At 41.1% G+C, this 144,179-nt stretch overlaps 3 protein-coding genes across 3 annotated transcripts in view; 2 read left to right on the top strand and 1 right to left on the bottom strand.

Annotated features, from left to right (window-relative positions):
* The window catches only part of zcchc2 (zinc finger, CCHC domain containing 2), a 32,065-nt gene extending 4,788 nt beyond the window's left edge, over window positions 1-27,277 (bottom strand). Inside the window, 13 exon segments of the mRNA XM_085763273.1 lie at window positions 1,987-2,103; window positions 2,882-2,958; window positions 3,101-3,168; window positions 5,033-5,162; window positions 5,402-5,462; window positions 6,714-6,776; window positions 7,544-7,647; window positions 12,899-12,999; window positions 13,611-13,682; window positions 18,666-18,736; window positions 19,684-19,807; window positions 25,843-26,544; window positions 26,862-27,277. Of these exon segments, the coding sequence (XP_085619399.1) occupies window positions 1,987-2,103; window positions 2,882-2,958; window positions 3,101-3,168; window positions 5,033-5,162; window positions 5,402-5,462; window positions 6,714-6,776; window positions 7,544-7,647; window positions 12,899-12,999; window positions 13,611-13,682; window positions 18,666-18,736; window positions 19,684-19,807; window positions 25,843-26,544; window positions 26,862-27,101 (1,930 nt within the window). The 5' untranslated portion in view covers window positions 27,102-27,277.
* Window positions 27,278-34,410: 7,133 nt separating this feature from the next.
* LOC146966194 (uncharacterized) lies at window positions 34,411-104,262 on the top strand. Its single transcript, XM_085763990.1, has 32 exons — window positions 34,411-34,530; window positions 42,193-42,305; window positions 42,413-42,549; window positions 43,917-44,036; window positions 44,613-44,729; window positions 46,195-46,381; window positions 47,559-47,724; window positions 49,408-49,630; window positions 51,653-51,826; window positions 52,819-52,903; window positions 53,088-53,098; window positions 53,764-53,862; window positions 54,881-54,934; window positions 55,051-55,104; window positions 56,188-56,241; window positions 56,328-56,372; window positions 57,477-57,530; window positions 57,747-57,800; window positions 69,350-69,394; window positions 74,577-74,621; window positions 74,721-74,765; window positions 78,029-78,082; window positions 81,247-81,300; window positions 84,562-84,633; window positions 85,167-85,202; window positions 87,989-88,033; window positions 94,466-94,498; window positions 95,792-95,938; window positions 97,907-97,961; window positions 99,709-99,903; window positions 102,772-102,849; window positions 103,564-104,262. The coding sequence occupies exons 2-32, from the start codon at window positions 42,227-42,229 to the stop codon at window positions 103,749-103,751; spliced, it is 2,805 nt and encodes a 934-aa protein (XP_085620116.1). The 5' UTR covers window positions 34,411-34,530; window positions 42,193-42,226; the 3' UTR covers window positions 103,752-104,262.
* A 14,520-nt stretch (window positions 104,263-118,782) lies between these two features.
* On the top strand, window positions 118,783-123,585 carry LOC146966193 (C-C chemokine receptor type 3-like). The gene is made up of 3 exons (XM_085763505.1): window positions 118,783-118,857; window positions 118,970-119,177; window positions 122,531-123,585. Exons 2-3 carry the CDS (start codon window positions 118,996-118,998, stop codon window positions 123,384-123,386), a joined length of 1,038 nt encoding a protein of 345 aa, XP_085619631.1. The 5' UTR covers window positions 118,783-118,857; window positions 118,970-118,995; the 3' UTR covers window positions 123,387-123,585.
* Window positions 123,586-144,179: the final 20,594 nt, after the last annotated feature.

Below are 144,179 nucleotides of genomic sequence, written 5' to 3'. Positions count from 1 at the left end.
GTCGTGTCATCTGATCTCCTGCCGTATGTCTTGGACACTCGGGTGAAGAGAGGGGCTGAGCTGTCAACTGATCACCACCTGGTGGTGAGTTGGATCCGCTGGCAGGGGAGGAAGCTGGTCAAACCTGGTAGACCCAAGCGTATCGTGAGGGTCTGCTGGGAATGTCTGGCAGAATCCCCTGTCAGGGAGGTCTTCAACTCCCACCTCCGGGAGAGCTTTGACCGGATTCCGAGGGAGGCCGGAGACATTGAGTCCGAATGGACCATGTTCTCCACTTCCATTGTTGGTGGTGGACACCGGAAGTAAGGGATGCCGTCAAGCTGAAGAAGGAGTCCTACCGAGCCTAGGTAGCTCACACTCCTCAGCCTCCCGGGGAAAGTCTATTCCAGGGTACTGGAGAATTCGGCCGATAGTCAAACCCCGGATTCAGGAGGAACAATGCGGTTTTCGTCCTGGCCGTGGAACACTGGACCAGCTCTACACCCTCCGCAGGGTGCTCGAGGGCTCATGGGAGTTTGCCCAACCAGTCCACGTGTTTTGTGGACTTGGAGAAGGCTTTCGACCGTGTCCCACGTGGCATCCTGTGGGAGGTGCTCCGAGAGTATGGGGTCGGAGGCCCTCTGCTGAGGGCTGTACGGTCCCTGTATGACCAGAGCAGGAGCTTGGTTCGCATTACCGGCAGTAAGTCAGACCTGTTCCCGGTGCGTGTTGGACTCCGGCAGGGCTGCCCTTTGTCACCGGTCCTGTTCATTATTTTTATGGACAGAATTTCTAGGCGCAGCCAAGGGCTGGAGGGGGTACGGTTCGGGAGCCACTTAATTTCATCTCTGCTTTTTGCAGATGATGTGGTCTTGTTGGCTCCCTCGAGCCAGGACCTTCAGCACGCACTGGGGCGGTTTGCAGCCGCGTGTGAAGCAGCTGGGATGAGAATCAGCACCTCTAAGTCCGAGGCCATGGTTCTCGACCGGAAAAGGTGGCTTGCACCCTCCAGGTCGGTGGAGAGTTCCTGCCTCAGGTGGAGGAGTTTAAGTATCTTGGGGTCTTGTTCACGAGTGAGGGGAGAATGGAGCACGAGATCGACAGGCGGATCGGTGCAGCGGCTGCAGTAATGCGGTCGTTGTATCGGTCCGTCGTGGTGAAGAGGGAGCTGAGCCGAAAGGCAAAGCTCTCGATTCACTGGTCGATCTACGTTCCCACCCTCACCTGTGGTCATGAACTCTGGGTCATGATTGAAAGAACTGGATCCCGGATACAAGCGGCCGAAATGAGTTTCCTCCGCAGGGTGGCGGGGCGCTCCCTTAGAGATAGGGTGAGGAGCTCTGTCACCCGGGAGGAGCTCGGAGTAGAGCCGCTGCTCCTCCACATCGAGAGGAGCCAGCTGAGGTGGCTCGGGCACCTGTATAGGATGCCCCCTGGACGCCTCCCTCAGGAGGTGTTCCGGGCATGTCCCACCGGGAGGAGACCCCGAGGAAGACCCAGGACATGCCGGAGTGACTATGTCATTCGGCTGGCCTGGGAACGCCTTGGGGTCCCCCCGGAAGAGCTGGAGGAAGTGTTCAGGGAGAGGGAAGTCTGGGGATCCCTGCTCCGACTGCTGCCCCCGCGACCCGACTCCGGATAAGCGGTGGACAATGAAAAAAAAAAAAAATGGAACACCCGAACTACACAAATATTTGTTCCAAGACTGAATAACTTTACTTTTTCTGTCAATGAATGTTCAAATTAGGACCCATGGTATGAATTTTTTGGAAAATTTTAGAGAAATTTCTGGATTTAAAAAAATAATATTTCTGGAAAAAAAACGTGGTAAAATTTCAAGGAAAAGGTTGTGGAAAAAGTTAAAAAAAAACAAAAAAAAAACATTAAATATTCAAATATAATTCAAATTTTTAACACAAGAAGAATTTGAATTTTGAATCTGATTTGGGGGGAAGATTGACAGCCCTAATGTATGTGTGTGTGTGTGTGTGTGTGTGTGTGTTGTACCTTTGTTGTGGTCGTCCTCGCTGTCCAGGCTCTCGGGGCCTCGGTGCTGGGGGCTGGAGGGGGAGCTGTAGCTTTCTGACGACGTCTCTCCAAACGTGTCTGGACCTGAACCTCCGTCTGCAACAAATCAATCACAGATCAATAACGTTATTTATTCAGTGTCAGAGGTTTTTAAAGGAGAGAAACGAAACAACTTTAATGCAAAAGGTTCGTGAGCCATAATCCCTATAGTCATAGCAGTAGGTTCGTTACCTTTAACTGTCGGTGCAAGCTATTTTTAGAACGGTGGAGCAGAGCCGCGAACTGCTCAGAGCTACGCTACGGAGGCTAAATGGGGGCAGTTTTTCATCAATCAGTCTCTGCATTTGCCTCTAAAACAACTCTGTCTGGTAACGTTCTGTTATTAGAGGGAAACCAAGAAATCCCATGAGCCTCCGTAGCGTAGCTCTGAGCAGCTCATGGCTCTGCTCCACCGTTCTAAAAATAGCTTGCATTGACAATTAAAGGTAACAAACCTACTCCTAAAACTATAGGCGATTATGGCAATGGGACAATTTTCCAAAATGTTGAACTAAACCTTTAAATCTGACAATATGTAATTAATCTTTGGTAAATGATCAGTGCTTCTTTTACTTTTGAAGCCTCAATTTTGAGCCATTAAAAACTCAATTAACCGTTAGCACTTCCTGTTTGTAACGGGATCACTTCCTGTCTGTAACACACCACTGATTGACTCTGAATAACAACTTAAAAAGCTGATGATCTTCAGTTCTACGTTCTATAGAAGCAACATATTTATACATTTATCTTTGATGGACACAGGAGACGATGACGATGATGATGAAGTTTCACTGAATCTAAAAACATGTGACTTCAGCCGTCACTCGTCTCTCACCTTTCCTCTGCGGCGTCAGAGCCGTTAAACTCCCGTTGGTGACGAAGGCGACAGCTGCTTTTCCTTTCCCCTTGTCCCTGAAGAGAGGAGGAGACGGACGACAGGAGGACACGGTCACACATGGAGATCTGACATGTGAGGAGCTATAAAACCTTTTTTTTTGTTGTCATATGAAGTCCCATGTTTGACCTGAGCAGCATCAGTGGTCATGTGACCTACCTGTCTGTGGGCAGGACTCTGCTCTTGGTCTTAGTGACGGGGTGACTCCTCTTCTCAACGTCCTGCAGCTGAAGAGGAGAAGAAGATTCATTCAGTGTTTCACTGCATCTTATTCATGACGTGTTTTATTATTATGACCTCTGACTGATTGTAAAACACAGACACTGTGTTGGGTCAGTGGGGCAGACAGGTTTGTATCTATTTATCTTAATAATGATTTCGCAGATCTAACAGGACGATCAGAACATACACAACTCGTTTTGTGACCTCCATCTTTTCTGGTTATTTTAATCCAAATACCCCAGATCAGTGTTTTATATGTCAGTGGACAGAGCTCCTCTTATGGTTCATTTATTATTTTACTGTCTGCTACACCTTGTATTGAAACTAGTGAGGAAAAACCTTGATATATATTTCACTTTTTGCATTTTATACCTTTGTAGGAACAAATAAAATCTAATTTTTCATCATCTATGGAAAAACAATGTCTAGATTTTGATGAATAAATACTGATACTACTATATACTGATGTTTGAATATTCAGAGTCCATGAGGATGTGGACAGAACAGAGAGGGTTACAGTACGTTGACTGTGCTAAGCCTCTGAGATGAGAGAGGGAGGGAGAGGAGGGGGTGTGCTTCGTCAGCAGCAGAGCCGTCTCTCTCTCTCCTGCTCACTCATACATGTAGACTTGACCTATATCAATGAGATTAGCAGTGAGTACTCCCATTCACGTGGCAGTGTGTAACCTACACACACACACACACAGGAGGGAGTAGCCTGTGTGGAGCTACGAGCTGTAATGATTAACCAGTGTTCATGGAAGAGTCTCTGACACTGAACTGTGAGTCTGAACTTTACAGTCGAGTTAATCATTAAAGCCACGGGAGTGAACTCCTCTGCTGCTGCTGCAGGTGGGAAAAGCATCTTAACCTTCATCCTCACACACTCACAGTCATCGTCACTCAGAGGAAGCTCAACCTGGACTCGGTCCGACGATGGGAAGCCACTAATTTATGAGTAAAAAGGAGCAAAAGGCACCATGATGATCTGGTGATTCTGGGCTAAAATAACAAATATTTCCTCACTGTTTAAATTCAAACTCAACAACGTCCCCCTGTTTTTCTGAGTAATTTATTTTCAGACTTAACAAGATTTCAAAATCCCGCAAGAAGCTCCTTCAAGTTACATTTAACCAAAGATACTACGCTGTGGTCAGTCAAGCCTCCACTTCATCATAGATCTGGAGCTAGATTATCCCAGGCATTGTTCTGTGCTACATGTAGCCTATATACTTAAAGGGATAGTTCCACATTTTGGCAAATTGGCCCATTGCCATAATCCCTATAGTCATAGCAGTAGGTTCGTTACCTTTAATTGTCAGTGCAAGTGTATTTTTAGAACGGCGGAGCAGAGCCGCGAGCTGCTCAGAGCTACGCTACGGAGGCTCATGGGACTTCTTGGTTTCCCTCATCAAACTCATGCAAAACCGCTGATGCACGTTGCCTTCAGGGACAGTTTTTCATCAAGCAGTCTCTGCATTTCCCTCTACAACAACTCTGTGTGGTAACGTTGTGTTATTATCTCATAGCGTGGTGAATGTGCAGCTCACAACTTGTCCACCAGAGCGTTGTGGAGTTGTTGGATTGTGTATTTGATGAGTTTGATGAGGGAAACCAAGAAATCCCATGAGCCTCCGTAGCGTAGCTCTGAGCAGCTCACGGCTCTGCTCCACCGTTCTAAAAATAGCTTGCACCGAAAATAAGAGCATGCAAGGACTGATTTAAAAATAAAGGTTACCGTCCAAAACGGATTCAAGGATTCAAATAGTAAATTTGTGAGTTTTTTCTTGTGAATTTGTGACGTTAAACTTGAAAACTCCTCCTCTCTCTCCGGTGTGTGTCGTCCCGTGTGTGAGTGTGTGTCTGTACCTTGGTCTGCTCGGCCTCCTGGCTGCTCCTCAGCGTGCCGCTCTTCTTCCTCCTCTCTGCCGGACCGTTGGCCTCTGCAGCGTGGCCCCCCCTCCGCCCCTCCCCCTGGGAGGCTTTGGCACTGGAGAGACTGATGGAGGAGGAAGAGGAGGAAGAGGAGGAGGAGAGGTGTGTGTTAGATCATTAAAAGGTCGATAGTGATGTCGTCTCAGCAGGTTTCACTCCCACTGATCCAAACTATCACTCTCTGTTGTTCAGCTCTGTCAAACCTGTTCTACTGATACCTGCTGTTTTCTTATTGTCTTATTATAATCATCATTTAAGTATTATTCTGTGCAGTCAGAGGCTCAGATCACACCGTCTACTCACCCTTGACATGGACTCTTGGTCCCGTGCTTCTTCTTGTGTCCCTGAACGTACGACTCCACCTCTGAGAGAAAAATCAATACGTCAAGATCTGAGATTTTGCATCAAGATTTTAATTATTTTCTTTGGTCAATTAAAGAAATAAACACAAAGAAAGAGATCAAGATGTAAAGTAGGAAAAGAACAACTCAAATGATCTCCAATCAGTTCACACACTGGATCAATGAAGCTCAGTGCTGTTGTTGACCTTTCCTCACTAATACATGTAAATGTAAAACATCCACTCAGACAAACTTAAACTGATCTTAACACCGAGGCATCGACCTCTATCCGTCCTGGGAGCTGAGACATGAAACTGTTTATTTAACTTATTAATATTCAAAGTTTATTTTTAACTCGATATAACCTGTTATTTTCATATTGAATTAGCAGTATTAATAACCAGTATCAGATTAATCCCATGTCTGAGATCTCGGAGACTTAACGGCCTTATTCTGATGTAAATCACGAGCACAGCGCTGCCGCGGCGACTGAAACTCCGGCTGAACTCAGTCCAGCACATGACCCGGCAAATATAGCCCAGAAATATGAGGATTTGAAACACACTCAGCCTTTCCAAACGACCTCCAAAAATAACCTCCAGTCGGCTTCAGACTGCGGCTTGCAGCTCGCCTGGCTGGGCCGAGCCTCGGCCGCTCATTACAACACTGACTACTGCTCCTCTTTTGTCCTCTTTATCGCTCGTCCCTTTACTTTAACTTTCTCCCTACGATTCTACGCAGAGTTTAAGTTAGAAAAGTATTTATTGTGTTTAAACCAAAAGTATAGACAGGCCATTTGCCACTTTAGAGTAAACAATACAAGAATACCAAAAGTTATTGGAAGGTATAAAGGACTCGATAGAAGTCGGAGGTTATGTGATCTATGCAAAGACGGCCAGATTGGTGATGAGTTCCATGTTTTGTTTGAATGCAAGAACACATATATTGTATATCAAAGAGAAAAATACCTCCCTAAATACTATGTTCGTCGCCCATCTATGTTTAAACTAATTTTGTTATTACAGTCTGATAAAACAAAAGTTATTTATAAGCTAGGTGCTTTTCTGAAACGTGTTCTTCCTCTGTTTAAGTGTTTTTGCTCTGTCCTGGTCCGAGATGTATAAGTATGTACAGCCTCCACTGCCTCTTAATATGTCTGATTATTTGTACTGTTTTATTGTTTGTGCTCCATACCACTTGCGTGGTCGTGAGAAAATAAAGTAAAGTAAAGTAAAGAAAATTAGCTGTAAAAGATTTTCACTTTCTCTTCTCACCTTCCTCCTGACTGGAGGCGTCGGAGCAGTCTCCCTGGTAGGCCTTCCCCAGCTGGCAGTTGCCTGTGAAAATATACAAAAAAATAGAAAATAAAAGAGAAATCGGTTGGTTTTTGTGATGACAATAATCAGATTATAGTCGCACAACTGCTGCTGGAGATTTACGACAGAGCAGGAGGTCCCTGAAGGCACCAGCCGTCGCTTACAGCTTCATCTTCAACAACATAAAAACTGATTTTCCTAAACAAATCTCATTATACTTAAAATAAGACTCATCAAATAAAAAGTAGCTTGTTTTTAGACACTTTTTACTTCTTTCAAACATATTTTCACTTGAAATAAGTAGAAAAATCTGACAGTGGAGCAAGTTTTTCTTTCTTATTACAAGCACAAAAAACTTGCTTTCACTGGCAGATATTTCTACTTATTTCAAATGAAAATATGTTTGAAACAAATGAAAATGATCTAAAAACAAGTTAATTTTTAGGTGATGAGTCTTATTTTAAGTGGAAAGAGATTAGTTTTGACTAGAAATGAGACATTTTGACAAGAAATAAGACAAATATTCTTGGAAAGATTTTGAGTTTTTGCAGTGCTGTGAAAAACTAATTTATCCCATTAACAAGCTGTTAAATGTCCAAGTAATTAAAGAACACAGTAACTGACGTTAACACTGCTGCAATAACACAACAAATAATAATTTTAGAGTGTATTAATGTGTGTGTGGTGTCCATGTGAGAAGATCAGATCACTGACTTTGAAGGCAACATGTGCGTCAACGCTAAAAATAGAGGAATAAAGAGCAGATGTTGTGAAGAGGAGAGACTCACATCTGCAGGAGGAAGGTTTAACGGAGTAGCTGGAGTCACAGTTGAAGAAGCTGCAGACCTTCCTGGTCTGTCTGAAGAGCGGAGGAGCCGACAGGAACCGCTCCCTATAGAAACACATCACAGTTTGGTTTTTACACCTCCAGAGGAAACTTAATGAACCTTGTTCCTGTTTAGAGAGGCTCCGTTCAAACCATGTTTACACACTGCAACATGCAAATGAGCAGTTCATTAACCACACACCAGTCATCTGGAGAGATCTGCTCCAGTGTCAACAGACTGTCGCTCTGCCACAAGGTTTAATAGCACACTTTCATTTAATCTGGATGTGTTGTTTAAACACTCACAAAACCATTAGACTCATAATGATCACACTGACTTGATACAGAGCCGTAAAAAAAATGAATCAACAATCAAACAATTGTCATTCATATTTCTTTTTTCAGAGGTTTTATTTTCTCAAACTTAATGAATCTTTTATTTATTTATTTATATTTTTATATTCTATATCTATCTGTGCCTTTTTAATGTATGATCGGTGCTGTGCTGCTTGCTGGAACCTCAATTTCCCTGAGAGTAACCTCCCAAGGGATTAATAAAGTACTATCTATCTATCTATCTATCTATCTATCTATCTATCTATCTATCTATCTATCTATCTATCTATCTATCTATCTATCTATCTATCTATCTATCTATCTATCTATCTATCTATCTATCTATCTATCTATCTATCTATCTATTTAATAGTACACTTTAATTTAATCTGGATGTTTTGTTTAAAAGGGTCTCTGCAGGTTTCACCAGCTCAAATTTAAGACTTTTTAAGACCTTTTTAAGACCATTATGGATGAAATTTAAGACCTATCATGACAAATAAAAAATGTACAAAAGAAATGCGAGTGAAATGCTCGTCCATGGTGGGCATAAGAAAATGTAAGACCTGAAGACTTGAACACAATACTGCAACAAATTTAAGATATTTTAAGGCCTAAAATTTAGATTTTCAAATTTTAGACTTCTTTAGACTTTTTAAGACCCTGCAGATACCCTGTTTAAACACTCACAGAACCATTAGACTCATAATGATCACACTGACTTTGCAGAATCTGTGCGACATGATAAAGAGCAAAACTATTGTCATTCATATTTCTTTTTTCAAAAACCTCCAAGAGTGTATTTTCTCAATACATTTGATTTTCTCAAACTTAACAAATCTTTCCTTTATTTCTAAACCACAGACCTGAGATCACCATGTTTTTTTTTATCTAACGTCTGACTGTGACAGGTTCAAACATGACACATGACAGTGGTGATAAACAGTGTTTGGTCTATTGGATTTTCAAAATAAAATAAAGTTCATTCCATTGCTGTGCTTCAAGGAAAGAAAGATACAGTGTCATCATGCAAAAGTTTGACCCCCAATGTGAACAGTCCATCAAGTGGAAACAATCTCCAAAAGACATAAAGTTAAACATGAAACCCTTTTTTCCCCCAATAATTGAATCAGTATCACTGTATTATTTTAGTTTTCTACAGTTTCAGAGTGAAAAAGGGAAACAAAGCAGCAGCCTGCAGAAGACTTGAGCTAGAGAACTTTGACCAAGGTATCAGACAAGAGATTTACTATTTACACACTGTGTTTCCAAAGGGGGGGCTACTAGCTACTAACTATGCAGGGGACCTTTTCCTTTTCTGTCAGTTCGAACATGGAAAAGATGGAAAAAATATATATTGTTTAAAATGTAAAGGGAATGTGCCATCTGTAACTTTATGTCTTTTGGAGATCATTTCATTTTCCACTTGATTATAACTGTTTACATTAACAGACATTTTGACACTGTCACTGTATACTTATATACACTACTAGTACTTAGTACTTAGTTACTGTCCACCCCCTGTGTACTCTGAGGGTTGTAATAACACAACACAACAAAAGCCTCTGTCAGCCGCTCGTGGGCGTCGCTGCTCAGGAGAAGAAGCTGGAGCTCACTGAGATAAGTTTCATTTTCCAGTTTCCCTTCAGACAAAATGAAACTCATGAACACCCGAGTCATACTGTGTGTGTGTGTGTGTGTGTTAATGTGTATGTGTGTGTGCTCGAGCTGTGCATGAGACAAAGGGCACGGCGAGCTCTGAAACTCAGCCTGACCTCTTTTCAGTCATTTAACCGTGACACACAAACTATACGATCCAGACGTTGTGTTACTGGGGCAACTGCAAAATGCTGCAAATAACATCTCATGGAAATATTCATATAAGTTTAGTGAAGTTATTATATGTGTGGGGAAGTGTTGTCCATACTCCTTGTGGTAGATGTTGAATGTATTTTAATTTACTTTTTCAGAGGCTCCTTCCTGTTCCACTGATCTTCTGTGTGGTTTAGTGTTTGAACATTTTTGACCTTTGACTACTGTTGCTGTTGAATGTATGAAGATTCCTTTCAAATTCCAGTTTTCTATGAAGTGAAACTGCTGAAGGACACAGCAGCATCTAAACCAACAAGATGTTTTTTTTAATTTTTTTTTATATAACTTCACATTTTGCTTGAGAATCATCACATTGTTAAGTTTCCTCCAGTGTCACCGATCCACCAGTGAGAACAGGAAACGCTGACTCACTCTTCATACTTTAAATGCCGTTCTGTCAGAATGTAAACACAAATAGGCTTAAAAAGAAAAGTCATGTTGAAAGCCACTCGCTGATTATGTTTGTTTACATCCATAAAAGTTTTATGGGAAGGAGTCAGCATTATTATTAGGGCCACGGGCCATCGCACCGGGCACTGGTCCCTACAGTGCGAAGCCCGGGCACTACTGTTATTGTGTGGATTTTTTCTTCCATAATATTATTTTTCATCTTCCGGACGTTTTTCGAGTTGCAGGACAAATTATATATCAAAACATGCGGTTCGATCGGGATCGGTGTGCTATTACTTTTCTCAACAATTTACAATTTTTTTCTGCGCAAAATTTTGCATTGAAGTCAATGGGACGGGCGGAAAAAAAAGAGCGAAAAAGACCAATCATTGGAGTTTAACAAACGTCTACTGCACACACACACACACACGTTACAGCTCCTCCATATCAGTGCTTATAGAAAGATGATCATGTGTCTGTCTGATCAGCTCTGTCTTGACCTTAAGATCGTGGGTTTGATTCCCATGTTGACAGAGATGGCAAAACCGGCAGTAGCCCCGTGGGCCTTTCAAAATTTCCCAAGAGGAAAATTTCTAGTTATTATTATTATTCTCCAACTAATAAATAACAGGAATGACAAAACCATTAATATTATTGTGTTTTTTTCCCATGTTGCACTGGGTCAGTGAATCCTGATGTGTTGACCGAGGCTCAGACTGACCAGCTTCACACACACAAGCAGAAAAACAACAAACTGTTGGAAAAATGTACAGTGGGAGGAAGAAGAGGAGGAGGAGGAAGAGGAGGAGGAGGAGGAGGAAGAAGAAGATGAAGGCTGCAGACGTCTCATGTTTTAACTCTGCTCCAGTGTTTTCTTTGGCATCGTTTTTTTACATCAGCCTTAATAATAAACACTTACAGTAAGTTCTGATGTGTGACCAACAACGGCTCAGACGCACAACGGGAGTTCACAGCTCTGAGTTGTGTTTCTCTGGGTGTTGTGTTGTGTTGTGTTGTGTTGTGGCTTCGTGTGAGATTTATTACACACAGGAAATGACCCCGAGCGTCCCCGAGGCGACCGCAGTGTGACGGCGGTTTGTCCTCGTCGGTCAAGGCTGCAGTTTGTAACGTGTTCATGTGAGAACGACAAACAACAGCAGCAGCAGCAGCAGCACCGAGTCCAGACGAGACGAGTCCGTCACGTAGCCGACTGAGTTAAAACACATTTAACGTCGGCTCTCACTAAACCACACAGACTAGGGATGTCACGATTATTAACAGGGTTCCTACAGCTTAAGCCAAGTTAAATTTAAGACTTTTTAAGACTTTTTTAAAGCCACTTGAAATTAAATTTAAGGCTGACTTCATAATGAACACAAATGCATATAAAAAAGAATAAGACCACATCAATTACATAGGGTTAGGGACAATTTTACCCACTTTCCTATGTGATCCAAGGTAAAGTGACTGCTACATGAACATTGGATTGTGTTTCTTTCCAGCTGTCCTTTCAAAATAAATGCATAAAAAGTCCGGAAAAAAAAAAAACACTGACTCGGGAGCTGGTGACGGTGAGAAATTTAGCGTTGACGGCCGCCACTAACTTCTCTATGTCAGAATGTTACCAATTATTTTGAGATTTGAGACTAATTACAACCATAAAATACCACTTACCATGTGTTAACATTTTTAAGACTTTTGAAAAATTGATTTAAGACATTTTAATGCCAATTAAGGCCTTGTTTTTAGATTAATTAATTCAATGCCTTTTAAGACTTTTTAAGGATCCATAAGAACCCTGATTAAACACCACAATTAATTGATCGTAAAGATTCCTAAATACCATCACTTTCCGAAAAAAATAATGTCGGAACCGTATCGACAGGTTTGTGCCAAAGTAAAGGAAAATGCACAGATACTGGTCCATTTATGTAACGTAACACTTCATTGGTAGGAATTTAAATGTTAGAGTGTAATTTGTAATTTTTAAAAAATGATTAAAATAAATTTAAAAATTTGGTATAGATGACAACTAATGACTTAAATATTTCAAACACTTCCCCCGGGGGATTAATAACCGGTCCTATATTAAGAGATTAGTAATGTAATTACATTTTGACTAGGGGTGAGAGAAAAAATCGATTCACATAAATATCGCAATATCTTTTTCGACGATTTTTAAATCGATTTTTTTTTTTTTGAATTTTTTTTTGGGGGGGAATTTTTTTAAATATTGTGCAATGTGCATTTGTTAGCCTTTTTTACATACAGAGAGTACAGGTTTTGAAAAGGGTTATAAGGGTATAAAGTTCACTTTATAATGGAGTATGTTCATTTATAGGCTCCTACAGTGTTTGTGTGCAGATAAATGTTAAACATGCAGACTAAAAATCGAGAGAATCGGCAATATCGTAGAATCGCAATTTAAATCAAATCGCCATCCAAAAAATCGTACAAGAATCGAATCGGGAGAAAAGCATATCGTCCCAGCCCTAATTTTGACTATATTTGATTTTACACATTCATAGTGTTGTGAAATTTATTGATGCATAATAATCGTGATAATCGTAACACCGTGATTATTTCTCTGACAATAATCGCACCAAGAAAATCTATAATCATGACATCCCTAACACAGACACACACGACTCAAACTCTAAACAAACGATGTGAGTATTGATCAGTAATGACTGAGGAGTTGTTGCGTTGTGCGTGGTACCTGAGGTTCTTCTCCACCTCTCTGCTCTCGTACTGCTCTCCCTGGTTCAGGAGCCTCAGGAGGCTTTTCTCAAAGGACTCGGTGCACTGGTCCTTAGGAAGCTGCACGGACGGAGAGAGGAGAGCGTTGACAACAGACACACAGAGTCACTGACAACCAGGTTAAAGCTGCAGTCACATGTCTGATAACAGCTGCATCAGTCATCGGTCTGTAAACTCAACTCTAAACTCATCAAACAAATCTTCTGTCTGGTGTTTGTACTCGTTGGCTTCCTGAACATTTTTATAACCTTCTGTTTATTGGCACAAAAAAAAAACTTAAACACAATGACAAAGAGGAAAAACCAGGAGAACAATACTCTTCACTTACAAGTTCTCAGTCTCTTTATTCTCTTCAGAATAAAAAGGAAGTTAAATAGGTTTTTAAAGCAGATATTTTGACTTCTCATCACAGGTTTTTGTAGTAATAACATTTATACATGAAGAGTTCTGTTCAAGCTCAACACCAGCAGCTAACACTCATTTCACTTCATTTACACCTGATTTCTATGACTGTAACAATGGGTCACTGTCCATGGTGCTGACACTCACATGAACAGTCTTTACTTTTATTTATACAGTGAAAACTTGCAGAAAAGAAACTTATAATCCATACATAATCATACATATAATCATACAGACACAGCTGTGTGCAGATGTGTCAGTGAACCGACCTTGAGAAGGAAGTTCTCCAGCTCCAGGTGTGTTTTGGTCACACAGCTGGAAGACGAGTCCGACCACTTCACCTGAGAACACAGCAGAGGAAACAATGAGATTTGACGACGACAGCAGCAGTGATGAAAGTGAAATAAGGGCTTTTCTATTTCTGGAGAATACCTCTAGTTTAAAAACATGATGAAGTTGTGCAGTTGCATTAATAATATCTCTTGCGGAGGAACAAGCTCCTCTGAGACGCGGCGTGTCGACTCAACAGCCTCAGTGAGAAAGAGTACGAAACGCTTCTGACAGGAAACGACTAGATTCATTATTAGTGAGAGTTGTAATGAGCAGGTCTGTGTGTTGTGTTTGTTCATTCAGCTCCTGATAAAAACCTCCTGGATGATCAACAGTGAAGGAATCCGACCAGGGAGAAGCTGAGTGTAACGATGGAGATGAAGGTGAAGACAACAACTCCCGTGTTACTTCACACAACGACACCAAACTCCTTTGTTATCGTTTCTAGGGAGAGACCCCTAGCAACAGAGAAATGGTACATATTGTTCATTTAAGAACAACACGTGTGTACTTCACAGACGCTGAAATAAAACTGAATTGTGTGTTTCTTGAACAGAACTGGCCAACTGGCTCATTAAAGATGAGTCGATCAATACTCATTCAGTGTCGCAGACCAAACAGCTGCTTATTCATGATCGGATCAATAAGTGCCAGTCAGCTCAGCTGGTGTTTGCACTGATACAGTCACTGTCTGACTGTGACGGATTATGTCTGAACCCTCATCACGACACAATCCAGTCAGTCGGAGATTTTCATGAAGACACAATCGGACTTCAAATGACAAATACATATATCTTTTTTATTATTTATCTATAAAGCCCTGGTTGGAAAGCCTCCTCTGTATTTAACCTCACTTTTAAGTCCATACACGCTCTCATATGCCTCATATCAGACTTACATCCCTAATACAAATACTGAATCAGGAGAGACCGCCTTCACCTTTAATTTACCGTTGGAATAACACAGGACTCACTGAAACCTGAGAAACTCATTTCAATGGAGGCTTTTAAAGCTCTACTTCTCAGGGCTCTAACTTTATTTTACTAATGGCCCCTGACTTTAAATTTCAGGTGCACAAGTAGAAAATTTAGGGGCGCACACAAGCAAATATTCACATTTCCTTTTCATTCCTGACCCTCACACACACACATCGGCCTGACACCTGTAATGACAAACTGCAGATTCTCTGAGTCGCCCCTTCCACATTTCACCAGTGTTAAAATAAAAACCTGGTAAATTTACTGGCTGCACATGTGCAAGAAGATGAAAAAATGACTTGCAGTGTCTCAAATTTTAGGGGCAGAATGCCTCCGTTTAGAGGAAATCTGGAGCCCTGCTTTACGTTGCAGTACGAAGTGTTCAGTCTTGTTCTTGTTGTGGCTGTGTTGTCTTGACTGCTGTTATATTTCAATTTTCATACCTCGTACCTCATATTCCTGTAAGTATTGTATTGTGTGTATAGCAGTGTTGTAATCTGTGTTGTTGATCTGTGCTCACAGCAGGACGTCCTTGAAAAAGAGAGCTCAGCCTCAACGGAGCTCCCTGTCAAACTAAAGCTTAAATGAAAAAATGAATATCTAAAACATTGATTTTTAGTAGATTTCTTCTGTTTTCTGCTCTTTGTATGAACGTTTCCTCCCTTTGCCTTCAGTGTCTGACACCGACACAGCGCTGCATTCAGATCCTCCGTCCGCTCCGCTGTGTCAAACAGTCACAGGCTATTACAGAGCATCTTATTCATCTTATTCACCGTTGTATCACTCACACAAATAGCAAAACTACGACTTCTCATGCAGCGACGGCCAGGATGCTTCTCTGCCACCAGTTAGCACCGACTAGCTACATGTTCCTGCAGCGACTGCGGCGGCTCAGCTGGGTTCATTTTATGTAGGCCACCGCCACCGAATTCAGTTCACTAGAATGAAGTAGTATGACCTAGAATTCAGTCCATGACAATACACGGACGGCAGGTTAAAATCTGTGCGGCTCAGTTACACAGCTAGGGAAAAAATTAAAAGACCACTTAAAAATGATCAGCTCCTCTGGTTTTACTGTTGACAGGTAAAATGAACACTTTGGTTTTATTCTTTAAACTACTGACAACATTTCTCCCAAAACTGAAATAAAAATATTGTCATTTAGAGCATTTACTGGCAGAAAATGCCAATTAAAAAAAATTCAGACCTCGAATAATAATAATATTGCAAAATAAAATAACTTTATATTCAATTTTAAACAACACAACACTCACTTTTTAACTTAAGAAGAGTTCAGAAATCTACATTGGGGGAATAACCCCAATTTTTGCAGCAGTGGTTTTTATAATCTTCATTAAATATGATTTTATTCAGGTGATCATTTGAACAGTGCCTCATTATGTAGAGTGAGTTGAGCTTGTGTTGAAATTCAACAGACAGTGGGATCAAACGGCTGCCAAACATGTAGAGAAGCTGATTTATTAAGAACAATGTTGTTGAGTGATCTCTGGAGCTGTGTGATAAACTGATGATCTGTGTTCTCTGGAAAAATATAGAAGTGGGATTTCATTAGGGCTGTAACTAACAATTATTTTCATTATGGATTAATCTGCCGATTATTTAAACAATTAATCCATTAGTTGTTTGGTCAATAAAATGTTGAAAAATGTCCTAAACCACAAGACGACGTCCTCAAATGTCTAGTTTTGTCCACAAACCATTTATGAAGCTTTGATTTAAGAAGCTGAAATCAGAGAATTTTGACTTTTTTTCTTTAAAAAACAACTTATTAGATGATCAAAATAGGCGACAATCAATTTAATAATTATTGTTTGATTAATCGATTAATTGTTGCAGCTCTAGACTTCATTATCTTTTACATATATAAACAATACACAGATGGTTTATCAATCATGCTACATGATAATAACAACGCAGCACTCGCACGTGTGAGAGTATGTGTGTGTGTGTGTGTTTGTGTGTGCGTCAGTGATTTGTGTCCAGTATAAACAGATGGAGGAGGAGAGGGAGAGAGGGAGAGAGGGAGAGCGGCTCTGTTGGCTCGGCTGTCAAAGCTCACACCGGGACCGTTAGCGTCTCCTCTCCATCTGTCTTCACCGAGTTGCTCCCTCCCATTAGTTACTACACACACACCGAGGAACGGGACATTTAGGGAAATAAATATCCAACCCACACACACACACACACACACACACACACAATGATCCCAGGAACAATTCATGGCAATAACAACAGCAAAAGAATGAGAGAAAAAAAGAAAAAGGGTGGTGATCTATTCTAAAATAACAACAACTCCTTATCACCTAGTTGCTGCTGCACAACACACACAACACACACACACACACACCCAGAGGAGGGAAGTGATGCCAACGCCTGAGAGTGAGACTGCAGCCAGTCACCACCGGTGTGTGTGAAGCCTGTTGTGTTGTGTGTCTGTGGACAGTGAGTTGTGGAGTTGTGTGATGTTTTCTGAGCCGACTGTGACTCAGGGAGCGACGGAGGAGACGACGGCAGCAGCAGCAGTGAGTTGTCCACCAATAAATAATAATAAACCCTGACACACGCTGCTGAGACTGAAACAACCACTGTTTGGTTTGTTGTTGTTGTTTTAAAGGGATACGGGCGGCAACATTTTTTCCCGTGTCTTGTCTCACTCCCGAGTCCATGACCAGCAGATAGACACCATCCTTTCGACTGTGCGTGCAGTAACAAGGGAGATAGAGCCGTATCGCCTGTAATTAGCTTAGCTCAAAATACTGGAAGTGTATGGGTAGTGTTAGCTCAAACACTGGAAGTGTATGGGTAGTGTTAGCCTGCCTCCTACCCGAGCCGAAATCAGCAGTCAGAAGCTGATTTCATTTTAGCTCTAAACTCTGTAAATATATCACTTTATCAACATTTCAAACATGTTTAGGAGAGAAAGTAGCCGTTTAGATCAGCAGTGTGTCGTTAATTTGTCTAAATACCAGCTGTTTACAATTTTGTTCGGACGAATTCGGTGCTACTCAAGCTAGCCGTTGTGACCAACGCACTTCCGGTTACTTTCACAAAATAAAACACCCGTTGCCCTTTACATACAGAAAACCATGACGATAGAATTTGTGCTTTTACTTTGAAATAGGAAGCTAACCTACCCTCGATGTAGCTAGCTTGAACCAAAATAAACCGTCTTTGCTTGAACCCTCCGTTTTGACCGATCTCGTCCCGTTAGCGGCATTTGACCGCTCAAGATGCCTTAGCGGAGAGTTTTGTCAGCTCTGAGACGAAGATCGGCCCGCCGGTTTCCGTTTAGAGTTGCTGAAGAGTTTCTCTGATGACTTTAGGTGGAGGCAGGCTAACACTACCCATACACTTCCAGTGTTTGAGCTAAGCTAATTAGCGGTGCGCCAGCTCTGCCTTTATCTCCCTTGTTACTGCACGCACAGTTGAAAGGATGGTGTCTATCTGCTGGTCATGGACTCGGAAAAAAAAATGTTGGCGTATCCTTTTAATAAAATAGGGCATCAGCAGGACGGTGTGTAGTGTAGCACACACACTGTCCATCTGCTTGTGTGTTTGTATATTTGGACTAGAGAGTGTGTGACTCCGTGTTTTAAAAGTTTAACTCTATTAAAATTTGATGAGTTTTAACACTACGAGGGTTTTTAACAAAGCTTCTATTGTTACGCTGCACAATCAGGCAAACTGTTTGTTTTATTCTCCAAATGCAGCGAACTGGCTAAAGACCAACGCTGGGAGCACACACACACACGCGCACACACACACAGGAAGGCGTTAGCAGCAGAGCGGAAAGCAAGAATGTGTGTGTGTGTGTGTGGTGTCCCGCAGGTACACTACAGGAAACACCAGACGTAACCACAATAATCAGCCTCAGTGTAAACAGATTTACTGAAGTTGAGATCACTTAGATAAACACACTCAATCACACTTAGTCTGGACCTTTTTGCACAGCAGCGCGTGTGTGTTTGTGTGTGTGTTTGTGGTGGTGTTACGTACCTCAAAGTTGTACTCCTTGTCTATTCTGGTCCGGGTGATGCCCCGGAGCACGATTCCCTCTATGTGAACTGCTGCAGCCACAGAGAAGCAGAGACGAGCTGTTACTAAAGGACTCTGCTGCTGCAGCAAGGTGAATATCAACTACACTCACACATCAACTGAATGTCGACTTAAATATGAGGGCACAGACACAGATTATCTGGGTTATTACAGTGTCTATTATGAATCAGCAGCGGGATACAGGAAAATATGAGGAGGCTTTAATGTCACTATGCAAACTGACAACATAGAAAAAACTTTATAAATGGCAGGAAAAACGAAAATAACAATCTAATTTTCAGACTGCTACAGGATCCAAAAATGCTGACGTGTTGTACCAGCATTGAGATTGTTAAAGAAGAAGTGCTGTTTTTTTTACAATCTGGCATAAAATCCTGTGGTTTACTCACCCAGATAACTGTGGTGTCATTAGGATCCTTCCGATGATATTTAGATCCATTCGAGAGTCGCTTATATCCATATAGTGGGAGTGATCGGGAGATGCAGCCTCTAAATAACACATTATCTGCCGCGAAACTGGTTCATTTCACTAATATTTTGTCCGTCGCGGATGTGCGGCAGTTTGTTATTCTCTGGACAGATGTTCCTCTCTCTGCCTCCACATCTTCCTCTAAAAGAGCTCCACATCCGTAGACTCTGGCTCAAAACGGTGAGGACGTCCATCATATTCAAAGTCGTTGTACACAACCTCAAAATCTGACAAATATTCAGTCATGTTGCACAAAACTAGCAGCAGCTAGAGGCTGCATCTCAACGCCCCGATCACTCCCACTATATGGATATACGCGGCTCTCGAATGGATCTAAATATCGTCTGAAGGACTCCTAATGACACCACAGTTATATGGGTGAGTAAACCACAGGATTTTATGCCAGAAATAAGGTCTAAAAAAAAAAAACCCAGCACTTCTCCTTTAATGACTATTTTGTGCAGCACACACAGTGTTTTTCACATTTACCTTCTCTCTGTGCTGCTGCCCAGCGGCTCGAGCGTCGGACCTGACAGGGAGGATGAGGAGCTGTGCACTCTCCCAAACCGAGAGCCGGGGAGGACAAGTAATCCACCTTCTGACCTGGTAACTCCTGGGAAATAAAGAAAATACAACAAGTTAGTTTATGCCCCATAATGGTTTGTTGATTAGGTTTATTATAGAAGCACGTTATAACCTACATTTCCATATGAATATGAAGCTGCAGGTCTCAGTTTATCATGTATTCTGGTAAATTCAGTGACTGGGTCGAACAACACTAACCTACTTTATATGAGACATAGTGAGCAGCAAATATAGTGTGTGTGTGTGTGTGTGTGTGTGTGTGTAACATAAATACCAAAGGAAACAGAATAGTAACAGTGATAACAGCCAGGCTGCACCATTCATATAAACATAACCTGTGGGATTTCAAAAAAAGGCGACTAAAGCTCAACGGTCCGTCTGAGGATCCAAAGGGACGGAGCGAGGAGCGAGGAGCGAGGAGGAGAGCATGTGCACGACGACGAAACGTTTGTTAGTTATCACTGTTTGTTTTTTGCGGACCTCTCTCTCTCTCTCTCTCTCTCTCTCTCTCTGCCAGACCCGACAGTGCCGAGGTCCAGACACAGAGCATCTCTCTAAAAATGGCAAGTGTGATTTTATTAAGAGCCGTGCATCTTTACCAGGCCAGGCCCTGACTCACCATGATGTCACCCCCCACCCCCCACGGAGTCATCTGGAACAGAGACACGGCCCCACAGGGCTGAGCTTTAAAGGTACACTCACTCTAACACAGGAGAGAGAGAGAGAGAGAGAGAGAGAGAAGACTCCTCTGGTTTAGCACGTTTTATTCTCCTTTAAAACTCTCATTGGTCTCTCACTGACCAAAGTCTAACTTCAGTGTGTCTAACTTTTTAACTTCCATCACATCTTTATTACTTGAGACATTTTCATGCAGCTCCACGTGGAGGCTTGTTTGTATTTACATGCAGTATACAGCTGAAAAACACATTTTGATCCCATTTAAAACACCTTGAACATAAAAAAAAGGTACACTTTAAGTTCTGTCACCAAAATCTTTGCATTTCTACTTTATCTTAAAGACAAACTCTCCAGGTCTGGTGTCTCCTCCTCTGTGTCTCTAACCCTTCTCTCCTCCATGTGCATTTTGTTTCCAACGAAGCCGGTGAGAAATCAACCCATGGAGCGGTGGATAACGTTATTTATCATCTACCATGTTACCATGTGTATATCTGTGTAGTCTTATCTGTCATCAACAAGAGGTTACGGGTTACGGTTACGCGTTACGTTTGCGTGGCGGTGTCGAGAGATGAGAGCTGGGACACCGCGTCGGAGGCTCTGATCTTACAAGGTTGGTCATTGTCACTGATTGAAGTCATTGGTTTAACCAGCACTAGGACTCTGGAGCTGGGAGTTAAGGTAAAAAATCCTGCATAGTTCCTCTTTAAAATTGGGTGGAATCCCCTTTCAAAACACCTTAAATATAAAGAAAAGTACAAGTTGCTGCTCTGGCACTAAAACTTGCATTTCTAATTGACCTTAAATAAAGCTTGACATCATGTAGGGGAGCACCTGTGTGTGTCAGGCAGCAGCTACAGACCCACACAGCCGAGGGGTTTGGTTTGTGTGTTGATGGGAAACTCTTGACACTCCAGAGTCAGAACTGTTTTGCATTCCTCACATGACTTCAGATTAGGGAAGTGATTTTCCATTAATATGTATATACACACTGACTGTATAGAAACTCATGTCAGAAACTAAGCACGGGGACCTTTGACTTCTTCTGAACGCTTGGACAAGCAAACATTAAGATCCTCTTTAGAGAACAAAACAAAACCAGTGGCTGTGATGTGTTTAAACTGAGCTGTTGTCAATTATTTACTCAACAAAAATATCAATAGACGCCATATTATATTTCCTCAGTGGAAAAACTAAGTGCATCCTTAGTTGGTCTCGGAAGTTGGTGTTGCCCCCTTTAGCTGAAATAACTTCTCGTAGGCGTCTTGGATGATTGACAACCAGTCTGACAGTTGCGCGATGCAAGTTTTGACCACTCTACTACTGTGCAAAAAAATCCTTATGTTGCAAGATGCTTGAGGGTGCATGTTTTTTTGTGTGCATGCATGCACCGCCCGTTTAAACAAATCCTCCCACCACATTTCAATGGGATTGAAATCTGGCCGTTCTACAGTATAACCCTCCATTTCTTCTCCCTGAGCCCATTCCTTGGTGGATTTGCTTGTGTGCTTGATCTTTGTCCTGTTGGGGCTTCAACTTTCAGGGACAAGTGGCCTAACATTATCCTCAAGCACTCTCTGACTGCAGCGAAGCACAACTCCAAGAACAAGAAGGATGGATCAATGGGTGTGAGCTGCTCGGCCCCCGAGGCGGCGAAACAAACCAGCATCATAACATGATGCTGTTGATGCTGTTAAACAGGGGTTCTTATGTAAACAGGGGTTCTTATGTATAAAGTAATTTGCCTTCCTGCATCTCTACCTGCTTTTTTTCAAAGTTATTTTGAGTTTAACTCACATTACCATACACATTCTACAAGAAGAAAGAATGATTTACACATTCCTTTCTGTAGGACCTCTGTTGCTAAATTCTCATTTGTCTATGAAGGTGCAGTGCTGTGGAATGATAGAAAACATCTTTTAGAATCATGTTTCTCTTTAAATACATTTAAAACCAAGCTCAAACAAGACTTACAGACCTAGTCACATCCTTGCATCATTGGGTTTTGTATGTATTTTATTTTTTTTGCTTTATATACTGTATATACTAATGGTAAATGTTGTATTTTTATATCTGTGTATGAGACGAAGATATGCACTAACAAAAGTTATTCATAGGTTTAAAGGGGGAGGTCGCTTATAAGCCCATTGGGCTTTATGATCATTTTTTGTCTTTTACCAAGCAGCTCTATCTTTAACCCATCTGTCCAGAGCACATTATTCCCCAAGGACCTGGTCTTCGGTCTATAGTATGTCCCACTGGCAAACTGGTGTAGTAGTCTCGCTCTGATGTTCTTTTTGGACAGCGAAGGCTTTTTCCTGGCTCCGTTCCCAACGCCGGTTTAAATTTGTGCAATCTCTCTCTCTCTCTCTCTCTCTCTCTCTGTGATTGTTCGATGCAGCTTCTGCACTTTGACATCCACAGCTGCAGAGTTACCGGCAGAACCAGTGATGAAATTTTGGGGGGGTTTCGTTGTGTAGTTGTTTTTCTTTGCATTGAATCTGTCTGTCCTTGGGGCTGCCAGTGCTGCACAAACACGCTTACAAAACTTCAGCCGGTAACTGTGATTGCAATGAATTGATCTATTGGCATTCAATCAAAGGCATCGGATTCAAACATTATGCTTCTGAAGGTGTGATGTTTGAGAATATCACCTATAATAATTGGAGCTGTTTTAAAGAGGATCAAATGTTTGCTCATTCAAAAACTTTTGAAAAGGCTGAACATGACTTTTCACTTTACAAATTGCTAAAATAACGTCACAATCAACAAAAAAACTCTTAAAGTCTTTGTTAAAAAGTTTTCTTTAAGCAAATCCTGGGCTGAATCGGTGCCTCTGATTTCACCCCCACACTTCAGATTTCTCTACGGTCTCGAGGGGTTTAATTTGAAGCTAATACAGCACAGTGATTCTTTTCACAGTTAAATAACTCCCGACCTGAGGGGGAAGGAAACAGCTCTCATTAGTCAGATCAGCAGTTTGACTTAGTTTTGGAAAAAAAAACATTTAAATACTAAACTATTTCAAATACATACTGAGTAAATACTGAAGTACTGAAACCACCAGCAACTAGATATTAGGCCTAGTTATTATTAATGTGACATTTAAGTTTCAATTGTTGAGTTATGTGTGTTTTTACACTGCTGGTTTACACCACAATAGTGAAACTTAACCATCTTTTACTTCAAAAACTCATTAATGTCATCATTAAAAACAAATGTTACTGTATATATTAGTAATATTTGCTTATAAATAGCAAATATCATTATTAACACTGTAATAATCACATTGAAAGTGCTTCACCTTGCTCAGAAAAGTCCCTTCAGATAATGTATCTTTAGACTTTGTATGTAAATATAAATTGAACCAGGGCTGTTCCCCCTTTTTTTTTTTAATGAAGTCACATAGGCTACATATTCTCCAGGACACAGACAGGTACGTCTTTCTTTGTGCCGTCTGATTTTTATTTAACTTCTAAAGCTTCAATTTAAGGGGTTAAATGGGAAACAGCTGTGTAACAGGCGAAGCAACAGCTCATTCTCTGATATAACCTAGTTGGCAGTTAGTTAACATTATAAATATTATAACTTATCATCATTATCAGCTATTAAAAGAAACTGGAACAGGTGCACGTTTTCACTCAAGTCCTCCCAGGTTTGTTAACAGATAATTTAGCTGATAATAATTTAAACGAAGCTGCTGCTGCTGCTGCTGCTGCCCCTGTCTGACTGGAGCACCAACCTCCATGCTAACATGCTCACAGAGCTACGAGTTCAACAGCACTTGGTCAAACACCTGCTGCTGCACAGTTATAGCTCAGAGCAGCTGGGAGAGCCGATCTGGAGTAGCAGACTGCTGCTGCTGCTGCTGCTGCTGCTGCTGCTGCTGCTGCTGCTGTCTATGATAATTACACAATAATATCATCAGCGGCGTTTGGTATTTCATCTGGATGTGGCTTAAATTCAACCTCAACCTGGTGTAGTCCTGCAAATATCTCCTAATGACGCCATAAATAGCTAACATTTAAACCTGAGTGGTGTTAACCAGCTGAAACCACTTAGCTGCTGCTGGCTAAGTGGTTAACCGGCTAATTTATGTAGGTTACCTAACTCTGTTAGCATGGACGTCAGCTCATTGCTAAAGCTGCGTTCAAGACGACTCAGGGCTCCAGTCTGCCCCTAAATGGAGGCATTTTGCCCCTAAAATGTGAGACAGTGGAAGTAAATGTTTCATCTATGTGCAACCAGCAGGGCAGGCTGCCCATAGCCATGAGCCTTGTCATAGCCGAGCTTCCTAAATCACATATTGTGTCATTAGTTCCTCTCCCTGGTAAGAAATAGCTACATGATGGCATGTGGTGTTTTAGTAGCCAAAAACAATACCGGTAATAGAGGCATTAGTCATGCCAGAATAAACATGTTAATAATCACCACAAGTGAATAATGGTGCTGAATGACTGAAATACCTTTTACTACTGTAACGAATGTGGGAATAGGGATGTCACAATTATAGATTTTCTTGGTACGATTATTTTCAGAGAAATAATCATGGTAATTATGATTATTTATGATGAATTAAAATGCCTAATATATTGTATCCTTTGCACCTTTATCTGTTACTGTGCTGTTTTGTTTTTGTTTTCCTTCATGACTTCCATAAAGATTTTGCACTTTAATACTTCACTTAATTTTCCACCTGTATTATTATTATCATCCTATTAGAGATTATTTATTTTTCAATTGCTCAATAAAAAAAATTTAATAACAAATAGAAAGTTAGAAGCGTAAGAGACTATCTTTATGTCATCATATAAAGTGAGTATGTCACAGGGTGGGTAGATAGATAGATAGATAGATAGATAGATAGATAGATAGATAGATAGATAGATAGATAGATAGATAGATAGATAGATAGATAGATAGATAGATAGATAGTCACAGGGTGGGTGGGTAGATAGATAGATAGATAGATAGATAGATAGATAGATAGATAGATAGATAGATAGATAGATAGATAGATAGATAGATAGATAGATAGATAGATAGATAGATAGATAGATAGATAGATAGATAGATAGATAGATAGATAGATAGATAGATAGATGAGTTAAAAAGGGGTAGGAATCATTAAAAAAGTGTATACTTCTTCCTACTCCTTTTTCGAACTTGTGTTTTTACAATAATACGCGCTAGAGCTCATGGGAAATGCAGTCTCAAAAACACTACCGCTTCTGTCCACAGGGGTCGCCAAAATCAACACAAAATGAAAGTTCTTTATATTTCTTTTTTTTTAAAGACTTAGCTGCACTCTTTTCCAGATAAAAACAAAAGTTAAAGTGTGATGATAGTGTGTTTATTTACTGCTGGTGTGGCTGTGTAGCTAGTTACCGTTGCTGCTGCTGCTGTTGTTGTTGTAGTAGTTGTTGCTGCTGCTGTAACGTTACTTTGCTGTTGTTGTTGCCGTAGTCTCTCCTCCAGAGCCAGCTCTATCTTGTCCAGCTGCCCTCGCACCGTCTCCCGCTGGTGGAAGTGGAAAGCCGGGTGGAGGGAGGCCATGGTGAAGAGCAGCGCCAACTGCTGCAGAGGACCAGCCGAGGTGTCGCAGCTCTGCTCCGGCTGCTGCTGCTGCTGCTGCTGCTGCTGCTGGTGGAGGTGTTGGTGGTGGCTGTTATGGTGGTTATGGTTGTGGTGGTTGCTATTGTGAAGGGACTGGGAGTAGTCATAATTTTTGTAGAACAAGGCCGGGTCCACATGGCTCAGTATCCGAAACAGTATCCCTGCGCATTCCCTGCTGTCAGAGCCGAGCAGGGACAGACACACCAGCAGCTTGGACCGGACCACCGGGTCGATCACGTCCGTCAGAGCAGCCAAGTCGGCCGGACTGTTCGCACGGAACTCGAAATCCCGTAAAACGTGGTAATCCTTCCGGGCCAGGTCCTCCAGATAGGAGCCCAAGAAGCGCAGCTCCAGCGGTTGGCACATATGGAGCAGTCCGCACATGAACTCGATCCGCTTGGCCGGGTTCAGGTGGAGGCCGAACCACTCGAAGACCGTCTCCTTGTCCAGCTGGGGCTCGGCTGCTGGGTAGACCTGGGGAATTATAAATAAAAACAGGTTGTATTTTATTTTACATAATGGTTCACACACTCCCTGTCCACATATGTACCACATTTTAGGTTGATATGTAAAACTACTGAGGCACTAGCCTATAGAGTTTTTCCCAAACAGTGTGCGATCTCCAGTGTGCCAAACCTATCCAAAATTGGTTCAAACGCACACTGCAAGATTTTAGTGAGATTTTTTTTCTTTTTCCCAACAGATAACCTATTATATTGGGGCCAATCACAAACTTGCAGGCTTTAGGAACACCAGTTACATAAGTAAAATGCCGGCTGGGTATAGTAGACCTGGTGGTGGTGGTGGTGGTGGTTGTGGTGCTGCTGGTTGTTGTTGGACCGCAGCCTCAGCAGTTCGTCCGGAGATCCCATAATAACGTTATGATGATGATGATGGTGGTGATTTTGTTGTTGATCCAGTAATAATAATGACTCGTCCTCGGCCGCCGTCTCTTCTCCTCCTCCTCCTCCTCCTCCTCCTCCTCCTCCTCCGTCCTCGCCCGTTTTCATCGGTAGTTTCATTTTCAGCATTTTATCTCAGACACTGAGGCTTCAAAGTGACGACGACGGATCGATATTATTGTTATTATTAACCATTATTATTGAGAACTTTAAAGTCCTGCGGCGGTAACGATGGAAACAGAAGAGAACCGTGTTTTTACTACGAGCTGCTGATCATCGGACTGACGCGGCGACAGCACTGGAGCTTTTTCTGCTGCTGCTGCTTCTCCTCCGCCGCCTCATTTCCGGCAGCGGAGCAATACAACGCACCGCTGCGCTCTCTGCTGCCACCAGGCGGCTGGCGGCAGGTGGCGGTACTGCACCCCACACCACCAGGCAAAAAAATAAATAAATAAAATAAAAAATCACTTTTTTGTAAATATTTCCCAACTAAGTCCTGTTAAACAGAGCAAAAAAAATTTAACACAGTGTTTTAAAACATCATAGTTGTATTTTGGATACTTGCATTAATTTACTTTGCACAGATTACTTGGAAAATTGGATATTGAGTGAGGGGCAGGCAATATAAGATGTATCTTCTCCCTGCTCCCTTCCAACCAATGGAAGAAATGTTGTGATGATATTGTCAAATTGTGAAATTGCCTTGGTTGGAATAAAAAGAAAGAAAGAAAGAAAGAAAGAAAGAAAGAAAGAAAGAAAGAAAGAAAGAAAGAAAGAAAGAAAGAAACAGAATTATTTCTCCATCAGAGCCAGCCATCCTCTGTAACTGTTTTGTGAACAGGGATGGTCGATAAAGCTGGGCCTCTCCAATAAGCCTGCTTGACCATATTTTGTTGTAACATATTTTAATACTTTACTTATTTATACTTAAAGGGACAACGAGGAGTTTCTATTCGGTTATAAAAAAGTCTCACGTTAATGTGGATGAATCTCCGCTACCCACACTTGTTAATGGGCCCATTTTCGATAAATATAACTCTATCGTTATTTTGTTATTATTAGTGGTGGCGGAAAAACAGTCGAGCCGACCAGCGTTTCCTTAATGAGAATAACGCAGCTGAATGGCCATTTATGGTCGGAACTACGACGGTAACTGAACGTCTTTGAACCTCTGACTTTAATTATTGATGAATGAAAACATGAGTCTGTCTTGCGCCGGTCAAAGAATTTTACGGTGTGCGCGGAGGCTCATAAATGTAGTGTGAAAACGCTTTGCTTTTCCAAAACTCCTCGTTGTCCCTTTAAAGCAGAAGTAAGCAGAATGTTTGTGTTAATATAAGTCTTAAATAGTTATATCTTCCGACAGCAATCACTTCTATAGAGTGTTTGGTCTGAAACACGGGTCTGTCAGTCACTCTGCTCTGCTGTTAGCCGAGGAGAAAACTTTCCTTGTATCCTACAACCTTTATCCAATGAGGAGAGAGAACGGCATAAAGGGGCGGTCCTCTCTGTGTGTGCAGCCAAGGGATGCGCGTGAATGTGGTGACGTAGGGACGAGGGACGGGACTGCTAACTCCATCGGCTGACAAGAAGTTAGCCAAAACCACCGGATCACTTACTTCTGCTTTAAATATATGTGTATATATATATATTACTATTATTTTAAAAAAAAAATATATATATATATACTGTATATATATACAGTATCTGCTCAGTTCAATCATAAAATCACAGGCTTGGGCTCATTTCTTGTGTAGGACATGCTATCAGAATCAGGATCAGATTTGTCCATTGCAAAAAAGCTGTGGAAATTTGTCTTGGATGCAGCTCTCGGATATAAAAAAAAAAAAAAAGACACGAACTACACAAAATTATTTGTTGATATGTTGATATGTTATTCTTCCTGTAATAAATGTAGACTTACTGTTTTACTGTCTGTGCTTGTTTGTATATTAAATATCTCTAAAGGTCTCTACATATTATTATCCAGTGTGCACATGTAAGCTTTGGCGAATGGCCCCCGGTTTTCTGTGATGTAGCGGTGTCATTTTATTAAACACCACTTGATTTGTTGATACGAACTGTAATGAACAAAAATCTTACTGTAAAGGTAGCTACATCTTGACACACACATGGCCTCTCACAGTTATTAGAGAAGGACCAGCCAGCAGAGTAGATGTTAAACTGTAGCTGCGTGATGGAAATTCCCATGGAAATCTCCAAATAATCAAAGTTTTAAAACCAGCTGAGTAAAAAATATGCATTTAAGTGTTTTCCCCCTTAAATATAATTACAGTCCCTGAAGTAAAAGTACTCAGATGCAGAGTGAGTCATTTCAGAGAAGTGTGTATTAAATCACTGGTGCATCATGGTTGCAAGTGGAAAAACTGAGGTTAAGTTTACTTAATCCTGAGGATAAACCTATAATAACCTAAACCTCTAATAACATATTGACTTGATAATTTGTATTATCAATTTAAATCTGCAAAATAACCAGCAATTAACATGACTTAAATATAGTATTGTAGTAATTATATTTAATTTATTCCCAACTCTGTTTTAGCATCTGTGATTTAAGGAGGATAATGGTTTCAGGGATTCATACCTACATGTCTTGATGTGATGGTTTTTCACAGTCACTGAGGCAATGCTGCCCCCTAGAGGAAAACTGCAGCAATTACACATGAAAGGAATAGAGTGGGTCAACAGCAGCTTGACAGACATCCCGTGTGTTTGAACCAGATTTACCCAAGTGTTCTGTTGTTTATGTCAGGTCAGGAGGTCGAGTAAATATATATATGTATGAAATAGTCAATTTAAAGCTATAACTCGCTATAAGGAGTAAATAAAAGAGATGGGATGGAGTCAGCTGAAGAGTTTTAACCTTTTTCATCCAGTGTTTTTATGATGAAACACTAATTTTCACTATAACTAGTTGTGTGTTTAACGTGAAGACACATTCTCCTAAAATAGATGCACATAGAAAGTTTATTCAGGAGAAGAGTGAAAGAATTTCAGATGCATACAAAAATTAAAAAGGAGAAACAATACTGTCATACTGGCATCCTAGACTCCTTCCTCTTCAGTAAACACAGATTTGTGCTGTCCAGCCTCATTGGAGAGCAAAGAAAGCCACATTAATATTTTCAGTGGTCTTCTTTAAACTTGTTAACTCTCTGAGCTCTGAAAACTCCAGCAACAGCAGAGCTTTTACAGTAACTTGCACCGGGGGGAGTAGCTGAGGGGTAAGAAGCTCCAACAGGGGGCAACACAGTTCAGACTTCCCTGTGTCTTTGTACGAGCAGCAGCTGCAGGGCCTCAGTGAGCCAGAACTATCTAACATTTCTTTTAAAAGCATTGTTATCCGACCCAGCTGTTGGAGTTATGAGTGTTTCCGAGGAACACATTGCATCACAGTAACATGGAAACACAAATCCAAAACAGGACTGTCCCAGTTGGCCGACAACTCTGCTCTTTGGCCCCTGAGCGATCGCTTCCTGAGAAGTAACACACGTTCAGTCACTTACATACAGGCAGCTACGCAGTAAGAGTCCAAATGTTAAAACACAAGCCTGTATCAGTCTCAGCGCTGCCATTACAGACTGCAATACATCTATGATACTCTGGAGTCATTGAGGAAACAAAAAAACTCCACATCTATCATGCAGACAAAAGACAAAAGACACAGAAGAGACCTTGAACCTTGTGTTGTGTGTAAAACCTCAGTGTGGCAGTGTGGGGTGAAGATCACTGAGTTCAGCTTTACACATGTTGTTACAGGTCACAGTGTATATATATATATTTATAGTGATTCAATTCATTCAGTACATTTTTGAAACACTGTGTTTTATAGTAAATGTTACTCAAACTAAGGAAACATTTTTTGGGGAACTACTGTATTTACTGCTGTGGATTAAACTTTGTGCTCTAATGATTATTAAATGTCAACTACTGTGTAACAGGTTCTATTTGCAATTGCAAACTATGGGAGGGGAGGAAAAATCAATGACCTATAATTTAAAAGTCTGTGTTGTTGTTATTGTGATTTATTGTGCTAAGAGATGCAAAAAAATAAAATAAAATGAAGTATATAGCCTACCATATGGTAAAAACAGTTCGTCATTGGTCACATTCCTCCCCTGTACTAAACACACCTGGCCAAGTGACAGCCCCCTTTAAAGGTGTAGCTCCTCCCACTGAGACTGAAACTTAAATAATATTAAATATTCAACAAGCACAATTTGAGTTATATTTAAATTCAGTCAGTATTTAACTGACTTGAGTTATTCAAAAGTTGAAAAAATAATATAATAACCGAATCGTACAGTAAGAATACCGCTCATGTGACGTAACAGCCCCTCCCCCCCAAAAAACGGCGAGATGACTAATATCACAGGAAGTGCTTTTTCTCCTGTTTGGCCGAACTGAGCACGCACACACAGCAGGACAGGTGACAGGTGAGCAGCTGAAAGAAGTTGTGCGCCGCTCGCAGCAGGACAGATAATCAGATGGATAAACGCAACGGTAAATTAATTTAACTTGGGCATGAAAATTAATTGTTTCGCCTGTTATGTGTTGCCCAAACGCAAATCTTCCTAGGTCTGCTCTGTTTTCACATTTAAAAAGGTCTTTGTACAGAGACAACATGAGATTTGCACCTAATAAACCCACTGTGACCTATTTTCATACGCACATCCAGCCTTGCTTCCAATAAAACACACACTCGCATTTTATCAGTGAAATACTATATGAAAACAATAACACCGTTTAAAACAACAGTTGTTGTTCTAAAGCTTCATATTTACTGTAAAAGCAGCTCAATGTTCAGCTGTCAGCAATTAAAAGCAGCCTCCTCTTTGTCATATTTGCAGCAACACTGTTGCTTCAGGCTGCGATCGTGCTAGAGAAAGTCAACAGTAGCGGATCAACGCGATGAGATGAGATCTCTCCTCCGTTCTGATCCAGCTCCACTGGACTTTCAAAGTAAAAGTGCCGCCAGCTGTAAATGAGTTAAAATTGTGAAACAGCGGCGCCTTTAAAGCCGATTTTATGATTAAAATTAAACTCTGAATATAACCTGAGCTGCATAAGGTACCATGGAGATCTAGCCGGGTTAAAAGAGAGACACCTTTGTAGTACAGGAGAGCCTGGCTTCGCTCGCTAACTCACTAAACTGGCTTCGCAGTAGCCTACACCTGCTGTTGCTGGTAGCCTATTTGCAGCTGGTCTTGTCTGAACATTAGCACAGTGTTAAATTATTTCTGAGCATTTTGTGCAGATGCATTTTTATTTGATTTGCATGTGTTTCAAACCATGGTGAATCACTGTTAATAATAGGCTTTATGCACAGCTCCACTACTTCCTGAACTTAAACAAGCTGCTTTATTTCCTGTCTTAGATTATTGGACAAACTGATTAATCCAGGTGTGTCTGACCATTGTACCTGGATTAATACATTTAAAGGAGCTTGTTTAAATGTTCAGGAAGTACTGGAGCTGTGCACAAAGCCTGTTATATACCTAGTATATAGCCTGCTATAGGCATGAATATTTATGACTATTATATTTAGGTGGAATATTCCAACTTTATGTCTTGAATAGAACAAGTAGCCCGTCCTGGCCTTTTGACCCCCGAGTGTCCCTTATTTTCACAACTCAAAGGTGGCAACCCTAGTCACCACTGAAAGAAGTTGTGCGCCACTCGCAGCAGGACAGATAATCAGATCAGATCAGATCAGATCAGTAATTTAATTTAACTTAATGTGGCCATGAATAAATTAATTGTTTCGCCTGTTAGGCTATGTGTTGCCCAAACGCGAATCTTGAGTAAGTATACTCTGTTTTCACATTTAAAAAGGTCTTTGTACAGAGACAACATGAGATTTGCACCTAATAAACCCACTGTGACCTATTTTCATACGCACATCCAGCTTCGCTTTCAATAAAACACACACTCGCATTTTATAATTCAGTGAAATGCTATATGAAAACAATAACACTGTTTAAAACAACAGTTGTTGTTCTAAAGCTTCATATTTACGTAAAAGCAGCTCAATGTTCAGCTGTCAGCAATTAAAAGCAGCCTCCTCTTTGTCATATTTGCAGCAACACTGTTGCTTCAGGCTGCGATTGTGCTTTTTTGTATCGATCCATTAAAACAACCTGAGGCCTGTATTGCGAAGGAGGCTCGACATAGCCAGGCTTTGTGTTCATGATGCAGCTCAACTAAACCTACCTACCTACCTACCTACCTCAGGTAAGTGGAGATAAGGTAAGTTCAACTGTCTGTGTAAGTCAAAGTAGCTCCATCTGCAGCCTGCAGGTAGAGAGAGAAGGAAACATCGGGGTTAATTAGTGAGATGGCTAAATAACGATGAACGTATAAGAAAGTAGAAGCGAGTGTGTGATAAAATGTTGGAATAGCCTAAAATAAACTGCACAGTTGAGTCAGAAAAAGCTGCTAAATCATCATCTCATTATTAGGCTGCAGTGAATCACCACCTGCTGCTGACGGAGCCAACAACTTTTCACATGGGGCCTGGATTTCAAAATAAGAGCATGTTGTTGCTTTATAAACCTTAAAGGGATAGATCACCCAAAACTGAAATTTCACTCATCTCCTCCCCCTCATGTGGACTAAGAGCTGGGAGAAGTTTCAGAGTCCTCCGTGGCTTCTCTGAGTTACAGGTGGTCTCGGCGTAGCAGTGCATGTCCATATAACGGTTGCAAATGGATACCAACTGTCTTCGTAACAAAAAGACACACCAAAAAACATCCAAATACCTCCATGCTGCTTGTATGTAATGTCTGTCTTGTATTGAAGCCCCGAAATGCAAAATTGTCCCGAAAAAAATTAAATAAGTCTATATTTCAAGCTTGTTTTGTAGCAGAAGCTTCTCTTCCCAGTGTGTGGAGTGGAGCTTCGAGAAGCTTCCGCTACAAACAAGCTTGAAATATAGACTTATTTAATTTTTTTCGGGACAATTTCACATTTCAGGGCGTCAATACAAGACGGACATTACATACGAGCAGCATGGAGGTATTTGGATGTTTTTTGGTGTGTCTTTTTGTTACGAAGACAGTTGGTATCCATTTGCAACCGTTATATGGACATGCACTGCTATGCCGAGACCCCCTGAAATTTCAATTTTGGGAGAACTATCCCTTTAAAGAGACTGAAGATCCTCTGAAACTGTATGTTAAATATTGAATGAACATAAATAGACACGTATATATAAATGTACACTAATGCACTTTCACACTGCGGTCGGTCTGCACGTCCACATATGAGCATGTGTGTGTATTTATATGTGTGTATGTATGTGTGTGTAAATCCACATGAGTGTGTGCATGCTGTGTTGTGTTAGTGACTGTGTGGTGAAGCTGCAGCCACAGTTTGTAGGCGGCTGCCCTGCCTGACACTCCCACCCACCACTCCCTCTGCCAACCAGAGGCAGGACTGTCGCCACCGAAGGGCCGGACTCGACTCTCTTCACTTTCTCCCGGAGCAAAGTGGCAGCCAGCATCAGTGGCTTCCAGCAGCACAGAGAGAAAGAAAGGTAAGAGAAGCCTTGACATCTCTGCTTTTTTGTTGTTTGTTTGTTAACGGCACGTGTTGTTGTGCATATGGAGGGATTTAGTTAGTGGAGGTGTTACGGCCTCGATGTGTCTGGGATCCAATCTGTATTATCTCTCTGTGTATCTGCTCTGTTGATGTTGGTGGTTGTGTGTGTATATATATATACGTTATCTCTGCGTACATTCATGTTATCATCGCAGTTTTTCGTTCTCTCGTCCCCTAAACTTGATATTTCCATGTCATTGGTTTGGTTTGGTTTGGCAACAAGTGACCAACCAGCAGGACAATGAGAAGACTAAAGCTAAATATACAGTATAACTGCATACATCAACCTCTGTGATTATGGGTCAGCGAGGTCCTCTGCTTTAGCCTCTCTCCCTCCATGTGTGTGTGTGTGTGTGTGTGTGCATGTGTGTCTTGGCATTACAGAGTTATGCTGTTTAGTTGAGTCTGTAGCCTGAAATAACTTTGTCTTCCATTCTAATTACTGCATGTACGACTGCACAGAGAACTGGAAATGATGGAGAAGGTGTGTGGGATGGGTTTTTTCTTTCTTTCTTTCTTTTTCTTTTTTTTTTTTCTTGTGAGACACCAGCAGATAGTTTCATCATCCCTGTGAAGATCCTCTGTCAGAAAAGTATAGTCTTCTTCAGAGGGAGTCGCCAATTATCTGTCATCTACTACAGGCTTTTACATGACGGGCTGGAATACCGAGTTATTTCTGCTGTGAGTTATTTGTGCCAGAACCAAGAGGAGAATATAGAGCAGATTATACATGTATATGTCTCAGGTCAGACACCAGACATCAGCTTTTTATTGGTCTTACTGTAAAACTTCTAGATACAGAGCCAAAAGTTTGATGCCACTACAAATTGACTCTCACACCACAGTGTCAGGAATGTAAAGTACTGACTGGACACTTGTAATATGACTCTATAACTCTATATAACTGTAATTCAAAGGCTAAAAATACTATATAAAGAACATTGCTCTAAGAAAAACATGTTTCCTTAAAGTGGGGTTCAGGAATAAAAGAGGACAGTTTATTAAAATGCCATTTATAAATAAAACAAAGACAGAAGTTGTTATTATTCTGAGCTGGGTTAAGGATATTTTCTGTAATGAAACTTGAGGGCTGTTACTTCTTTTCCTTTACTTGAAAAAAGTGAGAATCTCTGCTTTAAAAGGAGGAGGCATCTCCAAACAAACAAACATCCTGCTGCCACAGCTCATCTTTTTAACCGTAAAGTGAGAAACGCAGCAGAGAAGACACGATCCGATCGCGTTATGCTTGTTATTTGTTTCCCCAAAACCGAGCGAATGGCACCAAATCCAACATCTGCGCTCGAGGAATGTGTGTGTGATGCTGAGGCCAGTGCAGGCGGTGGTTGATGTGGTCGCTGTACAGCAGCACTTAACTGCCAAGTTTTGCCAAATGTAGAGCGAGTCTGGTCTGGAGGAATCTAGGTTCGGTTCGGTGTATCCACCTATCTAATCCCACACACTCTGTAATGTGTCTGTAATGACTGATGTGCTTTAAAATGAAAGAATGAGGCAGAAAGGGAGAAAAAAGAAAGAGAAGGAGGGAGCGTCTGTGCAGTTTATTTGAGGATCCTTGTAGAGACACTTTTAGAAATAGTCAAACACTTAAACTATTCTCCAGTGGCTGTCGCTGTGCAGAACGCCTGCTGGAGCTTCCTCTGTTGGAATAGAAATCCTTGTGTTATTTCTGCTGCTAATTACAAATCTCTGTGTCTCTGTCACTGCTGCTGTGAAAGTGACCACTTGCTCTCTTTTATTCTCTGAACAATTAAACACATAAGCAGCTTCTTTATCACAGCTGTGTGCATGAACGCCTCCTGATCTGTCAACATTTTGGTCCGTGTGTTGGTTTGAGCTCCATACTGTAACTAAACACAAAAACTGCTGCACACAGCTGAGGTTTGGGCAGCGAAGGTGGTCGTGTCGTGGTGGTTTTGAAGAAACCAGAGCTGAGATGTTCAGGAAGCGAACAACAGACGACGGTTTAGTTCACAGTAGATCACACAACAAAGATAAATACAGGTTAGAATTAGGAATTTAAACACTCAACACAGTTTTATTGCAAAGTCTTTGAACACATCACTCCAACGAAACTTAGAATTGATTTTAAGGTTTTTATTATTATTAACTTTTAAAGCTTTCTGAGCTCCTTCTTCTTCTGTACCTGAGCTCCGTAGGTCTGAGGGGGCGGGGGCTTTTCCATTAATGCCCCCCAGGCTCTGGAACAACCTGTGGAGCTCAGGTTAGCAGCTCACTAACCAATTTCAAATCTCTGTTTAAAACATACTTTTAGTCTGGTCTCTCCTCCTCTGTGCCTCTAACCCTCCTCTCCTCCATGTGCATTTGTTTTCAATGAAGCCGGTGAGAAATCGATCCATGGAGCGGTGGATAACGTTATTTACAGTATCATATACCATGTGTATATTTGTGTAGTCTTATCTGTTGGTTCATTAAGGTAAAAATGTAGCAGAGTTCAGGTGAAAATCCTGCATAGTTCCTCTTTAAAGACGACTGGTCACAGGATTATTTTTCTCTTTTTGTCTTTATTTTGTCATATTATAAATAAAGTTATTATTAAAGCAGAAGTAAGCAATCCGGTCGTTTTGGCTAATGCTGCGTTCCAGGCAGGCTTCTGAAACCGTAAATTACAGCTTCAAGTCACAACTTACGACTTTGTCCAGGCAACCCACTCGTGTTTTTCCGACCTGTTTTACCGGTGAAAGTCACTATAACGGCCACTCGTAACTTCTGACCCGTGAACTCGTACCAGATCGAACTGGTACGACTTCACAGGTCGGAAAAACACGAGTTACGAGTTGCCTTGAACGCACCATAACGTCTTGTCAGCCGATGGAGTTAGCAGCCCCCGCCCTCGTCATGGATCTATTGGTCCTCGTCCCTACGTCACCACATTCAGGCGCATCCCTTGGCTGCACACACAGCCCTTCATGCCGTTCTCTCTCCTCATTGGATAAAACTTGTAGGATACAAGAAAAGTTTTCTCCTCGGCTCAGAGCAGAGCAGAGTGACTGACAGACCCGTGTTTCAGTCCAAACACTCTATGTAAGTGATTGCTGTCGGAAGATATAACTATTTAAGACTTATATTAACACAAATATATCACTTACTTCTGCTTTAAGTCAGTGACAAAGCCACAGATCTTTACCAACAGCAGAAGTGGAACAGATGAACAGTTTCTTTTTAGACTATAGCACGGATCTATTATAATACATCCATGGACTAGGACTAAGTCAATGATTTTAAGTTGCACAAACTGTGAGTGTGCCTCCAGTCGTTTCCTGTTTCCTGCATCTTTTTTTTTTCCACAGTGAAGATTTGAACATGCTGCAGCTTGAAGGAGAAGCACAGGTGTCATCTCACCACTGATCACCATTATAATATCTTGGCAAATTGGCCCATTGCCATAATCCCTATAGTCTAAGGAGTAGGTTCGTTACGGTAAATTCATGCAAAACTGCTGATGCGCGTTCCCGTTGAGGGCAGTTTTCCATCAACAGTCTCTGTATTTCCCTCTGAAACAACTCTGTCTGGTAACGTTGTGTTATTATCTCATAGCGTGGTGAATGTGCAGGTCACAACTTGTCCACCAGAGCGTTGTGGAGTTGCTGGATTGTGTATTTGATGAGTTTGATGAGGGAAACCAAGAAATTCCATGAGCCTCCGTAGCGTAGCTCTGAGCAGCTCACGGCTCTGCTCCGCTGTTCTAAAAACAGCTTGCACCGACAATTAAAGGTAATGAACCTACTGCTATGACTATAGGGATTATGGCAATGGGCCAATTTGCCAAAATGTTGAACTATACCTTTACAGAGGAGGAGGATACATTGAACCACTGTGAAAGTTATTTGTTGTTTGACAGTTTGAAATGTGAACTGCTTTATCAGTTTCACCGTTTCCTACTCTTGGGTTGAAATACAAACATCCGCTATATGTTAATTTGTTCATCGATTCTGCCTTAAACTGTGGCAGCTTTCCTAAAGTTAGTTCAAGTTGTCTGTTCACAGATTGACTCGTTGGGTATCAGCTCTCACTACGTCTGAGCCGGTTTGAGAATATTGAATAACATTAACGATCTGAAAGATGTCGAGAGCAAGTCTGTACAGAGAGAACAAGAGAATAGTTCAAGACTACAGCAATAAAGGAAATTCGCATTAACAGCATCAGACGTTGACAAATGGGTCGGTTGAAAGTTTTGGATGAATTTAAAGGGCGAGTTAAAGGCCAGTCAATTCAATAATCACACTCCACTGCTCCGAGCTGTTTGCTGCTGCTGCCGAGGGTCCGGCGGTCCGGACTCAGAGCTCTGCTGCAGTAACTTATATGTCAGGTTGGATCAAGTCAAGTTTATCGATAAAGCACGTTACATACAACTCAAGACAACAAGCAGAAAATGAGGGAAGGCAGAAAAAAGCCTGTAAAATAAGAAGCTATTTCAACACACAGGGGGATATATGGTGTTTTTTATTAGCATTAAGAGGGATTGACAACAGTAAAGTGAGAGTTTTACCTTCTCTCTGCAGCTCTGCTAACAGCCAATCAGAAGATGTGATGGTAGCTTTTGCTTTATAGTAACAGAAACACATGGAAATCTCACTTTAAACAGTGTGGGGCCTTTAAAAACACTAACAAGTGTTGTAAAAAAAATCACTTCTTTGCTTCAGTGGAAAGCGCTGAACCACCTGGCTGCAGGTTATTTAACACCTGCTTAGTCAGTCCAGAAATAACAGCAGCATTACAGCACTAATCTAGACTCCCAGAAATAAAAGCATGAGCTAGCTTTTCAGAGCGTTACCGAGGCAATAAAAGGCAGAGGAGGAAATATTAGATATGTGTGAGAGTCTCTCTGTTTTTTATATGAGGCTTAGTGGAAGTGTCTGATTTATTAACCTGAATAAACTCACCGCAGATAAAGTTTTGACCCCAGCAGGCACCCGTACAGTCACATTCAGGGGCCACCTGCTCCCCATGTTGCCCACATTTAATCCAGATGTGCAGCACATGTGGATGCCGACTGGGCACCGAGACAATCAGAATGAATCAGAATTCCTTTATTTGTCATTATACTTGCGAAATTAGAGCCCCCTCCCCCTCAGTGCAAAACAAGCAATACCATAAAAATACAATATAAAAACACTTCAATAGTATAAAAATAAATTATATGCACAGTATATTGCACAGTGAGTTATGTATTATTGCACAGTACATTGAGGTAGTAGGTATGTTGCAATACATGTTAAGGTTTCAGTCCGGGGTGTGTCCGTGTGCGTTAGTGCATGTGAGTTCAGAGTGATAATGGCTGTGGGAAAGAAACTGTTCTTGAATCTATTTGTTTTTGATGTGATGTTTTTATTATTCAGTAACTAAATGATAGATAGATAGATAGATAGATAGATAGATAGATAGATAGATAGATAGATAGATAGATAGATAGATAGATAGATAGATAGATAGATAGATAGATAGATAGATAGATAGATAGATAGATAGATATACTTTATTGATCCCGAGCTGGGAAATTAACCCTTTAATCCAGATGTGCAGCACATGCACTGCAAAAACTCAAACTCTTTCCAAGAATATTTGTCTTATTTCTTGTCAAAATCTCACATTTCTAGTCAAAGCTAATCTCTTTCCACTTAAAATCAGACTCATCACCTAAAAATCTACTTGTTTTGAGATAATTTTCACTTGTTTCAAACAAATTTTCACTTGAAATAAGTAGAAAAATCTGCCAGTGAAAGCAGGTTTTGTATGCTTGTAATAAGGAAGAAAAACTTGCTCCACTATCAGATTTTTCTACTTATTTCAAGTGAAAATCTGCTTGAAAGAAGTAAAAAGTGTCTAAAAACAAGCTACTTTTTATGTGATGAGTCTTATTTTAAGTAGAATGAGATTTGTTTTGACTAGAAATGACATTTTTGACTTGAAATGAGACAAATATTCTTGGTAAGATTTTGAGTTTTTGCAGTGTGTGGATGCCGACTGGGCACCGAGACAATGTGATGTTTTTATTGTTCAGTAACTGAATGAGTTTGTGGATGAGCTCCACACATGTGGGCTCGTCGGTTTTTGCATAGTGAGTGACCTTTGTTTGTTTGTGTCACGCTGGTCACTGTTTGTGTTGCATGGGGTGAAAAACCTTCACCGGCACAAGTGGATGATGCACATTGTTGAAATACGATGCCATGGTAGCGACGAGCCAGCTTTTATAAAATAATGGTTGTGGTATAGCTGAGCTCTCACTGATCCTCCCCGGTCTTTAAAGCCGCTGCCAGCTCACTGCAGCCCTCTCTCTCTCTCTCTCTCTCCCTCTCTCTGCCATGTTTATATTTCTGTTTTCCCGTCCCCGGGCGGCACACAGGGATCTCGTTGTTATTTTTTTCTCCGGCTCTACTCTGGCCTTGTGGTCGGTCGGTGGAGCCGTGTGTTTGCGCTGCGAAATGAACACATGGGGGGTTGGAGAGCTTCACAGAAAACACACTACGAGACCATATGTCGCATGGAACAACATGAAAACTCACAAAAGTGTTTTATGGGAATGAGGAGGAGGAGGAGGAGGAGATGAAGTTCAGTCAAATCTCCTTCTCAAGCTGTTTGTTTGGACAAGACAACATCTCATTATATATGAGACTATGAGATGACAATGACATATAGATTGTTCAGAGGCAGTGAAACTATATTTCTCACTTTGGTCTTTAGAGGCAGATTAGACTTTAAATTTAAGGAACTAAAGGTCAACAACAGAAATTTAACTTAAAATTTAGAAAATATTTCAACTAAAGTTTGTATTTTAAGTCTGAGATTCTATTTTCACACACAAAGTAAGATTTCTGGGAGGAGGCATCAGCCCATCTTATAGACCTTTATAAAAGGCAGGTGTTCAAGAAGGCCACTTCCATTCAGGAGTGCGTAGATCACCCCCTTCAGACCGACTTCAGACCGACTGTTACCTTCAGGTCAGAGGTTAAGGGTGCCTTCTATCAGGACAAATAGATACAGGTCTTCATTTGTTCCTTCTGCAGTGCTATTATGATGCTGAATAGAGTTAAACAGGGAAATAATTGACAGCTGTCTTGACCACACAGTCTGTTTTATCTTACCTCGTTTGAATGCACTTTGAAAATTAATTACTCTGCCCACTATGTGTTCTATGTGTTGCTATGTGCTGTTTTTCTTGACAGAGGTTGATTGATCTGTGTGTGTGTTTTATGTGTATTTATTGGTATTGTATGTTTTTATGTATTTTGGACATCCTGGCTGCAAATCAATTTCCCAACTCGGACAATAAAGATAACTTTGAACTTTGAACTTTGAAAGAACAGGGAAATATTCAAAAAGAAAGAAGGGTTTACATCAATAGTGACAGATCTAGTTGACAGGGTCTCTGCCGGTTTCACCAGCTCAAATGTAAGACTTTTAAGACAATTATGGATGAAATTTAAGACCTATCATGACAAATAAAACAGGTACAAAAGAAATGCAGAGTCACAAAATTAGAAATTGAGGCTGAACATAGTGAAGCACCACACCGAGCTTGTGATGTGAATCTGAATTGATGAGATGGTCCGCTGTGTTTCAGCTGCGTGGGAACTGGACGGAGTGGACCGGTCACCATGTTGCTCTGGTCCGTGTGGAGCGTGATGCTGCTGCTGGCGCCGCTGCAGGCTGCAGAGGAGGACGACGTCCGGGCAGGTGGGGGGGTGTTCACATAAAGAATAAATAAGATTACATCAGCATTTATTTACTTACTTTATTGAGACTTTGTGTGTGTGTGTGTGTGTGTGTGTGTGTGTGTGCAGGCTGCAGCACAGCTGTGAACGACCTGGTGTACATCGTCGACGGCTCGTGGAGCGTGGGCTTCTCTGACTTCGACACGGCCAAACAGTGGCTCATCAACATCACCAGTCAGTTCGACATCAGCTCCCACTACTCACAGGTACCTCATGTTGGACTTTATCTTCCTGTTGAGGCTGTAATTTCCGCTTCAAATCACATTCGCTGAAGTCTGCAGATCTCCATCTTCCTCCACAGTATCTGATCTTGCAGGATTATAGCATTTTCTCCGGTTAAAGGTTTAGTTCACCCAAAATTCAAATTTCACTCATTATCTACTCACCCTCATGTCGACTAACAGCCTGGTCGCACTGGACGTGGAACCGAAGCGCAGCGCCCTGGAGCGGAGGCAGTTTCAGATAGGCGCACATGTTAACCAGTCTGCCTGGTTGCACATCTCGCGCTGTGGAGCGCAGTGTGCGCGCCTGCAGCGCTTCAGATCGGTTCATTTCTATTTTTCACGCGAGCCGCGAGCGCCGAGAGCGCCGTCTGTCAAGCTGGATAGACCAGATCGTACCAGACAGGAAGTTGGGCACAGAAAAGGCGAGAGAATCCGGTCAATTTTCAAAATAAAATAATTAAATGATGATTAACTAAGTTGTTGCTATACATATACATATTTGACCGTTGTGTCTGCACATGAGACACACACACACATGTTTAAAATGACGTGTGTGTGTGGAAAACCGAGTGAATACGAGTATGAACGACTGCAGTCGTTCCGGCGCGGAGAGAGGAGGAGAAGTACGCTCCCAGTGCGACCACCCAAGCGCCCGAGAAGCCGCGCGCAGCTTCCGCGTGCAGTGCGACCAAGGGGTAAGAGCTGGGAGAAGTTTCAGAGTCCTCCGTGCCTTCTCTGAGTTACGGGGGGCTCCGCGCAGCAGTATTTGTCCATATAATGGTTGTGAATGGTGCTCACTTTTCTTCGTCCAAAAAGACACACCAAAAAACATCCAAATACCTCCATACTGCTCGTCTGTAATGTCCCTCTTGTATTGAAGCCCCGACTTGAGAAATTGTTCCAAAAAAAATTAAATAAGTCTATATTTTAAGCTTGTTTGTAACGGAAGCTCCCAGTGTCTCAGTTCACGGCTCTTCCTGTGAGATTTGCACTGATCGGCGGAACAATTTCTCATGTTGGGGCTTCAATACAAGAGGGACATTACAGACGAGCAGTATGGAGGTATTTGGATGTTTTTTGGTGTGTCTTTTTGGACGAAGAAAAGTGGTATCCATTGACAACCATTATATGGACAAATACTGCTGCGCTGACCCCCCCGTAACTCAGAGAAGGAACGGAGGACTCTGAAAATTCTTACAGCTCTTAGTCGACATGAGGTAGGAGTATAGATAATGAGTGAAATTTGAATTTTGGGTGAACTATCCCGTTAAATCCGACATTTGCTACAGTTCCTGCTTCAATATAAACATTTTATCTGCTTGCATTTTGTCCTGCTGTGCTTGCCGTAGGTGGCCGTGGTCCAGTACAGCGACACGCCTCGTCTGGAGATCTCCCTGGGGAAGCATCAGGGCGGAGCGGATCTCATCCAGGCCATACGGAGCATCACCTACCTGGGAGGAAACACACAGGTCGGTGTGACAGCAGGGTTTTCTCTCTGTGCATGCAATTTAAATTATTTTGCACAAGTGTGAATATGCAATATGCAATATGCAAGAGCCAGATGCTTCCCACAGGTTGAGTGGGACACCAGCGTGCAGGCTGCTGGTGGTGGTGGAGGAATAAAACGGACTTTATGTCCTATAAAATGTCCTGTAAACATCTCCACCACTTCCACAGCTCCATCCAAAAAACAAGGGACTAATAAAGCGGAGCAGTTGTGGAGAAGCAGAAACACACTTAAGCACAGTGCAGCAGCGCCAGTAGCTTCTCACCACAGGTGCAACACGACCACACAGCAACACCACAGACACACAAACTGCTCCATAAACACACAGACATGCTGCTGAGTTTGCTTAATCCTCCACAATAACATCCTCCGCTTTGGATCATACATCTTATATTTTGGTGAACAATTTCTGTTTGCTTGTATTTTAAAAAGCTTTTTTTTATGTGTTTGTATATTTTAATTTGTACTCTCTGATGCTGAGAACTGGTGAACGGACCAGTTCACACGTGTGTGATGCTTTACAACATGTTTTGTGCAGACTGGCAGGGCCATCAAGTTCGCCGTGGACCACGTCTTCCCGTCGTCGCAGCGGGTCAGCCGGGTCAAGAACCGCATCGCCGTGGTGGTCACCGACGGCAAATCCCAGGACGATGTGGTAACGTTAAAAACCTGTCAATCAAACCAGCGCCAGCGATAACCTATATGTGCACTGCAAAAACTCAAATATCTTACCAAGAATATTTGTCTTATTTCTAGTCAAAATGTCATTTCTAGTCCAAAAAAATCTCATTATACTTAAAATAAGAATCATCACCTAAAAATTAACTTATTTTTAGATCATTTTCACTTGTTTCAAACTAATTTTCACTTGGAATAAGTAGAAAAATCTGATAATGGAGCAAGTTTTTCTTCCTTATCACGAGCATAAAAAAGGCAGATTTTTCTACTTATTTCAAGTGAAAATTTGTTTGAAACAAGTGAAAATGATCTAAAAATAAGAAGTTAATTTTTAGGTGATGAGTCTTATTTTAAGTGGAAAGAGATTAGTTTTGACTTAGATGCTGGTGTTGATGTATAATTAATTCAAATATCATGACAAGGAGAGTTTGAAGGTGATCCGTGAAGGTGATCCGTTACTTAGCAGCCTTTGTTACAGGTGATAGGCTACATGTCCATGTGCATGTGGATGAGAACTGAGTTTGAATCGAATAGACACCCAAATATTCACATCCTTCAGTCCAGGCTTTTGAAAAGAGAGTAGCCTATAAAATCAGCTTCATGTAGCAGTTAACTTTAAAATGGTTCGAATATATTGCTGCTGAATAAATCTGAAACATGTGATGTGCATTTTTTGGGGGGAAATATGGCTTCTGATATAATAGTCTGTAGACATCATCATCGTTCAACTTTTTCACATGGTCTGGTGTTAATAAAGCAAACTAAAAAGAAAATCAAGAATCGGTTGAATCGAAAATCGATTTTGAATCGAATCGTGACCCTAAAAGTCGGAATCGAATCGTGAGCCACCCAAAGATTCACATCCCTAGTACAGAGACCTGCCACAGTGTCATGGTGCATTAATATAAACTTCAACCTCAGAGCTGTCTGTCCTCAGACTGTCCTGACTGTCCCTGAACGACTAGAAATGAGACATTTTGACAAGAAAGACAAATATTCTTGGAAAGATGTTGAGTTTTTGCAATGTGTGTGTCTCTTTTTCTTACCAAGGATATTTGTCTTATTTCTAGTTAAAATGTAATTTCTAATCAAAACAAATCTAATTATACAAAAAATTAGACTCATCACATTAAAAAGTAGCTTGTTTTTAGACACTTTTTACTTTTTTCAAGCATATTGTCACTTGAAATAAGTAGAAAAATCTGATAGTGGAGCAAGTTTTTAATTCTTATTACAAGCACAAAAAATGTATTTAAATTGAAAATTAGTTTGAAACAAGTGAAAACTGTCCAAAAACAAGTACATTTTTAGGTGATGAGTCTTATTTTAAGTGGAAAGAGTTTAGTTTTGACTAGAAATGAGACATTTTGAGAAGAAATAAGACAAATATTCTTGGAAAGATTTTGAGTTTTTGCAATGTCACTGTGTGTGTGTCTTTTCAGGTGGACGCCAGCATGGAGGCTCGAGCTCAGGGGATTACGGTGTTCGCGGTCGGGGTTGGCGACGAGATCACCACCTCGGAGCTGGTGTCCATCGCCAATAAACCGTCGTCGGCCTACGTCCTGTACGCCGAGGACTACACCACCATCGACCGGATCAGAGAGGCCATGGAGCAGAAGCTGTGTGAAGGTCAGAGCTGCAGGCGTCGCCTCGTCTCACCTCCGTCTGTCTGTGTGTTTATCATCAGCTGTTTTCTTTAAAAAAAAAAAAAAAAAAAAGTGGGGAAAAGCTGCTCCCGAGGCCGGCTCAGGTCGGGTTGGAGCAGAGATAAGTGGCGAGGAGGCTCATCATAAGACCCACAGCTGGAGCGAGTGATAATACTCAGGCTGGACTGAAAAACCAGCAGCACCTGAAGCCAAACCCACAGATCTACTGACACTGTGTCTGTAAACATATAAATATTTGCTCGTTCATCGACGGTGTCAGAACAAGATTCCTGTTAGTTTTCCAGCCTCCGGGCTCTTGGTGTTTCCTGCATGGATCATGTTCCCGGCTGCTGCACTTGGAAAACTCAGGTGGAACCTCGAGGGAGAGGAAACTCACATGTTGAGGAGTCGCAGCGTTTATTTACCGATTCTTCTAACTTTTCCTGCTGCACTGCAAAAACTCAAAATCTTACCAAGAATATTTGTCTTATTTCTAGTTACAATGCCATTCCTAGTCAAAACAAATCTAATTATACTTAAAATAAGACTCATCACATTAAAAGGTAGCTTGTTTTTGGACACTTTTTACTTTTTTCAAGCATTTTTCACTTGAAATAAGTAGTTTTTCTTTCTTATTACAAGCACAAAAAACTTGCTTTCATTTTTCTACTTATTTCAATTGAAAATTTGTTTGAAACAAGTGAAAATGATCTAAAAACAAGTTAATTTTTAGGTGATGAGTCTTATTTTAAGTTAGTTTTGACTAAAATTGAGACATTTTGACAAGAAATAAGGCAAATATTCTTGAGTTTTTGCAGTGTGAACCGACTCGTTGGTCACTAGCACATATTTTTCTCCCCAAAAAAACTTGATAAACCTTCAAGTTTTTGTCTCATGTTTTAAATTAACATGTCGCAGTGTTGTTCGTTGACTAATTTTAGATGAACTTCACTGAAAATGGAAACAAACACAGACACACGACGTTGCTGTTTTTATGCATCAGACTCAATGTGATACTTCAATTAGAAAAGAAGAAAAACTTGATTTGCCTTGAAGTTGCTGACAAGAATACAAATCAGTGATTAAATGTTTCTTTTAAATGTTTCATCCGTGTTTAAGCTGCTGGAAAAATATAAAATGCTGAGTTTCTGACTTTCCAGAGTCTGTGTGTCCGACTCGAATCCCGGTGGCGTCTCGTGATGAGAAAGGCTTCGAGCTGCTGGTGGGGATGAACATCCAGAAGAAGAGCAGGAGGATCCTTGGTTCTCTGACGTCTGAGGCGGCGTTCGCCATCACGGCCGCCACCGACATCACCGAGAACACCAGGTAACCTACAGCCGCATCCTGCAAAATCTGTTAATGTGGAAGATGAAATGATCTCCAAAAGAGATAAAGTTACAGATGACACATTCCCTTTACATTTAAGACAATATAATTTAAAAAAATATTTTCATCTTTTACATTTTCAAGCTGACTGAAAAGGAAAAGGGCCCTCATCATAGTTACATCGCAAAAACTCAAAAACTCAAAAACTCAAAATCTTTCCACTTAAAATAAGACTCATCACCTAAAAATTTACTTGTTTTTAGATAAGTTGTTTCAAACAAATTTTCACTTGAAATAAGTAGAAAAATCTGCCAGTCAAAGCAAGTTTTTCTTCCTTATCATCGTGTATAAAAAACTTGCTTTCACTGGCAGATTTTTCTACTTATTTCAAGTGAAAATTTGTTTGAAACAAGTGAAAATGATCTAAAAACAAGTTGATTTTTTAGGTGATGAGTCTTATTTCAAGTATAATGAGATTTTTTTTTACTATAAATTACATTTAAAGCAGAAGTAAGTGGTCCGGTCGTTTTCGCTAATGCTGCGTTCCAGGCAGGCTTTTGAAATCGTAAATTACAGCTTCAAGTCACAACTTACGACTTTGTAGCGTTCCAGGCAACCCACTCGTGTTTTTCCGACCTGTTTTACCGGTGAAAGTCACTATAACGGCCACTCGTAACTTCCGACCCGTGAACTCGTACCAGATCGAACTGGTACCACTTCACGGTCGGAAAAATACGAGTTTCCTTGAACGCACCATAACAGTCCTCGTCGCTACGTTGCCACATTCACGGCGTTCCTTGGCTGCACACACAGCCCTGCATGCCGTTCTCTCTCCTCATTGGATAAAAACTGTAGGATACGATAAATGTTTTCTCTTAGGCTCAGAGCAGAGCAGAGTGACTGAGAGACCCGTGTTTCAGACCAAACACTCTATGTAAGTGATTGCTGTCGGAAGATATAACTATTTAAGACTTATATTAACACAAATATATCACTTACTTCTGCTTTAACTAGAAATAAGACAAATATTCTTGGTAAGATATTTGAGTTTTTACAGTGTAGTACCTAGTAGCCCCCCCTTTGGAAACTATCACAGCGTGTAAATAGTAAATATCTTGTCTGATACCTTGGTCGGTAACACTTTATAATGAGTACACACTATTAAGCATTAATAAATACTGAATTCTTCATGTATAACGCATAATAAATAAAAAATAGTTCTTATCAATGATGAGTAAAACATTTTTAACTGTGTTTATAAACCACATACTATCAAATCAAATCAAATCAAACTTTATTTAGAGCACTTTTCATGCACGGACATGCAACACAATGAGTAAGAATTCAGTATTTATTAATGCTAATGCTTAATAGTGTGTATTTATTATAAAGAGTTATACCTTGGTCAAAGTTATCTGAGAGCTCAAGTCTTTTGCTGCTGCTTTGTTTCCCTTTTTCACTCTAAAACTGTAGAAAACTAAAATAATACACTGACATTGATTCAAATATTGCAAAAGGGTGTTTCATGTTTAACTTCATGTCTTGGAGATCATTTCATCTTCCACTTGATGAACTGTTTCACATTAACAGACATTTGGACCAGCAGTTAACGTCAACTCTCTTTGTCTCTTTGTGCCTTTATTATTGTTAATATAAAATACTTTTCCTCCGTTCTTCTACCAGGGACATTTTCCCAGAAGGCCTCCCTCCGTCCTACGTGTTTGTGGCCACGCTGCGGCTGAAGGGGCCGTCCAGCCGGCTGACCTTTGACCTGTGGAGGGTGCTGTCCAAGGATCTGGAGATCCAGGTCGCCGTGACGCTGAACGGGAAACACAAAACCGTGTCGTTCACCACCACGAGCTTCACGCAGACGGAGCAGACGGTCGTCTTCTCCGACGGCTTCCAGGTCGGTGTTGAAGGACAGAAACAAAATCTTTCCAAGAATATTTGTCTTATTTCTTCTCAAAATGTCTCAATTTTAGTCAAAACTAATCTCTTTCCACTTAAAATAAGACTCATCACCTAAAAATTTACTTGTTTTTAGATCATTTTCACTTGTTTCAAACTAATTTTCAATTGAAATAAGTAGAAAAATCTGCCAGTGAAAGTACTTTTTTGTGCTGAAAGAAAAACTATCAGATTTTTCTACTTATTTCAAGTGAAAATACGCTTGATTAAAGTAAAAAGTGTCTAAAAACAAGCTACTATTTAATGCGATGAATCTAATTTTTAGTATAATTAGATTTGTTTTGACTAGAAATGACATTTTAACTAGAAATAAGACAAATATTCTTGGTAAGAAAAAGAGACACACACACACATTGCAAAAACCAAAATCTTTCCAAGAATATTTGTCTTTCTTGTCAAAATGTCTCATTTCTAGTCAAAACTAAACTCTTTCTACTTAAAATAAGACTCATCACCTAAAAATCAAGTGAAAATTAGTTTGAAACAAGCGAAAATGATCTAAAAACAAGTTAATTTTTAGGTGATGTGTCTTATTTTAAGTATAATGAGATTTTTTTGACTAGAAATAAGACAAATATTCTTGGTAAGATTTTGAGTTTTTGCAGTGTGGGACACAGTGTGAAGGAGAAAAAAACACAAATATCCCATCCGTGGAGGTGTTTGTGAAGAGCAGAAGACTGCTGCTGCTGAAAGAATGCATTGTGCTGCCTGCGAGTGCGTCGGCTCTGGTCTGGGGTTTCCCGCTCCGTGTCGGCTGCTGTGAGTGAAGCTGACAGGGACGAGTCGCTCCGAGCCAAGAGAGCGGTCGCTGCTCAGTTCAATACGCAGCCGCCGAGGCCGCGCAGATGTGACGTGAAGAAAACCGTTTCCTGCTCTTATATATATAAAAAAGAAAAAAAACGCTGTGGAAAGAAGCGTGTGGATGTGTAGTTCTTGGAGAGCATGACTCTGTTTCCATGGCTGCAGTGGGTCATAATAATACATCCTGTTGGACGCACTGGGGTGTGTTTTTTCCAAAAGGCCTCTTCCCTCCTCCTCCCCTGTCCTAACACACACACACACCTAGACTGTAGCAGGGAGAAAGGTTGTAATTATGCTCAATTTATGTTTGCACATGTTTGATTTGATTTTGGTTTTGAAGTGGCGCGAGGCAGCAGCCTGTGATTTGTCATTTTGGAAATGACGGCTGTGGCTCGGTCCCCCGGGAAACAATAGCTGCTCTGTTCCTGTCTGTCGCTGCTGCAGAACGGTTGGAGTGAAAGAAGAAGGAAGCCCTCGCTGGTCGCTGCTATTTACGGAGCAGAGAGAGAGGGGGGGAAACACACATTTCTGGCTTTATGAAATTAGATCAGATGATGATACACACACACACGGAGCCAACAGAAGCAGGAGAGAGGATGTGACAGGTTAATAATCGTCTTCACGTCCAACTTCTGCTCGGACAAAGACGTGTTTCAGCCTCATGAATGAATGAACACACTCTGTAAGTTGTTATACACTGCAAAAACTCAAAATCTTTCCAAGAATATTTGTCTTATATCTTGTCAAAATTTCTAGTCAACTCTAGACTCATCACCTAAAAATGAACTTGTTTTTAGATCATTTTCACTTGTTTCAAACTAATTTTCACTTGAAATAAGTAGAAAAATCTGCCAGTGAAAGAAAGTTTTTTTGTGCTTGTAATAAGGAAGAAAAACTTGCTCCACTATCAGATTTTTATATTTATTTCAAGTGAAAATCTGCTTGAAAGAAGTAAAAAGTGTCTAAAAACAAGCTACTTTTTATGTGATGAGTCTTATTTTAAGTAGAATGAGATTTGTTTTGACTAGAAATGACATTTTGACTAGAAATAAGACAAATATTCTCGGTAAGATATTTGAGTATTTGCAGTGTAGCGTCTTTGTGTGTGAAGATAACCGTGTTTGTGTGTGTGTGTGTCTGCCGTCGTCCGTCACCTCAGACTCTGTTCGACGGAAAGTGGCACCAGCTCAAACTCCTGGTGAGGCCGAGCCAGGTCACCGGTTTCCTTGACGATCAAGTGATCCGGGAAATGGCGCTGGAGCCGGCGGAGCCCATTTACATCAACGGAGAGACGCAGGTGGCGAAGAGGAGGGGGACGGACGTCACGGTGCCCGTGAGTACCAAGCAGAAGCAGAAACACACACTGAAACTGGAACACAAACACTTTAGTTTATTCAGAGCCACAGGTGAGATCAGCCGTGACTGTCAAATCAAAGCTCAGAGAGGAAACTCTAAATATTATTCTCATATTTTGTTCATATTTGGACAGAATACAGTAGAAACACCACAGTGTCCTTAAATTAAACATTTCCTGTGACAACTTTTCCGTTGTAATACATCATGTGGAAAGAAAAACAAGATTTTTCATTTCTTTATCTTTAAAGGGACAACGAGGAGTTTTGGAAAAGCGAAGTGTTGTCACACTACATTTATGAGCCTCCGCACCGTGAAATTCTTTGACCGGCGCAAGACAGATTCATGTTTTCATTCATCAAGAATTAAAGTCAGAGGTTGGAAGACGATCACATACCGTCGTAGTTCCCACCATAAACGGCGATTCGGCTGCGTTATTCTCATGACTCGCCACAAAACCGAAAGTAAAGAAACGCTGGTCGGCTCGCCCAGCATTTCCACCACCACTAATAATAACAAAATAACAATAGAGACAAAACGATATATTTATCTAAAATGGACCCATTAACAAGTGTGGGTAACGTAGATTCATCCACATTAACGTGAGACTTTTTTATAACCAAATAGAAACTCCTCATTGTCCCTTTAATTGCAGTATGATATTTTATGTTGATGTTTATTTAATTAAATCATCTGGTTATCAGGAGGCACAATTGGATTTAAGTGAAATTGGAGTTCATGTGGCTTTAATTAAACTTTGTACTACTTAAAAGCCACTTTAATATCACTGAGCTGCTGTTGCAGACAGGAGGAGGGTATAATAAAAAGAAATCTATGACAGTGAAATGATTAAAACCAGTTATAGGCCGGCTAAAAATACAAATATAGATATTTATATCTGTATTTATGCTTAATATCTGACAACAGTGATGAATGCATTGTTTTTTTCTCCTGATGTTGGTCCGGCTGCAGGTGGAGCTGCAGAAGCTGCGTCTCTACTGTGATCCTCATCAGAGTGAGAGGGAAACAGCCTGTGAGATCTACACTGTGGTGAGGCGTTCACTGTCCACACACACAAACACACACACACACACACACACACACACACACACACACACACACACACTGTCAGGTTATAAGTCGCACTAACCGACTCACCACCTTAATCCACCTGCCACTTTACTTACTGTATCTATGTTTGTACTTGTACGTGTTCTCTGTTGTATTATGTCATTGCTCAGTTCTTGTTGCTGTCTTTCTTATGTGTGTACAAGTCAAATTCCTTGTATGTCTGTACGTACTTGGCAAATAAATCTGATTCTGATTGTGATTCTGTGATGTGATGATATTTAACTGTCTCTCTGCTCTGTCTCTTCTCTTCTCTCATGGTGCACAATGCAGGATGATGAGAGGGTGAGAAAAGAAACTTTATGTTTTCTGTTGTCACGTTTCATTTAAAAAACAATTCTGATGTTTTTCTACTAAAATGATATAAGTGTGAGTGTTTCAAGGGGATAGTTCAACATTTTGGCAACTTGTCGGTGCAAGCTATTTTTAGAACGGCGGAGCAGAGCCACGAGAGCTCTGCTCAGAGCTACGCTACGGAGGAGGGTAATGGGATTTCTTGGTTTCCCACATCAAACTCATCAAATACACAATCCAACAACTCCACAACGCTCTGGTGGACAAGTTGTGACCTGCACATTCACCACACTATGAGATAATAACACAACGTTACCAGACAGAGTTGTATTAGAGGCTCTGAGCAGCTCGCCGCTCTGCTCCGCCGTTCTAAAAACAGCTTGCACCGACAATTACAAGGTAACGAACCTGCTGCTATGACTATAGGGATTATTGCAATGGGCCAATTTACCAAAATGTTCAACTATCCCTTTAAGTGTTTGTGTGTTTCCTCAGTGTCCTCTGAACCGAACGGCCACAGAAGACGAAGAGGAGGAGGAAGATTGTAACTGTGTCGTCGGACCACCGGGGCAGCGCGGCCCACCAGGACGCACGGTGACAACACACACAGACACACAATAAAAAAAACACACACACACACTTTACTTTGTCCTATAAGTCTCATGACTCAGCTCCTGCTCTGCTGCATATACAGTACGTGATCTAATTATACTGGATTATTACAGACACTGGTTGTTTTTTATGCACCACACACACACACACACACACACACACACACACACACACACACACACACACACACACACACTATTAATCACGGTGGAGGGTTAGGAGCGTCCTGCACAGAGGGAGGGGAGACCACAACATGCAAATTGGAAAGTAGAGAACTGATAGTTTGGGGTTATTTGATGTGGAACCGGTGCAGTTTAACCAAACTATACATTTACCCCGACCTTTACCAACGACCTTTAATGGCTCCTCAGTCGTAGTGACTCACGTTTTTAATGAGTAACAGTTGAAAGGTGTTTGTTTAGTCACAGAGCTTTATCATGAGCTGGGTCCAGCTACACTGCAAAAACACAAAATCTTTCCAAGAATACTGTATTTGTCTTATTTCTTGTCAAAATGTCTCATTTCTAATCAAAACTAATCTTTTTCCACTTAAAATAAGACTCATCACCTACAAATGAACTTGTTTTTAGATAATTTCCACTTGTTTCAAACAAATTTTCACTTGAAATAAGTAGAAAAATCTGCCAGTAAAAGGACGTTTTTTGTGCTCGTAATAAGGAAGAAAAACTTGCTCCACTATCAGATTTTTTTTTTTACTTATTTCAAGTGAAAATATGTTTGAAACAAGTGAAAATGATCTAAAAACAAGTTAATTTTTGGGTGATGAGTCTTATTTTAAGTATAATGAGATTTGTTTTGGCTAGAAATGACATTTTGACTAGAAATAAGACTAAATATTCTTGGTAAGATATTTGAGTTTTTTCAGTGTAAATGTTAGATTTAGGTTATTTTATTTCAAAAACACTCAGGTCAAAGAGGAACATGACGAGTTTTAAAGTGTTTTTCTTCTCCAGTGTAATGTGTGTTGTGTTTTCTACAGGGTTTCCGGGGGGAGAAGGGCAGGGAGGGGCCACCAGGACCTGACGGTAAGCCTGTAAGTGCTCATCATCATCATCATCATCATCATCACTTCCTTCATCTCTTCATAATGTGTCAGTGAGTCTTTAAAACACAACATGGACTCGGTTGAAGTCGTCTCTCTGTCCTCAGGGGAAAGACGGGAGTCCTGGGGAACCTGGACCTCCTGGATCACCTGGGCTGAAGGTAAAAACACAAAAACAAACATGGATACATCTGTTAAAGGGATACGCCAACATTTTTTTTTCGTGTCTTCTTGCTTCACTCCCGAGTCCATGACCAGCAGATAGACACCATCCTTTCCACTGTGCGTGCAGTAACAAGGGAGATAGAGTCATATCACCCGTAATTAGCTTAGCTCAAACACTGGAAGTGTATAGGTAGTGTTAGCCTGCCTCCTACCTGAGCCGAAATCAGCAGTCAGAAGCTGGTTTTATTTGAGCTCTAAACTCTGTAAATATATCACTTTACCAACATTTCAAACATGTTTAGGTGAGAAAGTAGCCGTTTAGATCAGCAGTGTGTCGTTAATTTGTCTAAATACCAGCTGTTTACAATTTTGTTCAGACGAATTCGGCGCTACTCAAGCTAGCTGTTGTGACCAACGCACTTCCGGTTACTTTCACAAAATAAAACACCCGTTGCCCTTTACGTACAGAAAACCATGACGATAGAATTTGTGCTTTTACTTTGAAACAGGAAGCTAACCTACCCTCGATGTAGCTAGCTTGAACCAAAATGTCTTTGCTTGAACCCTCCGTCTTGAACGATCTCGTCCCGTTAGCGGCATTTGACAGCTCAAGATGCCTTACCGGAGAGTTTTGTCAGCTCTGAGACCAAGATCGGCCCGCCATTTTCCGTTGAGAGTTGCTGAAGAGTTTCTCTGATGACTTTAGGTGGAGGCAGGCTAACACTACCCATACACTTCCAGCGTTTGAGCTAAGCTAATTAGCGACTTTAGGTGGAGGCAGGCTAACACTACCCATACACTTCCAGCGTTTGAGCTAAGCTAATTAGCGACTTTAGGTGGAGGCAGGCTAATACTACCTATACACTTCCAGTGTTTGAGCTAAGCTAATTACGGGCGATACGGCTCTATCTCCCTTGTTACTGCACGCACAGTCGAAAGGATGGTGTCTATCTGCTGGTCATGGACTCGGGAGTGAGGCAAGACATGTAAAAAAAATGTTGGCGTATCCCTTTAAATATCTTTGAGACGTTTTTTCTACCTGGATTCATGAGCTTTAACTGATGATCTCCTCTGTGCAGGGGGACGTCGGCCCTGCAGGACTGAGCGGAGAGCCGGGTCTTCAGGGGAACCAGGTGAGTCCTGGCAGCAGAATCTTTTGCATCAGTGATGTTTTTTTCTACTCTGCTCCAACAACTTGACTTCTACTGATGTCGCTCAGGGAGACAGAGGAGACTCGGGTTTACCAGGAGAACCAGGACCCAAGGTGAGAACGAAGACTGTAGAAAAAAAAGGAATCAAACTGGAGCGCTTCAGGGATTGGATGAGAAATCAATAAAAAAAAAGGGGAGGAAAAATTGTGACCAAAAGAAAAAGTACACAGTGATCCAGACCGAGGTTCTCAGGATGGTTTGGAAATGTTAAAAGGTCACCAACAACATAAAAACAACAGCGCGTATCGGCTCTGGGCCTTTTCAGGCTTAACCCTAATATAACCCTGAAGATCATTTCCAAACCATCCCGAGTGCCTGGGTCCGGATCATTATGTACTTTTTTCTATGGGTCACAATTTTTCCTTCCCCTTCTTTCGTGAGACTATACTGTAGTTTATCTTATTATTATGAACATGATCTACATAAATGCAACATCCATGGTTTACCTTCCCTCAATGTGGAGCTATCCTACGTCTTCTATACAACTAGTTGAACAAATCCAAAAGCTGTTTGTAAAAGAAGAACATCTGGGTTTCCTGCTGTTGTCTGAGCCAAGAGGAAGTTCCTGAATTCACATTAACATTTATCTCTACACAAAATACAGTTGAAACACTTTTGCACACTGGTTGACAAAAGGTGCGTCGGAGGAGGAGAGCGACATGGGTTGGTGAAGAAACTCTCGCACACTTTTCCCTCACTTGCAAATTGTTTTATTTTTTATGCTAACGTTTCGGTTAGATGTATTAATTGGTCTGTTCACCCAGGTGTGTGGGATGAGCTACGGTCCCGTGTGTCATGTGGTGTATTCCCATTGGATCACCCAGACCTACCAGCTCACTTAAGAGGCAAAGCTCTCATTTCCCACCATGTTTGATGCCCTGAGGAAGGTTTTTTTAACCGAAATGTTGGCATAAAAAATAAAACAATTTGCAAGTGAGGTAAAAGTGTGCGGGAGTTTTTTCACCAACCCATCTCTAGACAAAATAAAAGCCAAATATTCATCATCTTTAATTCAAATACAGATGTAGAGTTCATTTATGTACATTTATGTATATTTACCTGGTGAAATGCTGCCACATTAAATGTGTAGGAGGTAAGTAGGCTTTATTTAGTTTAGAGGTTATTGCCCAATAATGATATGAGCTGTGTCTCTGCAGGGTCTGCCAGGTGAGAGAGGAGAACCAGGTCCTCCAGGAGAAGCCGGATCAGTGGTAAGATCTATTTTCACGTGTCTCCATCATCCATCAAACACCTGGAGGACGTAGAAGCTTCAAATCTGAGCCGTCAGTTTGTTAAAATCAGTAGAATATGAAGTAAAGAAGGTTTAATTAATTCTAGTGATGGTTCTGCTTCTGCTTCTGCACAGATCATACACATCATGTGTGTGGATTTCAGTTTCTCACACTGTGTTTGTTTTGTCCGACCAGGGGGAACCAGGACTTCCCGGCACCGGTGGAGTGGTGGGTTCACCCGGACCACAGGTCAGTCTGGACTCTACATACTGGGGGGTCAGGGGGTCAGAGGGTGGGGGAGGGGGGCACACACACATGACACCTGTCGATTATTGAACATCTTGCAGCAGGTTTCCACTCTGCAGAAAAACTTTCCTTCAAATCCTTGAAAGTTTTATGAATGTAGTAGAGAACAGCCGAGTCCTTGAAAGTGTTTTCAAAGACATAAAAGATAAATAGTCGTCTTTGAACTCATATATTTTGAGCAAAAAATAGAAATAATAGCTTTTTTTTATTATTATTATTTATTAAAGTGGTGGGTGAGACCTCACAGTCGACCGTCCCTGCAGCAGCTGAACTTGTTCACACATTCACTCCTCCTCCTCTTTTTAATTATGGTCTGTGAGCGTCTGTAAAGCCTGATATTAATCTCAGTGGTGTCGCAGTCATTAACCCCGCGATGTAACTCTGACACTGAATTTGGTCTGGTAGGTTCCTGAAGATGATCTCACTACAATCACACACTGCCAGCCTTTTACTTGTGCCTTACTACTTAATTACAGAACCTCATGTGGGTCTGTAAAACTTTTATTTGACATATCTGGTATGAACCTACACTTGCTCTATAGTCATAATTCACATTTAATCACCGAGCCGTCTGGTCTAACGCCGCCTTTAAAGCTGTTTCTGCAGCTACACTGCAAAAAACTCAAAATCTTACCAAGAATATTTGACTCATCACATAAAAAAATAGCTTGTTTTTAGACACTTTTTACTTCTTTCAAGCATATTGTCACTTGAAATAAGTAGAAAAATCTGATAGTGGATCAAGTTTTTCTTTCTTATTACAAGCACAAAAAACTTGCTTTTCTACTTGTTTCAAGTGAAAATGATCTAAAAACAAGTTTTAGGTGATGAGTCTTATGTAAGTGGAAAGAGATTAGTTTTGACTAGAAATGAGATATTTTGACAAGAAATAAGACAAATATTCTTGGAAAGATTTTGAGTTTTTGCAGTGTACATTAAAGGATTTTAAAGTTGTGTGAAAGCAGAGCAACTTGAACATCTTGATCGTCCGACACTTTAACACACGTGTCGCGCTGTAAATCTGAAAACACTCTCCTCTTCTGTCACTTAATGAAATTAACACCACAGCAGCAGCAGCAGCAGCAGCCGAGGGCGAACGGCGACGTCCTGCTGCGGTGACATGAAAAGAGCAAGTGGCTAAATGACAGAGCAGCACACGCAGCAGCAGGCGGGCAGAAGGGCAGAAGGGCGGGTGGGGTCGCCTGCTGCTGCTCCGAGCGTGTGATGCTATTTTAAGTTTCCTCCACCGACCGGTTTGACTCGCAGCCGCACTGCTCAGTAATTTAGGACTCTTCCTGTTATCATAATAAACGACTTTCCCCTCCGACAATCTGGAAGTGTTTTACACCAAGTGGAGGCTGGTGGTGCTGGTGGTGGTGGTGGTGGGTTGGTGCACGGGAGCAGGAGCAGCTCACAGTTGGTGCCCATGTGTGGAGATGTGGTGATGGGAGGAGGGAGGGAGGAGGTAAACAGCTAAACAGCTCAGATAAAAACAGCGACTCTAAGATCCGTTTCCATTATTTTTAGACATTGATCCGACTCATTAAAGCTGCATTCAGTTAGCCTGTTAGCTTAGCTCAGCCTGGAGACAGGAAGGTTCAGTCAGTGAGGGAGGAGTTTGTCTCTTCTCCACCAGAACCATGAAAAAAAAACTTTCTCCAATGTTAAACTTTTGCCTTTTAACACATTTAAATAAAATCTGACACCAGATAATTTCTTATCTAAACATTTATGATAAATTCTGAATCCAGTATGAAAATACACTCATTAAACGCATTATAGATCAAAGGTCAAAAGGTCAAAGGTCTCCTTATTGTCATACAACACATGTTAAAAACATGGGATGAACGAAATTGCGATGCCCTGGTCCCGTGTCAGCCCACTAAGATAAAATAAAAATAAATAAGTACAATGACATAAGCTTATTAAACAATTATCATAAAAGAATGCTTTACAAATTATGAATTATGTATCCCTTGGCTGCACACACAGAGAGGACCGCCCCTTTATGCCGTTCTCTCTCCTCATTGGATAAAGGTAAAAGGAACTATTTAAGACTTATATTAACACAAACATTCCGCTTACTTCTGCTTTAATAACAGTGAACTGATGATTAATAGTGTCTAGTTATTATATTTTGGGGTTAAATTCAGGGACAGCAGGAGCTAAGCTGCTTCCTGCTTCATGTTTCTTCTGCAGGTGCATGAGCTGCTGTTGTGAATCAGCTTAGTGTCTAACCACTGGAGACCGACTGGTTAGTTGGTGATTAAAGGATTGAGATGTTATTGGCTTCATGTCGGTTATTAATTGCCACGGTTGCGGCTGTTTATCTCTATTTGGCTCCGCCCCCCTATGATCCACTTGTAGCCGTGTATCTGTAGCGACTCTCCGGTGGTCTCTCTCCACCAGATCCTCATCTGTCCGTGTTAACAACGTGTTGAAGGTCTGAGCTTCAGCTGCACCTTTATCTCCATCACAGTCCAGAAACACTGAGTCCTTACTGTTCATTCTGCAGCAGCAACCAGCTGTTGAACAGATGTGAGCTGAATCTACAGATGCTGCTGCAGCTACAACCAACCAACCAACCAACCAACCAACAAACAAACAAACTCCACAACAATGTCAGGGAACATTGAACGTCTTAATGAGTGACTGGAAACTGGAAACAGTCTGATGATGTAAACTGAACTCAGCAGAAGGAGCTGATGGTTACGATGAGGACGATGTTGAGGTCAGAAGGTCTCAGCTTTATCTCTGACTGTCTGCAGACTGCAGGCTGAGAGATGAAGCAGCTTCAGTGGATTATTAGAAATATCTCTAATACAAGTTATCACTATAATGCACTGTAACATACATATAATGGTCATTATTGTGCATATACAAGATGTTTTGGCTGCACTTATTTGAAGTATTTTCGGTGCACACTGACAGTTTAGTTTCTCTCATAAATATTTGTTCAAGGGCATTTACCTTGGGAGTGTGAATCTGGTCTGAGGTCTGACAGAGTTTCACTTCAGCTCAGGTACAAGAACCAAACTGAGCAAAACCACTTCACCACATCTGGAGCTCTGCAGGCTGCTTCATTCAGAGGAAACTGACGGACAGTTATCCGCTCTTTGACAGGGCAGTACAAGTATAAAATCAATACTTCTGGCGATATCCACAATGTAAAATCTGTATTTTATGATTTTGCTGTCCAATTAACCGCAGTTTTAATTGTCACATGATGCAGATTAGATGTGCAATGTGCAGTAAACAGAAAGAGATGAAGGTCGAAGGTCGTAATATAATATAATATAATAATATCACAATATAATGGAAATATATTGATTACTAAAGTCCTCCAATGATCCCCCCTTCCCAACCTGTTACGATACATTTCCCATAAACCTTAATTATACGGCAAACTGACTTTCTGGTGTGATTGACTGAACCTGATCAGTATGAAGTCATCCACTGTTAATGTGACTCATGTTTCCAGTTTTGTCTGACTGCTCCGTTCGGGAGCCAGGAATAAAGTTCGGCTCTTTAAATTTGTTGTTTGAGATGTTGGAGTCATCCGACTGGAAATGGAGCAACCTGAAATACCGAGAAAGTAAAAAGTGAGAGTCTTTTAACCGACTGCTGGGAAACGACAGAAGGTCAAACTGAACAAAATGTTGAAACGACTCGGAGCTCAAAGGTCCGTTTGTCAATAATTTGGAGCTTTTTCGTGTGAATCATGAGGTCGATGGATGCGCCGGCTTCAGTCAGAAGCTCCGCTCGCTGACCTTTTCACGAAGCCTTTAGAGGCGACGACGGTGAGTCAGTCGGTCCTCAGTCCCGTCTCTGGGAACTCTGGGAAGTTTAATGACGCATGCACGGGTTTACATTCATGTACATGTACAATGGAAAGAGACGTGAAGTGAAACAGAAAACAAAGACGTTGTTGCTCAATGTGAGAAAAGTTTCAGGCGTCTAGAGACAGAGAGAGTTAAAAAAAAACAAAAAAGAAACCCTCAGTGTTAATTACAGATGCCAGAACTGTGAACATCGCCTGAAATTATAGCAGCCCCCATCCAACCAACACCCAGCAGAGTAAAGAGTAAAGCAGCATTTAAAAAACAAAAGGAGAAGGAACAGATGTGATCTGTGCAGAGCTAAACGGGCTTCAGTGTGGTCGTCGCCCGGGGAAACGACTCCCATCGACTGTAAAGAATTTCTGCCTCCTCATCCATGACAGCTACACTGAATGTTAATGAGGCCTGAACTTAGATATATACTGCAGAAGAGCCTCGGGCTGTCACAGCGCTCTTTAATCACACACACACACACACACACACACACACACACACACACACACACATGCATAGAGAAGCGCCGTCTTTCAGCAACATACATTAACTTTTAAGCACTTATGGATTTGATGTTTCACACTCGACTGAACCAAGTTAGAAATTATCAACCAACTTTATGTTTTTTTTTTGGTATCTGTTGCTCTCTCATTATCAGAGAGCTAAGCCTGTCATTACTAATAGTTTAACTGCTACCTGTGAGACCACGTTTGAAAATCGTGGGAGTTCGAGCAACAAGTGAAAAGTGAAAAGTGCAAAGTGATGCTTCTGCTGCTGAAACAAGGAAACACACGACAAAAGAGCCACGACGGCTTCAAGTCGGTTTTATTTTTAACCCCTGTGTTTGTAATTTGGCAGCGAGTTCAGACGTTCAGGCTGCTGCAGCTCAGCACGAGAAAGACGAGAAAAAAAAACCTCAGTTAATATTAAAATATGATACAACAGTGAAATACACTGAGGCATGATGTGGAGCTAATAATGATAATAATATTAATAAGAAAGTGTTTACTCCGTGGTGCTAATGAGCAACACAACTAATAGAAAAACCCTGTAAAAATATAATTTACAATCATTTTCATAATTGAAGTCACAGCAGGGTTTGATTTAAAAACATTATGTTCATTATACTCTAGTGTCAAAAAACAAACAAACACTGATTGCAAATACATCCCATTAATATTTTGGCCTGGTGCTTGTTTTCCTCAGGCCCACATCCAACATGAAAACATGTCTGATGCTGCTTCCACATCTGGATCAGAGCCACAATCTGCCCAGATGTGGGCCGGACGTTTGATATGAAAACAAAACAGCAATTTATAAAAGATAGATAGATAGATAGATAGATAGATAGATAGATAGATAGATAGATAGATAGTAGCCTACTCTAAAAGTGATGTTGTAGTTGAATTGGTGCTGATTTGTATTTGTAAAAGTTGATTCTTGTGAATAATGGTGCATTCAGGGTCTTGTGTCTCTGGAGGAAATTTCCCAGTTCAAACTTTTCTTCTCGTGATTTTCCCTTTTTTCATTTTTCTAATTAACTTCAACAAATGTACAACCTGGAGCGAACTCACCTGTTGCTCTCTGTGCAGGAAATACATTAGTTACAAAGTGCAAAATACAAAATTGACTGACTTTATAAGACTTTCTGAAAGGAAATTTGGCATAAATAATACATTTAAAAAACACTTCAACATCTGGGTTGCCATAGTTACTGAATCCATCCAGTATATTGACACAGACAAACAGAAGAGGAAGTGATTTTAAAACTCTAAATATGAACACAGTCTTTCAGTGCTTTATTGTTTCATTCACCATAAAACCTCAACGTGATCCACTGAATATTGTTTAGACAGAAAATATTATATATTATATAATATTATATAACACACACACAGACTGAACAACGGGCGACGCTGCAGAAAGCTAACGACTGCACGTCACACATTAAACACATTAACTCGTTAACGAGGTGATTGATGGAGGTGATTGTGGAGAGAGACAAACGACATGCACTGACCCTCTACACACACACACACACACACACACTGTGAGGTTTGAATGAATCAGCTGCTCTCTCTCAGTCTGTGTGTTTTCATCTCTCTCTGTCATGGAGGGTGGACACGGACACACACGCACACTCAGCACTCAGGCTGTCAGCAGGTTTCTGATGTTTCTATAGACGGAGAGAAAAGTGGTTGAACCATCAAGAGAGGGAAGAATATACAGTCGCTCTATATGTGCTTTTCATTTGAATATTACAACGCTTCAGCTGCTTCAGTTTGATTCACTGGAAACTTTTCTGTTCTGTTCTGTTTGCAGTAGGATGTGTTCAGGGTCTAGATAGAAGTTTTGTGCCCAAAGTTGTCGTCGTTGTTGGACATCATTGCATTTCACCTTTATTTATTCAGGGGAGGTCAATTGATATACAATATACAATATACAATCAAAATCATAATCCACAATTACATACAGGCTGTAAAACATTTGATAGTAAGTTATTAAAGCTATCTAAAGAAATAAGATGATCCAGTTTCAGACGGCTTTGTAAATTATTCCACTTTTGAGGAGCATAGAACTGAAAGGCAGGGAAAGTCTTCCCTAATTCTGTCCCGATACTACACTGCAAAAACTGAAAATCTTTCCAAGAATATCTGTCTTATTTCTTGTCAAAATGTTTAATGTCTAGTCAAAACTCATCTCTTTCCACTTAAAATAAGACTCATCACCTAAAAGTTAACTTATTTTTAGATCATTTTCACTTGTTTCAAACAAATTTTCACTTGAAATAAGTAGAAAAATCTGCCAGTGAAAGCAAGTTTTTTTTGGTGCTTGTAATAAGGAAGAAAAACTTGCTCCACTATCAGATTTTTCTACTTATTTCAAGTGAAAATATGTTTGAAAGAAGTAAAAAGTGTCTAAAAACAAGCTACTTTTTATGTGATGAGTCTTATTTTAAAGGACAATTCCAGGCGAATTCAACTCTGGGGTGTATTTTCATATCATTTTAGGTCTAAAAGAATGAATCTGAAGCTTTTCAGTTTAATCGCTCCTGTTTTGCGGTAGTTGCGTCTGTCCCCGCATCGCTACGGCAGCAATGAATGGGAGTGGATGTAAGTTCCGCTGTTTAGGCTGTTTCCATCCCTCAAAGCCGCAATTTTTTTCCACAGACAGCGTCAGATGGCGACTCAAACATGCACCGAGAAGTTTATTTACTTCAACAAGCCGACATGTTTGTAAAACTAGATCTAATTCAAAGTCTCCCAGAGTCTCGCGCGAGCCCGAAGTTGCAGTGCTGGTGTATTCAGGCGCAGTCGGAGCTACCGCTTGAGTCATAAACACAGGAATATCAACTCTTTACTTGCTTGAAGTGTACATTTTTTTCCACAGACAGCGTCAGGTGGCTACTCAACCATGCGCCGAGAAGTTTTTTTTACTTGAAGCAAGTAAAGAGTTGATATTCCTGTGTTTATGACACAAACGGTAGCTTTTCCCACTGCACCTGAACACACCGCGCACGGCAACTGGGTCTCGCGCGAGACTCCGGGAGACTTTGAATTAGATCTAGTTTTACAAACATGCCGGCTTGCTTGAAGTAAATAAACTTCTCGGTGCATGTTTGAGTCGCCATCTGACGCTGTCTGTGGAAAAAAATTGCGGCTTTGAGGGCTGGAAACAGCCTAAACAGAGGAACTTACATCCACTCCCATTCATTGCTGCCGTGGCGATGCGGGGACAGATGCAACTACCGCAAAACAGGAGCGATTAAACTGAAAATCTTCAGATTCATTCTTTTAGACCTAAAATGATATGAAAATACACCCCAGAGTTGAATTCGCCTGGAATTGTCCTTCAAGTAGAATGAGATTTGTTTTGACTAGAAATGACATTTTCACTAGAAATAAGACAAATATTCTTGGTAAGATAGTTGAGTTTTTGCAGTGTACGTCACCACATTCACGCGCATCCCTTGGCTGCACACACAGAGAGGACCGCCCCTTCATGCCGTTCTCTCTCCTCATTGGATAAAGGTTGTAGGATACAAGGAAAGTTTTCTCCTCGGCTAACAGCAGAGCAGAGTGACTGACAGACCCGTGTTTCGGACCAGACACTATAGAAGTGATTGCTGTCGGAAGATACAACTATTTAAGACTTAGATTAACACAAATATTCCGCTTGCTTCTGCTTTAAAGGATGGCCATCCAACCTTGTTATAAAGAACACAATGATGGGTTGGGAACACATCTCCAGTAATAAAACGAAGAGCAGAATGAATGTGATACGGCTTCAAAGAAAACATGTGATTAGCCACAGAGTCCAGTAGTTTGGAGGATCTAAACATGTTCCCATGATGCGGGACCAGATGGGATGTTTTAATCCCTGCAGCATGTTCTGGGGTTTTCTTTTCTCTCTGGGGTCTCCACCCTGTTGGTTGGTTGGTTGGACCCACAAGATTAGAAAGAAAGAAGACATAGCTAAGTGTAGGCCAGGAGGAGAAATCCTTATCAGGTGTCCACCACCACCACCACCACTTCCATCCTCCGTCCTGGCCTCTTGTGTCTGCTGTCAGTTCCTAGTTCGTCCTGTCGTCCTCTCCGTTGTTCTCTTTATCTTTTATTGACTCTCCTCTCAGATCTGTGTCTTGTCCTGAAGTGGCAGATTAGTCTCTGCACATGAAAAGCGACGCGGTGTCAGAGCTTTCCCTCTCTCTCTCTGTCTCTCTGTGTATTTTCTCTTGTTCTGGGCGTCCGGAGAATTTATGTCATCTTGTCATTTATTGGGCTGTGGTGGGCGTCTCGGCTGTGTAATTATGAGGTCTGCTGCTCTTACGGGTTTATGTGCGTAGTGTGGTGAGACACTTCAAAAGAAAACAGATGCAGTGGAGAGCTAATTCAGTTCCCTCTGCACCTAAAATACACGACATGTCGGTGAGACCTGGTAACAGGAAAAGTGCTGAAGTGGAACAGGACAAATGTTAAAACTAACAAACTCAGTCCAGGTGAAAGGGACGGAAACCAACTTAAAATACTTTTAGAAACATCAAATATGAAACATTTTAGGATGAGACACAGGGAAAAGTCTTAATTTTATTGCATAATTGTTTCAAAATGTTGGAGCATGATCAAGTTTTTGTTCTTATTTAACTTAAACCTAAATGTTTGCCGCCGTGCAGGTGAGTCTGAAGCAAGATTAAATGTTTATTAGTTTATTATAGATCCACATTAGTCGCTTCCTCAGCAGCGACTATTCTTCCTGGGGTCCACAGTTACAATATTAAAAATGTACAAAAGTTCATTATACTCAATCTGTAAATATTTAACAAAGTCAATTATCCTGAACCAAGCGAGCCAAATGGATCATGCATGAAAAAAGCAACAACAACCACAAACAACACACCAAACTAAACTTGGAAGAAAAATAAGAAAAATATGAATGAATAAAAAATAATAAGCAAAAGGAAATAAATGAAGCAACTCATAACTAATAATTAGATGCAGTCCAAAAAATCTCTTTCTGTTTTACATAAAATGGCGTCATGATGTTAAAATCCTTAATATTATTGGACATATTCACCTTTATGTGTCTCTTTGGTCGCCGGGCCGTGCAGCCATCTTGCTGCTGTATTAGGTGCATTCTGGGAAAGATAACAGGTTAAAGAGGTTTACGCTGGTCGTTACGTGACTTAACCCATTAGACGCTGGTTTGGTGGCGGAGCCTCAGTGATGATGAGACGCGTCGACAGGTCACTTCCTGCTTCATTTAGACACAACAAAGCCTGAAGGAGAAGACGACATGTCCGTCAGCGCGTTGCACCGAGCTCACACCTGTAGAGACCGACAGCAGCTTCATGACCTCCAGCAGGAACATGAGTAGTGTGACGTGTCGACTTGTTATCGTATCCACCGTTTTTACCCGACACCTCCTCGTCCTCCTCTTCCTCCTCCTTCATCATCAGCTGATGTGGGTTCAGACCAGTTCAGGTCTCATAACTGTAATTCAGCTGCAGCTTTACTTCTTACTTCTTATAAACTGAAGATCTTTGATGAGTTCATGGTGTGTAGTTGAGTTCCTGACAAATTTGACACATTTTGGCCAGCTGTTTTAAAGGGATACTTCACCCATAATCGATAATTTACCAATTTTCTACTCACCGTCATGCCAAGGAAGGGTTTGGAGAACTTACTGAGTCATTAAAACGCTTTAGGAGTTCCAGGGGGGGTCCGGCTGGCAACGGGTTTTCATATAATGGCGGCGGATAGAGTTTATTTTTGAATCGTCCAAAACACACACTTATGAAACATCCAGATAACTCCATACAGCTCGTCTGTACTGACCCAAGTGTCCTGAAGCCGCCACATGGAAAAGTTGTTCAGAAAAAATGAATGTGATCTCTGTTTTTAGCCTTGTTGTAGCAGTAGCTCCAGTGGCTGTGCGAGATTTGCTGCGAGATGTAGAAAATTGGTCGATTTTGGGTGAAGTAAAACAAGAAAATCGTCCCAATAATAACAAAAAGAAGAAATCTCTTTCTTCAAGTTGAGATGTCTTATTTCTAACATGATGTTAATAAGTGAGACAGAACGTGGTAACATGTAATGATTCCAGTCTGCTGTGAACTTCCAGGTGAAGTGAAAGATGCTGTGAACGTCAGAGATGATGTAAAGTGTGTGTGTGTGTGTGTGTCGTGTGTTAAAGCTGAGATTCCTGATGAATCTGCAGCAGCGGCTCGTTTCACACACACTTCCTGCCAGTGCTGCAGTCACACTGCTCCAAACTGGAACCAGTTCACACACCACATACGTTGTAATACACTCACCAAGCAACAGTTAAACACTATACAGATCCCTGCGGAGGGTTTTAACTTTATTTGCATGTTGTGTTGTGGCTTCAAAATGTGTTTGTTTGTTGCCGTTCGGTTTTTTTTTTTTCCGTTTTAACAAGTCGCGGCTTCGCTGAGAGAATCTCTGACCACAGGACGCTCCTACTGCGAGCTGAGTGTGCGTCAGTGCTGCACCAGAGACCAGAGACCAGAGACCGACTCCCAATGAGCCAAATCCACACATCGACAGACCGAGTCAAATAAAACGTTTAAATCCAGATCGTTTTAGTCTGCGTCACTTCACTGGGTTCAAGCAATAAATCAATCAATCAATAAATCAGACTTTTCCTACAAACAAGGCAACACCAGTAAAGTAATAAGTAATAACAACAGCGACAAGACGGTAAAACAGGAGCTCAGGAAACACCGGAGACTGGAAATTAAAGATAACGACCGAGTGATAAAGATAAATAAAAATCTAAAATAGAAGAGCTGCAGTAAAAGAAATAAAAGGAAGGGCATTGAAATATGGAATAAAAATGTAGAGATAAAGTAATTTTAGGGACGACGGATGCAAAATTAGCCGCCTGGCTATAATCCGGCACATTTACAGAAGTATTTATTTTTAATTATACTAATGTTCATTAATATACACTGTCCCTACTCAAAAAAAAAAAAAAGTAATGTAAAATGTTAATAAAATGATGAAAGTCCAGCACCATGATATTGTTTAACTTCACTGTGTAACATACAGCTATTACAAACCTACTGTATGGGACTTATTCATAAATAAACAGCTGTATAATGAAACTCTGACACTGACACGTCTGTTGTTTCCTCAGGGACGGAAAGGAGACCCGGGACCTGCTGGAGCTCCAGGTGCAGCGGTGAGTTCACTTTCATTATTTATTTCTATCTCAGGCTGCAGGACGTTAGAGCTCTGCAATAATCATGTGTATCAATACAGATTATTGGAGGCTGATTGACTTGAGCCGAGTGTTTTCAGCTGCAGACGAACTCCTGCAGCAGGCGGCCAGTCTGCAATAAGACGCTCTGTAAAGATTAGAGGGGAAGAATAATCAGGGAACAAACACGAGAGCTGCGATTCATTGCTGCGTTTACACACTGTTGCGTGCTAGTAAAACTCCCTGCAAACACACACGCACACACACACACACTTCACATTCAGTTACACACTTTGTTTCTCTTTACATTTCTCATCTGTGCAGAAGAAAGTGACCGAACCCTCTTCGACCAACAGTGTTTCCCATACGTTATAATACAGGTGTAATTGACGATCCTGTTGATTTATCCTTTCATCCTGACGGTTAAAGGTCGTGACACGTTCACATCGCATCACATGAGTTATGGAGTCTGAGATCTGCGGGCACTTTACCGCTCATGCAGAGAAAGGCAGAGGGCTGAGTCGCTCTGAGTAACATGCAGAGAGGCGCTAATGGCTTTCTCAACTCGTCTCAGGGCAGAAAGGAAAAGTTGAAACATCTTCATCTCTGCTGGATTTGATTTTTCAAATCTCTTGCTTTTCGAATTCCTAAATTTCACAAAAGTACAATCGACTTTTAAAATCGAAACTCTGCTACATTTGTACCTTAAAGGGATAGTTCAACATGTTGCCATTGCCATAATCCCTATAGTCATAGCAGTAGGTTTGTTACCTTTAATTGTCGGTGCAAGCTGTTTTTAGAACGGCGGAGCAGAGCCGTGAGCTGCTCAGAGCTACGCTACGGAGGCTGATGGGATTTCTTGGTTTCCCTCATCAAACTCAAGTTGTGACCTGCACATTCACCACGCTATGAGATAATAACACAACGTTACCACACAGAGTTGTTTTAGAGGGAAATACATGCAAAACCACTGATGTGCGTTGCCTTCAGGGACAGTTTTTCATCAAGCAGTCTCTGCATTTCCCTCTAAAACAACTCTGTGTGGTAACGTTGTGTTATTATCTCATAGCGTGGTGAATGTGCAGGTCACAACTTGTCCACCAGAGCGTTGTGGAGTTGTTGGATTGTGTATTTGATGAGTTTGATGAGGGAAACCAAGAAATCCCATAATGAGCCTCCGTAGCGTAGCTCTGAGCAGCTCACGGCTCTGCTCCGCCGTTCTAAAAATAGCTTGCACCAACAATTAAAGGTAACGAACCTACTGTACTGCTAAGACTATATAGGGATTATGGCAATGGGCCAATTTGCAAAAATGTTGAACTATTCCTTTAAAAGGTTAAAAAGTCACTGCGTCAAAAATCAAACACCTTTTCTTTTTCTACATTGAGAGCAGATTGAACTTTCCGTCCTGTTGCAGTAAGTAGAGACTTCACTATGGAGCCGTTGTCGTCGTTGTCGTCATGAAAATGTTAAAGCAGACACACGAGCGAAGCTGTGATGTGTTTCTGTGCAGCTCAGTGGGAACAGAAATAGATGAGATATAAATTGACTTTGACAAGATAATGGCCTCGACATGAGCGCTTCAGTTTTCCTGTAGGTTAAAAAAAAGAAGCTTTTTTCTATCAGACAGAGAACAGACTGGAATAAAAACCCCCGGGTTTATTTTTCACTGTAAAGAGTCTCTGAGCTAAAAGCATCACGGCTGCTGCTGAGCAGACTCATCACTGTCACACCCCACCACCACCACACGGCCACACTTACACTTTACACCACTCCACATACATCTGAGCTGCAGAACAAAAGAAAACTGTGAATGCAGGTTTTAAACAATGCTCGCATGTAATGAGTGTGGGTTTTGCAGAGCAACTCTGCAGAAACTGTCCTGCATCTCACTTTCAATTTATTTACAGAGCACTTTTCAATTCACACACACATACACACACACATGCGTACTCATGCAGAATTAAAAACACTAGAGAAGGGATCAAAATAAATATAATTTTTTTTGAAAGGCCAAAGAAATAAGTAAATAACTATTTGGGTCAAACGATATAAAACATAGCATAAAATAATAAAGAATAAATAAGGGTATAGATAAAAAGAGGAGGGAATGCAATTGGTAAAACTGTATGGATTAAAAATCTAGAAATGATCAACAATTAAATTTAACTATTCACCGCAAGAGAAGGAATTTAAAAAAAGACAACACAATAAATAGTATCAATAATCTAAAAATTTGGTTTAAAGTCAGACTATAAAGGTTCAAAAATGTCCACATCCTCTGCCGTCCCAAGTCTTTATTGGCATGACATTGTCAAAACAATTTTGCCAAAGTGTCAATATTCAAAAACAAAATAGATTATAAAAAACCAAAAACAATAGAATAAAATAGAAAGCATGGAGAACATGGAGCATTAGTTACTGATAACAACAGTCCTCCCTCTCTCCCAATGATAAGCCTGGGAGTCTCTCTGAGATCGAGGAACTCTGGAAGTATTTTAACTAGTTTTGTAAATACTTATTTCTAATATTTTGATCTAGATTGCACTGTTTGTTAAAGGTCACATATGTTTCCATGTTGCATCTCTAAGTCTGAGCAGTTCAGTTTAACCTGGACGACGTCTCATGCTCATCAACGTCCTAACAAAGAGTCTGGACAGTGGACACTTAGCGTCCTCTTGCCTCCTGCAGATGCGTCCGTCTTTTCCTCGGCCATGAAGCCTCCACCTGGTGGAGCCCAAACCTTTTCTCAGAACGTTCAAACCACACCGACAGATGTGAGTTGGTCACTTCACTTCACCAGAGACCTTTTAGTTTTAGTAGAGTTGGTTGCAGCTGCTTCCTGTGTTTCTTACTAAATCTGCTCTCTCTGATCTGAGGAAACACAAACTCACGCACAGCGACCGAGCATCAGGACCCGACGACGTGTGAGCTGAGCTCGTCTCAACCAACTGGAACAAACTTGATTTTTTTTCCTTTTAACCAAAGATTCAACTTCGTGCAAACGGAAAAAATATTTCTCATGCACCGATAAAAATCTGTGTCGGTTTAATGAGGCTGTAACATCAGAGCACAGATACAGCGTTGCTATAAACAACCAAGAAAATCAGTTATGCTCCTCAAACACTTTTCCAAAAACATCTTCACTTCTGTTCCTCCTTCGTTTGCTCCGTCTGTCATCCCACCCTCCTGCCTCAGACTGGAGGTATTATGACCACGTGTCGATAAAACCAGGATCACGTATCTTCACCCGCTCGCTGCCGTGCTGAGAGATGGATGAGTAAGACGGATGCCACGATGCAGGACGATGCAGGACCCGCTTCTTCTCCTCCTCTTAATGTGTTTGTGAATTTTTCCCTCATTTAAATATTTGTGCTCGCCCTCATCGTTCGCTCCTGGATGCATCTCATCTTTCATCTTCCTTCCTTCCTTCGTTCCTTCCTTCCTCGGCCGCTGTGTGACGGATCATTTTAATTGAATTCAAACATTTTTTTTATTTTATTTTTTTATCTGACACTGAAATATGACATCGACTAAATCAAAAGAAGCTCCCCGGATTCTCTTTCTGATGCCGAACAGCCTCAGTGTTGTTTCCAAAGTAAAGCCACCATGTCAGACACCTGCTGATATCCAGATCCATCAGATTTACTCTAAACCCCGGGGATTACACTTTACAAGTTTACTTTATCACACACACACACACACACACACACACACATAGAGTCACACACACACACTTATCTGCAGAGGAATCATCAGTGCAGGTTCACGTCGTCTGAATCTAAAGCGCTTTGATCCTCCTCTATGATCCATTTGTGTTTGCATAACAGGTGGAGAGTCGATGCTTCAACAGAGCCGAAGCCTTTAACCACTCATAAATCACCGGCTCACAGCTGACAGATAAAGCACGGCCTGACAAGACGCTGCATAATGTAACACCCCCCTCTTCACATTCACATTCACATTTACCGCAGAGGGTTAGGAGGATGTTGTCTGAGTGTCAGTACTCACTCTGTTTCTATGAAGCCAGCTGAACGAGGCCACTTTGTCTGTCTGTCCTCTGTTCGGTGCTGCACCGTTGATTTATCAGAGCTGGAAACATCTGGAAGCTGTGACTGGAAACGAGTGATGAAGTGATGAAGTGATGAAGTGAGACGGAACCAGAACAGTAAAAGTTGTGGGCTGTAAAAACCAGAACAATTAGCTGGATGTCTTTAAGACTGTGGAGGAAACTCAGAGGAGCCCAGGGAGAATCCACTCTCTCATTCAATGGGTTTTCTTTATTTATTTGTATTACTTTCTACATTGTAGATTCAAACTGAAGACATCAAAACTATGAAGGAACACATGTGGAGTTATGTAGTAAAGACAAAAGTGTTAATTAAAGGTCCAGTGTGTAATATTTATCAAGGTTTATTGGCAAAATCTGAATCTACTCCCCATGAATATATTAGTATGAGTGTATAATCGCTATAAAATGAAATTTGTTTCATTTTCGTAGCCTTATAATTCTTCTTTAATATATTTAACACAGGTCTTGCTTTAGAGAGTGTCGCCATCTTGCGTCGCCATGTTTGTATGGCAGCCCGAATGGAAAATCCAGCCAATCAGAGAGCGAGTTTCAAGAGTTTTACGTTCATAAATAAACCAATGAAGATGAAGGAGGAGGAGGAGGAAACAGCAGACATATCGTAAATGGTTTAGATCTTCACCTCATCGCTCCATGCTCCTGAAATACTCCCAGTCGTCACAGTCGTAGGAAACAAGTTTTTTCGTCCTTGGAGGCCACCGTCACTTTGCCGATTGGAGGGGCTTCTAGAATCTGAACGCTCAACGTTACGGTTTTCCCCCCAATTTTACACACTGGACCTTTAAAACCAAAGTGTTCTCTGTCAGCTGACCTGAACCAGCTGAGATGGTTTGGGATGAGTTGGAGCAGAGTGAAGGTCAAACAGCAACAAGGTCTCAGCTCCTCTGGGAACTCCTTCAACACTGTGTTTACTAAGTAATTCCTGATGTGTTCCTTCATAGTTTGATGTCTTCAGTTTGAATCTACGATGTGGAAAGTATAAAGAAAAAACATTGAATGAGAAGGTGTGTCCAGACTTTTGACTGGTAACACAACATGACGTCACCTTGTCCTCTTGTCTCCGTGTCTCTGCAGGGTGACCAGGGGTCGCCAGGCGATGTGGGGCCAACGGGACCTCCGGTAAAAACCCTGAGCCGAGAGAAACTAGTCTGAAACTAGATGTTGGCGACCAGGAATCAAACCTTCATCATTGTTGTTTTTCTCTTCTGTGTTCCTCAGGGGGAGGCGGGGTCACCTGGGCCTCAGGGGACCGCTGGAGTAAAGGTAACGCTGTCTTTAACGCTCTTTGACCTCGCTGTGTTTAGCTCCAGTCTAAAAACCTCAGTGACCGTCATGGCTGCACATACAGAACCTGAATGTGACTTTGTTGAACACATCGTTTAGTTTTTTACGTGCACCATCAGGCAGCACGTTGGTGTGGATTGTAAAGAGCAGAAGATTAAACTTATTTCTCGAGCCAGTGAAGCATGAATCAGGACGGGAACATCGAGCTCCACTTTAGAGACCGCGGGGGTTTGATTCCCACGGTGTTTGCAGTTTGCAGGCCGGGTAGTAAAGCCGAGCTGAGGTTTGTATTTTAGATTGGGTTGGAGACGGCCGGGACGCTACAGATGATATAACAGCGCCATTAGCCGCCGCCGCTCTGGATGAGAGATCTGCTGTTTTTCATGCAGCAACATGTGTGAAATTTGTTCACCAGCGCTGCGTCTGCAGAATTCAATGAGTTAAGAGTCAAATTCATAGGGAAGGTTTACGACGATGCACCTTTTGCTGCACAGTCGAGTGTATTTTGGAACATCTGCAGACAGTTTTGTACTTGAACGTGCTCAAACGTCCTACAAACGTAGACGCAGACCTCCACTCTGCTGCTGGCAGGTGAAAAGACGAAGAAGCGACTGGTGGCTGGAAACGTGGAGATAACAAATCAAGTCTGCAGCCTCTTCTGCAGTGACAGGAGATGAAGCACTGAGGGGGAAAATGAAGTGAAGAAAGTTAGCGATGTAGTTAGTTTACCTACAGAGTAACAGGCTCCGTCTGCGACCGAGCTCCTAATGAATGAACATCATTAATTTGCCTCAGTACACTGCAAAAATTCAAAATCTTACCAAGAATATTTGTCTTATTTCTAGTCAAAATAAATCTAATTATACTATACTAATTATACTTAAAATAAGACTCATCACATAAAAAGCAGCTTGTTTTTAGACACTTTTAAATTTTTTCAAGCAAATTTTCCACTTTAAATAAGTAGAAAAATCTGACAGTGGAGCAAGTTTTTCTTCCTTATTACAAGCACAAAAAACCTGCTTTCACTGGCAGATTTTTCTACTTATTTCAATTGAAAATTAGTTTGAAACAAGTGAAATTATCTAAAAACAAGTTAATTTTTTGGTGATGAGTCTTATTTTAAGTGGGAAGAGATTAGTTTTGACTGGAAATGAGACATTTTGACAAGAAACAAGACAAATATTCTTGGAAAGATTTTCAGTTTTTGCAGTGTATGAGCCCATTTGATTTATTTAGCAGTGACATTAAGGTGCTGATTGGTCGTTAGCTTACAGACAAATTTGGTTGAGTGGGTGTTCAAACAGAGAGGACACACACACACACACACACACACCCTGATGAGAGGGCACAGAGCCAGGTGGAGGATGGAGATGGACACTCTGGTCACAGCTCTGCCGCCATCTGGTGGTTCAGAGGAGGAAGTGCAGATACTGATCAGTGAAAGCATCAATTTGCATCATGTGCTCTAGTGTTTTTATTAAATAATTCACGGTCATTTATCAACATATAAAGTGTTTAGTATCTGATCTCTGTTCTGATCCAACATATGCAGTTAAATTTGAACTGAACAGATGCATAAAATTAGATTTTACATGTGAAAATGTGTTTTTCAATCTCAGACTGCATCCGGTTCAGTGTTAAAGGCCGGAGTCGCCTTCACACGACCACCAGCTCTTCATCTTCATATTCGTTTAGTCTTCATCCTCCTCTTTCTATTCTTGGCAGTAGAAAGGAGACCGGCTATGACGTTATGCCTGCAGTGGGCCTCTGACTTATGTGACACACACACACACACACACACACACACACATCCACACACACACAGAGTCAAGAGGAGGAGGAGGAGGGAAGGAGGTAGTGTGTGAGCCACCCTTTGTATCTAGGCAACCACGTACAATCGTGTGGTAATAAATATAGATGGAAGTAAAACTGCCATCTGACCGAACCGACACTGATGATGATGATCACATGAGACATTTTAATCATTAAAATTCTGTTGATATCGAATATTTTTAATTATCTAAACATGTCTAAACACACCGTAATGAAAATGTCAAAGCTTTGATTGAAAGTTTAACCTGAAGCTGCGTCATGTTTGAAGACAAAGTGTCTCTTTATCACATCCATGGATCATCAGGTTGAAGTTTACAGAAAATGAATGAATGAAGAGCACATTTAAAAACAACAAATGTTGGTCAAAGTGCTTTTTATGTTCAAAACAAGAGCAATAATGACAAAAGAATATAAAAAGAGAGAGAAAACAACATTTAAAAACAGCAGGAGAAATAAAATAAAAGTATTTCTACTATGTCGAATCAAATGCTACGGAAAAGAGATTGGTTTTTCGAAAATACTAATGGAGAGTGAAGAATAAACTGTTTGTGGCAAATTACTCCACAGTTTTGAACCAGAAACTAAAAAGTCTCTGTCAGTGTCACCTCTGCTGCTTCTCTAAACTCAGCAGCCGTCATTTTATTTTGAAAATCCTCCTTCACCTGTGTGGCTCATCATGCTGCTATGTGATGAAGATGTGATGTCAAAACATCCCAGCAGCACTTTTTGTCTTTTATCTCTTCACTGCGTTTGAGTGTCTTTCTCCTGACATCGTGTTTCACCTTTGTGCTGCTCACTCACAAATATTTATGGGTCGTTCACATTTTAGAATTGGGATGGATTTGTAGTCGTATATAGAAGCTGAATCAACAAATGCACACACAGGACTGAATTCAGCTTTTATGCTCTGGCTTTTTTCTTTTTTCTGTATTTTTTTTTATTGACAGAAAGCTGACATTGACTGTGCTGGCGGATTTATTTATTTGTGTGTGTTTTCTTTCTGTGGTGAAAGCATGTGGGAAGATGAGAGTGGCTAACGCACGGCTTCAAGCTGGGCTCTTGATGGAGCAGCAGAACGCTTTGTTGAATATGCAAACATGCTGTGTGTGTCTGTGTGTGTTTGCAAGAGTGTGCAAATGTGGACATGCATGAGATTGTGTGTGTGTGTGTGTGTGAGTGTGTGGGAGGGAGGGAGAGTGCGTGTGTGGACCTGAGCCATCTCATTTCTCCCTCGGTGCCTCCTGACCAAGCCGTCATGCACTCTGTCACATCCAGCCCACAGCGCTGTGTCTGTCTCTTTCATCTCATTCTCTCTCTCTCTTCTTTTCCTTCTCTCTCGTTTCCTTCCTCTCCTCTCCTCTCTTCTCCTCTCCTCTCCTCTTTCTCCAATATCTCTCTCTGTCCAGGGAATCCAGGGGCCCCGGGGGCCGCCCGGAGAGATCGGCCAAGATGGTCCCAAGGTCTGTGCGTTGAACGTTATAATTAGTTATTATGCTAATGGCCTGCTGCTTCTCCCCCGGCCGCGCGGCTATTTTCAGCCCGTTATGATGTTGTACCCTCCCTCCCTGTTCTCTTGATGCTCCCGTGGAGAGAAGTGCATTCTGGGAGGGGAGTCAACATGTTTTTTTTTTTGAGTCAAACTGTACAGTAGGTGTTTCTGAATACGCCATGAAAGCCATTCAGCATGTGAATCTTTCTTTCTTTTTTTTTTAAAGCCCCAGTATGTAACTTATTTGGCTTTTTATGATCAAAAATCAAACATGTCTTTCATAAATCCGTATTTCACTGAAGTGGAATCACAGCCGCATACAAATGAAAGCTTTCTGGTTCCTTAGAATGAGTTGTTACAAGTCGTTACAAATACTAAAAAACTGTCACCACTGTGTAGTGTGAGGAAGGACGGAGGCACTGGTGTTGCATTCAGGTGCAGTCAGGCAGACGGCCGTCGGCAAACCAACCGGATGTCATTTTACTACACCAGAGAAAGACGGAAAAACAATACCACATCACCATGACAACATATTCTCACGCCTGTATTGTTTTGCCTCGTGCTGGCGGACCACTTGTTTACATAGACGCTTGTTTATCCTGTTACATGCAGCGTCTGTTGTCTGTCTGACGTCTGCCCCATTTCACGTGAATGCAACATCAAGAATACGTTCAGATATGCAACCGCACCGCTAGATGGGGGGAATTCCTACACATTATAGCTTTAACTTTATTGTGAGATACAAGACAAACAACATAACAGACATACAGCAATGGATACACAAAGTGTGCACAAGGTGTGCGTGTGTGTGTGTAATTCAAGTGTAGTGTGGTGATCGTAATAGTGCAGTAAAAGTAAAGAAAGAAATCAAAGAATTATGATGGTAACATTGGTCATAATAGTAACAGTATTAAGGATAGCAGTTGTGATAGCATTAGCTAGGCAGCAAACATAACATAACTCATAATAGCGCTAATAACAGTAATACAGTAAAAAATAGGAACAATAAGAACAAAGGATGAAAGAAGGAAGAGGTGAATGTGAATCTTTCTCTTTCACAGAATTAGTTTGTTTTTTTTTAAATCGTTTATGCAAACTGAGTTTTTTTATTATATTCATAAATTAGAGGGGGTTTTGTTAGAGATTGAAGAGCTGCTCCACTGATTTGTCCCTGCGCTGCTGCAGAACTGGTGATAATCAACGCACCAGAGACCGTGATGTTCTGACTTTAACACCAAAGAAATGACATTAAAGTGACCTTTATGTGTAAAAAAAAAAGTGGCCCTTAAAGGCTGCTGCTGCTGCTGCTGCTCCTCTTCCTCTTCCTCTTCCTCTTCCTCTGCTCCCAGAGACGAGCACAAGGGGGCACTAGGACAGATTCATACTTCCCTGACCTTGAAACGCACATTTCCTCGTCCCTTTGGAGTGTGTAGAGCAGAGAGGGAGCGGCAGCAGCAGCAGAGAAGATGAAGATGAGGGTTTCATGCATCTGAAGGTGAAAAAAAACGCTCTCTGAGACGTTAGTGCCTGTTGATTCCATCAGTCGGTAATCTCTCTTATAAACACATAACAACCAACCTGGGTCGTCAATTCATTGACTCAGTGAATTTTGGAGGAATTTAATTGAAATTTAAAATGTAAAATTTGCTCTTTGTAAATGCCAGTGAAGCGGTTTTGCACCGAGCTAAAGCTGTATCCACACCTGATTCTTTATTTCATTTTTTTTGAACACCTGTAGGGAAACGTCCCTGTCGGCTGATTAAATTCCCACAGACGCCCGAAGGCTGCGAGTTCCATCTGCAGCTAATTGCAGATGAAAACACACACACAACACAATGCCCTCACACACACACAAACAAACACACACACCTCTATGAGATTGTGAAAAATTATTAACAAATGTCAAGCTGCTGCAGAATAAACCACACAAAACCTCTGAGCCTTTGTGTGCGAATGGACTCGACACCTTGTTTACACAAGTCGACTGTCGACATTTACACAACAGTCAGTCAGTCTCACTGCAGAACCACAAACACACCGCTACACAGGGAGCGGCCGATTCCTAAAAAAAAACAAGATTATAACAGTTGTAGAAATGTGAACAAGCAGCTGCGGACAGACGGCGGCATCAGGGGTCACACGAGGTCATCGCTGCTGCTGCGTGATCTGAATATTTGACTCTGTGTGCAGGTTTTTTTTACCCAGGATGCTCGATGCTGACACACACTTCCTGTTTCGACAGAGTCCAGGTTGATAGTTGTTGATTTAATCAGCTTAAAGAAATGAGTCGATGTAACTTCTACTGAGAAGCAACAAGACGTGAGGAGGGAGTAAAGAAGCGAATCACTAAACTGTGAATATCTAGTGCTTGTAGCTCCTCAAATCCTGCAGATACTGCACTTAAAGTCTGTTTATGCCGTTTCAGTGGTAAATATAGTTTTTACTGTCTACTCTACATTAATCTGACAGCTACTATTTTTATATTGCATTAAAAATATACTGCATATGGAGCTTATAAGTATGATAGCTTATTATACTGCACAGACAATGAGATATAATCGGCGCTTGTCAAGATATTGATGAGTCATTAAGGAAATTCCATATATCTACATTGTATAATAGAGAAAATGTACTTTACTTTTACATTTTAATTAAATTTGTTGATAATACTTAAAGGGATGTGCACTTTTTACTGCACTAATGCTATTGTAGCCCTGCAAAAGTCTTTTATTGTGTGTTGTCTTATCAACTTGCATGATAAAAAATGAAAATATAGCGCCGCTGCTCCCGAAGCCATTGTTGTGATGTGCTACTGTGATAGGGCTGTTTAACAGGAGGGGGGGGGACCAATAATGTGACTGGCTGAGAGGATAATGATTAATCATCACATACTGTGATTTATATTCCTCTTCACTCCACCTCCTTTGTTGCACGGCGTGCTGCAGCCGTATGAATGCAAAACAGCAGCTGCACTCAGATTTGGCCTCAACGACCCGTATGCTGCTCTCTGTGATTGGTAAATTTAGCCCTGAGATGTGTTTTTTTTTTATTTTTTATCAGAGGATATCGACTCAGGAGTGCATGTTGTTGTCAACAGGTGCTGCCAGACTAATGTGCTGTCTGTGTTTTATTCAGGGGAAGTGTGGAGATGCAGGGTCTGCTGGTTCTGTGGGTCCACCGGGCCAGAAGGTGAGTGGATCAGAGCGTTGCCTTCACTTCACCTTCATTTTCTGCTTTGCCTCCATCTATTATTTATTTTTTATGTTTTGCCTTGGTGTCTTTTTTTTATTTATTCTGACAGATATTTACATCATAACCTGCAGTCGTTAAGTGAATGTCAAAGTAAAACAACAGTAAAAAAAAAAAGGCTTAAAGTCAAATAACTCCCTCACTACATGAAATACCCACGTATCTGTGCGATAATTAAGAGGTAAAAGATTATGACATGAAAAGCCGTTGCCAACTCTGACAGAGCCTGATATTTATTCATACACAGATTACAAAGAATCAGTCGTTGCTCAGAGGATGTGATCATATTTAACATCCCTCTGCTATTTATTTAACCAATATGTTTCCCCGCAGGGCCTCTTCATGGTGTGTTACAGAGAGCAGCCCATAATACCCACTTCATCACAGTGTCATGTCAGTTTTCTAGTGAGAAGAGGCCAGATTTTTAAGCTTTTAAAGGGCACAACACGACATCAACACAATATAAAGTTAATGTTACATTAGCAGTTAAAATTGTTGGCTACATGAAATACTGTAACATTATAAAAACAACAGTAAAATTTAAGAATTATATGAATATTTAAAAACTTCAGATGCAGCCCAGAAACTGTAAAAGTTTCCTTTCCTGCTTTAATATTCATTTATAACTTCTCCTAATTTTACTGTTTCACAAACACTGCAGCAGCAGCAGCAGCAGATGAGATCATGTTGAGCATTTTGTCCACAGATGATGAGGCTGTTACAACTTTTGCTGCTTGTTGCTACATGGCTACCATTAGCATTAGCAGCTGTTTACATACCAGTCTAGTCATAGATCAACCATCATTCCTTTATCTCATTGGTTTTACATCTATTTATGTCACTTCTTTTCTACTACTGAAGTTAGCATGCTAACCAGCTAGCCCAGCCTAATTGGCTCTTTCATCATTTTCCGATACCGAGTCACTACAGCGTCCAGTCCACCCCGAAGAAGTAGCTGCTCACACTTCGTATTACAACCTCTTGTACCATAAACGCAACAACGGCTAAGTAAACATCTGGTTGGCCTAATGCTAACGTTAGTCACCACAGTGGCTAAGTAAACAGATTACTGAGCTACAACAATAGCTGTGCCATAATTCAGCGGAGCAGCCTTCGGAGGCCGATTAGGTTACAAGGCCTATTTAAACAGCAAGTAGGCTAATGCTAACTCTATTAAATCACCAAATGAATACAGAACATAATTCAACATAATAAAAAGTGGTTAAAACTGGCTAGAAGTAGAGTAAAGTAAAACTTTATTCATCCCCGCAAAGAAATTCAAATGGAAGCTCTTCACAAAAAAGCCACACTTCCAATTCATCCCAAGTGAGCACAAACTAACACCGAGCATAGACAGCACAAGGACATACCACAGAATAAGTTAGAATAAAATAAAGTGCAAATGTAGAGTTTAAAATGAATTAAAATGAATGGCCCCCAATGCGTGCAAACATGGTTTAACCAAGGCGGTGGCCAAAATCACCCAGGCAGCCCGCCTTTACCTTATATAGACATATAGCTGATAGGTCAACAGTTGTCAGTGCCCATTAGCTACCTGCCAACGTAGCGGGTAATTGAGTGTTAAAGGGATAATTCACCCAAAATTGAAATTTCACTCATTATCTACTCCCCCTCATGTGGACTAAGGGCTGGGAGAAGTTTCAGAGTCCTCCGTGGCTTCTCTGAGTTACAGGGGGTCTCGGCGTAGCAGTGCATGTCCATATAACGGTTGCAAATGGATACCAACTGTCTTCGTAACAAAAAGACACACCAAAAAAACATCCAAATACCTCCATGCTGCCCGTATGTAATGTCCGTCTTGTATTGAAGCCCGGAAATGCGAAATTGTCCTGAAAAAAAGTCTATTTTTCAAGCTTGTTTGTAGCGGAAACTCCTCTTCCCAGTTTGTCCAAATTTGACGAACCAGGAAGAGGAGCTTCGAGAAGCTTCCGCTACAAAACAAGCTTGAAATATAGACTTATTTAATTTTTTCGGGACAATTTCGCATTTCGGGGCTTCAATACAAGATGGACATTACATATGAGCAGCATGGAGGTATTTGGATGTTTTTTGGTGTGTCTTTTTGTTACGAAGACAGTTGGTATCCATATTCAAATTTCAATTTTGGGTGAACTATCCCCTTAATTTCATGCCCTGGCTGGTTCCAGGTACTTTTTTGGATGCAGTGCACCTTTATTCTGATCAAATCAAGGAGGGTTAACAGAGTTAGTGAGGTCACATGACTCTGCTGTGATTGAGGTTCTCCCCCAGCAGCAGCCGTCTCTTGTCAATAGCATGTGTAAGCTATTTGCACATGTATTCCCAGGTGCTCGCGCGTCTGCACGGCCGCCCACATGAAAGTAGCTCTATGTGTTTGGAGAGAGAATTCAACATGGTGGTGGGATTAGTGGGGGCACCGCTAATTCCCCCCCGAGGGATCAGGATGAGATCAGGGTGACAGCTTTTTGCCTTTTTCCTTCCTTTCCTTTTCTAAAACCAACCTCGCTCCCTGACTGTCTCCTTTCAAAGGCAGACACTTGTGTGTTTCTGCAGTGCGAATCCTCCCGATGACTGACAGCTACACTTTTAATGCCACTTGTTTGTTAAGCGCCGTGTTTCCGAGCAATTACGCCCGCAAATGTCAACCATTGTGATGTTAAAAACGACTCCGAGTTGTCTCCACCGTGCTACTTAATTATAGGTAACCTTGGTTATGTGCCTGTACCGTCCTTCAAAAGCTGATGCCACTAAAGTGTTTTTTTTTTTTTGGAGGTGATGGTTTGATGGAGGAGTGCTTGAAAAGTTTTTCACTCCAGCGTCTTTTTATAATCCATATTTATTCATCCTTGATTACTGGCTAAGAACATTTCTCTTCTTTTTCACAGTAGCAGCAGCAGCAGTGGGGAATTATTGCAGGGGATTGAATTGCTAGTCACACACATACACACCTGAAAACTGCTCGAGGTTTTATTTTTGACCACCTTTTAAATATTTTATCTCGGCGCTCTTTTTTATCTGCGAGATGAAGATGCTGCCTGGGTGGATTCCAGACAAAGACATGATGGATGCAGAGGTTTTTCTATCCAGTGCGAAATAATTGGTGCATGGATACCACTAATCCTGTCAAGCTTTGCTTTAAAACCTCTTCTTCTTTTCCATTTGCATTGATTCCCAAAGATCAATAACCTTTCACCTTCCCAGGGCTCGGCGGGGGAGCCAGGTGTTCCCGGGCTGCCAGGAGGGATGGGACTTCCAGGATTCAAAGGTCACTGGGTAAGGAATGCCTTTAAAGGAACAAATGCTGATTACAGCAAGTGAAATAAACGAGTTGCATCATTTTGTTTTCACTAAATGAAGTCTATATTTGGCTGCAGAGGCGCCACTTTATGAATGATTTATAGCCTCACTTGTCAGGAGCTTACATGATTTACATGTTGTACTGTGGAACTGTTGACAGCTTAACTTTATACATACTTGTTAATGCATTATTCATTTTTAGCTTAGATGACATGATTAATTTTAATGACGCTGAAGGTTGTCCTTCACACTTCAAAAGCAAGCACACGCAGGCACACAAACACACTACAAACAATCCTAATCCTGATCTGTCTGTTTAACACACTGAGCTTTGTTTTCCATACACTATACTGTCAACAGGACACTGATGCCATTTCTTTTCTCTTTTTTTTTTGCGTGCTTGCATTAATTCCTCAAACAGTGTTTTTTGTTTACTTGGATGTTTGACTGTCAGCGTGAAGACGAGCTGCGAGTTGGACACGATTTAATGTTCAGTGTTGTGTTTTTAGGGGGAGAGAGGAGAGAGAGGCTCCAAAGGAGACCAGGTATTTCTTTCATTTTTGGGACACATACTGATTCTTGAATATAATTCTTTGGCTAATATTTTATCAACTCAATTTTAACTGTTATTGTGATTATTTCTAATGTAGATCAATATTAGCTCTTCTTGGTCCACGTATGCTGCATGTTCATTAGTGAGATTGTCCTCCGATTGTTAGATTTTGTGGCCAGGCGACACCTAGTGGCCACAGTGATAATGACAGGAGAGAGTACTGTGACGTAGAATAAAAAAACAGATTCCACATCAGGAGAAGTTTGTGTTGGATGGATGAAAATGACAGATCATGAACTTTTCCTAAACCTAAAGCCTTGACTGTTCATTTACCTTGGTGACAAAGGAACTACTGCACCATCCGTATTTATAATTGTAGCCAAAACAAGCTGCAACAGAGGCATTTTATCCGGGGATAGCCTACTCTGATACTCTGATATGATATGCTCATTGATATTTTTTATAAAGATCGAACCAACTCGGTAAAGTATCAAAGTTCGATTCCTGGCCCATGTGTTTGAGTCACGACACAACTTTTAATAAACCCGAGTTCACGCTGAGAAGACAGTGACCAGCTGATCCCAGAGAACAGTCCACAGGTCGACTCTGTCCCACTACAAATTAAAGACGGTTAATTATTAATTTAAAAAGTAATTACTGAACAACTAGTATGTGATTAATTTAATGAATCCCTTATTCTCATCTCATCTCATCTCATCTGCTGCTTTTCATCCAGTGCTCTATGATGATTACCAGCATGCATTGCTCTCTGATTCGATGCTAACGGACGGCGGAAAAAGTGAAATATCAGTTTGCATAATACGATTTTGTGTTTGTCCTGAATTATTCTGCCTGGACTGAGCTGCAAATGACACTGAGCCAAAACATGACTTGTGGCTGAGTGGTGTAAACCAGTCTGACAAATAACTACAAGTGCAGGGAAACAGAGCTGAGCCGAGTTAGTTGACTAATTCAAGACGTCTAATTCAGTCAACAACTGCTCAGTTACTCTGACACGAGCTGGATGCTTTTTCACTTGGAATAAAAAATTCTCAAGCGTGATCCATCATGTGTTGCGAGCCAAGAGATTACAGTCACCGCTGCCCCATTCAAACCAGTGGAGTACAGGAATATATAGTGGAAATCAAGAAGTCAAGAAAGATTAATTTGTCACACTAGACTGTACAAATACAACAGCAGTGAAATGTAACTGCAATGATTCTTTACTGTGCAAAGTAAGCTGAAATAAAGAATATGAAAATATGTATAGACATGCACAGGGAGAGGTGGAGCTATATACATTTTATCTACAAAAAATAGGGTCAGAGATTAAAGAAGCATGCAATTATGATAATAAAAATAATGATTATAAATTAAAGTAGCAGCCAGGTTGACTGTCAAGTAGCGGAAATAAATATGAATAACAACAGCAGCTAGGTTGTTAACAGTAGCAATAGTGCACATAGTACTGTATATAAGTGTCCATCAAGTTATCAGAGTAACTGTAGGCAAGGAAGAAGAAGCAAAAAACGAATAATACCAATAAAATAAAGTAGTAAAATAACAAATCAAGCCAAAAATAATAATAATAAAAGGGTTTGCACATTAGAAGTACTTCATGTACAGATTGTACACAATGTTATCTGATTCATGTTTTATGATGCAGTTGTAATTTCTCGGAAAACATGAATGACACTAGTTTCTGGTGATTGTGACGTCACAGTGATGCATGAACTGATGCTGCAGTGATAATGATGGGTTGATACATCAGTGTGAGTCGGTTATGGGATGGCACATCTACAGATGTCACTGCTCAGAGTCTATACCTTTAAACAGGTGACTGGTTTTAATAGAAAATAATTGACAGTGCAGATAAAACTTCACATGTAATGATACAGAATGAACTCAGTCGCCTGACTCATCGGTGTCAGCAAACGATGCATTCAGCAACTCTTCAATTGATTCAGCAAAATTGTCTCTCTCTCTTTTTTCTTCTTTTTATTATTATTATTTCTTCGGGTGGTGAGTCTAACAGTGTTGTGTTACACTGATTTACATCAGCCGCTCGACTTCCACCATTGTGAACACGGCGTCAGTCACAAAGTGAACAATCAAAGCGTGTGATGATGAATGCTCTGAATCAGCCACTCGCTGGCTCACACACACACTCGCACTAATGGAAAACAGTGTGAAGGCCCAGAGGAGGCAGGGAAAGAGAGACGAGCAGTGTCTTAGAGCTGCAGGATGCAGTTGGAAACCACACATGAGATAAAAAGTCAGGTTTGTTAAAGGTCACTGTTCGCCAATTCCTTTTCCCTCCTCTCCCTGGGTTTCTCTTATTGGCTGCTAGTGGTAATCATGACCTTTTCTCTGCTCACACACTCACACACACACACTGAATGAAGACATGGATCAGCACACACTAGCACGCACACACATAACTACGTTGACACAGCGATGTTGCACACACACAATGCACACTTGCATCCTCGTCTGGCTGCATTTGTGAGGACCCATCATTGACTCGATGCTTTCTCACACCTATAACAACACACACCCACACAAGTCTTCACCATTTACAGCCATTTAAACCTGTGTTTGGTCCCCACAAGTATAGTGAGCTCTGAGTTTTCTCCACAAATATAGAAAAACCAGTCCACACACACAGACACACAGACACACACAACACGTGAAGCTGTGCCAGCACGTATGTAAACACACTCACACACACACACACCGTCAGCTAATCATGATGTATTATGTCTTTGGCCTTTGCAGGGGGAGCGAGGCAGAGATGGAGAGCCAGGGACCGACGGCGTACCGGTGAGTGCAGTGTCACGGTGTCTCCACTGAGTGGCAGCAGAGCTCACGTTTGCAAAAGCTGCAGCACTGACACTGGGGTTTACAATGTGTGTGTGTGTGTGTGAGTGTGTGTGTGTGTGTGTGTGTGTCTCCACAAGGGCACGAGAATGAGGAAGTGTGTCTCGGCCAGTCCTCATTTATGAGGAGCTAATTTGGGGTGAGAGCTCTGTAGTTAGGTTACGTTAGCACAGGGGCAGAGCTACGATTATTAATAGGATATAGACGAGAGTGCAGGTTTTGAATTAACGTCAGCTCTGGTATAAAGGGAGGGAGGGTGTATCCGTAAGTATAACTGTATATAACTCATGTCAGCTGATTTATAATTTCTCTCTGCAGTTAATCAGAGAAATCTCTCTAATGCAAGTAACCATAAAAAACCTTATCACAAAATAAATATCATAATTAACTCTGCTAATATAACACCACTCTGAAAGTGACTTTACAAGGTGCTTTACAAGATTAAATTCAGACAGCATATAAAAACACATAAAAATGCAATAAAAGACTAAATAGAAAGCAGTGCAAGAGAACAGGAGTGCAGTGCGGGATAAAATAAAAGAGGAAACAGATTAAATGAGAAGAGACAAAATAAAAATGAGAGAATAAATCAGACGGAGGCTCTAGACAGTACTATAAAATCATAAAATCAAATAAAATGTAGTCTGAAAAAGTCAACTTTCAGCAGGGACTCTGAGCGCGGCTAAGTGACTTAGCCGAGCTAATCTGTTTAGGGGAGCTGCTCCGGAGGCTCAGGGCCCCTCGTGGTTAAAAAAAAAACAAAAAAACAACCTCCACCCACTCTGAGGTTTCAGAGCTCAGCCTCAGAACCAGATGGAGATCAGAGCGGCACAGCTCAAGATTCTTGGCACCAGCAGAGAGGAGGACACAATGAAGACACTCGGGCTGAATTACAGACATTTAACTAAAAATCAATGGTCACTTCACAGACTCACGGATTGGCAACTTCATGGCCGCCTGAGCAGCCACACAAATCTGATACAGTGAAAGGCAGGAAGAGGCTGAGAGGCAGCAGCAGCAGCAGCAGATACGACAGAGAGATTACAGAGGCAAAGTACAGAGCACATCTTTAACCGACAGGGGCAAATCGCTAAATGTGTTGCATCAGCCGCCACTGCTCCACAACAGTTAAACACCTGAATAAACTATAAACTACCGTCCCATTAGCAGCTGAGCTGAGCTTACATTTGACATGAACAGTGGCCAGCTAGCACGTTCGAGACAGTTTAGATACCAAGACACTCCACTACACTACTCAGCTTCCTGTATCTGTTATGTGGGTTTCTCCATGACTCCGCCCCCTTTAAGAGACCAGCAGACTGTGACTCCGCCCCCTTTAGGAGACCAGCAGACCATGACTCCGCCCCCTTTAGGAGACCAGCCGACCGTGACTCCGCCCCCTTTAGGAGACCAACAGACTATGACTCCGCCCCCTTTAGGAGACCAGCAGCAGCAGCAGGTCTTGAGTCCATTGACTCCAACGGGAGAAGTGAACGTGAACACAGATTATGGTCGATTCTTTTGTTCTATAGTCACTGAAGTAAATATTCAACTCATTTTTCACAAGCCACGTCTCTTCTGAACATTTTGACACAAAAATGGACAAATTTCAGAAGAATGAATCAGGAGAAATTGAACTTTGTTCCAGACCTATCTGTGTCTCAACAACACACTCTTGCAAGATTTGACACAGATCTCCTAGGTAACGTCAACAAACGTTCACGTCACGAACGCCCGCGCTAACTAATTTTCGTAATGTTAAATATGACCATTAGGTTAGGTTATGACTGATTTTAGACAAAACCAGAGTGTCTGCTGCAACAAAGGTCTTCTGCTGCAGATTACTGCTGGTTATTAGTTATTATCTTATCAGACAAAGGAGGTCTACAACTTCTCTCTATGCTAACCTGAGCTAACGGCGCATTCCATTTAGGCCTGGTTGGAGTCGGATGATACTATAACAAAACGAAAATGTTAGCTTTCATACTTTTCATAACAATTTTTTATCTAAATCTAATGTGATAATAATGCGTTAATACAGCTTCCTTTTAATGCCTCTATATGTATAGGTACATTTGCATTTAGCAACATAGATCCATTGTTAAACGGAAGAAATATCCCTTTAAAGTACATTTTGAGCAATTACAAAAAGTGTGATCAATTTGCAGTTAATTGCAATTAATGTTTTAACCTCTTTATCAGCTGACAACCCAAATTAGCTTGTTAGCCTATGTAATGTTTTGTATGTTTTAAACATTTGTTTTTAATGAGGAAATAAGTGACAGAATGAGAAATAGATGAAGAGGAAGTGGGTCAGAGGAGATGATCCCAAGAAGTGCTACCTCTAAAATGACAGTAAAAAATAGTATTATTATTTCTCTAAGTGTCATGAAAACATGGGAGCAATAACAAGTCCACTTGAGAAGAATAAGTAATTATAAAATGCTCAGCAGAAGGAGGCAAAGGTCAGAGTCGTATATGCCCCGCTCTCTGGAGAGGAAATATATTTGCTGATGCTGTAAAGATGAAATTACAAGAATCTGAAAGGATTTTTTTTTTTTTTTCCGATTCTTGGCAGCGAGAAATGATTTGATCTTGGCAATGAGATGAAATGGGAGAAAGAAGGTAAAAGCGGCAGAGCAGCATGATTGATTCAACATGTTTATCCATCCTGGGATTATCATCGTCAGCATCATTATCAATAATTGGTAATATACAAAAAATATATAATGATATCAATTCCTGTGCGATTTGCAGGTTTCGAGCTTCTTCACCGACACGATTTAATAGGAACAATAGCAAATGAGCAGCGTTTAAGAATCGATCAAAGTGTCAATTACAGAGGCATTGATCGGTACGTATGGATTTCACAATGATCCAGTCAGAGTTGTGTGTGTGTGTGTGTGTATTTCATCATGTGGAAACAGAATTGTGAAGTCCTGTGTGTGACACTTGAGGCAGATAAAGCGATTGTTTCTCTGCAGTTTAATGTTCGCACTCTGTAATTCCAGTGAGTCGAGAAGTGGCCCGACTTCCATGTGACACACCCTCAAGGCTAAAAGCATCAGCAGTGAATCACAAGTGTGTCACCGCTGAAATGAATATGACAGATCCTTGTCTTCTGACAGACTTCCTAATTCCTGCTGGGTAAAATAAATAGGACTCAGTCGCTGCAGTTCAGGAGGAGAGAGAGAGAGGAGAGAGGAGTGAGCACCACTTGTCTTCTCACTAATGTGGCATGAAGATGGAGCTGAATAAAAGTGAAACTACTGTGCACAATAACAGCCGAAGCTCAGGGGATGAGGTTAGGGTTGCACAACTTTGATGAGTTGATTGATGGTGGCTCTAAATAAAAAATGATTCCAAAACATACATGATAACAGGGGAAGTGCGACAGCTGCTCTCTGGTGATAGTAGCTATGTGACAGTGACTCATTTTGAAGTTGGAGAGGAAAGAAAGGAAGGAAATGTGGTCAATGTGAATGAACTGATTAAAATTAAAAAACGTGTTCTTGCCCGAATAAAATCAAACGATAGACGATCTGAGTGAGTGTACATGTTTTTGAAACATCCGGTTCCCAACTTCTGCTTCTGTTGGGAAATGAATTTATGAGTTGTGATGCAACAGCCGTGGTTGTGGTGATTAAAGTTCAGGTCAGGTCTAGGTTTTAAGGTTTAGGCCGAACCATGATGCAGAGTTAATCATTGCACCAAAGGGGAAATGAACACCTCTTTCCTCGAACCCATCCCACATGTCTACACACAGGCTTCGTGGCCAGACATTTATTACGACAGCCGATGTGAAATACGATGTGAATGAGAAACAGTGTGAAACCACCATAGGACGTGGTTGACAATGGCATCTGGAAGTCTTAAACCAGTGTTTTTCCTCCACTGTGGGCGTTTAGCTCATGGTTAACACCACACATGACAGTGCATTTACATCCTAACTTATTTCATGCACTGATTCAAGTTCCGCTGAAGCGCTGCAGATGTGGCGTATTTTTGTGTTGCGGAATAAAACTGTTGGGAACCGAAGATGCTGTAAAGTTCAAGGGCCTCTTAAGGAGGAACTAAGCAGCTTTCCACCTAAATCAATCTGCTTCAGAGTAACTGTGATGGGTATATGACGGCTCTCTGCCTTCCACGTCACATCTCTTGGCTGAAAACCAACGTTGTACGATCAGCAACTCTGACCCGGTGTCCCAGCTCTCGTCTGCAAAGAAACATGGACTGTTTTATGTCACTACGACAAAAACGCACAGCTAATCTGCAATCTCTTGTTAAAGCAGAAGTAAGCGATATTTTTGTGTTAATATAAGTCTTAAATAGTTATATCTTCCGACAGCAATCACTTACATAGAGTGTTTGGACCGAAACACGGGTCTGTCAGTCCCTCTGCTCTGCTCTGAGCCGAGGAGAAAACTTTTCTCATATCCTACAAGTTTTATCCAATGAGGAGAGAGAACGGCATAAAGGGGCAGTCCTCTCTGTGTGTGCAGCCAAGGGATGCGCCTGAATGTGGTGACGTAGGGACAAGGACCAATAGATCCATGACGAGGGCGGGGGCTGCTAACTCCATCGGCTGACAAGAAGTTATGGTGCGTTCAAGGCAACTCGTAACTCGTGTTCTTCCGACCTATGAAGTCGTACCAGTTCGATCTGGTACGAGTTCACGGGTCAGAAGTTACGAGTGGCCGTTATAGTGACTTTCACTGGTAAAACAGGTCGGAAAAACACGAGTGGGTTGCCTGGAACGCTACAAAGTCGTAAGTCGTGACTTGAAGCTGTAATTTACGGTTTCAAAAGCCTGCCTGGAACGCAGCATTAGCCAAAACAACCGGATCGCTTACTTCTGCTTTAAGTAAGAGTAAGAGTACATTTCTTGTTTTTCACATCAATGAATTACTATAATTTTTTCTAAATGAATTTAAGGAGCTTTTAACTCTTGTTTATGAGAATGAACTCTTTGAAAGCAGCTGCACTGATGTGCTGCTTTTAGGGGTTAGGGTTTCCTTCACAGACAAACACAGCTTGTGTCCAATAGGATTTTAGAAAAAAAGAAAAGAAAAAAGAGTAGACCTGAAAGTAACCAGTACTTTTCAGCCTTCCTAGAAATTAACTCGAGTAAAAGTAAAAATATCTGTCTTGGAAATGTATTCAAGTAAGAGTAATAAGTACCAAAGAAATCTAATACTCAAGTAAAGTACAAATCCTCTGGATATGTACTCAAGTACAGTACTCAAGTAAATTTACTCAGTTACAGTCCACCACTGCCCTCGGTAGACATCACTCCATGGATCGCCTTCTCTGAAACTGTAGGGAGAAAAAAAGTGACCAAAACAGCAGAAAAGCGACCAAACAAACATGCGTAGTTCCCCTTTACTTTATACATGGGAGTCTATGGAGATTGAATCAGACTCTCTCTAGTGGCCGTTAGAGGAACTGCAGCTGCTGGCTCTTGTTTCTTCTCTCAGCCCCTGAGGTCACTGCTTATTTTTCAGGCATCTACCCAAAAGCCCGTTGACGTCGGAGACAAGGCAGCTGGAGGAAAAATGCTAATGAAGTGCGAGAATGCTAAAACTAATTTCTGGGTTATATAGGCCCCATTCCTGCTGCTCTCTGTTTTAAATCTGCTGTAAAGTTCTGCTGTGGAGGATTTGGACTCCCCGAGCCCTAATTGGTCCAAGTCTAGTTGGACGTCTTGATGCATTTTAAGTATCTGCGTGGTGTTGGATGTTGCCAGCATGTTTTTTTTTTTGAAGTTCAGTTCACCGAGAATAACAACCAACCTGTCGCTTTGAGGACATGTGAACGCTTTGCAGGACAGGAAGGAGCCTTGTGTTCACGTGTGCTCTAATATGATATTCTGCTGCTTCCGCTGATAAAGCAAATCGCTGATCAAGATACCTCGGTTGTCTAAATCAGCCTCTAGTTCACAGAGGAGGAAAGAGAGACATATGGAGAGGAGAGACACACCAAGATATCCTTTAGATATACGTCCTAGTGTTTAATTCTACAAAAAAAAGCCTGACAGAAATGGTGTTACCGATGGATGGTGTTTTTTAAGGAGTAAGAGATCTGCAGATGCATTTTTCATCCCATTATAACAAGTAGCAGAGAGAGAGAGAGAAAAGGAAAAAAAAGCCTTAGAGAATGCATTACAATAACCAATCTAAAATGTTTTGTAAGCCACCGGTTCAGACAGAAAAGAGAGCAGTTCTGCATCAGCAATGCAGAGCAGCGAGCACAGCTCCTCTGACATACTGTCTCAGCCTTTGATATGTAAGCAGAAGTTTCTAACTGTCTCTCTCTATTTCTCCCCTCTTCTCTTTCCTCCCCACCCTTCTTGCTCTCTTTTCTTTCTTCCATCAGGGCGAAGTGGGACCCAAGGGAAGGAAAGGAGAGGTTTGTCGAATTAGACTTTGCGGTATTAGATATAATCCATTCTGTCTTATTCTGCGGCGCAGTGAGGAGCCCTGTCAAGCCTTTTCGCGGCTGCTATAGAAGACTTACAGAGCCAATACCTCCAGGCCTGGGGAGATCTGGCCCCCCTGGGCAAAAATATACATCACAAAAGCACCTCCTTTCTAAAGGCGCACACATCTTAAATATCAAACACTTTACTGTACTGTCTGCAGAATCACAATGTATATACTAGAGATGTCACCTCCCTCGGTTGCTGCACCCTTTTGGAGGTAAATCATTTAACACGAGTCACCACACGAAGCTTTTTGATCACTAATAAAAATTTAAAAAATGAAGAAAAATAAAGAAATCACTGTGCATTAGGTTAAATTGCAATAATTAACAGGTTGCTATAGATTGTTTTACCTGTCAGGTTTCCCGTCGTTGCAGAGCAGACGCTGGTTCTTTGACTTCTCCAACCAGCGACTGTTGATTCTGAAAACTCTTTTATAATCTGAAGCTGATAATGTCGACTCAGCTATCAGCTAATTAATCTGATGTAGGTCCATGAGCTCTATCGCTCTGTGACGTTTAGCCTAGTGTTTCCATCTGACTCGTATACGAATGAGATGAGAAACGTGTTAAAAATGCACTTGATACAGAGGCTAATGTTAGCATCCTTATTTTATCTCGACATAAACCTTTTATAGCTCACATTCCATCTTGTATTTTCATCTGGTCTATTTTCACTTTTAACATCACAGGAGGAGAAAAGGCTCCGAGTTAGGATGAGAGCGCTAACTCATGTGTTTGATCCGATCTTGGCTCCGGCTGCTGGGGCTGTAAATTTTTTTTTTTTTTTTTCTCCCAGACCCATAAAGAGCAGGAGGGAGCTGCTGTAGGTGAAGCTGGAAACTTGGTGCGATGCCAGAACGACGGAGCTTCCAGTTAATGAGATAGTAGTGGTTAGCTATAGTTAGTAAGATATGCTAATGACTGCAGTGTGTGTTAGAGCAGCAAACACACGGTTTAATCCAGGTTTTAGATGTCAGCTCCTGTGTGGAGATGCTGATGAAAAAGAAAACTTAAACTTTAAATACCGAGCATCTCTGTGGGACGACAGATGACTGATCTTTATGTATGAGACCACGACTTCATTTGGTCAGTTGCTGCAAAAAGAAATAAATAAAAAATAATAAAATACAGGAGCCAGTTTCACCTTCTTCTTTTTTTTTTTCCTCCTCTAACACGAGGATCTTCTCTTCTCTTCTCTTCTCTTCTCTCCGTCTTCAGAAAGGTGTGACAGGTGACGACGGCCTCAGGGGACCGGAGGGGAAGAAAGGCGACATGGGCCACATGGGTGCTGCCGGCCCCAGGGGGTCTCCTGGCCACGACGGGTTGCCGGGACAACCGGGCCAGCCAGGGTATCCAGGGAAACCAGTGAGTGACCCTCCTCCTCTTCCTCCTCCTCTCAGATTAACAAAGAGAAGAGAGAGAGAGTCAAATAAACGGGCTGAAATATGGATGTCACGATTATAAAATGTCTTGGTATGATTATTGTCAGAGAAATAGTCACGGTACTACGATTATCATGATTATTATGCATTAAAGCAGAAGTAAGCGGAATGTTTGTGTTAATATAAGTCTTAAATAGTTCAGGCAGAGTAATCTTCCGACAGCAATCACTTACATAGAGTGTTTGGTCTGAAACACGGGTCTGTCAGTCACTCTGCTCTGCTGTTAGCCGAGGAGAAAACTTTCCTTGTATCCTACAACCTTTATCCAATGAGGAGAGAGAACGGCATAAAGGGGCGGTCCTCTCTGTGTGCAGCCAAGGGATGCGTGTGAATGTGGTGACGTAGGGACGAGGGCGTCGACTGCTAACTCCATCTGCTGACAGGAAGTTAGCCAAAACCACCGGATCGCTTACTTCTGCTTTAATTAATTTCACAACTCTATGAATGTGTAAAATCAAATATAGTCAAAATATAATTTCCGTCGTTTTCCGTCGTTTCCTAAAGGACCGACAACAAAAATCAATTGAACGATGCCTCTGCTGACCTTTTTTGCCACCACGACCCCCTCGCTCCTTGCACTTTGTTTTAACTTATACTGTATTGTACTGTGGCCCTATTCATTGTAATGTATTTGTATCTTATGGATGTATGTTGACGATGTCTGCTGCTGCCTTCTTGGCCAGGTCGCCCATGAAAATGAGATCTCGATCTCAACGGGTCTTTTTACCTGGTTAAAGGGACAACGAGGAGTTTCTATTTGGTTATAAAAAAGTCTCACGTTAATGTGGATGAATCTACGCTACCCACACTTGTTAATGGGCCCATTTTTGATAAATATATTATTAGTGGTGGCGGAAATTCTGGGCGAGCCGACCAGCATTTCTTTACTTTCGGTTTCGTGGCGAGTCATGAGAATAACGCCGCCGAATCTCCGTTTATGGTGGGAACTACGACGGTATGTGATCGTCTTCCAACCTCTGACTTTAATTCTTGATGAATGAAAACATGAGTCTGTCTTGCGCCGGTCAAAGAATTTCACGGTGCGGAGGCTCATAAATGTAGTGTGAAAACACTTTGCTTTTCCAAAACTCCTCATTGTCCCTTTAAATAAAGGTTAAAAATAATGAAATTACTCATTGTTTACACAAAGTATCTCAAGTATCTATTAATATATGGCCAATTATGTGTTGGTCATATGTGTTTGAAATATTCAGGTCATAAATTGTCATCTATACCAAATGTTTATATTTATTTTAATCGTTTTTTGTTTTGTTTTGTTTATTACAAATGACACACTAACATTTAAATTCCTACCAATTCAATGTTACGTATGTTAAAGCTGTACAGAAAAGAAAATTGAATTTGAGCCCACAAATTAGTTTTCCTTACACGGGTAAACTCGTGCGGTAACTTGTGACAACTCGGCGCGACGAACAGGACAACACCTGAACACCTTTAAATGGACCAGTATCTGTGCATTTACCTTTTTTGCACACATCTGCTGATATGGTTCCAACATCATCTTTTTTTTTAAGTAATGGTATTTAGGAATCTTTACGATTAATTAATCGTGGCATTTGATACCATAATTAATTGTGAAAACAAGTAATCGTGACATCCCTAGGCTGAAAGATGTAGTCAGTGATTTCCTGTCTGGACTGGGTGGGGGGATGTGGGGGGATGGGGGATGTGCTGGGATGTTCAGGAGTAATGGTGGTGCTGCTGTCAGTGTGTGTGGGCCATGTGAAGACAAAGAGTGCAGCATGGAGATCCTATAAATCTGCAGGCGTACTCGATCACAGTCTCAGCCTGATCTCTCTCCGTCCCACAGAGGATTCAAGTCAGTAAAAAAAAGAAAAAAAAACAAAACCGGGGTAATTGTGTGTTGCAGGGCAAACCTCCGTCAGACGAACATCTTCTGAAGCTCTGCACTGATGTTCTGCGTAGTAAGTATCTGTTTGTTTTCTCAATGTCGCTCTGCTCTGCTCTGCTCCGAGCCGAAGAGAAAAAGCAGCCAGTCATTGTCTGTGAACTCAGTCTGAAGCAGTCGTCATAGAGATTATTATATTATTATAACAAAAAACAGAGGCTGAACAGTTTACTTTAAGGTTAAAACAATGAGTTCGTTTACATGGTCAACTAAACTCTGTTATTAATCTGATAAAGACAATACTCTGATTAAGAAACTACCATGTAAACAGCTATTTCTGATCAACCTAATCACCCTGTCTCTCTCTCAACTCTCCTATCCATTAAAGGCAAAAAAAAGCCCCAAAAAATGTATTAAAAAAAGAGAGAAAGAAATAGCCAAGAAATTACTGTCAATTTCATAATGTCATGTTTTTCATGAAGGCAAAAGATTACACATGCTTTTCATGCTTTGAATTTTTTGGGAAAGGTCAGAATTTTTCTCCACCAAGGCCTTCAAATTGACTGGGCTATTTCTACGCAAACTATCGTTATTTCTTGGCTTTATTTCTCAACATTACTATGAAATTGACCGTTATTTCTAGGCTATTTCTAGACTTTATGACGCAATTAACGGCCTGTAAATTAAAGGGTTATCGAATAATCTAAAGGCAACTCATGTAAACACCTTAATCAGAACATTGTCTTATTCAGAATAAGATCAATATCAGATTCTTGCTGTTCATGAAAACGTAGTCGCTGACATAATCCACATATGCCCATTATTATCTACTGGTACGTTTGAATGAGGCTGCAGCAAGAATTAATGAATAAAATCAACCCATTAGTTCCTTCGCACTCTTTTTTTTTTTTCTAAGTTACATTGAAGCATGAACTACAACTTCTTCTTTTTCTTGGCTCACCCAGCTATGAGGAAGAAACTCTTCCTCTGTATCAGTAGGAAATCCTGTGAGAGCTGAAATCCTGCAATGTTTCACAGAAACCTGACTTTAAACATTAAACAGAAGCCAGGATCCTGTGGTCAAACTGTTAATCAGGAGGAGTTTCTGTGAGGATCTTTAAAGGGATAGTTCACCCAAAATTGAAATTTGAAAGCTCATTATCTCCTCACCCTCATGTGGACTAAGGGCTGGGAGAAGTTTCAGAGTCCTCCGTGGCTTCTCTGAGTTACAGGGGGTCTCGGCGTAGCAGTGCATGTCCATATGACGGTTGCAAATGGATACCAACTGTCTTCGTAACAAAAAGACACACCAAAAAACATCCAAATACCTCCATGCTGCTCGTCTGTAATGTCCGTCTTGTATTGAAGCCCCGAAATGCGAAATTGTCCCGAGTAAAATTAAATAAGTCTATATTTCAAGCTTGTTTTGTAGCGGAAGCTTCTCGAAGCTCCTCTTCCTGGTCCGTCAAATTTGGACGAACTGGGAAGAGGAGCTTCCGCTATAAACAAGCTTGAAAAATATACTTTTTTTCGGGACAATTTCACATTTCGGGGCTTCAATACAAGACGGACACGGACATACGAGCAGCATGGTATTGGTATGTTTTTTGGTGTGTCTTTTTGTTACAAAGACAGTTGGTATCCATTTGCAACCTTTATATGGACAAATACTGCTGCGTGGAGCCCCCCGTAACTCAGAGAAGCCACGGAGGACTCTGAAACTTCTCCCAGCCCTTAGTCCACATGAGGGGGAGTAGATAATGAGTGAATTTTCAATTTTGGGTGAACTATCCCTTTAACTCTACACCTTCTATACCCTGCAGACCAGCTCCCGGCCCTGCTGCAGACCCTGGCCCCCCCGGCTCGGTGTGAACCTTGCCACGGTGTGAAGGGACCGCCCGGCGAGCCAGGATCTCCGGGACCCAAAGGCTCCATGGGAACGCCGGGATACCCGGGCAGAAGCGGCGCTCCTGGTTATCCGGGAGCGCCGGGGATGCAGGGTCGCCTCGGCCTCAAAGGTGACGTCACGTGACCCATAATAATGTCTGAATCTGTTCCTCTGCAGCTCCTCACACTGCAAAAACTCAAAATCTTTCCAAGAATATTTGTCTTATTTCTTGTCAAAATGTCTCATTTCTAGTCAAAACCAAACTCTTTTATCTCAAAATAAGACTCATCACCTAAAAATTTACTTGTTTTTAGATCATTTTCACTTGTTTCAAACAAATTTTCACTTGAAATAAGTAGAAAAATCTGCCAGTGAAAGCAAGTTTTTTGTGCTTGTATCAGATTTTTCTACGTATTTCAAGTGAAAATCTGCTTGAAAAAAGTAAAACGTGTCTAAAAACAAGCTAATTTTTAACATGGTGAGTCTTATTTTAAGTAGAATGAGATTTGTTTTGACTAGAAATGACATTTTGACTAGAAATAAGACAAATATTCTTGGTAAGACATTTGAGTTTTTGCAGTGCAGGATGGATTTATATCATCCGTTGGCAGCGCTCCCTGTTTTTTTCAGATGGTGTCTGATCCGCAGCGACAAAAAACCCCTCTCTTCTTCTTTAGCCCGACGAAAACAAGGCGATAAATAACAAGACGACGTCACGAACAAGAGCGGGGGACAAAATTTACTGTTGCTTTCATCAGCGATTAAAATCAAAACAGTGTCAACGACTAACAAATTGGATGTGTTGATGTTCACTGTACCCCATAAAACAAGATCATTAAACAAGTGAACATCAGTGAAAATCAGCAGAGCAAAAGACAACAAATACCCAACGCATCTCAATGAGCTGCCTTTGATTTATCACCACTTCAAGACGAGGAGCGGCTAATCAGCTGTGAAAGATGCCAAACTGTAGCACTCCACTCCCGTGTGTGTGCAGTGCACTATCTCCACTTGTTAGGTCACACACACTGCAGGGAGCTGAGGAAGTGGAAGTGTGTTGGATATACATCGCCTTGTGTCCTTCACGCACAGGGAAGTTGTTGGGCTCATTTCTAGTAGTGGCCTAGTTTGACGACATTGACACTGTCCATTGTCTCTTGTGGTTTTGCTTTTTTGCACAACTTGAGGGGCCAAGTCTTTAGGTTTTACCCTGGAAGGATAGTTGTGTGTGTGTGTGTGGGACAGTTTAGTTGTGATTTCATCACTTCTTCCTTTTACTCTGACTAAGTGCAACATTAGATCAGATAAAACTTTATCAAACTCTATTTTGTAAAGTCCCTGTAAACGGTTTATTCTTCCTGTGGGAGTGTGAATGTTTGGTTCATACAATGACACAAAACCAGAGTTCATGCACACACTCCTTTGAAGCTGCTCTCTATAGCACTTTAGTTGTCTTGTGGTATTCGAGACCGGTCATATTTCCAAGGTCTTGGCCTTGTCTCGGTCTCGGTCGAGCTGGGGTTTTTTCTCAAAACCAGTCAGGACTACAGCTGCAGTGACATCTTTCTTTTTTGGTTTATTTTTTAAACCGCAAATGACACTCATTCACTTTGGTTTATGTGATGTAACTCAATAACTTTTAAGGGGAATTGCAGTTTTTTTTTTACAATCTGGACCTTATTTCTAGCATAAAATACGATAATTTCCTCACCCAGATAACTTTGGTGTCGTTCCGAGGAAATTAGCAGCCGAGAGCCGCGTATATCTGTATAATGTGAGTCTACAGGGCAGCAGAATGCAGCCTCCAGGAACACGCAGAGAAACTCCTTCATTTCACCAATATTTAGTTCTGATAGGCTAGTGCTATTCCCCTCTGAGTCCGGGGTTAGCTGTTATCAACATCCGGGGTCTGTAGGTTGACCTACTGACCTCTGACCTGGATGATGTCATCTCTGAGCGCGGTGCGGCGCGGCTTGTTGCTACGGCTAATGCTACGGTCCGTTTCTGCGTGTTTCTGACTTGTCAGAACAAAATGAGCAGCTGGATGAAGTTCAGCTTCCACAGGCTTCCTCTCCTCCACCTGGACTCACTAAAGCTCCGGCTAGTTGAGATAAAAGCCTGGCAGCGCTCAGAGATGACATCATCCAGGTCAGAGGTCAGTAGGTCAACCTACAGACCCCGGATGTTGATAACAGCTAACCCCGGACTCAGAGGGGAATAGCACTAGCCTATCAGAACTAAATATTGGTGAAATGAAGGTCTTGGAAATAGTCTTGCTCCCCCCTCTTGGTCTTGGTCTTGACTCGGTCTCGGGTTAGGTGGCCTTTACTACAACACTACACGTTAGATTGAAAAACAGATAATTATATGTTCATATATAAAACATTACTGAACATTTTCTAACCGTCATGTTGCAGGAACGTGGCTGTACCAATAGAATTAACATATATTCTACATGCTACGTCTTTAGTTTCCTCAGGCTCAGACATTTTTTCCTGCACATTACTAAAACTCAACTGTCTGCACATTCAGATTTTTAGAGAACCCATTAGAGGCTCTTTTAGCCTCAACACTTTTGTACAGGTATCCATGGAAACCAGAGACAAGAATCCCGCCGACTTTGGTTTTTAAAAAAAAGTCAATGACAAATTCTTTAGCTGAACTATAGCGAGCGTTAGCATGCAGACGGATCTGCTAAACTTCAGAGCTGTGTAAATATTCATTCATCTGTTGCTCCACCTGCATAATATGAACTCTTTGGATAATGATGCTCAGCCGAACTTAAAACTTTGTAGATAATTTCATTATATAACATTCAGGTTTGTAATGAAATATTCAGAAATACCTGAATAAATTGCAGTCGTGTTCGTTTTTAATGGGAAACCTGGAGACAGGTGTGTGGATGTGTGAAAGTCCTGCAGCTCTGAACCGACAGCTCATTTACAGACACGCTCTTCATAATTGCAGTTTTTTAAAAGCAGACACATTATGTCCCCAGGTGACGTGGGACCACGAGGTCTCAAAGGCGGCAAAGGAGAAGGGTACCGTGGACCTCCGGGACCACCTGGACAGCCAGGTATGTAAAAAAAAAAAGTGTTTTTTCTGTAACGTCCTCGTCCATTAAAGCCACTTTGTGTCGGAGCTGCAGCTCTTTTAGCGACCGCGGCGCTCTGACATCTGAGCTCTCAGATCTGTGCATGAGTGCACTCTGAACAAAAAGGCATCTGGGCTGTTTGTAATCTTACATTTTTTAAAACACACGTGGGTGGATCCGGTTTGTACTTAATTTTCAATGAGCACTTTATAGCGACAGCTTGGAAGGAGGGGTGAGGGAGAGGTGAGCAGCGAGGAGGAAGAGGCCTGTTCACCTGAATGAATGAATAGAATAGGTACTTTATTGTCATTCAAAATACACAGTGTGCATAGAACGAAATTTCGTTTCACTGACTCTTGGCAAAAACAGAAAATATACATGTATATATAAATATAAATAGGTTAAAAACAAGACAAGTGAGGTTGATCGGTCAATAAAGTGCTCTATGTGCATATGTGCAAAAAGAATAACTATTTTTATATTTAAAAGGATCACAGTTAAAATGTTAAAGATGTTAAAAGGATCACAGTTAAAATGTGGAAATATCACACATTTATCACACATAACCTGTCGCGTATAGAAAGAGTCGACGTGATTCATGACTCAGCAGAAACAGTGAACGAACGGTGAATCAAATCTTTATTTCCATAAATGCAACAGCTTTCATTTTGTTCTCTCACCTCTCATTCGCTGCAGGAATACAAGGCCCCCGCGGCTTCGACGGAATCGGACACCCGGGTAATCAGGGAATACCGGGAAAACCAGGACCCCCGGGAGATCCTGGTAAACGAGGCAACTCCGGGCTTCCGGGGGTGTGTGATATTTCCATGTGTTATCAGACCTACAACCTCAGGGAACAGTACAGCAAAGGACCAAACGTCTGACGGCACAGCGGCGGCGGCGGAAGGAAGGAGAGGCTGCTTCTCATTCATTCAAGCACCTGAGGTGTTTTTTTTGCGAGAAAAGCGATTTACTGTATCACTGATTCACAGAGATGTGAGTGACTGTCGAGAGTGAGTGGGAAACAGCTGCACCGGAGGCAGGTACCAGCTCACTATTTGAGATATAAGAAGAAAAAAAAACAAAAACTGAAACAGGCAGCAGGGCATTGATTCATGATTATTGAGTTCATGATGATCGGAGGCGGTCGGCGGGGTAACGGTAGCTTTTACTGAGATACCAGACGTCATATCTCCAACCTGCAGCTGGAAGTGTTGGTGTCGGTTGCTTCATAACAAGATGGCTACCTCCTCTTTTACCTGAGTCGCTTTTTTATTAAGTTAATGATGCAAAGGACAAGATGCTAACAGACTAGCATCAACAGCAGTTTTCACAACGCAACACAACATGCATGCACAAAACACCAAACAGACAATTCTGCTCAACAAAATGTGGAAAATATGATAGAAAAAATAATAATAAAAAGGGAATTGTGCATTATATTGAAGCCAAATAAGACTTTGGGTATTTCTTTATAGGCTATGTAGAAGAAAAAAAAAGCATCTTTAAAAATATCTTGCAAAGCTCAAGTTTTCCTACTTTGATATATTCATTTATCTTAAACTGCATAAGTAGAAGCAGCTCACTGTGTCAGAAAAATCAATCATATCTGCAGATTATTTCGTATTTTGTGAGTTTGTATTCTTTAACGTTCCTCGATCACAAACTGGAAAAATGTCGCCATGATCTTGTGAAAGGTTAACAACAACAGCAAACATTTAAAAAAATCCCACCAACCTCAGTGAGCGCTGCTTTATTTCACCCTCTGCCTGCTTTTAGTGCTTCCCACATGTCGTAATCCCTTATGATGAGAGAGAGAGAAAAGACGGATTCTTCCTCTGTGTTAATCCATCACTGTGACAGACAGGCCTGTAAGAATCCATTCACTGTCTATTTTTACCCGTCATCTTTTGTTTTCTTGTTTACCAATATTACACACTTAGACTTTTCTTTTTTTTTTCTTTTTTTTTGTTGCTTTGCTCCTCCGTGCATGTGGATTTAACAGAAAGTCTCAAAAAGTGGCCTCTGTTTACCTCGACTGTAGATTTATTCAGGTTTATGTTACTGACAGGACTTTTATTCATCATATTCTTAGTTTCCTGATTTACTCCCAACACAAAACTTAAAACTGTTCATTTAAATACTTGATTTAGCACTAATTCAACCAGTTCAAGAACAATCGCTTTCATTGCTAAATTAGGTGACCATCAATTAAGCAATTACACCTCTTGCATAAAATTAAAGGTCCCCTATTGACCGGCATGATCCTGATCGCCTTTAATTTGAAACAGGAAGTAAGATTAGAGATAATTTGTGAAATTTAACATTAACCGAGTCATTTTCATTGTAAATTCATCTCAACGTGAGCAAGCTTGTTTCATATTTGACCTTATTTTATAAAAAGATGCAAAATTCCTGAGAACACGTCTTTATCAACAGAGATGCTCCGTGACGGTGGCTCAGCAGCTACATTTATCTTTTATCATCTTATCTTGTGCTGCATCAGATGGTTAATTCTCACTCTGGTCGTTAGAGGTAGATGTAAATGTTTCAAAGATGGTATCATAGGAACATTTTAGTGTTTTTTGAGGATGAAAAACCCCCCTGAGTTAATCACCAGGCTCCATCACCTGTTAATCTGAACTTTTTCAAAGCAGCAGCATCAGATCCAGGCAACAACGCGTTGCTATCGGCGTCGAATGAGCCGTTCATCACAGAAACAATAAGTCATCAGCTCCACAAATAAGCAGAGAGACTGTGTTTACCAGGAGCAGGAGAGGAAATGTTTATTCCCCTCACTCCCCCTCCCTCTCTCCAACACAGATTGAAACAACTGTACGTTTCTTTCTTTAATTCTTTTTCCCTTTTACAGAATTCATTGGTTGTTTTTGTAGGAAATGGCTCTGGTCCCAGTTTCCCAGTAAGAGAAGAGAATTAAAATTCCACGTTTGGCTCGGACTGATTAGACAAAAAAAAAAAAAAAAAAAAATGTCATCACCAAACCTTGTCAAAGATTCCTGGTGCCCGTCCAGAAACAGACAAATGGGTGAACACCTAAAAACTTTTAAGCTTCTTAAATGTTTGTTGCTCTCAAAGTGTTTTGTATTTTATTTTTTTAACTTGAACAGATTCAAACTATCAACAACTTTGTTTGTATTACTGTTGTTTCTTTTTTTTTTTTGCAGTGCATTTAGAGATCTCACACAACTTTTCTGAATGTAATCTTCAGCTTCTAACTTTCACTTTCTCAGTTTGCAGTCGTTACATTATTTAAATTTAAAGTGTTTTTATTTAGACAAAAATAAAATCTTAAAAGCTTGGTTTGCATCCTGTATCCCATAATACTGAACAGTTTGTATTAATGTTTCTATCACTTGTTTTTTTTACACATTAGTGTTAATTACTGGGGCCATTAAAATCATGACATCTCGTCCTCTAGGGACCATAATTGTGTTGAAGACATTAAATGTATCTAAATTTTTATCTTATCTTGCATACAAAGTTTTTTTTGTTTTTGCCCCGATGGAGGTAATAGAGGAAATCTGGCATGTGTTCGGTGGTTCATCCTCAGAGGAGCAGGAACATGCCAATTTATTGTGTGTGTTGTTCCTTTATCTTGTCTAAAACAGCTTAAAGCCTGATTCATATTTTCATGGTTTTGCTCTTGTGAGCTGAAATCACTTGGTTAAAGAAAGAGAGTTGTTGGCATTGGTTGAAATATGACGTTTTTTTATTTTTTAATAGTGCTATTCATTATCTTTCACAAACAAGTCAATGATTTTAAAACATGAGGCTCGTCTTTAGAGGAAACTGTCGTGTCATGAGTGAGTCAAACAAAAACAATGCTGCTTTTAGATGCTGCAGCAGCCAGATGCATCATGGGAGATACAGGATTTTCCAGCCTTTTTTTTGCAGTATTATATCTTTTCTGTATCAGTTTATAACAGAAAAACCACCTTACACACTGCGAGTGTTGTGTCACGTACTGAGGGGTTTAATCAGATGCTCTTAGGTGCATCATGGGAAATGTATGTCTTTGTGGCTTAACCAATACCAGAGGTTTGAAAAGTCATGGTATCTTGATCTACGCTGATAATTTCTTCTTGTGCATCCTCACACTAAGATGAAACTAAGGAGTTTCCCCTTTAACTCAGTGTTTTAGCAGCTTAAAGGGATAGTTCACCCAAAATTGAAATTTCACTGATTATCTACTCACCCTCATGTCGACTAAGGGCTGGGAGAAGTTTCAGAGTTAGTTAAAAAAAATTAAATAAGTCTATATTTCAAGCTTGTTTTGTAGCGGAAGCTTCTCGAAGCTCCTCTTCCCGGTTCGTCCAAATTTGACGAACCGGGAAGAGGAGCTTCCGCTACAAACAAGCTTGAAAAATAGACTTATTTAATTTTTTCGGGACAATTTCGCATTTCGGGGCTTCAATACAAGACAGACATTACATACGAGCAGCATGGAGGTATTTGGATGTTTTTTGGTGTGTCTTTTTGTTACGAAGACAGTTGGTATCCATTTGCAACCGTTATATGGACATGCACTGCTATGCCGAGAATACCCCCTGTAATTAGAGAAGCAACAGATAACTCTGAAACTTCTCCCAGCCCTTTCAATTTTGGGTGAACTATCCCTTTTAAAGCCTTAACAACACGCCGCTGTGTGCACCCGACGACAACAAGAAGACTCTGCACCGACCTCTCTGCTGCAGAGAGAAAAATTATTCACAATCTTGGCAACGGAAAACAAAACATAACATAAAACCTCTGCAAACATTAGGCAAAGCAGATTGAGAGTGTATGCAGACGTGTGTGTGTTTGTGTGTGTGTGTGTATATATATATTGTAAGGATGAAGACAAACTAAAATACATGGCAGAGGTTAGGCATCACAGTCACATGCTTTGTGCCTCCAACCACCCACCCACTCCAGCCTCCTACCTAAAGCTTTTTGCAGCAGTACATCAATGTCACGCTACTTCCACTTCTGCTACTGACTAAGCTGCTGTTTTTCTGCTGAGCAGTCTCACATTTAAGCTGTGACTGAGCCTGAAAGGTGCAGCTGTGGTCGGGTTTCTCCTTTTTTTTTTTTTTCAACCCCGCACCATCTGAACATCATCATGAGCAGCTTTTTTTGTGTTAGATATTCAATATACAGCATCTTTTGTTTTTTCATATGTGTGTGTTATGTGTGAGATCTCTCTCTTGTGCTCTAAAAGGTGTCAGCCTTATCAGCTACAATCTTCACACAGCGGAAACTGTCCTTGCAGAGTTAAAGCTAATTTTCACAGGGCAGATTGTGACATGATTTGTCACATTCTTTCCTGTAAGTGCAACAGTTCTTTTAGTAAAAAGATGTTTAATCTTATTTTTTTATCGTCCGTGGGAGCATTATATTTCCAGAAGCCTCCTTCTGTATGATACTCAAAGTTCAAAACTGACTGTAACGTCCATCGATGCTGGAAAATGACGACAATGTTTGTGTACATATGATTCACTTTCTGGAAAACACATGGCATTATTATGTTTATTGTAAAAATAAATATTTTATATGGAAAATAAACTTTAATTATGTAATTGTGACTTTTTCACGTCATTTATTTCATGCACATCTGAGTAAAGAAGTCACAACATGTACAAATAACATTTTCAGGTATCTCATCAGACTAGATGTTAAATTGGTGGTAAATAATAAAGATAATGCATGATCAACAATACCTCATTTGTACATATAAGTGTTATGAAAGATGTTAAATTCAAAAAGCTTTGAGTTTTTTCTGCAGAATAATGCCGTTTCTCAATAAACTGTAGGAAATGTATGACATCATATAAAGGCTGCAGTCTGAGGTGTTTTTTCGTTCAACTTTCACTATAAACAAACATTTTCTCGACTCATCAATATGGATCTTAAACTTTAACAACTTATTAATGTGAATCTTTCTTTTGTTTTTGGTGGATTTTAAACATAGAACAACAGTAAAACCTGAATATAATAGTAGTAATCCGTGTTGACAGTGATTTACCCACAGACACCGTGCTGTTCACTCTCAAAAGTCAAACCACCTCCTGTTTAAATGAACACACAGTGATAAGCGGAAGTGATGAGTCAGATAAAGTGCAGGGACTTTATTTCTCTTCTATCATGACGACTAAACTAAACTAAACTAAACTAAACCATAGGTGTGAATGTGACCTTTACATGTGTTAATTTAGTCCAATTACTCAGTTTTTCTGCATGTTTGTACTGATGTGAAACATTTATAATGATACTTAAGGGGATAGTTCACCCAAACCGTCACCCATATAACGGTTGCAAATGGATACCACTTTTCTTCGTAACAAAAAGACACACCAAAAAACATCCAAATACCTCCATGCTGCTCGTATGTAATGTCTGTCTTGTATTGAAGCCCCGAAATGCGAAATTGTTCCGAAAAAAATTAAATAAGTCTATATTTCAAGCTTGTTTGTAGCGGAACGGACCAGGAAGAGGAGCTTCCACTACAAACAAGCTTGAAATATAGACTTCTATAATTTTTTTCGGAACAATTTCGCATTTCGGGGCTTCAATGGCCTCAGCATGGAGATATTTGGATGTTTTTTGGTGTGTCTTTTTGTTACGAAGACAGTTGGTATCCATTTGCAACCGTTAGGCTATATGGACATGCACTGCTACGCCGAGACCCCCTGTAACTCAGAGAAGCCACGGAGGACTCTGAAACTTCTCCCAGCCCTTAGTCCACATGAGGGTGAGGAGATAATGAGTGCAATTTGAATTTTGGGTGAACTATCCCTTTAAAACCCTGCTGTGTTAATGAATGTTATTGAAACCGATACTGCAGATGAGCTCATCATATAATAAATATAGTTCTCCCTGTGGATTTCAGGACTGTAAACCGTGTGAGAGAGCTAATATAAACTATATAAAGTGCAGTGTGTGTGCTGAGGTGGAGCGTGCACTGGATCCACTTCCTGTTTAGTATGATCGGGACGTAGGCTGGCTCAGGCTGCAGCTCCTCTCTTTTTATTTTTTATTTTTATTTTTATAAATGATGAACCGCTTCAGTGTGGAAGAATAATGTTGATGCTCCACTCAGGAAGCTGAGCGCTGTTAGTGAGCATTATGGCATTTTAAAAACACACTTTTTCTTTCTCTCCTGTGTGAATGTAATGTAACAAAAATAAAATAAAAAAGGAGGTTCAGTAGTTGGAGGATGACTAACCTCAATAAAACTAAAACATCTGCAGCATCTTGTTTTTTATAATCTGTCCAACTTTCATTGGAAGCAGTAAATTACTTGAGTGCCCATTATTGGATTTCCAAGAATCCACATTACATGTTTTGTTCCTTTGTGTGGATGCAAAGAAGCTTTTCTGAGCCACTGCCCTAAATACAGAAAAAACTTAACATCCATCCAGTTCTCAGCATTTGAACTTTTAAAAAAATCCTGAAAAGCTTCTTGTCATTTTTTTTCCGGATGTTTTCCCACCAATCAGGGAGCTGCACACTCTCACAGCTGGTTTTTACATTCATCACTGGTCCTGGATTCAGTTTGAAGCCGAAGAGTTATGATACATCAGAATTACATGAGGTCTGCACAAACTTCACAAATCGATAAGAGTGATTTTACATGATTCACATCAGGACCGGAGCAGCTGCTTTAAAGGAGCACTGCAGATTTTAGCATCTCTCCTCTGTGTTATGTTTCACTTCTCATTGCTTCAAGGAAAACAAACAGAAAAACTCTATTTTTCTGCAGAAAAACATGAGTACAAGAGTCCAGTCAGGCTGAATAAATCCCTCAATGTCTGAGTGATCAGCTCAAATCTACAGGATTTAATCAGAGAAAGATGTAAAGATCAGAATCAGAATTTATTCCGTTTATACAGTGAGTCTGAATGTAATTATTGATTGCACTAAGTACATTTTCTGTTTTCTGGACTGAAGATCCGTTATCTTATCTTTGGCGACACCTGTGGTCACATGTGGTAACTGCAGGTTTGTTTCTGAATGACACTCATTGACTTTGCCCATCCATCCATCCATTTAGCTAATGCTTCTTCCTTGTCCTTTTCAAACATACAAAGGTTTTTATCGACTAGTGCTTCAAGTGTAATATGTTATTCACATGTTTGAAATAAAGTATTAATTCATTCATTCATTCATTCATTCATTCATCCATAGTCTGTTCCACTTAGGACAGGTCTATCACAGGGACAACAGTTTTTGAAGCAGGAGAATCTGGAGAACATGTAAACTCCACTTAGAAAGTCCCCAGGCCTGTGATTGTGAATCACACCCAACTCTTAACAACATTTAATGTGTAAATCCTCCCTGACATCACGGGTATCAGAGTGTTTTCAATAAAAAAAAAACAACTTTAAAAATCGATTCAACTCTAATCTTGTTCCTTCTGAATATGACTCCTCCTCTCCGTCCTCTGTTGAGACAAATCAACGTCCATCTGCGGTTTTTACACGAAAACGTGTGTCTGCAACGTCTAATCAGATCGTTTCAGAGCGTCACCGGAGATCAAAGCGTGACAAATGAAGATCAAGACGTACTGTACTGATTGCAAAACTGGCATTCACATTCTGAGATGCATGATAGATTGCTGCAAAAGATAACAATGAAGTATGAATGAACGAAGTATTTGTGATTCTACTTCTTCTTTTATATATATTTTTATATTTTCATATACACATGTGATATTTTGTGCAACAGTTCATAAAACCACTGTCTACCTGCTGGGCCTCTCATACAGTAGCTACAGACCTCCACCTGACCGGTTTGGTACCAGTGCAGCTTTTTTAAAACCACATGGTGCCGTTCACAGGAAGCACTGACCTCAAGACGTCACACAACATTTCATTACCATAAAAAAAACCCAGACAAATCTCAAACCACTTTGCTACAAAGAAATTTCCCAACGATACGGATGAGTCTGCCAACCTGTCAGATGTTCGTCACAACCTGACGCTGCTCATGAATTTATCTGGTTCTTCTGTAAAAAAACAAACAAACAAAAAACTCAGCAGCAGAAAGAACTTATTTGGAAAAGTTTTCTGTCAACAACTGGAAATGTCCGTCCACACAGGAGAAACACACACACACACACACACACACACACACACACACACACACACACACACACACACACACACACACACATACACACGGCTCAGACAGAATATCCTGAGAAAGTGAGGTTTCTCTTTTTTTATTAGTTACCAGACGAGTGTAAGTTTGAGTCAAATTATTCCCACATGCACAACAAAACCAACAATGAATGTTTTTCCTTTTTCCAGGCTGATGTATGTTATTCCCAAACACACACACTGCACTTTATTCTGACAACTTGTCTGCACACACACACTTAACCATCTGACCTTCAGCACTCACACTGGATCATTAGTTTTATGGCCGGACTGGTGCCAGTGCTGATGTTGGGTTTATTATAAATCCAACTCCAGAATAATAATAGTGACTATTGTTATTATAATAATAATAAACAGAAAATCACACATTCATCCTCTCTAAGTAACATTTGCCGGTAAGTACAGCTACTGTATCAGCTGTTGCAAGAAATTACTCAGTCTTTTCTAAAACATTCTTTACCAAGATAAGGAAAGGTATTTTTATCCCTTGGGCTCAGCTTTTTTAGTTTTTCCAATGAAAGACGAATTTTACTTTCATTTCAAAGACAGGATGTTTATATCGTGGCCATAGTCAGCGACGTCACCCAGATGTGGACCTTCCGTGAGAAAAAAATGTACATTTCAAACCACCATGCACTGATCAATCATTGACTGACAGGGATGGGGATGGTTGTGACACCTTTTACCTTTGCTGTTTTATTAAGTGTCAACCATCTTTCCTGGAATTACATGGATTATGAGCTGCTTCTGAACACCTGCTGAAGGTTTCCATACATGTACAACATTCATTGTATTGGTATGATCATGTTAGGATTCACACCACTGTCACTGTTCTTCATTTAGCCGTCAGTGATGAGTTCTTTTTGTTCATATTGAACCATAGAAAGATGCTTAAGTGTTGGAACATGCACATAAACTTACATAGATTCTTTTTTCTTTTTGGTTTGGTCTCAGTTTTTAGTTTTTAATCTCACTGTTACAGTTGACCCCAGGTTGTAACAGCACTCCTTGCATTTGACATCAAATAATGAATTCTGTGATATACTTTGAGAAGTTTAGACAAAAAGTGTTACAACCATCCCCTACTCCCCTAAACATGTCTGTTCTGATAGTCAGCAGTGTAAAGCTCAAGCATGTGGGCGCCTCTTTTCATATCTAATGGCTCTATAATAATAATGATAAAAAGTCTAAGTCTTAGTCATTTTGATATGATTATGTACAACCTACTATAAAATGGCTTTTTTGTGAAATAATGTGAACATTTTCCACAGCTGAACCCTGCCTACAGCGCTGGTTTACATAGAAGAAACTGCCGGAGGTAAGCAAGAATAATGACAAAGTCATCATCGTTAATGCTAGTAATGATAATTATGTTTTATTTAAATATAACAGCATCAAAACATATTACTTGTCTTATCTTGTCAGGTCCTAAAGTTCATAATGTAATAATTAATACACCTGAATTTACTGTTTTAAAAAGCAAGATGAAGCAGCAGCTTCTTTTAAAGTTTAGGAAATAATCACAGTGACAGCTTTGATTTTGAAACAGCAACGATCCTTCCTTCCTTCCAAGTTCTGCAACACTTTTCACAGAACAGAGACACTCGGAAAACGACCGGACATATTTCATGCAACCTTCTGAGGAAGTCGATTCTCTCTTTCTTTCTCTTTCTCTTTATCAGAGGAACTAAAATCAGCATCATCATCACCGTCATTGCCATCCTGTACATTCACCCTCCTTTATCAACACTCACTCTTCTCGTTTCTTGCTTCTTCATTATTTAATATCATTTTAAATGTGCCTAATTTTTTATCTATTCATCTAAATGGCATCAATATTTTCTGATCTGCTGCTTCTCTGTACTGTATATATCCCATACACTGTACAGTCTGTTTTTACTGTCCGTCTCTCTGCTCTCTGAGCGTCTTTGAACTTCAAATAAAGTTTTTATTCTTTTTGAATTAAATGTTGATGTTGGGTGTGGTGGTAGCACCAAGAACTTTTTTTTCCCTGAGTCACTTACACACACACACACACACACACACACACACACACACACACACACACACACACACACACACACATATTTCTTACCGTAAGTACTTTGGCAACAACAGCAGCAGTGTGACACGCCCTTCACTTGAATCAGTGAATGAGTGAGAAGTTTTACAAAAAGAACATTTATCATCATCTACTTTCTTAGAGGTTCCACCACAGGAACAGGTTCACACTGCAGCCTTAAAGGGATAGTTCACCCAAAATTGAAATTTCAGTTTCAGAGTCCTCCGTGGCTTCTCTGAGTTACAGGGGGTCTCGGTGTAGCAGTGCATGTCCATTTAACGGTTGCAAATGGATACCAACTGTCTTCGTAACAAAAAGACACACCAAAAAACATCCAAATACCTCCATGCTTCGTCCAAATTTGACGAACCGGGAAGAGGAGCTTCGAGAAGCTTCCGCTACAAAACAAGCTTGAAATATAGACTTTTTTTTTTCGGGACAATTTCGCATTTTGGGGCTTCAATACCAGAGGGACATTACATACGAGCAGCATGGAGGTATTTGGATGTTTTTTGGTGTGTCTTTTTGTTACGAAGACAGTTGGTATCCATTTGCAACCGTTATATGGACATGCACTGCTACACCGAGACCCCCTGTAACTCAGAGAAGCCACGGAGGACTCTGAAACTTCTCCCAGCCCTTAGTCCGCATGTGGGTGAGTAGATAATGAGTGAAATTTCAATTTTGGGTGAACTATCCCTTTAAAGATGAATCCAGATTTCTGTCTAGATCTGTAGATATTCACATTTATCTTTATTTTAAAATGCAAGATTTGTCCAGAATCAAACTGAGACAGTGAACAGTGAACAACAAGACGTCACAGGCAGACACTGCGTATGGAAAGGAGGAAAAGTCGGGAATAAACATAAACATGGAGACAGAAGATGTGGACATTTACGACAGAGATGGGGACTTGACTTGACAAAAATTAAAAGACTTGAGACTCAACTGTGACTTGACTGCATGGAGACACGATGACTTGAATGAGTTGAGTGTTGTAAAACCAAAAATTATCTATATCATCTATTCTCTGCAGTGACAGCGATGTCGATCAGTCACGCCCTTTCTCATCTATCATACATGTTTATTGGAGAGAAACGCCCTCTTATATCAGATATAGACATCGACGTGTTGGCGGAAATCACCACTGTGATGCCAAACAGCAGAATGCAAAACATGATGTGACACAAAGATTTCACAAAGATGCCCAGACAACAACAACGCCAAACTTCCCCCGTCATTTGAAGAGCCATTATTCTGCCCAGTAAAGTGCTTGAACATTATAGCTAATATTGTATATTATCCTGTTTATCCTGTAGTTTGATATGATACAGTGGTGGTGGAGCAGCGTGTTTCAGTTCGGTGAAACTTAAAAAACTTTTATTTAATAAGGTGATTTGACTTGAGACTTGCACATGCATGACTTGGTCCCATCTCTGGTTTTACAGTTTCATTTGCAGTGGAGTTGCAGTTTGTATGTGTTATTAATATTTCATATCATCTCTTTACCTCCATACCATGTCAGGGTATTTGCAGACACCCCCTCGTCTCTGGATGCTGCTTGTGTCAAACTGAATTTCCTCTCCAGGGGATCAATAACGCTGTGACCTCCTATCTTATCTCTGATCACACACATACACACACGCAGGCCACCGTACCAGAGCTGTGTCTGCTGTGTAACATGGTGTAGATGGCGAGATGTGACATCACACATCACAGCGGTGTCCCACAGTGACTTCAGCGGTAAAGTGCAGATTTCCACCCAGTAAAAACCCACTGAGACTGTGTCGAGTACTGGACCATACGAACCAAACATTCACACTCCCACAGGAAGAATAAACCATTTACAGCGACTTTACAAAAAAGAGTTTGATATAGTAATATGATATAAAACCATTTTCAGTGACCAGTGTCCTATTTCTTTCTTCTTGAGGAACACAACATTTCTGTTACAGACTCAGATTCAGATTCAGCTTTTATATGAACTATAACATGATCGTTTCTTCAACAATCACAGATCACATGACAACGTCTTCCCTAACATGTAAAATACATCAAAGTTTAAACAGTGACATTTGTGATTTGGAGAAAAAAGTTCAACCGAGACAAGACCAAGACCTTGAAAATGTGGTCTCAAGACCGGTCTCGAGTACTACAACACTACAGACCACCAACAACCCCCAATACACCCACACCAAGGTATAGCCTACCACCAAAAGTAAAGAAAAAAGAGCAAAACAACAAAAGTGGCAAGAGTCTCTCTCTGCCCGATGACCTTAAAGGGACAACGAGGAGTTTCTATTTGGTTATAAAAAAGTGTCACGTTAATTTGGATGAATCTACGTTACCCACACTTGTTAATGGGCCCAATTTCGATAAATATATCGTTTCGTTTTGTCTCTATCGTTATTTTGTTATTTTAATTAATGGTGGAAATGCTGGGCGGGCCGACCAGTGTTTCCTTACTTTCGGTTTCGCGGACGCTGCCCGGCGAGTCATGAGAATAACGCAGCCGAATCGCCGTTTATGGTCGGAACTACGACAGTATCTGATCGCCTTCGAACCTCTGACTTTCATTGTTTCACCGAATTTCACCGTGTGCGCGGAGGCTCATGGTAAATGTAGTGTGAACAACACTTCGCTTTCCAAAACTCCTCGTTGTCCCTTTAATCAGGTTTTCTCACACAAACTCAAAATCCAACGTCAGCACCACAACCAGACCAGCAATAAAATCACAGAATGTCTTGACGGAGAAGACTGCTAGAGTAAATCCCCCAAAACACCCGACAACAACACTAAGAGAAATAGGAAAAGGTTTAATGAACAAAAGGGTGACACGATGAGAGGCAGCAACAGTATCTCACACATAGAGCTGAGTCTGACCTCTGACCTCAGACCAGCGGTGTACGGTGGCCCTCAGAGCTCAAAGCACATGCAAATACATCTATTCATTATCTAGACTATAGCCGGTCTGTGCAGCACTAGTGTTGCTGTCGTGGGAGCTGGAGTCAATCGCTCACAGTCACAAGACAACTTCCAGGCACCGATCCACCTACTGAAGTTCCAGAGAAAAACTCCCTCCTGGGGGAATCAAACCCCAGTGAAGCTATAACCACTGCACCACCATGCCGCCACATGCACAGGCAAAACAAATGCACGTTGTTCCCTCTCTATCTTATATCGAATAATATATGACAGAAATACAGATGTGTGTGAGATGGGTACGACAACAATCTGACATTGAACAGTGGTCAGACAGGTGCCACAGCTGTATAAGCCGCACCAGCTACATTTTAAAAGAAAATACAGTAGCTACATATATAGGCCGCACTTGAATATAAGCCTCAGGTTTTCATGTTGTAACATGAGATATTTACACAAAAGACAGTAGGGAACTGTGCAAGTCTGCTTGCTTTTCCTCTGTTTTGGTTACACTCCTCTCGCCCATGTGCATTTGTTTACAACGAAACCGGCGAAAAATCAATGAATGGAGCGACCGGATAACGTTACATAACATATACGATGTTACCGCTTGTGTGTTTCACATACAGTACATAGTCTTAACCGTCATAAACAAAAGATTACGGGTTACGGAGCAGAGACGAGAGCTGGGACACCGGGACAGGGAAAAAAGTAGCAGCTTAAAGTACGGTACATATACAGTATAGGACGAATCTCCTTGTTGTTTACAAATACTTCCGGGTAGAAAACCAGCATTCGAACAAGTGATGGACGAGAGTTTCACTATATCTAATTTTTCATGTCACTATATCGCCATTTAGACTAATCTGATGTTTGTAAAGTCTATAAAACCAATGATTGGACAAACATTACTATTTACGTGTGCAAATTTTTGTAATTAGTCATGGCTATCATAGATTAGCAGGGCTAACGGTTAGCTACCTGTTTAACTTTAATAACTCAGTGACTCAATAAACGCTCCATGAAAAAATATTTTCTCCAGCGGATATCTGAGTTACAACATGACTGAGCTAACTGGAGTAGTTTCATGTCGTGTCCCACAACGGGAGGGTTTTAACAGCTGACGCCCTGATGTTAGCTTAGCTACCGCTGTTAGCTGTCCCTGTCAGCTGAGCCACTGATGCTTTCTAGACACGGTGATTCCCCCCAACTGAATAAATACACATAGCAACACAAAACACACACACACACATAAATAGTAATGGTTCTTCAATCATGTCAGATTTGTCTAAACGGTGATAGGGCGTGAAAAATATGAAATATAGCTAAACTCTCGTTCGTTACTATATTGATCTCATTCAAATTACAGCTGGTTTTCTACCCGGAAGTAGAATGTAAACAACAAGGAGATTCAGATATAGAAAGAGAGAGATTTGGTCCCCCCCAATGTTGACTCCATGGTTACGGCCTTAGCTGCCAAGGACACATTCCTCTCTGTGAGACTCTTATAAAACATTTGATGATTTAATTTGTGAGATATTTATTATTTGTAATTTGTTAATTTTGTGGCCGGGGGAGAGAGGGAGAGCTGCTCTGCTCCACTTGTTGTACGTTTAACATGTGATGCTCACACACACACACACACAGCTGTGTCTGAACCTCAACAGCAGGGTGTGTGTGTGTGCGTGTGTGTTGATATGTTGTGCTTATTTAGCCAGTCCTTCCCCCACACACTTCTGTGGAACTTCCTCAGCCGCGCTGCTTGATATATCACTGAGTGACTTGAGCTCACAGTGACTCAGACGCTCTGGACCTGGACCTCAGTCAGACAACCAGCAGAAGGCAGTAAGTCTGATCCACATTCACACAAACTTCTGGTTTTTATTTCTCAGTTCACTCGACTCTTCTCTGTGCAAAGAACTTATAACATCTTCTTGTTTGTCTTTTGTTTTTACAGATTTTTTTTCCCAGCAAACGTCTAAGATGGAAACTACAACATTTGATTATGATTACAATGACAGTTTCACTGAGCCACCGTTGTCGTCCAGAGGCCCGTGTATTAAGGATAGCATCAACAAACTGGGAGCTCACATCTCCACCATCTACTACTTCATGTTTCTCATCAGCGTGCTTGGCAACAGCCTGGTGCTGTTCATCATCCACAGGTGAGTCAGAGAGAAGTGTTAGCAGAAAAGAGTCAAGATATATCATAGTATTCACATCAGTTTCGAGAAGCAGCAGGAAAATAAATGTAAGACAATTCCCTCAGAAAAAAGACAAAAAAATTATAATTATAATATATAAACATTGAATATGTTCTTGCTTCTCCCTGTTTCAAGTTTACTTGAGCTTGTCAGAATACAGAAGTTCAGTGGTTCACAAACCGTCTCGCCAAAGGAATTCAAAATAAATCGTCCACTTGTGTATTTATTATATCAGCTGTTTTTCTTTGAGTGTTTTTAAAGAGGCTAAAACATTTTTTATTTTTTGCTGCTGACCCCGTCACAGCAGCTCATCACTCAGCTCCTGTGCTCCCGCTGCGTCTGTGAACCAGCAGCACGCTGATCTGAATCTCCTGCAGGTTTATACACTGACTGTAGATAAGTACCTCGCCTCACCTCACACGACACCGTGAGCCAGGTGCGTTCTATTTTACAACCATCTATTTTACAATTTCAGTCCTGGTTGATTTACTAAGAAATCTGTGGTTTCGGCAAATGTGGTTAAACACAAGCGGAAAGTTTCACCGGCCCTGTACTACTGCTGCTGCTGTGGGAAATGTTGGGTTTGTGGTAATAGTTTGCAGTGAGCTCAAATTACCAACATCAACATTAGATTACATGCATGCATGGTTTCCTTTCAGTCGTGTGCATGAATGCAATGTAAGTGGAGTGTTAATTACACTTGTTGCTCAGAAGCTGCTGACCATAAATGGAGTCAAAGTGGAGGAGTTAGTCTGCATCTGAATTAAAGAGGAACTCAATGCATGATTTTTTATCTTACAGTTACTCTGCTCCATTTGTACCTTAATTAACCAGCTCCACCACAGTCCTAGTGCTGGTTAAATCAATGACTTGTAACTAGTTCCAGGGAGAATGGAGGCTCTCTGCCTTCCACCTAGCGTCTCTTTAGTTCAGATTTAAGATTTATGTTAATCACAGATAGGTCAGTATGATGCTGTTTTCTGAACCAAGTCAAGAGAGTCAAAGTAAAAAAAATAAAACAACTGCACGAAGCTGTTCACATCCTGATTTTGGCTTCTTTTTTTTTGGCTCACTGCGATTCAGTGAAAGATACACTTCAAATAAAAGTCTTTAAAAGGCCAGAACATGATAAAAGACATAAAATAGGAGCAAGCTGATGACCAAATGTGGTCACAAGCAGAGCAGCGAGAGTGGTCGTTTGTTTCCTTCTGTTTTATTGAAATGATAAGACTACAAGAATATACACTTTTCTCATCGGCTTTGTTGTAAACAGACGCACATGGATGGAGATGGAGGGTTAGCAAAACAGCAGAAAAGAGACCAGACTTGCCTAGTTCCCTTTTAAAGCTTGCATGCAGGAGGAACATAAAAAAAAACTCAGTCTGTTTGCGAAACAGTTGCAGCACAACCACAAATTACAGGCTATGTAGCAGCGCAGCCATGACGGTTTCACTCTCCGGGCAGCAGAGTGTGAGTGCAGTGTGCAGCGTGCAGAGTGCAGAGTGCATGGGACATGGCGGACAGGCTCTTCCATGACAGGCTTCAGTATCGAGGCCGTTTGGGGGCAATGGTGGATTTGACTGGAGATGTCACCGGGTTGTCAGAGAAGTGACACCTGACTAGGAGAGCGTAGGATGAAGTCATAGCAGCAGCAGTTTCCTCCTTTTTTTCTTCTCCTTCTTGTGCCCAGACAGAGATAAAATACAGCAGCAGCAGCTCTTCAGTAGGTAAAGTTCCCCCATGAGAGCTGCCTCTCCTCTCCTCTGTCACTGTCTGCTAACCCCTCCTTTCTCTCTCTGTCTGTCTCGCTCCACCTTTTGTGAGCAATGCGAGTGTGAAATATATTCCCGGTGATCATGGAAACACAAATGACAATGTCAGAGATGAGCTCAGCAAAGTCTCAGTGAGCCTTGGACTGAAAGGAATGTTTTTATAATCCAGCATATTACAGAGGGTTGAAAAGATGCTCTGTCAGCTGCATGTTGACGGCTACAGGCTCAAAGAAAGGAGAGAAAGAAAGGAAGAAGAACTCTCTATGGCTCCATTCATGCACAGAAATTACAACTGAAATCTCGCTGCCTCATTTTATTCAAGCTTAGTTACAATTCAAATGAACACAGTCTTGTCTTTTCCTTTGAGCTGGATGTAAAACTTTCTTTTATAACAACATGCCGACCGACCGGTGCAGATGTGCTGCACCCGGTCCCATCTGGACTCATGTCGAGCCCTCGATCTGCCTCAGTCACTGATTTAATGATGATCGTGTTGTATCAGCCTGCAGGGTTACGAACTCATTTCATATCCTTGTTTGGAGGAATTACATTTCTGACTTTGACAACCCACTCTCTCTGTTGTATTAATGAAAGATACAGAGGCAATATAGTTATTATCTATAACATATATGAATATGCACCTTCCAGTATAAAGGTAGATGTTTGTGTTAAAGCTCCTTCAAAATAAAGGTAGATGTTTGTGTTAAAGCTCCTTCAAAATAAAGGTAGATGTTTGTATTAATGCTCCTTCAAAATAAAGGTAGATGTTTGTATTAAAGCTCCTTCAAAATTAGTATTAAAGCTCCTTCAAAATAAAGGTAGATGTTTGTGTTAAAGCTCCTTCAAAATAAGGGTAGATGTTAGTATTAAAGCTCCTTCAAAATAAAAGTAAATGTTTGTGTTAAAGCTCCATACAGTATAAAGGTAGATGTTTGTATTAAAGCTCCTTCAGAATAAAGGTAGATGTTTGTATTAATGCTCCTTCAAAATAAAGGTAGATGTTTGTATTAAAGCTCTTTTAAAGCTCCTTCAAAATAAAGGTAGATGTTTGTGTTAAAGCTCCTTCAAAATAAAGGTAGATGTTAGTATTAAAGCTCCTTCAAAATAAAGGTAGATGTTTGTGTTAAAGCTCCATACAGTATAAAGGTAGATGTTAGTATTAAAGCTCCTTCAAAATAAAGGTAGATGTTTGTGTTAAAGCTCCTGTGTTAAAGCTCCATACAGTATAAAGGTAGATGTTTGTGTTAAAGCTCCATACAGTTTAAAGGTAGATGTCCATGTGTAGTGTGATTATAAAGCAGCTCTAGGTTCTATATTAATACTGTGAAAGTATCAAAGCCTCAGTCCACAGAGAAATGCACACAGCCTGGATTCAGAAACTGAGCCTTTAAAAACCAGCCGTCAGGACTTCCTGTCACTTTGTGATGTCACAACAGAGCAGTCACACTACTAAGCCCTGGATCCAACGATTTGCAGGATTTGGTTTCTCAGAGCGTTTTATCATGATATCCGTGTTTTCTTTCTTCTTTCTTCTCCCCATAGGTTTGAGAAGCTGACCACAGTGACCAACATCTTCCTGCTGAACCTGGTCTTCTCCTCCCTGATCTTCATGAGCAGCCTTCCCTTCATGGCCGTCTACATGCAGATGTCCGAGTGGATCTTCGGCCGAGCCGTGTGTAAGATCATGGGCAGCATCTACTACCTGGGCCTCTACAGCTCCGTGCTCTTCCTCACCCTCCTGACCTTCGACCGCCACCTCGCCGTCGTGTACTCGCTGGGCGCGTTGCAGCTGAGGAACAAACGCTACGCCGTGATCTCCTGTGCCGTGGTGTGGATGGTCAGCGGTCTGGCCTGCATCCGGCCCATGCTGCTGCAGAACATATACGTGAGCCGGAGGGAAAACAAAACCCACTGCGGCGAGTTCCCCGGCGACCTGGGCTCCATCGACGTGAAATTGCTGAGAAACTGTGGATACTTCATTCAGCTTTTCCTCTTCCTGCTCTTCCCTCTGGTCGTCATCGTCTACTGCTACGTGAGGATCGCCATCACGGTCGTGTCGTCGCGCATCGCCTCCAAGTTCAAGACGGTCAGGCTGATATTCATCATCGTCCTGTTGTTCTTCGTCTGCTGGACGCCGTACAACATCGTGACGCTGCTGCCGGCCGCTACGGGCTGCGAGCAGTCGAAGCGGAGAGGCTACGTCAAGGAGGTCACGCGTAACCTGGCCTACATCTACTTCTGCTTCAGCCCAATCTTCTACACCTTCGTGGGGAAGAAGTTCCAGAGCTACTTCAGGCAGATGCTGGTGAGACGCTTCCCGCGGTTAGGGAAGCACATCTCCGTCAGTCAGTACAGCAGAAACAACCAGTCCACCAAGAGCACGCCCAACGAGCTGTAGGAGGGGAGAAGCCGCCGATCCCTCAGGACTGGGAACGACCACAACAAACACTCGAGATAAAGACTAGTCTGTTTTTTTTTCTTAAGCTGTCGAGGTTCAGATTGAGTGAAGAAAAAGAAGAAATGTGTGTAATGTTGTCAAAGCCCAGCCTGTCGACGGTTAACCTCTCTTTTTATTTTATTTTATTTTATTTTATTCTATCATAGTTTATTATACAACTCAGAATATTTTAAAGGGATAAAATTGAAAATTCACTCATTATCTAGTCACCCTCGTGTGGACTAAGGGCTGGGAGAAGTTTCAGAGTCCTCCGTGGCTTCTCTGAGTTACAGGGGGTCTCGGCAATTTGATGAACCGGGAAGAGGAGCTTCGAGAAGCTTCCGCTACAAAACAAGCTTGAAATATAGACTTATTTAAAAATTTTTAACCGTGATATGGACATGCACTGCTACGCCGAGACCCCCTGTAACTCAGAGAAGCCACGGAGGACTCTGAAACTTCTCCCAGCCCTTAGTCCACATGAGGATGAGTAGATAATGAGTGAAATTTCAATTTTGGGTGAACTATCCCTTTAACTTTTATAAAGCTTGTATTTTGTTCAACAAGTTCAAGATCTGGCAAATAAACGTTTCAGCTCAGGGTCTGAATGAGCTCACGTCAGACAGAGACTTCATCGTGTGCACAGTTCAGGTTATTCCTTATTTCTGCTATTGTTGTGATAATAGCAGAGTTAGATATATTCACTGTTTGTCTTTTTCCATCTTTATAAACACCTCTGAGAGTTTACTGGCCTTCCAGGGCTTCCGTAGCTCGACATGACGATCACAGATTCTCATCTTTACTGTTGTATGTATCTACAGCTCAATACTTCTTTATCATATGGCAACAAAGCTGTTACAACTTCCAGACACTGAACGATAAGAATCTGTTTTGTCCTGAAGTTTTGGACAAACATCAAAACATTTCTATAAAACATTTTTAGGGATATACAATATACTATACTGTATATAAAAAAAGAACGTCCACTCTCGCTGCTGTGCTTGTGACCACATTTGGTCATCAGCTTGTTCTTATCTTATGTTGTTTATCATGTTCTGACCTTTTAAAGACTTTTATTTGATGTGTATTTTACACTGAATCACAAGGGGCCAAAAAGGCCAAAATCAAGATGTGAACAGCTTCGTGCAATTGTTTGAATTTTTTTGTTTTGTTTGACTTTGACTTGTATATTTGTTTAGTTGCTTTTGATCTTGATTTTGATTTGATTAAATCAACCCTGTCTCACTCTGAAGCCGCTTGTTTTGTTACTTTCACAATAAATCCAATAAATTCCTTCTACTTGGTTCCCAGACGCAGTAAAACAACAACATCATACTGACCTATCTGTGATTAACATGCATTTTAAAGATGAACTCTCCAGGTCTGTGTCTCTAACCCCCCCCCCATCCATGTGCATTTGTTTTCAATGAGAAATAAATCCATCCATGGAGCGGTGGATAACGTTATTTATCATCTACCATGTTACCATGTGTATATCTGTGTAGTCTTGTCTGTCATAAACAAGAGATTACGGGTTACGGTTGCGTGTTATGTTTGTGTGGTGGTGCAGCAGAGGTTGGTTTTCAGCCAAGAGACGCTAGGTGGAAGGCAGAGAGCCTCCATTCTCCCTGGAACCAGTCATATAACCATCAGAATTACTCCAAAAGCTGTTTAATAAATTAATAATTTAAATTTAATAAAGGTAAATCTTGCACAGCTCCTCTTTAAATCACACATTTCCAACACTTCCTCCTTCATTCGTTCAGGTGAAGTCTCCGTCCTCTGCTGCTCTTTATTCTGAGATTAAATAGCTAATAAATAAATAATGCGATCAACCACAGAGACACAGTTAGCTTATCGTTTCACCAGCCACCAGCTGTAAACACCATTATTTGTCACAATGTCTCAGCTCGGTCTTCGCACGGGTGCAATTTTTAAGCTCTGGCAGATCACCTGTCAAACTACCCTCAGTGCCAAATTTCAGCCCTGTGTGCTGCTCAATGATAAATTGTAGCCTGGGCTGAAAATGTCTGCCTTTCTTTCTCTCTGCTGCAGGAGAGAGAGAGAGGGAGGAAAAAAATCAAGCTGTCAAGAATGAATAGGGGCGTCAGCAGAAAGTAATGCTTCCAGATAAGAGGTCTCTCCATCCATTTTTCTCGGGTATGTCATGAGCAAAGTCAAGGCCAGGGGAAAAAGTTTGAAGTGAACTCTTTTTCTTATTCTTATTCTTATTATTATCATTATTGTACTAGAGATGATCAGATTAAACATGTTTTGCAGCAACCGAGGGGAAAGAGGAAGCAGCATGAGTGTGAGTGTTGTGTAACAAGGAGGAGACGTTTTTTACATAATAAAAAAACACGCTGCTGTTGTAACGTCGGCGTGGCAACTGCAGCGTAATCAAATAACACCCAGAGTAAATGGGAAAGAAAAAAGGACTCATGTCTTTTTTTGAGCTACAGGAAATAACTCAGAGAGCAGGTCAGCTACTGAGAGTGACCTGTTAGGGAGGAGTGATGGGAGAGATAAAACACACACACACACACACTGGGCTACGGCTTCTGTAGTTGTATCTGACCTCTGTGACTGTTCATTTATTACATGCCCTGTAATTACATTATAATTGCTCGTGCATTAATATTTAAGCAGCTCTCTCTCTCTCTTGTTGTTGCTTTAGGTGGATTTAGATTTGTTTCTTTTTAATGTTTCATCTGCAGGCTGCAGGTAGTGATTAATATGTTGATTATTTCTTATCTCTAATGATGGTTGAAAGTTGGAAATAACAACGAAACTGTGAAAGGTCAGGTGCTGAAACCATAGTAGGTAGGGTGAGTTAGGAATTTAAGGAATTTCTATGATTCATTTAAAGCAGCTTCTGGGAAAGTGATACAGATACAAATGAATGGGAACAACCACAAAGGTGTGTTGTGTACTTTAAGAGTCACTTGTGGTCAAAAGTTAGTCATACAGTATCTGGCCCCATGATGTATTATGTTAAAACCTCAAACTGTAGGATTTTTTTTTTTAAAGGACAAATATGACATAAGGAAAGTTCTGTTATAACAGTCTAATGCATATAAATAACCCATAACGGGTGAAACATTTCATAATGCAGATATTCTGCAGGAGGACCAACAGTGAGATTTACTGAGGAGATGTGGTGTGTAACTGACATGAACATCCTGTGTGTGTGTGAGAACAGGAGTGCTTTTTCACTAACCTTGCAAAAAAAATAGAGAAAAAAAAGTGATTGGCTAATGACACCAGTAACGATGTGGAGTTATGTGGCCTCAGTTTGAAAACATTAAGTTCCCACACACAGTTCATACACAGATCACAATCAAGAGTTCCTCTCCAGATCACAATCAGGAGTTCCTAGCTCTCCAGAGTTTAAGGCACTTTGTGAGACATAAACACATTTCTTCACTTTGAAGCGATAAGAATTGACACAAAAACTTTCTTTCAGGGGTTTGATGTGGTTTTGTCTCATCTTTACAGGTATGATCCACACACAGCGTTTCTAAAGGCTAATGCTAAGCTAACAGTCCATGTGATCAATAACATGTGATATTGACGTTGTAATAAACCAAACAAACTCAGTTTATTGTCTAACTGTCGAACAGGAAGCTGTCTGCACAACTTCTAAAGTCAAGAAGAAGAAGAACTGAAAGCCCCAGACCAGTCCCTCACTTTATCGTGACTGGTCCCTCACTTTATCGTGTCCCTGCCAGGCCTGGTCCGTCTCTTTATCGTGCCGCCAGAATTTTCTTAAAGCAGAAGTAAGCGATATTTTTGTGTTAATACAAGTCTTAAATAGTTGTATCTTCCGACAGCAATCACTTCTATAGAGTGTTTGGTCTGAAACACGGGTCTGTCAGTCACTCTGCTCTGCTCTGAGCCCAGGAGAAAACTTTTCTCGTATCCTACAAGTTTTATCCAATGAGGAGAGAGAACGGCATAAAGGGGCAGTCCTCTCTGTGTGTGCAGCCAAGGGATGCGCGTGAATGTGGTGACGTAGGGATGAGGACCAATAGATCCATGACGAGGGCGGGGGCTGCTAACTCCATCGGCTGACAAGACGTTATGGTGCGTTCAAGGCAACCCGTAACTCGTGTTTTTCCGACCTGTGAAGTCGTACCAGTTCGATCTGGTACGACTTCACGGGTCAGAAGTTACGAGTGGCCGTTATAGTGACTTTCACAGGTAAAACAGGTTGGAGAAACACGAGTGGGTTGCCTGGAACGCTACAAAGTCGTAAGTCGTGACTTGAAGCTGTAATTTACGGTTTCAAAAGCCTGTCTGGAACGCAGCATTAGCCAAAACGACCGCATCGCTTACTTCTGCTTTAACATCAGGTTGAATATGTCGTCAAATTAAAATATAATTGTCTTTATTAATGACTGAAGAGTAGGTAAAGTAATAATCATCAGTTTTCAAACCTGCAGCACTTATTTAACCACATACAGTATCAACTGTACATGTGCACTAACTGTTGCACAAATCGACAACATTACAGACACAGACATGCACCAAGCTGCTCTTCCTTTTCTACTGAATATATTTTGCTCTGAGTCTGAACACCGACCGAGAACAACAAAGACGGAGAGAAAAGAGGGTAAAGAGAGAATTCCAGTGTTTGACAAAAGTGTTGTAGCTAAAACGTAGTGTAGCTCTCTGTGGAGATGGGCAGAAGAAAGAGATCTCTCTGGCTTCACCTTCATGCTGTGTTTCATTTTTACTTTTTAATGGAAGTGTCAGGACGCTCTCAGGGGTCCTCCACTTGTGGGGAATGAAAATTAATTGGTGGATTAGAGCTACATGCACCCTGCGCCCTGTCTTGACTTATAACATGGCTTTAGGGTCTGCACTGCTGCTCCGTCTGACTGCTGACTCAGTGTGTCACGGTGTGTGTGTGTGTGTGTGTGTGTGTGGGGAGAGAGAAAGAGGGCATTCATTAATTCCTGCATATGTGAGACTCAACAGTCTGGTTGGATTTGGTTTAGTTCACTTTCTCTGTGTTTACATCATTCACTGTGTTGTAACATTTCTTCCTGTTGCACTTGTTGTGTGTTTTCTATGCATATGTGTGTGTGTGTGTGTGTGTGTGTGTGTGTGTGTGTGTGTGTGTGTGTGTGTGCGTGTGCGTGTGTGTGTGTGTGTGTGTGTGTTCCTGTTGTAGCTGTGTCTCCTTTAAGGTCACAACTCTGTTTTTATCAAGCATCTCAAACTGAGAGATCACTTCTAACTGCTCAGAAATTCAAACGCTGCAGTGTGGTCACAGCGCCTCATGTGGACACCGACTAAGTTAATTCTAGTTTATTCTACTTTAATAATCAGGCCTTGATGACTTTAGGATAAAGAAAAATAGACTTTCTGGTAACACTTTACAATAAGGTACACAAAATTAGAGTAGTTAATGAGGAACTACTGATTAATTAACTATTAGTTAATGGTCAGTTCTTCAAGAACCCCTGATCAAATTTCAGAGGAGTAGTTACTGAGGAACTAATGAGTAGTTAGTTAGGGAACTGAGATACACAAAATTAGAGTAGTTACTGATGAACTAATGATTAACCCTTTAACACCTAAGCCTCAAATGGCCGTCTGGACCTTCTTTTGCTAATTTAACTATAAAAGGCCCTGAAAATGTCCTGGAAGTAAGTGCTTTTGCCCATTTTTTCTAAACACTTGGAGCTTTCAATGTTAGGCAGTTATTTGTCATTCACTAGATGTTAAAACAGTGTTTTAGCTGTTTTAAATGAAGAAAAACCAAAAAAACGGAATTTGATTTTACAGATTTATTCAGTGAAAAACAGTGTAATTGGACAGATTGAACAGATATTGCATATTAAAATTGAAAATAGAACTATATAAAACATATTTACAACATTTCTCTTTTTAGATTTTGATTGTCAATGTGCAAAAACAGAAACATAATATAACTATATACAGGCGTTTTTTCCCCCTCTCCTCTCTCCTCACTTGCTGCTTTCACTTTTGGTGAAACTGCCAGTGACAGTTTCTGTCTGGCTGCAGACACAGGCCCACATTGCAGGCCTCACACATCCAGGCAGTGCTCCTGTGGCAAAGTCTGCAGCGGCGTCGCCCCATGCTGCCTTTCTGCGACTTCGACAGCCCGCTGGCTGTCGGTACAGGGAGGTGTTGCAGGCCTCGGGTCTTCTGGGGCTCACGCTCAAGAGAAACTCCCAGGAGGTGAGCAGCAAGCTGCTCCTGGAAACCCTGGCGTGTCAGGGGTTTCTGCTGCCTCTTCGATGACAGATCCTTGTGGATCACGAAGGAGTTGGTTGTTGCGATGTCAATCATGTGCTGCAAGATGGTCGTGGTCCACCTCCTGGTCTTGTGGTGGACCGAATTAGTGGCGATCATCTGATCTGAGGTGTCCACCCCCCCCATGTACTTGTTGTATTCTGTGACGGTGGTGGGGCGGGGGACAGGGATCTTCTGTCGTGGCCCCTCCTTTTCTTTGCACCAACGCTGCACGGTGTCTCCACTGTAGACCGGGTGGATGGTGGAGCACAGGGAGACCTCGCGCGTGTCCATCCATTTCACAAACAGAAGATCCCTGTCCCTGATCCACCTGATGGTTCCTTTTGGTGATCTTCTGGTGAGGGCATTTTCCAGGGTAGTAGGGACGCCAACCCTTCCCTGCCTATGTGTCCCACAGGCTCCGAAGTCCTGCTCTTTCAGGTGCCTGAAGAGGAGGGGACTCGTGTAAAAATTGTCTGTATAGACGATGTATCCAGACCCAAGGTACTCTTTGTTGACCAGTCCAGCCACAACATCAAATGACAGCCCCTTCCCTGATGCCATGTTGGATTTGCCTGTGTAGAGGCTGAAGTCAAGTGTGTAGCCGTTAGAATCTGCAAGCACAAAAAACTTCAGCCCCCATTTCGTTGGCTTAGCCTTCATGTATTGTTTGATTTTGAGCCTGGCCTTCGTTGCAACCATCCTCTCATCAACCGCGATGTGCTGCCTTGGATGGTAGATGGCCTTGCACCTCATGCTGATCAACTCCATGAGAGGTCTGACCCGGTGGAGATGGTCATACTCCTCAGTGCCCTTCTTCTCGTCGTTCTCCTGGTCCTTGGCTGGGTCACTTAGATGGATGTTGGACAAAATAGCAAGATTTTATTCATTAATTTTAGACCACATACACATCAATATGACCATCCATGTTGCCTTCGAAATAAATATGATGTTTGTCACATGTTTGGTAGGCTAAATGAATGTATCATGGGGCTGTGTGTAAAGTAGGCTACTGTATACTGATCACACCGTGGTTCACAGTAAAGTTGTTTGAGGTGCACAACATTTAGAGTAGTTATTTACTATGAAACACATTTGGAATGAATGAGGAACTCAATATTAGTTAATGGTGAGTTCTTCAGTAACTCCTAATCAAATTACTGAGGAACTAACTATTACTTAATCATTAGTTACCCTTTTTGTGTACCTTAAGGTAAAGTGAGACATCAAAATGAGTAGGCAATGAGTACTGAATCATTACTTAATCATTAGTTACCCTTAGTTATATTTGTCTTGTGTTCAGACAATGAAATCAAGGGTGATGTTACCTGCTTGACAGTTTCGACTGTGACTCCAGTCTTCCTCAGAAGCGTCATCCGACGTGCTGCTGACGTGTCATTTATCAGCTGGCCGATAAATAGCTGATAAATGACACGTCAGCAGCACGTCGGATGACGCTTCTGAGGAAGACTAAGGGTGCTCTGAGCCGAGGAGAAAACTTTTCTCGTATCCTACAGTTTTTATCCAATGAGGAGAGAGAACGGCATGCAGGGCTGTGTGTGCAGCCAAGGGACGCGCCTGAATGTGGTGACGTAGGGACGAGAACTGTTTTGGTGCGTTCAGGGCAACCCGTAACTCGTGTTTTTCCGACCTGTGAAGTCGTACCAGTTTGATCTGGTACGACTTCACGGGTCGGAGGTTACGAGTGGCCGTTATAGTGACTTTCACAGGTAAAACAGGTCGGAGAAACACGAGTGGGTTGCCTGGAACGCTACAAAATCGTAAGTTGTGACTTGAAGCTGTAATTTACTGTTTCAAAAGCCTGCCTGGAACGCAGCATTAGCGAAAACGACCGGATTGCTTACTTCTGCTTTAACTAATAGTTAATTAATCAGTAGTTCCTCATTAACTATTCTAATGTTGTGTACCTTAGTTCCTCAGTAACTACTGTAATTTTGTGTACCTCAATTCCTCACTAACTACTCATTAGTTCCTCATTAACTACTCTAATTTTGTGTACCTTATTGTAAAGTGTTACCGACTTTCTGTCTCTGCTGTTATGATATTTAATTTACCAAGGTCGTCCCTGCAGCGCCACTCACAGGCCGAACTGAACACACAATGGAAACATATTCTTTTTCTTAACATTTGGACATTTTTTCCCTGCTAATTTCTTTCTTACAGCAGCAGCAGCAACTTTTGGAAACCTTGGAGTGATAAATAAAAGAATAATAAGTGTAACGCCAGTTTAAAGTTTCCGTTTCACCTCAGCTCTCTTAATAAAACTCTGACTCAGGGTCAGGAAGTTTTCTCGTGGTGAGATAAACGAGGCGTCAATCTGAGCCGATGAATAAATCTGATTCACACAGAGTTTTAATTCATGTTTGATTTCAGCTCCATTTTTCTGATTAAAGATGATTTTATCGCCGTCTCTGTGGACGTCGCTCCAGAGCCGTGCACTAACATTTTTTGGAGTCTTAAGAACCTCAGATCAAAATCTGTGCCCATCACTAAGATATTCATGCACAGTGGCTTGTTGTTTTGTTTTGTTTAGTTTTTTGTTTTTTGCTTTGGCTCTGAACAGAAAAGATTTGTTTGTGTGCTGCAAGAAAAACAATCACTCCCACTGCTCCGCTGTGTCCCATTTTGTTGGGGGGGGGGCACCTCCGTCAAAGTCCAAATAAACCGCACACAACGAGGCGACGCCGGGGACGTTTGATTCCACCATCTCCATCACTTTACGCTTTTCACAAATGCAGAATTTGTTTTTTCCCCAAATTAGAAAAGTTGTGTTTTCTCCAAGATTCATTTTGTTCTATTGTTCTGGAATCAGTAGAAAGTCGTCTTGCCTCCATTAAAATTCATCAACAAATACTTTTTTACTCACTTTTTTTCTGTTCTGATTGTGAAACTAACCTGCGGTTTTTCTACTTCGTCTCGCTTTCGGTTTGGTTTTGACTTCCTCTTCAGGCGTTATTCACTCTGTGGATGAGGTGGAGGTGACTGAACATGCGGTAACAAGTTTTCAGGAAAAAGATGAACGGATAAATATTAGATATGCACGATATGGAGAAAAAAAACAAAACCTCCTTTTGCAATTATTGCAACACGGTGATTTCAGTGAGAATGGTCACTGTTGCTTCATTCCATGTAAAAAGAAATAAGAAATTGATGATGTGATATTTGATGGAACTTGAACCACACACACCAAACTTGTCATGAATCTGATCTCTTGTCTCTAAAAATGAAACACAGGGTCGAGGTCGAGGTTCATGAGACGTTTGAGCTCCAGTCAGTTTAATCACAATAAAGTGAACTCAAGGCACTTCACAAAAAAAAGAGAAAAGGTGTCAACCAGCGCTCTTCAGTTACAGATTCAGTTCGGCCAAAGGAATGTATGTGGGTCAGACATGTTCAGCAGCAGCTCAGGACACATTTCACACTAAGACGAATGAATGTCTTTGAAAATTTGGTCATATTTGACACAGGAACGTCACAAAAGTGCATAAAAACAATGAAAAAAAGATTTAACTGATCAGAGACTGAGGTAGTAGTAAGACTTACCATCACAAATAATCACAAATAAATAATAAATGAACAGTTTGCTCATATCTAAACCCAAACACACCTCAAAGTGCATAAAGAACAAAACCGTATTCACAGTCTGTACTGTTGTGATCTCACCAAATGTGTTTTTCTTCGGTTGCCTATAACAATAAAAACGAAATCAAGAATCTAATAACACAATTAACTCAGAATAAAGTGCAGTGTTTTTATTGTGCATCCAAAAGTTGACTGTGACTCAACTTTATGCAAATGAATCTATCAGATGCAAGGACACGATCCAATGGAGAGCAAGCTGGAGAACAGCTGTTGTGTGTCTGTGTTTTATATTTATCTACCTATCAACCTGCCCGTTTTGGATGTGCGCCGCGTCCGGCAAGAAATCCTCGATGACACCACGGGATTCCAGGTGTTAGACAGGATCAGGCTGCAGAAAATGGTGCAGATCTAGACTCCTGAAAAACGACAGGAGGAGAGAAAAGGGGGAGGAGTTTAATCAGTCCAGATTGACTTTGCAGGTTTGTTACTGAAGATGCAGTGAGATAATTCAGAGTGTGTCACCTTCTGCCCACACCTGCTTGTGTAACGACATCACAATGTGCATCGTCCTCACAGGCTGAAAAAAATAAAAATAAAAATCATCTTGTGAAATGAGTTTGTGTTGACGTCGGCTCCTCCACTTCTCTTCTATTACTCTCGCTGCATCGACTCCGGGGATCCTGTCGTTTGTGTTTCTCAGAAGATGAAATGGAAAACACTTTATGTTCATCCTGAGTTTATTTCAGGCCTTTGTCGATACGCCGAAGTGACTCGCTGAGGTAAATAGGACAATTTTCTCACTTTTCCATTTTATGAAAGTAACTTTGAAATTCTGTTCTTCTCTAATGAGTCCGTTTTATCAACATTGTATCTGTTTAGACCGAACAGCTGATGCAGCTCAGGTTGTTATAGTGACGCTGCTGCTTCAAAGAAAACACTCTGAGCTCCGATCGACACTGTCACCATCTTCACTACCCACAACCCAATGTGCAGGGACAATGTAACGTCCAAACTGGACAACCACTGTGTGCCCCGACCCACAGCGGGATGGAGGGGACCGGACCTGTGTTGTCATGGTTACAGTGAAAACCTGCATCCTATTAGAAGACTGATTGCACTGAACTAGACCAGACTGCATGGTCCAACTCCTTCAAAATGATGCAGCCTCTCCGCTTTCCCTCCGCAAACAAAGGATCCAACAGGTGGCGGCCGGCGGGACACTGGTTGTAACGTTTACGTAACAGTCAGCTCAGGTTTAGTTGCTATAGGTGGTGAGTTGGGTCAGCATCACGCATCACATCTAGATCTTATTCTTTTGGAGACGTTGTTCCGAAACAAGGAGCCTTTTACATCATAGATCGGTTCGTTTGGTTCATACGTGAACACAGCAATCGCACTCGGATAGTGATGTGTCTTGCTGTGCCGAGGCTTCGAAGCGCGTGTCGAGTAATCCAGGAAGTATTTTGCGAAGCGCGCATCGATGACGTCCGATGCCTCGCCGGCCCGTTGCGCCGCCTACTGGTTCAGGAAGTGATTTGGTGCGCTATTTGAAATAGAAGGGACAGTGAAATGCAATGGAGGTCTCTATTCTGAATAAAAATTAATAAAAATGATTCCACAAGTTCAATAAGCACATTCACTGCCCCACAACCCACGTTAACACAAGCATATTCATTGTCCTCACCCCCAGTTGCACTTTCCCTTAAGACTTTTTATGAACAAAAATCGGCTATTTAAACCAGTAAAAAGCTCAAAATATATACAGACCACTAATATCATTGTAACTGTTAAATTCTTTTTGGCCAGTAGATGGCCTAGTAGAGCAACTGAAGCCCCAAGAAGCTTTGCCCTTGAGTGAACCAATTTGATTAAAAGCTTCAATGCTCGGGGCGGAGTTTAGCTCAGTTGGTAGAGCACCCGCCCCATGTGTTGAGGCTATAGTCCTCGCTGCAGGCGGCCCCGGTTCGAGTCCCGCGTCGGACGGCCCTATCCTGCATGTCATTCCCCCCATCTCTGCCTCCCATTTCCTGTCACACTCTCAACTGTCCTATCAAATAAAGGCATGAAAAGCCAAAAAATATACTTTAAAAAAAAAAAAAAAAGCTTCAATGCTTCATGAAGCTTCATCTTGCCATCACTACACTGGGATGCAGAACAAAACAAGTTGTGTGGTGTGTCATGGTTACTGTAGTCCATACTACAGTAGGGCTACGGCTAGGCTACATAAACTGCTGGTTTTTCCACATGGGAATCAAACTCCTTCATCGTCATTTGCTCCCGTTGTAATTACTACGGCCAAGGAGTCACCTGACAGCAAAATGCGTTCCTGACTTCCTCTCAATTCCCTTGTATCGAAGAGTGAAAGCAGAATGTATTTGACCTCGAGGCCACCGGTAGTTTTAACCATCCAGACGTCAATCCTTCATGAGCATTTGAAGATGTTCGGCAGCGGAAAAATGACATGACGTCTTTGGATCTTCTTCCTGTGTTTTTGGCGGCGGCGATAATGAGCCTGAAACAGTTTTGTTGGCTAATGGAGGAAAAGGTGCTCCTCTTCCTCTTCTTCACCATCATCATCATCACCATCATCATGTTAGAGCGTCTGTTCTGAAAAACACACTCACACTGTCCATGACCTCGGGTGCTGCTGGTAGAAACACATGGCACAGATGAGCTGTGTTTTTCTGAGCAACATGTGTGTGTGTGTGTGTCTCCTGCACCCATTGACACACACACACACACACACACACACACACACACACACACACACACACACACACACACACACACACACACACACACACAGTGATGGAGCAGCATCAAGAAAGCAGATGGAGCTTCAGCCTCTCTCTCCTCTTTCTCGGCTGTGACAGGTTGGAGAAGATGTGATGAGGCACTTTTTAAAATCCTGCTCTCTTTTATACATCCTCCTTTTGTCTGCAGCAGTTTTCAAGCTCCTTAGTTTTTGGTGCACGAGCTCCTCATTAGAGCTGCAGATCCACCGGATGCAGCTCGACCGGGAGGGAGACGGGAAGGTTTTTTATTCTTGAGAGACGCTGGATGATGTGATTCAGGGAGGAGGAGAGGAGAGTTCATATCCTGCAGCAGCAAAAATGTCTCAGCGACAAGTTCACCAAGGAAAACAACACCTCCAGTTCACAGCTTCATGTGACGACAACGAAACAACAAACTTTCACAGACGCATCGTTAATTAACCCAAAATACAAAACAGCTGATGAACTTCAACAGGATCTACATATATACTCAGATACTTACAGGATTTTGGCCTTTCATGCGATAGCTCTAAAACAACTGCAGGGATTTTCTTTGAATTCACTAAAAACGTGAACAAGGAATCAAGGAAAACATGATTGATTTTTGGTGACTAGTTGTTAAAGGTAAAAGCTCCAGGACTCAGTGACATCACGACCTTGTGAGTCCTTTATCTTCGGAAATAAACACAAAGGAAAAACTTTTACTTCGAACTTTCAGTGGTCAAGGTCAAACCTCACAGAATTTCACACGTAATCATCATTATTATCTTCTTATGTCTGTTTTTTTTTTTAACCTTTTACCCCTCACACCCTAATTTGTATTTTTGGTATTATCATTATCATGATTATACAAAATAAAAAACACAAGTAATAAAACTAGAAAGCTAGAAAAATCCTGTAATAACACTCACGACAGGACAGAGAAACATTTGTGACTTTCCTGACTCTGACTTTTACCTTCAAAATAGAAAAAGAAAAAACTTGAAAGATAAAAATGTGCTGACAGCTGTGAGGACGGCCTCCATGTTTCAAATGATCTGTGTGTGTGTGTGTGTGTGTGTGTGTGTGTGTGTGTGTCAGGAGTGTGACTGTGTGGAGAGTGGAAAAGTACAAAATGTCATGTTGCCGTGAGACGCTGACCGCTCCTGTCACGTCCTGTCAGGATAATTAATAACTATAAATAATTAATGAAGTCACTGTGTCAGGTGCCTAAATAGAAACTCTGGTATCGATCGAGCTGCTGACGACGACGACGACGACGTTTAATAAACTGACTCAGTCAAGAGGAAAGACACAAACAGCTGGAAGCAACAAACCAAGCTCCAGTAATGGTTTTAAACTGGGATCACAGGCGCTGGGTTTAGATTCATTACTGGTTAAAGACAAATAAATATTCATTTACTGGTCTTGATCCTAAGATATGTAAAAAAAACAAAAAAAAAAACTGTTGCTAACTCTTTTTTAATAAACATTTCATTCATTCCTGTGCAGTCAATGTATCATGAAGACTGAGGCTGTGGTGCAGGAGCATTGTCAATAAGACTAATTACATTAACTTTACATTTGAATGGTTTTTATTTTATTGTTGCTCATATTGAGAGTATTTCATGTTGATTTTTCAAATTTGAAATGTGACCTGTGCCATTTATTTTGTTGAGTTATGTTTTCACCTTATCCTTAATAACCTTTCTTTCATTTAGCAATCTAGAGAGATCTGTCATTGTTGTCATGGTAACACTCTCTTTCTATATCCCTTACAGTACATGCACACGTCCTCATTGTAGGCTATGGAAGCTCAACTATCTTTTTCTTTTTAAGAAATTGGTGCATATATGAACATCTGATCCTGAAATGTGTTAAAATAAAAAAACACGTTGGACCGAAGTCAAAACTGAGATTTAATTTGATGAGACGTGACTTGGAGCTCTCATCACTTCTGAGTAAAGTGGACGACGGTGTCTAACAAACAAATATTGACCGTGTGAGTGGGCGAGTGTCTGCGTTTTGTTTTGCTTCTTTGATACCTGCAGTTTGTTCATATATCTGTTTCTGTATCAGCTCATGTCTGCACTATAATATGATGCTGTGGACAGAACGTCAATAAAAAAGAAAAAGAAAAACTTTTCTTTCTTTACACTTCTCATGTCATCGTGTTTTATTCTGCTAACTTAAGACGATTTATTCTGTGTTTCTACTGGTTTTTATCACCTCTTCAGTTTGTTGTGTCGAGGAGGAGGAGGAGGAGGAGGAGGAGGAGATTTATGTGGATAATAAGAACCTGAACCTGAGACCAAAACTCCCATGATGCCTCACTGCTTCACAATGTCACCAAACACTGATTTTAGTCACAGACTGTTTAATAAAAATAAAAACTCCTTGAAAACTGAGCACAGAGTGAGAAACAGTGAAGCACCGACTCGTCTTTTTCCATTCAGGACTGAGTTACTTAGTTGGATTAGTAACAGCAGCAGTTTCCATAGTAACGCCTCATTATTATTATTAGTCAGAGCAGTGGTGTTCGTTAGCTAACCAGCACTTAAAGAGGAAAGAGCGTCAAGAAGGAACTCATCCGTCCATCGTCTCCTGGACGGAGGAAAACTGTGACTCAGGTCAGAGATTCAGCCTCTGCTGCCTCTCATGTCTGTGGTGCCGTGTGGCGCAGCGGGTTGAGCAAGCGCCCCCATATGCAGAGGCTACAGTCCTCGCTGCAGTCAAATCCCGCACCGGGCGGCCCTTTACTGTCTGTCATTCCCCATTTCCTGTCTTTCTCAACTACAAAGCCCAAAAGGCGGAGGAGTTCCAACATGGCAGCCAGCTGAGCAAACCTCCCTCTAAGATAACAGCTAGTCCTGCAGTCAATATCATGAATGCTCACAAATAGTCTAAAGAAAACATTGTATTTGACTCGCTACAACCTCTGTGCTTGTAATGGGAAACAGAAAGCAGAAAAAGGAGACAAACCAGCCTGCTAATTCCACTGAAGTTGACCCTCTTGCTTCTTCAGATATGCTAACACCGAGCAGCGCAGCTAGCAACATGGAAACTGATGTGGAAAACGTGATCATGAAAATATCCGACATGAGAGATGACTTCTCAGCAAACTTTACAGGGGTCCTAACAGCCATACAAGGTATTAAACAAAGCCCAAAAGTAAGACGAGCAATGTGGGGACGTTTTACGATCTAATGTGGCGCTCACTTTTCTGAATGCAAAAGCAGAATGTCTGCATGATTGGTGACCGGTGTCGGCCGTTAAACGTGCCGTGAATTAACCTCTGGAACTACATTGTTGTTGCTGTTGTAGTTTTTGTGATGCAGAAGATGCTTTGAAATCCTATTTGAGCAACTGAGACGCTCATAATGAAAAGTACAAATCTGATCAGAATTACATTTGAAACCACCTCCACATGTGGTTTGGATCAGATTTGATAAAATTCGGATCTCCTGTGGTTTCTGGCTGTCCAAACTGAGCGTGGCGGTGTGAACAGGGCCTACGAGGCCGAGGCCCGGGTCACCTCAGGTAGAGAACACCTGGACTTCCTGTTTCTGAAGTTAAAAGAAGCTCTGAGTTCAGAGCTGCTGCACAGACGTTATAAAACAGAGTGAAAAACACCGTCTTCACCTCAGACTGTTGGATTGTTCAGCACAGAAACACAGAGACCTTTATTCCTAATTATGGAGCAGCTGAAAGGAGCTGGTGGGAGCATTCATTTTTCAGACACAGCCCAAGTGAAACAAATGTAAATTACCTAAATGACCTCCTTCACAGAATGATTACTTACTCATATTATTCCAAGGACTGTAAATAATACCGTGCTAATTATTCCCTAATGGCTGACGAAGATTGGTCCGTGCTGCAGGGAGAGGCCATTTTTACTGTGGAAATAATAAAAAAGAGGCCTTGTCCTCCTGCAGCCACAGTGTTCGTGACACATTTGTGCAACAGTACCAGCGAAGCGAACGGCGCTCTCCTATGTAATACGGTTTAATTGTGAAACAAAAAAGTTCTCCGGAAAGTGGAAGTTGCAAAAGAACATTTTCAGTACCAAGAACACTAACGAGGAGGAGGAGGAGGAGGAGGAAGAGGGATGTGGTCAGATTTGTAGTCGTTGCCACGGCGCTGATTGCAGTAACTGGCTGAGATTAAGGGAGATTAAGAGATTTCACATGTCGATAAAAAAATTCCTTGGCAACTTCAATATCATTGTCAGATGCGACTCCATTCAGATCGGAGGGAAGTGTACCTGTAAGTCACAGGAGATGATCCAGGGACACATTATACTGTACGCACTATGAAAATATTACAAGAATATCAAATTAAATAATGGAAATTCATGTCAGATTAAGTGGATTAAGTGTGAGGTTATTCAGGCTGAGGGCAGGTGGCACAGAAAGAAAAAAAAAAGTAAAAAATGTCAAAATATTCCAGAGCCAAGTTTAGGAAAATAACTTCGACTCTGTTTCTGCAACATTTCTTTTAGAGGAGCAGCAGCAGCAGCAGCAGCAGCAGCAGCAGTGAAATAGAAAAGGAGCATCAAAGTGAGACAACAAATGGCAGAGGGAGCTGGAAAATAAAACAACAACAAAAAAACAAGGAGGCACAAACAGAAGTTCAGACAAACGGAGAGAAGAAGAAACAGAAGCTGAGGTGGTTTCTATGGAGCCGGTGATCTGAAGCCCATAATACAAAATAAAGCAGCCGGGCAGCAGACAGCAGACTGTAGGCCATATATATAAACATATATGCTGCTGCTGCTGCTGCTGCTGCAGAAGGTTCATGTGGATGTGTACTGTATGGACGGCTCTGTCAGGTCCATGAGTGCAGTGGCCCTGAAAAGTTTAAGGAAACAAGCAAATGAAGAAAACATCTTTTCCCCGAGCTGACAACACAACACAACACAACACACTGTCTGCAGAGTTAAAGAAAAAAAAATACAGCAACAGCAAACACAAGCAGATATAGAAACGTGCTGCACATACAGAAAAGCACAATCTGCTCCTTTTGGATTTTCTTTCTGTTTCTGTTTCTGTTTCTGCAGCGTTTCTGGAGTTGTTGCATTTTCATATTTCTTGGTTTATTTATTATTTAAATCAGTGATGTTTTCTAAAATTACCGGTTTGATCCATCAACTGGATCCTTAAAAGCTCCAGTTTTTCCTCCTCCTCCTTCTGAAGGGTTGATTCATAAGAAGAAATTATCTAGGTTTCAGTTTTCTATCTCCTCTCTCAGCTTCGCTCTTGAGCTCTTATAACAACAGGCCAGTGTCAGCCAATCAGAAGAGAGGAGGAGGATCTGAGCGTCTCTTCTGATTGGCTGACTGTTGATCCCATTAAAAAATAGAGCAGATTTCACAATAAAAATATTCAGAGAAACCAAATCCTGCAAGTTGTTGGATGGATGGTGGGCGGGGCTGAGTGCTCTGTTGTGACATCACAAAGTGACAGGAAGTCCTGACGGCTGGTTTTAAGGCTCAGTTTCAGGCTGTGTGCATTTCTCTGTGTGTGGACTGAGGCTTTGATACTTTCACAGTATTAATATAGAACCTAGAGCTGCTTTATAATCACACTACACATTATACTGTATGGAGCTTTAATACAAACATCACTTTATACTGTATGGAGCTTTAATACAAACATCTACCTTTATACTGTATGGAGCTTTAATACAAACATCTACCTTTATACTGTATGGAGCTTTAATACAAACATCTACCTTTATACCGTATGGAGCTTTAACACAAACGTCTACCTTTATACTGTATGGAGCTTTAATACAAACATCTACCTTTATACTGTATGGAGCTTTAACACAAACATCTACCTTTATACTGTATGGAGCTTTAATACAAACATCTACCTTTATACTGTATGGAGCTTTAATACAAACATCTACCTTTATACTGTATGGAGCTTTAACACAAACATCTACCTTTATACCGTATGGAGATTTAACAATCTCTGGTTATTGCAACAGATTCTGATAAATGCTTTAAATCTGCTCTTGGTTTTTCTTTAATGTTGAGGTTTGTTTCTGTGTTTGACAGCCAATCTAGATGATTGACAGGTGATAACTGCGGTTGCAGCATAATGTCGGTGTCTCTTGGTGGCTGAAGGCATTGATGGTGTCATTCCCCTTTAATTATGAAGCTTCAGTGACACTGAGGGTCAAATAATTGATGTTACCATAGAGGAACAATAAAAACATTTGTACATAATTTAATATATAACCTTCAAAAAGTGTATTTTGTGGTTCAATCGGTTACTTTGAATAGATGAAAGAGGTTTTCTAAATGACCTGATGTCATTACACACACACACACACACACACACACACACACACACACACACACTTATCAACCCATTGAAATCTTCTGCTTTTTGAATATAATGTCACTTTATCGTTAAGTGCATGATGTTTTGCGAGCCTTATGCGATTAAATGTCATTTCCTTAGAATATGGACCCCAGACCGAGTGACTGTTGCCAAGACAACAAGTGATGGAGATTCCAGTACACAGATCATTGTATCATCTCAAGGATGCAGGAGTGTGTTCATGTCTAACAGCCGGTTAAATGCTTTATCTCTTAGCACTTTGCTCTCCCTCGTGTTACATTCATTTCCCTCTGAACCATGCTAAGTACATTCCCTCCGTCCCTTTTATGTGGATAATTGGTATTTGGATGTAAATGACATAATCTCCGGACGCTCAATGCATGTGAGACAATCAAGTGTTTGAATGGACCGACGATGACGGATGCTCGCGCTCTCGGCCCTTAAAGACCCACGTCTGTTTCTGCACGGCAGCGACTTCTGCACAAGTGTCATGAAGTGTTTGGTTTTAGTGCCTTGACCTCCGGGTGCAGCAGCAGAAGAGGAAGAAGAGGAAGCTTTGACTGAAGCTCAGCAGGAGCTCGTGTCTCAGTGTTAAAGAGGCTTCCCTCTCTAAGACAGGGGGGGTGGGGGTGTTACTGTACCACAACACTACAGAGCAGCTCTCAGCCTTTAGCTTTTTATTCCACTTAAAGATTTTCCAGCTTTAATCCTGTATCCACATGTTGATTGTTCATGTTTCTCTCCATATAAACCCAGTTCAAGTCAAAAAAAGTATTATTTATATCAAAATCAATGTGTTTTCTCTTCCTACAAAAACAAATTCAGACGTTTGATGACTCATCAAACACTCCTTTTGTATGGTTCTTTTGTAGTTTTTACCCTATGTTGTACTCGTTTTTGTGTCAATTGATTAGTTTAGATAGCACATGCATATTACACAGGCACTTTGTATAATTTATGTCACATTTTAACTTTCATACACATTTTAATTACTAAAGGCTACTATTTTTCAATGATATTTTGATGCTATTTACACATGTAATTAGTAGCTATTTTATACATACTATATATTTAGAGGATGGTGTAGCCTATATTATGTGATGAGTGTGGGAATGTACAAAACATTGGGTGTATTTGATGTTTTATTGTCTACATATGGAAATTAGCTTTGTGCTAAATCTGGTGCACCCATCTTTTCATTCTTTTTAATGATTAATGTAAGAGCAAAATTGTCCCTAAATAAAGATCAAATCAAATCAAATCAAATCAAATCAAATCTTGCAATCGTCCTAATGTTGCATCCAATTGAAATCTGTTCCTCAAATGTTTACGTTCCTCCTCCTTAAACTACTGTATAAACTCTTCCAGTCACCACTAGCTATAGTTTGATGTATTTTCTGTCTTTTCATTGTTCCTCCCGACCAGGAAACATAAAATCATGTGGAGCTAGATGGGATTAGAGAGATGTTTCAGTCTCGGAGCGTCTCTTATTTTGATATAGAGTCGGTTCAGGCAGGTGGAGGCAGCTCGTCCAGGTTTTAAACATGCGGGGCACAGACAGAGGTTCTGCTGCCCTTTGGCTACAACTCTGACAGATGCAGCGACGGTGTGAAGAGAAGTTAAGAAAGACAAACACGGCCGCAGCAGCGCGCGCCACTTCCAGACAGCTGGATCATTTTTGCTTTAGACAAATCTATTTTCAGATTAAAAGTTGTTGCCGGCGCCACTGATCTGGAGTTTCATTAGGAGGAGATTTGTGCTGTGAGTCCAGGGGGAAG

The sequence above is a fragment of the Trachurus japonicus genome, chromosome 20 (assembly GCF_045865225.1).
Source record: "Trachurus japonicus isolate A0001 chromosome 20, Traja_1.0".
Classification (NCBI taxonomy): domain Eukaryota; kingdom Metazoa; phylum Chordata; class Actinopteri; order Carangiformes; family Carangidae; genus Trachurus; species Trachurus japonicus.
The sequence above is the reverse complement of the archived record's forward strand: the minus strand, read 5'-3'. Positions and strand labels throughout refer to the sequence as shown.

Coding starts and splice junctions, on each gene's coding strand:
- LOC146966194 (XM_085763990.1), top strand. CDS start 42,227: ATGTTGCTCTGGTCCGTGTGGAGCGTGATGCTGCTGCTGGCGCCGCTG. Junction 69,395..74,576: donor CTGGAGCTCCAGGTGCAGCG/GTGAGTTCACTT, acceptor GTGTCTCTGCAG/GGTGACCAGGGGTCGCCAGG. Junction 74,766..78,028: donor AGGGGACCGCTGGAGTAAAG/GTAACGCTGTCT, acceptor CTCTCTGTCCAG/GGAATCCAGGGGCCCCGGGG.
- LOC146966193 (XM_085763505.1), top strand. CDS start 118,996: ATGGAAACTACAACATTTGATTATGATTACAATGACAGTTTCACTGAG. Junction 119,178..122,530: donor GTGCTGTTCATCATCCACAG/GTGAGTCAGAGA, acceptor TTCTCCCCATAG/GTTTGAGAAGCTGACCACAG.